The sequence below is a fragment of the Haliotis cracherodii genome, unplaced genomic scaffold (assembly GCF_022045235.1).
Source record: "Haliotis cracherodii isolate W230 unplaced genomic scaffold, xgHalCrac1.p SCAF_24, whole genome shotgun sequence".
NCBI lineage: Eukaryota > Metazoa > Mollusca > Gastropoda > Lepetellida > Haliotidae > Haliotis > Haliotis cracherodii.
This window is the reverse complement of record NW_027266280.1, coordinates 9,888,649-10,008,817: the sequence shown is the minus strand read 5'-3', so window position 1 is coordinate 10,008,817 and position 120,169 is coordinate 9,888,649. Positions and strand designations below refer to the sequence as shown.

At 42.2% G+C, this 120,169-nt stretch overlaps 4 protein-coding genes and 1 long non-coding RNA gene across 8 annotated transcripts; 1 reads left to right on the top strand and 4 right to left on the bottom strand.

Moving 5' to 3' along the window:
- Positions 1 to 5,696: 5,696 nt before the first annotated feature.
- LOC139472370 (uncharacterized) lies at positions 5,697 to 28,566 on the bottom strand. 3 transcript variants are annotated; one of them, XM_071254839.1, is made up of 6 exons: positions 28,406 to 28,566; positions 26,296 to 26,406; positions 25,577 to 25,655; positions 24,536 to 24,706; positions 22,771 to 22,871; positions 5,697 to 5,816 (listed from the first exon to the last, which is right to left on the bottom strand). In XM_071254839.1, exons 1-6 carry the CDS (start codon positions 28,547 to 28,549, stop codon positions 5,769 to 5,771), a joined length of 654 nt encoding a protein of 217 aa, XP_071110940.1. In that variant the 5' UTR covers positions 28,550 to 28,566; the 3' UTR covers positions 5,697 to 5,768. The 3 variants fall into 3 exon arrangements, with proteins under 3 accessions (XP_071110940.1, XP_071110941.1, XP_071110939.1); XM_071254840.1 differs by lacking the exons at positions 22,771 to 22,871; positions 24,536 to 24,706; positions 25,577 to 25,655; positions 26,296 to 26,406; positions 28,406 to 28,566 and adding exons at positions 7,257 to 7,357; positions 8,234 to 8,404; positions 10,010 to 10,088; positions 11,476 to 11,586; positions 14,502 to 14,641 and having other exon boundaries at positions 5,699 to 5,816; XM_071254838.1 differs by lacking the exon at positions 5,697 to 5,816 and adding an exon at positions 21,717 to 21,821.
- A 1,531-nt stretch (positions 28,567 to 30,097) lies between these two features.
- Positions 30,098 to 35,015, bottom strand: LOC139472439 (uncharacterized). The gene is made up of 6 exons (XM_071254918.1): positions 34,844 to 35,015; positions 32,540 to 32,650; positions 32,077 to 32,155; positions 31,057 to 31,227; positions 30,482 to 30,582; positions 30,098 to 30,247 (listed from the first exon to the last, which is right to left on the bottom strand). Exons 1-6 carry the CDS (start codon positions 34,988 to 34,990, stop codon positions 30,182 to 30,184), a joined length of 675 nt encoding a protein of 224 aa, XP_071111019.1. The 5' UTR covers positions 34,991 to 35,015; the 3' UTR covers positions 30,098 to 30,181.
- Positions 35,016 to 35,052: 37 nt separating this feature from the next.
- On the top strand, positions 35,053 to 45,338 carry LOC139472352 (uncharacterized). Its single transcript, XR_011653880.1, has 4 exons — positions 35,053 to 35,092; positions 36,916 to 37,003; positions 43,848 to 43,936; positions 45,146 to 45,338. It is a non-coding gene; the product is annotated as an uncharacterized lncRNA (long non-coding RNA).
- LOC139472349 (mammalian ependymin-related protein 1-like) lies at positions 36,851 to 42,488 on the bottom strand. 2 transcript variants are annotated; one of them, XM_071254813.1, is made up of 6 exons: positions 42,318 to 42,488; positions 41,099 to 41,209; positions 39,817 to 39,895; positions 38,646 to 38,816; positions 37,723 to 37,823; positions 36,871 to 37,027 (listed from the first exon to the last, which is right to left on the bottom strand). In XM_071254813.1, the coding sequence occupies exons 1-6, from the start codon at positions 42,486 to 42,488 to the stop codon at positions 36,962 to 36,964; spliced, it is 699 nt and encodes a 232-aa protein (XP_071110914.1). In that variant the 3' UTR covers positions 36,871 to 36,961. The 2 variants fall into 2 exon arrangements, with proteins under 2 accessions (XP_071110915.1, XP_071110914.1); XM_071254814.1 differs by lacking the exon at positions 37,723 to 37,823 and having other exon boundaries at positions 36,851 to 37,027.
- Positions 43,813 to 47,786, bottom strand: LOC139472350 (uncharacterized). Its single transcript, XM_071254815.1, has 6 exons — positions 47,632 to 47,786; positions 46,216 to 46,326; positions 45,727 to 45,805; positions 45,135 to 45,305; positions 44,279 to 44,379; positions 43,813 to 43,960 (listed from the first exon to the last, which is right to left on the bottom strand). Exons 1-6 carry the CDS (start codon positions 47,773 to 47,775, stop codon positions 43,895 to 43,897), a joined length of 672 nt encoding a protein of 223 aa, XP_071110916.1. The 5' UTR covers positions 47,776 to 47,786; the 3' UTR covers positions 43,813 to 43,894.
- Positions 47,787 to 120,169: the final 72,383 nt, after the last annotated feature.

Sequence of the window (120,169 nt, the reverse complement as noted above, 5' to 3'; positions counted from 1 at the left end):
AATACAGACAATTATGTTTTTAATACTGGCACACCATACAGAATTAAACATGTGATAAATTTTCCTCTCAAAATAAGCATTGCCCTTTATAACCAAATGCTTGGTGTTGAAACCAAAATGAACATAAAAGACGTAAAGGTCATCAAAATATGCTGTCGCAATGGGTGAGAATCTTTTGAAAAAGTTGAAGAGTTCGTACAAGTAGTATTGACGCAGGTGAACCATACACTGATGTTTTAAACTGTTTTGTTCACATCCATAGCTGTTTTCGTTAAACGCCTTTTGATAAAACACAAGCAACACGTATTTATGACTTGACATTTGCATAACTTGTTCACACTCAAACCTTTGACCCAACAGGTGTCAGGTGTAAAATTGTAGCATCTATTTCCTCCGTGTAAGTGGTTTTAATTATTTGGATCCATCAGGTATGGCGTTTGTGGTTTGCAATGCATTAAACAATAACTGCAAATAATTGGTTCTAACACAGAGAGGAGAAATCAGAACTATGGGGGAGCACTAAAAAATGACTTGGCGTGTTAGAAGAGAACCACTGCGGCTTCAGAGGAGTAAAAAACGGGACGATATTTACATTGGGCCACTTAAAAGAACATACCTTTGGAAAGGATCACATTCATGTCGTGGAACTGTCCGCCCCCAGCTGGAGTGAGTGAGTGAGTTGGGTTTAACGCCGCTTTTAACACTATTCCAGTTATATCACGGCGTGTCAGCTTAATGTGGGAGGAAAGCCCGAAGTAATGCAGGTCTAAGACGTTTACCACTTCGGTGAAACCCACGAGCACGGGTATGGTGCTGACAAACCTAGAAACATAATCGGGGCGAACCGGGATTCGAACCCACAATCATAGGTTCCTGGCGTGCCTAAGGGACGCAACTCTGCACAGCGAATCGCGGCGCCCTAGACGACTGGGCCACCCGTGCCCCCGCCCCCAGCTGGAACTGAAGTTATCAAGACACAATCCGTTAAATGTACTTTTTGAAGGGTAGCATGTCTTATCTCAGTATTCATACAAATATATACCTAAAATGAAAATGTCAGGAGAACGATTTCGTATAAGCTGATAAGTTTTCTATTTCTTCACTGTATGACTGTATACTTATAAAGTTGTCTATGTTAAGATTATTTCGGTATATATTCTATATGTTATATTCTGACAGATGCCAACACCACCAAAATAGCTGATTTACATCCGGGTCACGGAATGGCAGTTGGTTCCAGACGGACTTCCTGTTCCTGTACCCGCAGGTGGCCAAACATCTTAAACCAAACACACCCAGTGCGATGTAAACACGCTGCAAACCAACTCCGGGGTTGAAATGAGATTCTCGTGTGTAATGATAATCAACATGGTGGACTTCCTGTCTTTACAATAGTCCTACGCCCTACATCTTCCCGAGGCAAGGGAGTTAACTGCCTCTAAAAGTCCATTGCAACCCTTGCCGAACTAGGCTGGAATTTCTAGGCTCGATCGTGGCGCCACCAGTGGCTATAAACGAGTTATGTCCCTTCAATGCCCCTCCTATTGACCAATCAGATTCCACCACTCACATCACTTGCATTTGCTTCAAACAAAATGGCGGCGCCCAGTAAAGCCGATCTGATCGATAATCAAGAAATATATTGTAATAAAACGGGTCTCACATCACGAAATGCATGAAATCATGTGAATACATTGATTAAAAACATGAAAACATTTGGACAATATCTGTCGACACCCAGTTGACAGTACACATCCTTTGCAAATCCTGCAGTCGACGGAAATCTGCACCGAAATGAAATCCATGTTGTTTACGCGACTTTGATTGGACTATGCATAATCTCGTTAGTCCAGCCAAACTATAACTCCATAATTGCAGCCTATTTTGGCAAAGGTGGAAACTAGACTTTTAAAGTCAGTTAACTCCCTAACCACGGGAAGATGATGTCCTACGAGACATTATCAATGTATTAGAAGGAGACTTGTTTGTTCGTTGTTTAACGCCGCACTCAGCAATATTCAAGCTATATGGTGGCGGTCTGTAAATAAACTAATCTGGACCAGACAATCCAGTCATTGACATCATGAGCATCGATCCACGCAATTGGGATACGATGACATGCATCAACCAAGTCAGCGAGCCTGACCACCCGATCCCGTCAGTCGCCTCTTACGACAAGCATAGTCGCCTTTCACGGCAAGCATAGGTTGCTGAAGACCAGTCTTACCCCGGATCTTCACGGGTCTCCATTGAAGAGGTAAGATTGTGATGTGTTGTGTTGATAAGCGGTGTTTTTGGGAGAGCGGTTTTCTAATATCTGAGATGACCAATTCTTTGATCCAAGTTGATTTGTTTTTGAAGAACCCTCAACATTTAACACAAGGATAACTGAATATAAATAAAATGTACTAGATTTGGGACATCGCGCAGAACATTTTTGCTCTTTGTAGACCCTTGTAGACTTGTACATGTACACTTGGTAGACTTGGTAAACCCCGATATACATGTACCCTAGTAGAGTGAGTGAGTTTGGTTTAACGCTGCTTTAAGCAATATTTCAGCAATATCACGGAGATGGACACCAGAAATGGGCTTCACACATTGTACCCATGTCGGGAATCGAACTCCGGTTTTCGGCGTGACGAGCCAACACTTTAACCTTACCATTGGAGAAAGAACTCAGTCTGCATTAATTCGTACAATGAACAATGATATTAAGCGGAGGCTTCGTATGATTATGGGAATGTTTATTGTCGCTTATATTTTAAAAACGTTATTGCTACATTAAAGTTAACCTCAGACATGCTCGCTTTGCTTTTTACAACATCGCTTGACAACGTCCTCTGATGCCAATCCTCGCTGAAACTTGAGACCGACAAAGTAGCCTGAAGAGCTGAAAGTACCGTGGGAAGAAAAAACAACAGCTGAGTTAGTTTGGAGGGAAATGGTATCGCCTTCAGACATGTTAGATGCAATAACATGGACACAGGCAGGCGGAACAACAGCCTGAAGACCAACCAGAAATAACATCGTATTTCAGTCTTGAGTATGATAATATCAACTACACACATCACAAAGAAATAACATCTTCGGGCTGATATAACCTATATTGACCTATACAGCGTAGCATCTGGGGGGATAAAACCAAAATATAACAATAAAATGTATATGAAATGATATATCTCGACCTTTTCAATCTACACCAAACAACATGATAGAGATGTAAGATCAATACAATATTGCTGAATCAGCCTCGGACTGATCCATACGGAAACATTGACAGGATTTATACAAGAAAGTTGTTGCAGGGGGAACAGTATGTGTCCTTTTACAGCGGTCCTGTTCCTAAGTATGGATATTTCATTTTTTCGCCCCCGGAAGTTTAGACAATTTACTTTTAAAGGTCAGTGAAGAAATGATATTGAATGACCAAATTTGTATCCCGCAGCAACGATTCAAATGATGTTCATATTTTCCTAACCGAGGCTATATCAACAACTGGGGTAAATCGTATCTAAATTAATTTTTTTATTTATTAAACACAATTCTTTAGACAAACCAGGGATTGATAATATAAGCAACGTCTCACGCTGATGTGGTAAACTGACACGTGACCAACTCACGAGTCCACCTGATCAATTTAGTCACCCTGTTCAAAGTGCATAGCTTGCCCGGCACCAATTCTTACCCGATACCCGGTGGCGGTTGGTCGTTTGTGAAACTGGAGATGATGCAACTTCAGAGGGAGCAGTCGGGTAGCCTAGTGGATAAAGCGTTCGCTCGTCACGCCGAAGACCCGGGTTCGATTCCCGACGTTGGTACAATGTGTGAAGCCCATTTCTGATGTCCCCCGCCGTGATATTGCTGGAATAAAACCATACTCATTCACTCACGCCAACTTCAGAAGATGAACATGTAGCATTGTTCTAAGACATTTTGGACTTGATAATGATCTCAACCTCCACCTGAACAGTCTTGGTTCTGGTTCTTGAAGCATGAACTTCAGGTGAAGTGAGATGAAATTGGGTTTAACGTCGCGTCCAAGATTATTGCACTTATATAGCGACGTGCATGCAAGTGTGTGTGTGTGTGTGTGTGTGTGTGTGTGTGTGTGTGTGTGTGTGTGTGTGTGTGCGGCTGCTTGTACTTGTCAGGACTGATGCCGATTTATAGTGCTAGCACACTGAGATACCATGCCGCAGTTTAACATGAATACCCCAATCAGGCACAGTATACTGACTCCGAGCCGAAAAGTCCTTGTTTTAGCCCCTTAATGCCGAGAGCGCCAGACAGGGTAACAACAAGTGCCACCTGTTAACGTCTTTTGGTTTGACGTGGCTGGGGATCGAACCCCTGACCTTCCGCTCCCCGGGGGGACGCTCTACCATTAGACCACAGAGGCGGTCGCATTAACTTCAGAAGTCTGGAAGATGGGTACTCAAAGATGAAACTCGTGTTCAGAGATATTGGACGTAACTTTTAACTTCCGGTTTGCTTCTTTTCGTGTATAGGGACATCTCTCGCTGTCATTGTTAACTTATCACCACAACATATTTGAAACTACATCTAGTGATATGAGATAAATTTTAAGACGTAAATGCTCCTCTCACTTTATTCAGACAATCACTTAAAAACCTGCCCTGGGACAACCTTAGACAATCTTACTGAAAACTCAATCCGATAAAATAAGCCGGAGCGTCGAAGGTTCCCTGTAAAATATAAGGAGCTGAGTTACTTTTAGGCAAATATCATCACTATGAACTCAACCAATCAGGACATGGTTCATTAACATGAGAATGATATATCGACAATACAACATGAGAGAAATAACAGTTTCAGGGAGATACCTACCTCTCGTTGTCATTGGTGACTTCAACAACTTAGAAAAGTTTGAAACTACATCTGTTGATCTGTTTTGAGACATACTTCTCTCCCTATATTCACAGCTACCGTACCCACATGGAATGATGCTCCAGTCATTTGAAACAGTTTGCTGGCTGTTATGTTGTTGTGATGTCCTGTGACACTCATCACAATCAAACATCTCATCTGCTGACGTTTCTGCAGTTGCCAGAGGTGAGGTGAGATGAAATGGGATTTAACGTCGCGTCCAAAATTATTGCATGTATGCAGCGACGTCCGTGCTCGTGTGTGTGTAGCTGCTTGTACTAGTCCGGACACCATGCCGCAGTTTCACATGTATACCCTCAATCAGAGACAGTATACTGACTCCGAGCCGACCAGTCTTTGTTTTAGCCCCTTGATATCGAGCGCCAGACTGTATACCAACAAGATCCAACTTTTAACGTCTTTATAACATGGATTCGAACCACGGACATTCCGCTCTCCGGGCAGGCGCTCTACCACTAGACCACGGAGGCAGTCTACAGTTGCCAGATGATTTCCGCTTGAAATTTCCTGTTAGGAATGTTTTAGGGGAGGCTAAGTCACCTAGTGGTCCACGTGTTCGCTCGTCACGCCGAAACCTGGTTCTATCTTCTACAGTGATATACAAAATAAACTATATATTGTCATAATAGAATATAGATAAATTCCCTGAATAATTGAGGATGAATGTATCATGACTTACCAATCACGTACTATTTGTTGCTTCTGTTCGTGTGTAGGGACGCATCTCGATGGCATTCAAGACTTAATCGCCATCATACAGGTTGAAACTATAACTATTGATACAAGACAAACGAGAAGTTAATACTCCTCTCACTTTATTCATACAATCACTTGATACATCCTGCCCTTGGACAACCTCACTGAAAATTCAATCCAATAAAATAGGCCGGGGCGTCGAAAGTACCCTAAAACATAAAGGCAACCGAGTCATAGTATGGTCCAGTAATAAGATTGGTTTGTTTGCTTGTTTGTTGTTTAACGCCACACTCAGCAATAGTCCATCTATATGACGGCGGTCTGTAAAAACTCGAGTCTGGACCAGACAATCCAGTGATTGACATCAAGAGCATCGATCCACGCAATCGGGATACGATGACATGCATCAACCAAGTCAGCGAGCCTGACTACCCGATCCCGTTCGTCGCTTCTTACGACAAGCATAGTCGCCTTTTACGGCAAGCATGGGTTGTTGAAGACCTATTCTATCCCGAATCTTCACGGGTCTCCAGTAATAAGAGAATGATATATCAACAATACAAAATGAGGGAAATACAGTTCCAGACAGATAGCAACTTCATACAGAGTACGTGTCATTGAGTGAGTGAGTGAATATGGTTTTACGCCGCTTTTAGCAATATTCCAGCAATATCACGGCGGGGGACACCAGAAATAGGCTTCACACATTGTACCCATGTCGGGAATCGAACCCGAGTCTTCGGCGTGACGAGCGAACGCTTTAACCCTTAGGCTACCCGACCTCCCCGTACGCATCATTGAGTCCCCAGTGTATGATATCCCCATTCTGTTGTGATGTATGTGTCAGCACCATATCAGGGTTCATGGGTAGATCTGCATCACTTCCGGCTTTCTTCCCACATCAAGCTGGCGCCGTGCTATTACTGAATACTGTATACTGCTAAAAGCGTCGTTAAACCCACATCACCCGTTCATTATTACGACATAAATCCTGGACCTACTCGCAACGATAGCTTCGTTCCGGAAGTGACGTCAGAAGCTCCATCACGACTGTAACACACACATGTAATTTCTCTCAATCCTGGGGGTAATTGTACGGCTATTTTTTTTTTAACGGCGTGTCTTTCGAATGTGGTTATTTAAACGCAGCTAAGTTATCGAATAGGTCCAGGGTATATATTCTACTAGAATGAAAATGTAATACACTGGATTATCGAGGATGGTAAATCTTACGTCCAAACGCGATGCTGTTACTGATGATTGATATGTCAAATTAAAATCTGCTAATTAAACCTTAAGGCTTGACACACTCTAATTCCATGAGAGAAACGTATTTCCTTGGATCTGTAAAAGGTCAAGGTCAAGTATGAAGTGACCTCGAACTTCACTAACGACGGGTGTTTTCAACTGGACAAAACGTACCCACCTGTTTCGAGACAATCATTCGTGGGTGTAAGCCTATATTGCTCCCAATAATTTGGTTAGTACCCTGTGTCTTTTCACGCGAAGGGGTCGCGAATATGAATACCTTAGATCTTATATGCTTTTAGCTTTCTTTGTGGAACATCCAGAGGATTTGGGAGCGGGGGACATGACTCATTTATCGTCTGTAATAAATAGACATAACAAGTCAAGGACAATTAACAAACCTCTACTTCTGCTGTCTTGCAGACAGACGGGAGTGTGAATACATCCGGGTTCTTGATGCCCAGGGTTACATTCGTGTAGGCTGTCGTCCGGAACACTGGCGCTGTAAGCCGAAGGTCAAAGTTCAGTCATCGCGATGTTTAGATGTTCACTTACCACGTCACATCCGGAAATATCTTTAAAGAATTTCTGTAGCAGCTCACATGGAACTGCCCAAGAATACCGGGAACCTCCAGCCAGGATCAGGCCTCAGGTCACAATTATACTCCTCCTTTGCTGTCTACAGTGACATGACAGACCACACTAAGTACTGTAACTCATAGGCTGGACTCTTGTTGCGAAAGAGAAGTCGTGAGGTTGCAGATATCATTGTCAATAATGTTCACCGGAAGCACCCAGCCGAACACACTCATACTAAACGAACCATTAAAACAGATCACCGTATCCTCCTATCTTCCTTCCGGATAAAATTTAGGGGGGGAGGGGGGTAATTGTCGTCTGATGCTACCTGGGGAAGCAGGTAGAGATACCGGAAGTCCTGTGTAGCTGTTCTAGTGGGAACATCCCCCAGGAACCGGTGGAGTTGCAGCGGCAAGGTCAAGGCCGGATTCGGGAATATCGAAAGGAAGACGTTAAAGTTCACTCGTTAGTTTCCTGACAGGTGTGCCCCCCCCCACCCCCCCCCCCCCCCCCCCCCCACCCCTCTCTCTCTCTCTCTGTGTCTGTGTCTGTGCTTGCGTTCGTGTGTCTGTAATGTTTTGAAGGGGCCATGAGTTGTGTAAGTGTTATCACAGTCGCGTTGTCGTCAGAGCCTTTTGCTTCAGTCGTTTTGCCCAAGCGGTAAACCAGTGGTTGATAGCATGAGACCCGTTACGCATGAGATAGCATGATCCTCGCGTTACTTGGGTCTTACAATATTCATGACATACTGGGAACTATCCTACACGATACTTTCAACAGAATGTATTTAGAGACTCACCTGTGTTGACAGTTCCAGTCTGCTGCATGAAGACGGGTAGTTTGGTGTAAGCCAACACTTGTACGTGGCAGTACACGTCGCCTACAGCACCCTCAAACTCAAACATAAATAGTTTGTCAGTAGAAGTGACAAACCCATCCCACATCATGCCCCAGGTCGAATTGAAGTTCCCTGAAGAGGAAACCAATGCCATCAATGATTTGCAAATGGTGACGTTCAATAATACTCATAAGGCTTGCATCACTTCGGGCTTTACTCCCACCTCAATTTGACACCCTGTTGTGAAACTGAAGACAGTCCAGATTCGGTTATTTATAGACCGCCATCATAAAGCTGGAATAATGCTGAGTGTGGCGTAAAACAACCAGAGAGAAATAACTGAAATACTGTTCAAAGCGGCGTTAATACTCACTCACTCATTCAACACGCTGTAAATATCCAGTTTGTCGATATTTGTTTGTATATTGCTTTTTTGTTTCTTCTCAATTTCAGATTGCAAGTTTCGTTTCTTTTAATCATAATTAAAATTCGATTGTGGAGTAGCCTTCCTCTATAGCATAGAAAAGTATTCTAGCCGTCGCTCGCCATTGCCATTAGTGTCATCCAAATACACAGTTTAACCATTAGGTTGTCCTATAATTGTAGATTAACTAAATTAGCGAGCTTCGATGTCATTCCGCTTTATCCGCCTCGAGTAATGGAACAGTGTAAGACGCGAGATTTGGCGATGGAATTAAATCATTTATACACGAGGCACAGCCAACCCGTACCTCCGAGGAGGCTATTTTATATATTACTTTTCTTGTATTTTCAAGCAAGAAAAAAACACAATAAAATGCCAACGCAAAAGGGTGAACTGTTCAGATGACGTAATGTTTATCAATTTGTGACGTACAAAAACACAAATATTAATAGTCTGTTGGTTGTATCGAGAAACCCATCCCCAGTTCTCTGAAGAGGAGTGAGTGAGTGAGTGAGTGAGTGAGTGAGATGTGTTTAACGCCGCTTTTAACAGTATTCAAGTCATATCACGGCGTGTCAGCTCAATGTGGGAGGAAAGCCCGAAGTGATGCAGGTCTTAGACGTTTACCACTTCGGTGAAACCCACGAGCACGGTATGGTGCTGACAAACATAGAAACATAATCGAGGCGAACCGGAATTCGAACCCACAATCATAGGTTTCTGGCGTGCCCAAGGGACGCAACTCTTCACAGCGAATCGCGGCGCCTTGGACGACTGGGCCACCCTTGCCCCCTCTGAAGAGGAAACGAATGGCATCAATGATTGGCAGGGGTGACGTTGCGCTGAACAGTACCCCAGTAATATCACGGGGTGTCAGCTTGATGTGGAGGGAAAGCCCGTAGTGATGGAGGACGTTTAACACTTTCATGAACAATGGATGACGTCATATCGTATTGTTCTCAACAAAGCAACGTGACGTCATATCTCATCAACCGAGTCAATAGCATTGGGAATCGCTAAAGTGTAGTTGTACAAATACCGGGAAGTTATTACATTCCATCCTTCTTAAAATGTGGATTACATAAGCGGAAAATACATGAGAAAATACATATTTTAGATGTACGACTATTCGGCTACCTACGGGGGAGACATTGAGATAGATGTACGACTATTCGGCTACCTACCGGGGAGACATTGAGATAGATGTACCACTATTCGGCTACCTACGAGGGAGACATTGAGATAGATGTACGACTATTCGGCTACCTACGGGGGAGACAATGAGATAGATGTACCACTATTCGGCTACCTACGGGGGAGACATGGAGACGGGAAGTCGTGGAGGAGTTGCTGTGCCCGGCACCGTCCCCCGTCCATGATGTAAACTCTTCTCTGAGGAAAACAAACACAGGAACACGTGAACATGGCTGGCAGAGAGACTTCGCTCCTTGGACTTTTGGTAATTTAAATATAAGTATGGAAGTCATACTTGCCTGAGTCGTTGCTTCTATGTCGTAGGTGAAATCATTAAATGTTGTACATGTATTAATATAAAGTGACCCGAGTCATTGCTTTTATGTTGTAAAGTAAATCATTCAACGATATACACGTATTAATATAAGTAATAAAATCATTAAATGTTACATAAATATAAATTATAAATTTTAAAGTAAAGTAAACTAACAAAGTGTTATTTAAACGACATAAATGAAATTTGTCGGGGTAATCTATCCGTAACTACCTCTCTTTGTGAATATTTGCTATTTGAATTCTGCTTGATATAGAAACAACAAGTATCGATGTGACCCAGGAGCGTACAGCTATCGATCAGTAACAACAACAATTCAAAATATGCGTATCGGCTACAACTAGATTAATAGGAATACATCAGTTGAGTATGGAATACTGTAAGGGACATTCTCACGATCTCGACCTTTGGAAACGAGCTAAATATGCCCAAAACACGAGAATGCGAGATTGCGAGAATGTCCCTTACAGTATTCCATAGTTGAGTCTCTGCAGAACACGTAACCAACACGTCACCGAATCTGAACACCCGATCCGGGTCTTTGGGCCGGGTCTTTGGGACTGTGGCCCACTGTGTTGAAGAACGACTATATTCTTCAACGTTTTTCTTTCCTTGTAGGCAGCAAAATCTCTTCAGTTGTACAAAGCAGACGTGATTCAAAATTAACATACCGTTTTTATTAGTTTCGACAAAATCAGTGGTCACTGGATTTTCTGGTTCATTGCACACTTGAATGACTGTTTTTTTTACAGGCTGACGTCGCGTGACAGGAGGCAACATATACTTACTTTTTTATGCCAATTGTATGAGTGGTGGTTGCTGCCGGTAGGGCAGGACATACTTACCCTTTTCGCGAACTCATGGTGCCAGCACTGATTTTCAGTGGCCGGTTCATATAATTTTCACAGCTATTTGCCCTTTAGGCCAGGTCGAATCTGTTTCGGCAGTTATTTTCTTGCATTTACAATTGATATTCAAGCAATAAAATGTTGGGGACTTATTATTGGTAGGGTCACCACGGGGGAGTACTAATAATACTTGTTTGTTTGACGCAATATTCCAGCTATATGACGGCAGCCTGTAAATAATTGAGTCTGGACCAGATATTCGAGTTATTGATATCATTAACAACGTTGCCAGGGTACCTTGACACAGATCGACCGTGTCCATCCATTAAGTCGCCTCTCACGACCAGCAAAGGTTTCTGGGGACCAATTCTAACCCGTAATCTTCATGGGGCACTATTGGTACCTGCTGATACAGGAACAGGAAGTCCTTCTTGAACAAACTGCCATTGCGTGACCCGGATGTAGAGGCAGCTATTCTGGTGTTGTTGGCATCAAAAGCGAACCGGGTTGTACTCTGTCAGAATATAACATTATGTTATGAGTTTATGTACTTTGTCAGAATATAACGTATATACACTCAATATATCGTGAAATAACGTTAATATGCATATGTTATGAGTTGATTTAAATTTATCATGCGGTTACGAGGGCGCGATATTTCTTTTTGCAGTTCAAAAGAGATTAACTAATCATGGAATAGTGCCATCAAGGCTAGTTCTAGGTACATCCTGTATAAAGAGTTTAAAAGTCTCCTGGAACCAGAAATATACCTTTCCATCATTGCTGAAATATCGAATTGTTACGATAAGGCTTAGAGCCGGGCTACTAAGACTTTAGAATGTGAATATTCCAACGATATTGGACAACTGTACTTACCGACAACTTTTTGCCATAATCCAAATATGCATAAATTTAAAATGCTGCCGTCACCCTCATGTAAACAATTACTTGGAAAACTATGTAAATACTTGTATTACAGCCATGAAAGAAGACGTAATTATGAAAAGCCTGTAAACCTGTAAATTTGTACCTGACATTACCTTTTTTCATGTACCACACTATTTCAAATGCATGTATTGTATATGGGCCAGTGGCCTTGGTACAAACAAAAGACTTCTTCAGGCTTCAGCTGATATGATATTTGAGAGATATTGACTATGATGTACCACGCTTCTAGAAAGGTTTATTTCACGGTACTTAAACATGTTTGAGTCTTTTGAGTAATTCATATGAACGATTTTCATCTCTATTTGAACCGGTATCTTTATTACGTGTACAATCTTTACAATCAAATCTATATTACAGGAACCGAAAGCCTAATAGCTGCAAGATCCTGGTTGTAGCAAATATTCAAACGAGATATTTGATAGTTGTTAGACTTTGACCATTCCGTTTCCCCTGCCATATTAGATAACGTAGGAATTCTACAAGAGCTGCGGCTCTTTAATGTTTGGCCTTGACCTTGACACTAGAAACCGGTCCACACCTGCTGGATCACAGACAGGTAGGTTTGAACGTAAACATGGGACAGGTTATAACAATACTAAATTATAAACATATGTTTCTTGTGTTTTATTAAACGGCGTTTAACGAAAACAACTATGAAGCTAAGCAAAACATTACAATAGATATATAAATACTGTTCACCTGCAATATGCATCTAAATTCATACTACTGTACTGCGGACATTTGCTTTGAAAATGTTAGGTTTCCAACTTGTTATAAACCGTAGATGACCATATGAACCGCTCTGTAGGCAGCCAATACTAAACCACAATTGCCTCTCCAGAAATATATATGTGGGTGAAATTAGTTAGAGTGAGTGAGTGAGTTGGGGTTAACGCCGCTTTTAACAGTATTCCCGTTATATCACGGCGTGTCAGCTTAATGTGGGAGGAAAGCCCGAAGTGATGCAGGTCTCAGACGTTTACCACTTCGGTGAAACCCACGAGCACGGGTATGGTGCTGACAAACCTAAAAACATAATCGGGGCGAACCGGGATTGGAACCCACAATCATAGGTTTCTGGCGTGCCCAAGGGACGCAACTCTTCACAGCGTTAGACGGCTGGGACACCCGTGTCCCCTTAATTTGTTAGAGGAAGCATACAACCCTATCTAGTGAACCACATACTTGCTCAAGAGGACTTCCGGTTTATGATAGGTCCATGGATTATGCTTTCAGTCTGTGTTTTGCCTGGTCCAGGCTCGATTTGCCGTCTGTCGTAATGTAGACTGGAATATTGACGACTGCAGTGTCAACACGAACCACTCACCCACTGCGTGTTGTATGTATCGAGGTATGGATGTTAGGGTGATTGAGTGAGTGAGTTGTATTTAAGGCCGCATTACAGTGTATAACTGTGTTGAAAAAGCCCGAAACGAAGCAGGCCATAGACGTTAAACACATTGGTTGAACGCACGAACAGGGGTATAGTCCAGACAAGCAAGGGCGCATCTGGCAATTGTGACATCCGTAACCCCTCAAAGGTTTGAAATTGGCTGAAACCAATTGTGGTACTTTGTGATATACAGTAAACAACGGTTATAACGAACTCAAAGGGACTACTAATTTTAGTTCGTTATAACCGTAGTTCGTTAAAAGCATATATACAGCATAACTACAGCAAATAGTCGGGACCAAAAAAGTAAGTTCATTATATCCGCCAGTTCGTTATAAGCGTAGTTTACTGTAACTCACTGGTTGTACATTAAAGACTGGACATTCCCTCTTCAATACGTCACGGATTTGTATACACAACATTCTTACATAGCCCATGAATACACAGACTATATTCGGGTAGTACTTTCAGTCGAGCAATGAAATAGGCCGCGAATACATGTAAGCAACCAATGCTTGAAAGAGGCGACTAACGGGATCGGGTGGTCAGGCTGGCTGACTTGGTTGATGCTGTCATCGTATCCCAATTGCGTAGATCGATACTCATAATATCAACCACGGGATTGACTCGATTATTTGCAGACCAAACAAAACATGTAACTCACTGAAGCCCAACGTGCATGATCTCCGTGCAAAGTCGGCCTTTGCCTGGTTTTCGCTCTTCACACGCGACCCGCTAAATAAATTCAAAACGAGGCTCGGTATACACTTGCAAGAATGTCCTGCTATAGAAGCAATATGTAGCTCTGAGTAAATGACCTCAAGTCACATGTTGCAAGAGAAATATCGCACTGTGAGTGATGCTGGAACCAAGCCGTGGCTTAATTCGTTGTTGACAAAAAGCAACGACATCGCATAGCGGCCGTATGTATTCCCAGGTGATGGAGGGAGGTAGTGTACTCGTGAAGTATTGACGATGGTTCCACTGATGTCGTCCACTTGAACTCGCTCACAATATAACAGTCACTGATATACATACATATCCGTGTCCACACTGTTTACTGTAACATCAACGTAGCAGCATCTCACCTGGGTCACCGTCAACGTCCCTGCCTCCTCCGTCCCCGTGACGACAGCCTGGATTCCTTCCCACTGATTGGGGGCACATATATCTTCAGCGTGAACAACGAACGTCAATAACCCGAGGACAACCGTGACTCCAAACATTGTTACTGTAATCTCAACAAGGGTTTTGCTATCTTATCAGGTAATCTGACCTATGTCGGTGATTCTTTCTTTAAAATGGAAAACATTCCTTCATGGGTCGAAACTGTGAAGCTCAGTTTCTCGTTACCTGATACGTGAGGACTCGAGTTCGAACCCAGTGTAGACATGTGGATAATGTGGTTGACGAATAATGATGACGCAGATTCCTCCAATGGCGACAGTGAAACGGTCGCAAAACATTGGTTTATTAATACATCACTTATTATACCCATGTAGGGATTCCAAGCAGGACCTTCGGCGTGTCGAGAAAACTCTTATACCATCTGGCTGCCCACCCCTCTTGTGTTGAAGAACGAGCACATGCAATTTTGGAAAATTGGAAAATTGGAAATTATGGAAAGTTGTATCATATAGAGTAATACAGATTATTAGCTCGTTCATGTAAAATCTGTAAACAATCATCATATAATAGCTATATTTCCCATTCGAATGGTCTGAGAGTTAACTAATGACAGGTTTATACCGGGACGTCACCTGCTGATACAGGGACGCCATATTCATCTAACCATCTAAATCCGTCTCCGGTCTCCTGTTGACGCCATATTCATCTAACCATCTAAATCCGTCACCTGCTCATACAGGGACACCATATTCATCTATCCATCTAAATACGTCTCCTGCTGACGTCATATTCATCTAACCATCTAAATCCGCCACCTCCTTCTACAAGGACGCCATATTCATCTAACCATATAAACCCGTCACCTGCTGACGTCATATTCATCTAACCATCTAAATCCGTCACCTGCTGATACAGGGATGCCACATTCATCTAACCATGAAGGAAACACCACCATCACTCGTCTGTCTCCCAGAAAAAAATATATAATGAACCCAACTCAGGTCTCTAATGATTTGTCAAGTCTAGACCTGAAATTAAGCATTATTCTTGGCCCCATTTGGATCATTTTTTTTCATTTTGTACAAATATCTTTTTTGAAAAAATAAAACGTTATTTTTTGGACTACACGTTAGCCTAGTCCATCAGCTGTTACTGCAGTTAGTTATTGATACACGTATTTGTACGACATGTCTTCTTTTTTTGTTACACAAGGACCGTTTTAGCACACGGTTAGTAACAAAACGCCACCATTACTTAAAGGTTCAGCGGTAGTGCTGCCTGGATCCCCCAAAACTCCGGAAATAGATACATATCACCAGCTTTCATAATATTTACATAGATAAACTGGGAAACCGTAACAGACATTTATTTAGATCAGTTATAAAGGTTAGTTTACTGAAATCACCTGAGATTATATATGTTGATGTTCAACTTTATCTCACAATAACTGACATAATGGGTCTATCATGATAATATTTATCGATATATTGTAAACTAGTTTATGTAACATTTACTTGACATTATTTAGTATTTCAACAAACTGAAGTTTGGCGTGATGGGACACGACCTGAAGGGTAAGACGAGGGCGATATTGGTCTTCAAAGTGTACCCACAGAAATCCGACCCAGGATACAACGAGTGGACCACCATGATTTTCTACTATTCTGTTTTACAGGAGTTTTAGTCTGGTCCACCAGCTGTTGTTAAAGTTAGTTATTACACATAGATACACGTGTACGTGCTCTCAACGACAGGTCTGGATTTATCATTACACAAGGAGGTGTGGTGAAATGGGGTTTAACGTCGTGTTCAAGATTATTGCACTTATATAGCGACGTGCATGTACGTGTGTGTGTTTGTGTGGCTGCTTGTACTAGTCCGGACTGATGCCGATTTATAGTGCTAGCACACTGAGATACCATGCCGCAGTTTAACATGAATACCCCACTCAGACACAGTATACTGACTCCGAGCCGACCAGTCCTTGTTTAACCCCATAATGCCGAGCGCCAGACAGGGTAACAACAAGTACAATCTTTTAACGTCTTTTGGTATGACGCGGTCGGGGATCGAACCTCGGACCTTCCGCTCTCCGGGCGGACGCTCTACCACTAGACCACGGAGGCGGTCTTATTACACAAGGAACTTTGGCGAGATGGGGCACGGCCTGAAAGGTAAAACAAGGGAGATATTGGTGTTCAAATAACACCCAGAGAAGCCCGACCCTCGGCACAACGGGTGGACCACCTTGCTATTCCACATTCCAAATTATCGGACAAAGGAAAGTATATAGATTACTTAAAATTGGATTTGATACAAAATTACAAACGTTAACAAAATGTTATTTTGAGTGAAAACAGTCGTGGAAACACAGCAAACTTGAGATTCACAAAACAACTGTGCTACCCTTATGAAATACATCACCCTCGAATAATCATGTCTTGTTTGTTTCATTTTCAGCCACCATAAACATGGGTGTGTGCCTTCTTTTTCGACCCGTGAAGATTGGGGTTAGAATAGGTCTTCAACAACCCATGCTTGCCGTAAAAGGCGACTATGCTTGTCGTAAGAGGCGACTAACGGGATGGGGTGGTCAGATTCAACTTGGTTGATGCATGTCACCGATCCCAATTGCGTGTATCGATGATCATGATGTCAATCACTGGATTGTCTGGTCAAGATTAGATTATTTACAGACCGCCGTCATACAGCTGGAATATTGCTGAGCTCGGCGTTAAACATCAAACGAACCAACAACTGTGTCAGAATGTAAGTATGTAGAATATACAGTGAAATAATGTTAAGAAACATTATGTTATGAGTTTATATATTAAGTGATGCGCTTCGCTTCTAGGAGAGTTTAAAGCAAGGAACCTAACACGTGTGTGTCTCTTGATATCTCTGTTTGCAGTTTAAGAGAGAGTAACTATGATGCACTTCGCTTGAGGAAGGTACTTCAAGGTGCATATCTTAACATGTTTGTGTCTTATGAGAAACATATATGAATGTTTTCATCCCTATTTAAACCAATATCTTTATTTATCTTTATTTACAATCTTTATCCAAGGAAATAGCCGAACCATTTAATCTATATCAAAGGAACTAAAAGTCTAAAGATTAATATTTTTGGAAAGCACATGCACCAAATTACTTCAAATGTTTTTCTTTTTCACACCAGGCAATTCCACACTGGAATATTCATGACTAGGGACACGGCTAAAACTGGACTTGCTCTTCGCGTAACGCATATCTTCACTCACGAGAAGGGACACAAATAAGACAGGGCGTGTCCCTCTTACAGACACCAGATCATATATCTATTTAAATGTTTAATCCATTCCACTCCTACCCCCTTCTCAGTTCTAGCTACCTAAATCTATCCCCCTTTCAGCCCTAGAGACTCTTCAGATCTGCAGAACTACAGTTGAGAACATGGGTTTATATTTATCTGTCTATCTTGTAACTGTCCACTGTAGGGTTCCTATCTTCACGACTGTTCCCTTTCAGAATCATGTGTATTTAACTTACGCATTAATTGATTTCGGGGACAACATGTTAGTCAGGGCTTGCTCTTCGTGTAACGAACAATTCATAAGAAGGGACACAACTAAGACATAGTGTACCTCGCGTAGCTAAAACCTTCATTCACAAGAAGGGACGCCACTAAGACATAGTGATCCTCGCGTAGCTAAAACCTTCATCATAAGAAGGGACACCACTAAGACATAGTGATCCTCGCGTAGCTAAAACCTTCATTCACAAGAAGGGCCACCACTAAGACATAGTGATACTCGCGTAACTAAAACCTTCATTCATAAGAAGGGGCGCCACTAAGACATAGTGATCCTCGCGTAGCTAAAACCTTCATTCACAAGAAGGGACACCACTACGACATAGTGATACTCGCGTAGCTAAAACCTTCATTCATAAGAAGGGGCGCCACTAAGACATAGTGCTCCTCGCGTAGCTAACACCTACATTCACAAGAAGAGACGCACTAAGACAGTGATCCTCGCGTAGCTAACACCTTCATTCACAAGAAGGGACGCACTAAGACATAGTGATCCTCGCGTAGCTAACACCTTTATTCATAAGAAGGGACACCACTAAGACATAGTGTAACTCGCGTAGCTAACACCTTTATTCATAAGAAGGGACACCACTAAGACACAGTGTACCTCGCGTAGCTAACACCTTCATTCACAAGAAGGGACCCAAGAGACTTCAAGCTCTTCACGGAACGCTTATCTTCACTCATGAGAAGGGACACAGCTCAGGTTTCCTTATCGATGCAAAACACCCGGTGTCGTTAATGTCACTACATCTACTTGATATTTGTTAGAATTTCACTATTCCGCCCCCCCTGCCTCTACAGATAGCGAAACCAGTAGAATTTATACAGTAGCTGTGACTCTTTATGTTTGCCCTGAACCCGATAGTACATTAGACACCCGATGACACCTGCTGGGTCACAGGGAGGCCGGTTGGAATGTGATCATGGTAAGTTATGCCAATATTAAATTATAAACAAGTATTTCTTGTGTTTGACCGAAGGCGTTTAACGAAAACAGCAATGGGGTGAGCAAAACAATCCCATGCACCAGTGTAAGGTTCTTGCAAACATTCTTACACACTGAGATAACATATTTTGATGACCTTTGGTTTGGAGACGATGAGTAAGGCTACCGTGTTGCTTGAAACCGCTATGTTTGTGATAAAGAGGAACTTGATCATATGATCCATTCTACAGATTACCAACACTAAAACATTATTGCCTCTCCAGAAATATACAGGTTGAGACAAGGAAGCTGCAGTTTTATCACTTGGGAAAGTCATGGTTATAACGGATCCCCAGTACCGGTAGCCAATGCGTGTCGAGAGGCAAGCGTGCTGTTCATGTTTTCAGACAATGGCTTATCTGGTAAAACCCACGAGCACGGGTATTGTCCTGACCAAGCAAGGGCGAATCTGTGATTCCAAAAACGATCATCCTGTAACGTCTAAGGGACGCAACTCCTTAAAGCCACAAGTATGACCTCTTGTCGCCAGAGTTTAGAAGTGAAGTTCTGCCACAAAAAGATTGTATTTGGTAGAAGAAATATAAGAAGAAATTGAATATACAAATTCTTGGTGACCAGTAATTCTTTAAGATTTTTTTTAATGTTAAAATGAACCCAATTTTACTTTACTGTTGGAAAACGGGGATTTATCGAAAAGGTTTACGTGACTGTTCACTGTGCATGTAAGAGACTCCTTGGTGTAAAAGCCAACACATCTAGCGCAATGGTTATTGAAGAATGTGGTAGATTTCCTCTCGTTATGTATTTCCAGCTAAAAGTTATAAAGTACAGGCTGAAACTCATTAAAATGAAGTCATCGAGATACCCTAAGAAACGTTACAATATGATGATGATACGAATGGAAAGAATAACTGGGTAACACCCATTAGTCTAATTAGCAAATACATAATGTAAGTGTCTGAGTGGACAGTGAAATTCCCTGTCAGTGCACTTCACGAACGATTTCTGTTAGTGAGGAGGTATATTCAAAGGGAGTTTATAGGGGCTAATATTTAAATTCGACTAAGTAAGATTAAAATGACTTGGGAACTGTTGTATATACTTTCAACAAATATTATTTTAAACTTTCATTTCACATTTTACATCCATGTCCTACATAGGAGGCACAGCTTGCCCATTCTGGAATTCGCTGTCCACTGGATGAATGTAGTCTCCCCGTACAACATGCATAGCTTTCTTGGTCGTTTGTGAAACTCGAGATGCTCAAACTTCAGGAGATGAACATGCAGCATTGTCCTAAGACAGTTTGGACTTGAAATGATCTCAACCTCCACTTGACCAACTTACGTTTCCACTTGATCAATTTAGCCGCATTCCCAGTTAGGTGGTCTAGCTTTGGTTGCCAGAGGTATATAGCCCAGTTTTATCTTGTACCAAATCTACTGAAGAATTCTTTGTTTTTATTGTGAACTAGTTTGTTTTATACCTTAACTGTGATACATGACTTACTGTTCTACTGCCCTTGTCGACAGATATTTAATCATAATTAACTTGTTTTCATCGCAATATGGCTGCAATATTGCCGATGCGATGTAAAATTTTAACTCACTCACTCACTCACTCACTCAATTTAGCCGCCCTGAACACCATGCATAGGCTGCTGAGGACGAATTCTTACCCGATAAACCCGCAGCGGTTGGTCGTTTGTGAAACTCGAGATGCCACTCCAGGAGATGAACATGTAGCATTGTTTGGGGCATTGTGGATAATGATGCCAGGCCCTACTAGAGCAGTCGTTGGTTCTTGAAGCCCGGGGGCACGGGTGGCCCAGTCGTCTAAGGCGCCGCGATTCGCTGCGCAGAGTTGCGTCCCTTGGGCACCCCAGAAACATATGATTGTCGGTTCGAATCCCGGTTCGCCCTGATTATGTTTCTAGATGTGTCAACATCATACCCGTGCTCGTGGGTTTCACCGAAGTGGTAAACGTCTAAGACCTGCATCACATGGGGTTTTCCTCCCACATTAAGCTGATATGCCGTGATATAACTGGAATACTGTTAAAAGCGGCGTTAAACCCAACTCACTCACTCACTCTTGAAGCCCATGTGGCATTAACTTCAGAAGTCTGGAAGATGGGTACTCCAAGATTAAACTCTTGTTCAGAGATAGCGGATGTAACTTAAAGTTTTAATTTTGCTTCTTTTCATGTATGTGCAGTGGGGTAGCCTAGTGGTTAAAGCGTTCGCTCGTCACACTGAAGACCCGGGCTCGATTCCCCACATGGGTACAATGTGTGAAGCCCATTTCTGGAGTCCCCTGCCGTGATGTTGCTGGAATATTGCTAAAGGCGGCGTAAAACCATACTCGCTCTTTTCATGTATAGGGACGCATCTCGTTGTCATTGGTGACTTAATCACAATCACACATTTGAAACTACAGTAAACTACGGTTATAACGAACTCAAAGGGACCACAAATTTGAGTTCGTTATAACCATAGTTCGTTATAAAGGTATATACAGCATATAAACAACAAATGGCCGGGACCAAAAAAACAGTTCGTTATATCCGTCAGTTCGTTATAAGCGTGTTCGTTATAAACGTAGTTTACTGTACATCTATTGATTCAAGACAAGTTGTAAGAAGTAAATGCTCCTTTCAATTTATTCACACTATCACTTAAAACAACTGCCCTGGGACAACCTCACACAACTTCACTGAAAACTCAATCCGATAAAATAACCCGGAGCGTCGAAGGTTCCCTGTAAAATACAAGCAACTGAGTTAGTTTGGAGGCAAATAGCATCAACGTAGACTCCGGGGTGTATAACTAGTCATAACATGGTTCATTAATACGAGAATGATATATCGACAATACAACAGGAGAGGAATAACCAGGGAGATACCAACTCATATATGTGATGTGGATGGACCGGGAGTACGCATCCTCGATTCTTCAGGGTCTAATGTTTCCTTTCTATTATGATATATTTATTATCACCATACCCGCTCTCGTGGTTTTTACCAACGTAGTAGACCCACATCATTTCGAGTTTCGCCCCACATCAAGTTTACGTGATATACCTCAAATACTGACATACAATTTTTCTCGCTCGTAGATGTAGGCTGATTGGACGGCTATATTTAGCGACGTGTCCGCCCTTCGAATGCGGTTCTTTAACCAGAGCTACAGCAGCGATAGGGTCAAGGGTATTTATCATATTAATAAAATGGAGATGTAATACACTAGATAATCGAATATGGTAAATCCGTGACCACGTCAGCAACGTCGAAACGTCGAAACGCTCCTATTAATAATTGACATGGCGTCTTATTGCCCGAGAGCACAAGAGAAAAACGTCAATTTGAAGCCAAGATTTGACACATTTTAGTCACTTAAGAGGAAAGTATTTCCTTGAAATCTGTAAAGGTCAAGGGTCAAGTGTGTAGTGACCTCGAGTGACTTAAAAGGTGACTTCGACGGTATTTTCGTTATATATTCGTGTGTGTAAGTCTCTATGAACTAGTCGCTCCCATTTATAGAACCCTGTATATTTTCATGCGAAAGAGTTGCGAAAATGAATGCCCTAAGTCTAATATGTTTTGAGCTTTCTTTGAAGAACATCAAGAGGATTTGGGAGCGGTGTACTGCTATCATTTACTTTATGTTATAAATATATAAATGTTAAATATCAAGGACAATTAACCAACCTCTACTTCTGCTGTCTTGCAGATAGACGGGAGTGTGAATACATCCGGGTTCTTGAAGCCTTGGGTTGCATTCGCGTAGGTTGTCGTCCGGAACACGGGAGCTGTAAGACGAAGGTGAAAGTTCAGCCATCGTTAAGCTCAGATGTTCATGTTCTCCTCCAACGTCACATCCGGTCGGCCGAATATCTTTTAAAGACTTTCTGTAGCAGCTCACTTGGAACTGCCCAAGACTTCAGAATACCGGAAGTCACCAGGCACCAGGACGCAGTTGTTCTCCTTCTTTGCTGTCTACAGTGACATGACAGCCCACAATAATAACTATCGCTCATACGCTGTACCCCTGTTGTAAGCTAACCTACTACTTGTCACGCACACACACACACACACACACACACACGCACGCACGCACGCACGCACGCACGCACGCACACACACACACACACTCTAATCCTAAAATTAGTCGCCTCTTACGACAAGCATGGGTTGCTGAAGACGCATTCTCAACCGGAATCTTCACGGGACCATTGCCATGTACGTATTGAGGATAAACTATTGTGTCAACAAAAAACAATGTCTTTTCTTTCAATTAAGATACGATCACAAGTCACTCAATGAAATGTGTGTGTTTATGCCTGTGTGTACGTGCGTGTGCGTCTGCTTGAGCGTGTGGGTTATCACGTGCGGTCAGTAACATTAACCACAGATCTACATCCACCCGTTTTTGTACGAGCTGTGTAGGTGTTATCACAGCCGCGTTATCTTCACGGTCTTTTGATTCAGTCGTAATGACAACCAAAGAGTATATTCCGGTGCTAGGAATATATTTTCTTTTGCAGATGAAGAAGATTAACCTGGGTAATCTAGTACTGGGACTTCATACATAACTAATTACGGGACACTTTATTCTTATACCTAAAAAGCCAACTTTCTGAAAATGGGAAAACTTGCTGTTATATTACTGATGACGGGTTGATAGCACGAACAACGCTCAAATCAGGCAAATCTAACATTTGTAAACCTCAGTCTCATCCTCACTTGTGCAGGGTGTTACAGTAGCCGGACAGGAAGATTAGAGCTATATCGCGGCGAAAACCAGTGGTTGATAGCATGAGACACGTTATGCATGATATAGCGTGATCCTCGCGTTAGTTGGGTCTGACAATAATCATGTTTTTTTGGTTTTTTTGTTTGTTTGTTGTTGTTTTTTTGTTTTTTAAGGGGGGGGGGGGTTTGTTGTTTAACGCCGCACTCAGTAGTATTCCAGCTATATGACGACGGTCTGTAAATAATCCAGTCTGGACCAGACAATCAAGTGATTGATATCATGCACATCGATCCACGCAATTGGGATACGATGCCATGCATGTCAAGTCTGTCCACCCGATCCTGTTAGTCGCCTCTAATGTGAGTGAGTGAGTGTGTTGGGTTTAACAGTATTCCAGTTATATCACGGCGTGTCAGCTTAATGTGGGAGGAAAGCCCGGAGTGATGCAGGTCTCACACGTTTACCACTTCGGTGAAACCCACGAGCACCGGTATGGCGCTGACAAACCTAGAAACATGATCAGGGCGAACCGGGATTGGAACCCACAATCATAGGTTTCTGGCGTGCCTAAGGTACGCAAATCTGCACAGCGAATCGCGGCGCTTGAGACGACTGGGCCACCCGTGCCCCCTCGCATCCTACGGCAAACATGGGTTACAATTCGATATACTGGGAACCATCCTCCCCAGGGATTTCAGCGGAATGTATTTAGAGACTCACCGTTGTTGACAGTTCCAGTCTGCTGCATAGTGATAGGTATTCGTGTGTTAGCGCACACTTGTACGCGGCAGTACAGGTCGCCTACAGCACCCACAAACTCAAATATAAATAACTGCCCGGTCATACCGGGAAACCCATCCCACGTGACGTACCAGGTCCAGGAGAAGTTCTCTGAAGAGGAAACCAATGACAACCATGATTTGCAAATGGTGACGTCAGTAAGTGAGCATTGTTTTGCGCCGCTTTTGATTTTACACAAGTCTTGCATCTAAACATATAACCTAGATACAGTTAAACGTGTTCAATCACACTGTATAATACCGTAAGTCACGATGTGTTTTAAATAACACCAGGCATATATATGAACAAAGGGGAAAAAATAAGTGAATCATTATGCAACGAGTTGACAATTATTTTATCTATGTCCGTTTGCGCTTAGACGGAACCCAGTCGTAAAAAATGTCACGAGAGGGGCACGAGTCGCTATTCGGCTTGTCCCGGAATAACACGAGTTGGTCACGAATGCTTGATGTGGGGGAAAGCCCGAGGAATGCAGGTCGTTCACAACTTTACGGACAATGGCGTCATATCGTCTTGTTCTGAACAAAGTAATATGACTATATGAATATATCTCCTCCACTTTGCAATCAGGTTTGAGAATCGCTAAAATGCAAATGTACAAATATCATACATTTCTTCTTTCTATACTTATTGGTTATATTAGAGGCAAATACATGAGAAAAAACATATGTTAGATGTACGAAGTATTCGGCGGCTACCTACGGGGGAGACATTGAGATAGATGTACGACTATTCGGCTACCTACGGGGGAGACACTGAGATTGATGTACGACTATTTGGCTACCTACAGGGGAGACACTGAGATAGATGTACGACTATTCGGCTACCTACGGGGGAGACATTGAGATAGATGTACGACTATTCGGCTACCTACGAGGGAGACATTGAGATAGATGTACGACTATTCGGCTACCTACGTGGGAGACATTGAGATAGATGTACGACTATTCGGCTACCTACGGGGGAGACATGGAGACGGGAAGTCGTGGAGGAGTTGCTGTGCCCGGCACCGTCCCCCGTCCATGATGTAAACTCTTCTCTGAGGAAAACAAACACAGGAACACGTGAACATGGCTGGCAGAGAGACTTCGCTCCTTGGACTTTTGGTTATTTCAAATATATCTATGGAAGTGTCCTGAGTCGTTGCTTCTGCATGTATGTTGTTAGTTAAATCAGTAAATGTTATGCCAATATAGATGTCAATAGTAGAGTTTGGAAACTAGCAAAAGGCTATTTGAACCACACGAATCAAATTTGTTCTAGCTGCCAACTTGCATAGGTTGCTGGTGACGTATAAACATAATTCTAACAGTAACTCTCACAGGGATTACCATCTGGACCAGCAACCTATGTACTTAGTAGTTGTAGTAGTTTTTGTTTTTGTGTTTGTTTATTGTTTAACGCCAAACACAGCAATATATCAGCTATATGACGGTGGTCTGTAAATAATCGAGTCTGGACCAGACAATCCAGTGATTAACGTCATGAGCATCGATCCAAGCAATTGGGATCGATGACATGCATCAACCAAGTCAACGAGCCGGACCACCCGACCTTGTGCTGACAGTTGTATGATGCTGACTATCACTCACGACCTACACGAGAGGCACATGTCAAGAGTAGGCTTGTCGTGTGTTAATACCGCACTGGGTGTGTTTAAGTTTAACATGCAGCGCCACCTGCTGATACAGGAACAGGAAGTCCTTCTGGAACAAACTGCCATTCCGTGAACCGGATGTAGAGGCAGCTATTCTGGAGTTGTTGGCATCATAGGAGAACCGGGTTGTACTCTGTCAGAAGATAACGTATGCGGTCTGAAGAATACACAACGGAATAACGGTAAGATGCATCAGTTATGAGTTATATACGTACTCTGTCAGAATATAACGTATATGGAATACATGGCGAATAACGAATAAGGTTAAGATGCATTAGTTATGAATTCCACAATGTATGATTATGCTACAACTAATTATTCATGACAAGACGAAACATCTTCAATCATGACAAGGGACTAAGTTAAGACAAGGCTTGTTCTTCAAGTACCTAACACCCTCACTCATGACAAGGGACACAGCTAAGACAAAGCTTGTTCTTCAAGTACCTAACACCTTCACTCATGACAAGGGACACAGTTAAGACAGGGTTTGCTATTCAAGTACCTAATATCTTCACTCGTGACAAGGGACACAGCTAAGACAAGGCTTGTTCTTCAAGTACCTAACACCTTCACTCGTGACAAGGGACACAGCTAAGACAAGGCTTGTTCTTCAAGTACCCAACACCTTCACTCATGACAAGGGACACAGTTATGACAAGGCTTGCTCTTCAAGTAACTAACACCCTCACTCATGACAAGGGACACGGTTAAGACAAGGCTTGCTCTTCAAGTAACTAACACTTTCACTCGTGACAAGGGACACGGTTAAGACAGGGTTTGCTCTTCAAGTAACTAACACCCTCACTCATGACAAGGGACACGGTTAAGACAGGGTTTGCTCTTCAAGTACCTAACACCCTCACTCATGACAAGGGACACGGTTAAGACAAGGCTTGCTCTTCAAGTAACTAACACCCTCACTCATGACAAGGGACACAGTTATGACAAGGCTTGCTCTTCAAGTAACTAACACCTTCACTCATGACAAGGGACACAGCTAAGACAAGGCTTGCTCTTCAAGTAACTAACACCTTCATTCATAAGAAGAGACACAGTTAAGACAGCTGCGGGCTTGAGGCTCATGTAACGAACATCACCACCAATGAGAAGGGACTCAGCTAAGATTTTCTTGTCCGTGAATATCTGGTGTCGTTAATGTGATTACATCTGTTTGTGTGAGAATATGACCATGCCGTTTCCTCTTCCATTATGGAGAGCGATAACAGTGGCCAGACCCGTGAAGATTCCAGGTAGAATAGGTCTTCAGCAACCCATGCTTGCTGTACAAGGTTACTATGCTTGTCGTAAAAGGCGACTAACGGGTGGTCAGGCTCGCTGACTTGGTTGATGCATGTCATCGATCCCAATTGCGTGGATCGATGATGATGATATTAATCAGTGGACTGTCTGGTCCAGACTCGATTATTTACAGACCGCCGTCATATAGCTGGAATATTGCTAAGTGCGGCGTTAAACAACAAGCAATCAAACAAACACATGTTGCACGAGAAGTATTGCAGTTTGTGCAATGCTGGAACCAGGTCGTGGCTTGACTGGTTGGCTGGTTAAAGGTAGCGACGACACTGCAAGACGGCCATATGTATTGACGGGTGGTGGATGAACGCAGTGTATACAAACCTTGAAGCATTGACGTTGTTCTCACCCTACCCTCCACTTATACTCGCTCACAACATAACGCGGATAGACCGCCTCCGTGGTCTTGTGGTAGAGCGTCCGCCCGGAGAGCGGAAGGTCCAGGGTTCGATCCCAGGCCGCGTCATACAAAAAGACGTTAAAAGATTGTACTTGTTGTTACCCTGTCTGGCGCTCGGCATTAAGGGGCTAAAACAAGGACTGGTCGGCTCGGAGACAGTATACTGTGTCTGAGTGGGGTATTCGTGTTAAACTGCGGCATGGTATCTCAGTGAGCTAGCACTATAAATTGGCATCAGTCCGGACTAGTACAAGCAGCCACACACACACATACACGTGCATGCACGTCGCTATATAAGTGCAATAATCTTGGACGCGACGTTAAACCCAATTTCACCTCACCTCACATAACGCGGATATACATCCATGTCAGTGGCTACACTGTTTGAGGTAACGTCCGCGTTGCAACATCTCACCTGGGTCACCGTCAACGTCCCTGCCTCCTCCGTCCCCGTGACGACAGCCTCGATTCCCTCCCACTGGTAGGGGGTACATATATTGTAGATGTCACTGTTGACAACGGCCGTCAATAACGCGAGAACGACCGCGACTCCCAACATAGTTACTGTAATCTTCAACGAGGTTTTGTCTACTATCTTATTAGGTAATCTGGTCTAAATTGGTGACACTTTGTCTTCTAATCCTTTTTTTACAGTGAGTGAGTTGGGTCAACGCCGCTTTTAACAGTATTCCAGTTATATCGCGGCGTGTCAGCTTAATGTAGGAGGAAAGCCCGAAGTGATGCAGGTCTCAGACGTTTACCACTTCGGTGAAACCCACGAGCACGGGTATGGTGCTGACAAACCTAGAAACATATAACCTTTTTCACAAGGAAAACGTTCCTCAGTTAGCTTTCAAAACGTTTTTTGCTAGGCATGTGGAGGACATTTCCAAATTTGACGCATGTCCGATGAATTCTCTATTTGACATTACCCAATCTTCCCGTGTTTGTTTTCCAGGTCAACAGTTGACTTGCCTTTGCATGTGTTTGTGACGAGTGCCACAAGTGGGGCAGGATATGATCATCTTTTCGTGAACACCCATGGTCCTCTCTGTTTGATAGTGATTCATAATAATATGCTCATGACAGTCGCAATCGTACAAACACTAGTTTCAGAAGAGATTTCTTATGAATGAACCTGTGGCGGTTACATGTGTTAGTCATCATTGATCAACTGGCCGATCATTGAAAGGTGATTAAAGATGTGTCTAACAGACACTAAGGTAAATTTATAGATTGCTGTAGACAGTCGCTGCCAGCCTAGACACAGATCGAGTCGATACTACGATAGTTTGGATTTTCATTTCTTCGTTTGTTGATTAGGATGGGCCGTAGCGAGGACATTCGTGAACAATCATGCAGTCAAGCTCTTTGACGTTTCTCAATGTATACTGATCAAGATTAAAGGTTCTAAATGATCAGAAAGAAAGAACGCTTATGTATGTTTTCGTGCTAGGGAATTCCCAGGGGTTTCCTCAGGAATGTGGAAGTAGTCCGTCAGTGTTTACATCATTTCAAGAACACGGTCTCGTGAAACGTATGTACGGAAAGGGTTGAGTCGCAAGCTCTGACGTTCATACAGTTTGGCCCTCACTCTTTGGAGGTTCATACTTAAATGAACTCACACAAAGTGAAGGTCAATTCTTAAATGGCTTCACGGAAAGAAACCCATCTCTCGGTAGTGTCGTATCGCTGCATAAGTGAGTGAATGAGTATGGGTTTCGCCGCTTTTGGCAATATTCAAGCAATGTAGATGTAGTTTCAAATGTGTTATTGTGATTAAGTCACCAATGACAACGAGATGCGTATGGTTTTACGCCGCCTTTAGCAATATTCCAGCAATATCACGGCAGGGGACTCCAGAAATGGGCTTCACACATTGTACCCATGTGGGGAATCGAACCCAGGTCTTCGGCGTGACGAGCGAACGCTTTAACCACTAGGCTACCCGACCGCCCCTATCGCAGCATAAAGTACAGTTACACACCTAGCTACAGGTAGGTCGACTTGAAGATGCAAAGACACAAAGCTCCAGCTTGTGTCCGACGCTGTATTCATGCCACAGATTTTTAGAAACATTATTTTAGAGAAATCTTTTATTTTCACTTCTACAAGCATGGAACATAGTAGCTCTGACGCCGTCAGACAAAGCGCGTTAATGACCTCCACCCGCTTGCAGAGGAAGGACCCCCTACGGCACAGCGGACTCCCGGGGGAACGTGGCACCCAGGAGGTACACGGGAGTTTTGTAGTTTCCCTGGCAACGAAAAAACATCAGATTTTTATCATAACAAATATGTCACCTTCACTGTCTGGAGGAGTCGAGTGGAGTGAGTGAGTGAATCGATGCAGGGTTTGACAAACCTCTTTTGAATATAAAAGGGTATATGTCCGTATAATTGTTTCTGTAGCTATGTGAACTATGACCTTTGTGTCCAGCAAGCATGCTGATACCGAGGTTAGATTTATGAGAAGTTATATGAAATACCACCTCTGGCTTGGCGGTCTTGCAGGACGGTGGCAGCGTGAAGACATCCGGGTTCTGGATACCACGGGTCGTGTTCACGATTTCAGAGGTTTGGAAAAAAGGGTCTGAAACACAAAAAACATGGCAGTCGGGGGTGAACATATTCTACCCATACGGGGTATCGAACCCGGGTCTTCGGCGTGAGCCGTACGAATATTGTTCTAGCATCCATACACTAAATGCATGCTCAACTCTTACATGAAGTATGGATCATTGATTATGCATTTCCAGTCTCTACTCCCTGGGGAGTATACAACCTAAGCTGCCTTGTCAGGTATTACAAGGTCAACAGTCACATTACCATCTCATCCTACCGGGTACCCATTTTACTCGTGGATGAACAGAGGCATATTTAAGGAAGTACGCCTTAGGGGTCAAGCTGCCTAACTCTGTCACCCATCCAACTACTCTCCGCAGACGTCATTGCATAACGTCACCTGATTTATAGTCTGTGTGCTGTGAACAGGTCCACGCACCACCACCATGGTGGACTGAGAGGTTTTTGCATGTGAAGTCTACCTCCTCAGTTTCATACTTACCGTCGTTGTAGTTGCCAAGGATCTGCTGCAAAGCTGGCGTCCTTATTTCACCAGTCATCTGGACGCTGTAGTTCAGGCCGTTGACGTAGCCGCTGTAGCCGAAGATAATCAACTCGTCGTCCACCTTTTCGAAGCCGTACCACGTCCTCCACATAACCCACGTGAAGTTTCCTGTAGGCAAGATGATGTTCGTATGAAATTGCAACATTGTAACTACTAACGCCCTTCGTTGTGTCACACACTGACATATAATTGACCTATTTAAATATTTGTCGGATTGGGACTAAAATTAATTGGTTTCTTACATTTGAGCACTGTCCATTGTCTAAATAACAAAGAACTTAAAATGTATAAACTCGTATCGAATATGCTTGACATAATTTGGAACTAAGTAAGTTCAAAACGTCAACGCCAGAGAATAACAAGTCTCACTTTGGCACCAATGGCAAAACAGTTATGACAGTTATGTGTGACTGGATCAGGTGTTCGCGAGAAGGGTAAGCATGGCCCGGTAGCACCTCCAGTAGGACACAAGGTGTTCGCGAGAAGGGTAAGCACGGCCGGTAGCACCTCCAGTAGGACACCAGGTGTTCGCGAGAAGGGTAAGCATGTCCGGTAGCACCTCAAGTAGGACACCAGGTGGTCGCGAAAAGGGTAAGCATGGCCGGTAGCACCTCCAGTAGGACACCAGGTGTTCGCGAGAAGGGTAAGCATGTCCGGTAGAAACTCCAGTAGGACACCAGGTGTTCGCGAGAAGGGTGAGCATGTCCGGTAGCACCTTCAGTAGGACACCAGGTGTTCGCGAGAAGGGTAAGCATGGCCGGTAGCACATCAAGTAGGACACCAGTGGGGACAGAATGAAGCAAAGCCTGATTCAGTCCTTGTGTTTTTTGTATGTGAGTCTGCTTGCCAACACACGTACACGTATATAGTGTAGAGGAACTAACTAGGTTTTAAACGGCCTTGTAACCAAACGTGTTTGGAAGGCTTGTTAAGCATTTACGATTTGGCATGACTTACTTGGAAGGCAGTGAGGTGGAAAATCATTGACCAGATTTTCTGCATGACATTTTCCTTCTTCTATCACAAAAACGGTTTTCTGACAAATAAACATTCAAGAAATAATACATCCATGGTAGTAAAATGCAGGACTTGTGATGATTTATTGTTGTTTCATGTAGACATTTTGTTAGCTATACTGAAAAACTTTCAAACTTCAAGTTTGAGGCAAAAACGAAATCGCCTCGCTGATGCCATTGACAAGAGGAGTGTCGACTTATGTTATTGGTACCATATTTAAACTGCGAAGCTGTAGTTCAGGACACAATGTCCGCGACAGTGAATTAGAAACCTTTGAAGAGCTGAGTTAGGAGAATTGTGTTTGTGATCCGAGAGACGCCATATTCATCTAACCATCGGAGTCCGTCATCTGCTGATACAGTGACGCCATATTGATATAACCGTAAAGGAGACTAGTCGTCACCTGCTGATACAGGAACAGGAAGTCCTTCTGGAACTGATGACCGTCCTGGAACCCGGATGTAGAGGCAGCTATTCTACTGTTGTTGGCGTCAAACGAGAACTTGGTCGTACTCTGTCAGATTATAAGATGTATATATACTGTACTTGCGGTTTAATACATAATGTTCTAAGTTTAAATATCCAAGACAGTCTTAATATATGTCTGTCACTGAGGATATGTTTTAACTCAGGAGGTAAACATGTGTTGTAAGATTTAAAACGTACGGACATAGACTACTAAATAACACTCACATATCTGAATTTTTTTAATCGGCATTGTAAAATAGAATTTTTTTCATTATAATAGGTTTAAATTTCCACTCTCTCTCCCTCCTTCCGGGATCCAATTCCATTTAAGAAGACTCTTCAATCAAGCAGATTGTGGCAAATGCTCTCATTCATTTCACAAGTCAGTATGACCATAATCATCTCAGATGTCTAAAACGTGGAACTGTCAGTCATCACGTATATATCCCATGACTTGATTATCAGAATTCGCACCATGATCTATGTAATTATTCCACCTTGATCACTAAGAGTATAAAGATTTCAAACCACGATCACAAACTATAATCTTTAATGGTGCATGTGATATGTCGTCGGTTGTGTAATATTTCCAATGGAATGAATGAGTGAATTCAGGGAAAAGTGGAGATCGGATTTCATGTATAGGTTGCGGAATTGGATCTAAGTTCAATTCGGCATCCCAAAAATATTTATCCGCAAATATTTTCTTTCATATACACATGACAGTATTTACACTTAACACTTAAATAACGACCGCCGTCATATAGCTGGAATATTGCTGTGTGTGGCGTTAAACAACAAACAAATAAACCAATGTTGGTGACCACATCACCGCCAAAGAAACTATTAACTAATAGGCTCTTCTTCCTCAAACTCGACTGATTCAAATACTGATCTTAAATATTGCTAAACGACGAGTTGTGGATCCTTATAGAAGCAAGTGTGCATATTCTGGGCAGGAAACTGAACACAAATCGACTGAGAGAGTGTATTTGAGAGTGAGAGTGAGAGAGAGAAATTCAGTCTCATTAACATTGCTTGGCGTTTTGGGCCCCTCTATCGCTTTGTGTGACGTCATGTCTTACACGTCACAGTGCTTGGACCGCCTCCGTGGTCTAGTGGTAGAGCGTCCGCCCGGAGAGCGGAAGGTCCGGGGTTCGATCCCCAGCCGCGTCATACCAAAAGACGTTAAAAGATGGTACTTGTTGTTACCCTGTCTGGCGCTCGGCATTAAGGGGCTAAAACAAGGTCTGGTCGGCTCGGAGTCAGTAAACTGTGTCTGAGTGGGGTATTCATGTTAAACTGCGGCATGATATCTCAGTGGGCTAGCACTATAAATCGGCATCAGTCCGGACTAGTACAAGCAGCCACACACACAAACACACACACTTGCATGCACGTCGCTATATAAGTGCAATAATCTTGGACGCGACGTTAAACCCAATTTCACCTCACCTCACCTCACAGTGCTTAGACTTCGTGCCTGTGGAGTCGCCGCAGAGACAGTTTGAATAATGACTAAAAATATACACAGAATGATTTTATTACCTCTTGATGAAGTTGTTTCGTGAAATGAAGCTTCGTTAAGCTTTCAAAACGTTGTATGGATACATGTCGGGGACATTTCTAAATCTGACGCATCAGTGACCAATACGATGTCCGATGCTACTGTTTACCTTGACTTGTATGATATGTTCCCCGAGTTTGATTGGGTGAAAACTTTACCTGTCTTTGCATGTGTTTGTAATAGGTGCCATAGGTGGGGCAGGGTACGCTTACCTTTTCGTGGACACCTGGTATCACCACGATTCGATAGTGATTCACAAACACATGCTCATGATATAGTCGGAATCGTACAATCGAAGTGGTAAACGTCTGAGACCTGCATCACTTCGGGCTTTCCTCCTACATTAAGCTGACACGCCGCGATATAACTGGAATACTGTTAAAAGTGGCGTTAAACCCAACTCACTCACTCACACTTACTCACTTGTCATACAATCATTGGATGAACCCCATTCAGGTTGTTATGGTATATACATGTATTAACTAGAATGCTGAATGTCATACCTCAAAAATAGGTCGCTGTAGGTCTTTAGCTCACCTGGATCACTGTAGAATATATGTATAATTCACCAGAACCTATGTGGGATTATCTAAACTGGATCACTGTGTAATCACGTTCACCTGGATTACTGTAGGATATAGCTCACCTGCGTCGCTGTGTTATATAGCTCACCTGGATCATGGTAGGTCTCCCTGCCTCCTCTGTCCCCGTGACAACAAACTGAAGCCCCTCCCACTGCAAGGGTGTGCAAACGTCGTAGATGTCACCATAAGCACTGACTGACGACAGCAACACAAAAATAACAGCTGCCTTAAACATTTCTACTGTTAGCTGTCTGGAACAAAGTATGTCACACTTATCTTATCAAGTGTAAGGCACAAGCACTGCCGATAAAGACGTTTGCGCGGACCCCATTTTAAGGTATTCTTTCATTCCGTTCGCAGAGAGAGACATGCTTCTCGACACCATCGTAACTAAAAAACAAATGTCAGATTGTATTTTGAAAATATGAGAGTAAATTGTGCATTGGAACAAAGACAGTAAAATGTGTATTGGAACAAATGACAGACAATTGTGTCTTGGAATAACTGACATGCAAGTGAGTGTTAGAACAATGTCGAAGAATTGTTTGTTGGACAATTGTGTAACGGTGAGTGCGTGAGCTGTGTTAACGCCTCTTTTAATAGAATTACAGTTATATCACGGCCCGTCAGCTCAATGTGGGAGGTAAGCCGGAAGAGACGCAGGTGAAACACCCGAGCTGACAAATCTAGAAACATGATCGGGGCGAACCGGGATTTCAACCCACAATCAGAGGTTTCTGGCGTGCCCAAGGGACGCAACTCTGCATAGCGAATCGCGGCGCCTTAGACGAGTGGGCCACCCATGCCCCATTGTGTAACGGAACATCTGATAGACCGCTGTGTATTGAGAAAACTGGCAGACAATCGAGTATTATCAAAATATAAATAAATATAATAAATATCAAAATAAGAACGAAAATCAGACAATTGTGTATTGTAACGACTGACAGGCTCTGTATCGTGAAACAATTTACAGACAAATTGCTTTCTTAAACATCTGACATTCGTGTGTTGGACATTAATCAGACACGAATTGTATATTTGAAGAAATGTTGGATAACTGAGCATTATAATAAATAAAAGCAACAAAACCCACAATCATAAGAAGAGTGTAGTGAAGGCCTCCAACTGTATCATGTGCATTTGTTTATGAATCACCTCCAAATAGTGACACCAGGTATTCGCGAAAAGGTGAGCGTATCCTGCTCCACCGCTGGCACCCGTCACAAATACATGCAAAGGCAAGACAATTGATCACCTGAACGAACATATGGTACACGTCAAAATAGGGATTGCATCGGACATCATGTTGGTCAGAGATGACTCAGATTTGGAAATGTCCTCCACTTGTCACGTTCTGAAAGCGTAATAAGGCCTTGAAGGAGTCGTATGAGCTCTTTGAACTCTTCATTGAAAGAACATGTTCGTTTGTACCCAAAACCCAGCGAAATGTAGACACCAAAGGCTGGACACCTTACCAAGAATTTCTAAAATATTCGATTCTGTTTGGTCATGGATTTCAGATCACAATAATCACCTCTCATTGTTGATTGATGGCCGAATTTTGATATTCATAGAAAAATTCTTCTTTCTCAATCGTTGAAATAATGACTATTTAATTCATTGCAATTTACAGTTACAAAATTGCAGATATAACAATTCAAAATATGGTGGGATTGTGCAGAGACGAATATACGATAGACATTGTCTTAGAGTGAGTGAGTGAGTGAGTTTGGTTTTACGCCGCTTTTAGCAATATTCCAGCAATATCACGGCGGGGGACACCAGAAATGGGCTTCACACATTGTACCCATGTCGGGAATCGAACCCAGGTCTTCGGCATGACGAGCGAACGCTTTAACCACTAGGCTACTCGACCGCCCCCATTTCCTTAGAGAATGTATTTAAGGTTTCCTGGACTACAGAGAACTTACAATTTTTATTTTTTCTATATGCTGTCCCATTTGGCCCATGTGACAGTATAATAGTGACGCATATGACATGCCACTAGCTCGCGAAGCGCTCATGATATTAACCATTAGTTTGTGCCCCAAGCATTAAAAAACAATGACTCAGTCCAGTACTGTGTGTTATCAACTTCAGTGTATCGTTTAATATTTATTTCTGCAATTATGGAAAATATTCTTTTCCTCTTTACAGACAAAGAGCGTTGAGCGACGTCCCCAGCTGGTAGAGGAATGACCCACTACGGCACAGCGGACCCTCGGGGAAACGTGGAACCCAGGAGGTAAACGGGGGGTTTGTAGGTTCCCTGGCAACGAAAAAAAACTTATTTACATGAAATAACAATAATGTCATCTTAAAGGTCTGTAGGGTGAAAAACATCAAGACCATGTGACGGAATGTTGTCAGTAAAGAGATTGAGTGAGTGAGTGAGTGAGTTCGGGTTTAACGCAAAGGGACACAAATAATGACCTTCACTGCAACTGGTGCCGGATTTTAGAAACCTGTAGTGTAATTCCTAGCGTATGTGACTGAAGACCGCCTCCTTGGTCTAATGGTAGAGCGTCCGCCCGGAGAGCGGAAGGTCCGGGGTTCGATCCCCAGCCGCGTCATACCAAAAGACGTTAAAAGATGGTACTTGTTGTTACCCTGTCTGGCGCTCGGCATTAAGGGGCTAAAACAAAGACTGGTCGGCTCGGAGTCAGTATACTGTGTCTGAGTGGGGTATTCATGTAAAACTGCGGCATGGTATCTCAGTGAGCTGGCACTATAAATCGGCATCAGTCCGGACTGGTACATACAACCACACACAAACATACATACACGTGCATGCACGTCGCTATATAAGTGCAATAATCTTGGACGCGACGTTAAACCCCATTTCACCTCACCTATGTGGCTGAGTGTCCGTTTCGGTTTGCTGTTTTTATAGCAATGTTAACGAGGACGTACTCTAGTGCCCAGCAGCACGTCCAAAGATTTATGAGATATACTATGTACTACCTCCAATTTAGCGGTCTTGCAGGACGCTGGCAGCGTGAATACATCCGGGTTCTTGATACCACGGGTCGTGTTCACGATTTCAGAGGTTTGGAAGATTGGGTCTGAAGCACAAAAATATATGGCAGTGGCAAGGCGATGCACTCGGCAATATTCCAGCTACATGAGGGGCGGTCGGGTAGCCTAGTGGTTAAAGCGTTCGCTCGTCACGCCGAAGACCCGGGTTCGATTCCCGACATGGGTACAATGTGTGAAGCCCATTTCCGGTGTCCCCCGTCGTGATATTGCTGGAATATTGCTAAAAGCGGCGTAAAACCATACTCACTCACTCACTCCAGCTACATGACGGCGGTCTGTAAATAATAGACCAGACAATCCAGAGATTGACATCATGAGCACCGATCTATGCAATTGGGATAATGATAATGATATGCAGAAAGAAAACGGTACCAAAACTTTACAAGCAAACAAAGACTGTGGCGTTAAATCCCCAAAGACAAGCGACAGTTTTTCACCGCAGTCATAATCATAATGATAAACATCGATCTGGGGCCAAGTAAACCAGTGGTTGATAGCATGACAGTCTACGCCATCGGTTACCATGACACAGGACGAACTGATCAGGGTTATTCTGCCCCGGAATTCCTGCGAGGGTCGACCGGAAAGTATTAAATGGATAGCCCATTTCATAAGGTCAACATCTAATCTCTGAAATGCTCATATTTTACAGAAAAAAACCAGTTGTTTAGTTATCTATAAAAAGGTATAATAAAAAAGGAGCCAAGAGACTTTCTTCATTTTCAGAACCTGAAAAAGTAATTAGACGTCGCCAAATATTATAGACTTGCAGGGGCTTTTTTGGATATACATGTAGTTTTTTCAGGGTCTGTATGACCGTGTACCTATTTCATCGGTTGAATACTCACGGTCGTTGTAGTTGCCAAGGATCTGCTGTGAGGCGGGCGTTACAAATTCTATAAACAACTGCACGTGGTAGTTCAGGTCGTCCACGTGGCCGGCGTAGCCGTAGAGAAGCAGCTCATCGTCCTTCGTTTCGAAGCCGTACCACGTCCTCGCGAACATACACGTGAAGCTGCCTGAAGCCAAGACCACGTTCGAATGAAATTGTAATACCAGCTTCGCTCTTCGTTGTATCATAGTGTCATGTATACATTTAAATACGTTATATGTTTTATATATTATAAACAGATCTACCATTTGGAATGGTCTAAAAGCGATCACATGACAGTTTATCAAAAATGCGTTTGTGGCTCCGGCTAGGGAGGAAATCTGATGTTGACTTGAGCAACTAAGAACGATATATGCATCCCAAAATATGGTTGTCCCCACTTCACAGAGTGACGTGACGTGACGTGAAGTGACACAAAGGGAAATGAAGTGAAGTGAAGAGACAAGAACGTTGTTAAAGGTCGCATTCAGGGGGCACGGATGGCCCAGTCGTCTAAGGCGCCGCGATTCGCTGTGCAGAGTTGCGTCCCTTGGGCACGCCAGAAACCTATGATTGTGGGTTCGAATCCTGGTTCGCCCCGATTATGTTTCTAGGTTTGTCAGCACCATACCGGTGCTCGTGGGTTTCACCGAAATGGTAAACGTCTAAGACCTGCATCACTTCGGGCTTTCCTCCCACATTAAGCTGACACGCCGTGATATAACTTGAATATTGTTAAAAGCGGCGTTAAACCCAACTCACTCACTAAAGGTCGCAGTCAGCTATATTATATTCCAGCAAAATTACGGTGGCTTCCATTTAACGTGGAAATGTAAAAATAATGAACCAGACGAACCATGCCCTCAATTACACAAAATCAGATAAAGTCACAATCACGTGGTATTAGATATGTAATCCCACCCCACAGGATTTATAGTGTTTAGCCCAAGTGCAAACATTGTCACGAAAAATCACATACAAATAATAAATTTGTAATAAATTGTAATAAGCTCTAACATCTGACTAAATAAAACAACATAAAAGATAATTGAATTTGACATTAATTGACAACTCTATGAAGGGCCTGCGTTTGCGAGTTTGGGAGCTGCCACAAATTTATAATTTATGTACCGTATGGTAAGACTTACTTGGGAGGCAGTGAGGTGGAAAATCATTGACCAGATTTTCTGCATGACATTTTCCTTCTTCTATCACAAAAACGGTTTTCTGACAAATAAACACCAAAAAATAAAACATAAAACATCTCTGCAGTATTAAAGTGAACGATGTCTGACAGATGAAACTTCTACAGTAAACTACGGTTACAACGAACTCATAGGGACCACAAATTTTAGTTCGTTATAACCGTAGTTCGTTATAAGCATATATACAGCAAATGTACGGGACCCAAAAAACAGTTCGTTATATCCGCCGGTTCGTTATAAGCGTGTTCGTTATAAACGTAGTTTAGTGCATTACCATTGTTTCATGTTGGCCATTGTTAGCTGTACGGAAAAACTATGGAACCGTAAGTTTAACAGGGATATCGACTGATGTGATGAGTACATGCCAAGGTGTGGATAATCAACATAGAGCCGGTGTGGAAGTGACCCCTGAAGATCCGAGTAAGAGTAGGACTTCAGCAACCCATGCTTGTCGAAAGAGGTAACTAACGGGATCGGGCGGTCAGGGTTGCTGTCTTGGTTGATGCATGTAATCGTATCACAAAGGTGAATCGATGCTAACGATGTCAATCACTTGATTTTCTGGTCTACTTTGATTATTTACAGACCGACGTCATCTAGATGGAATATTGCTGAGTGCGGCGTTAAACAACAAACAAACAAAAGAATCAAATAGAAGTGAATTATGAAAACATATGAAGGCCACCGTGCTTATGAGTTGATGGACCTTATATTCATCTAACCATCTAAATCCGTCACCTGCTGATATAGGGACGCCATATTCATCTAACCATCTAAATCCGTCACCTGCTGATACAGAGACGCCATATTCATCTAACTATCTAAATCCGTCACCTGCTGATACAGAGACGCCATATTCATCTAACCATCTAAATCCGTCACCTGCTGATACAGTGACGCCATATTCATCTAACCATCTAAACCCGTCACCTGCTGATACAGGGACGCCATATTCATCTAACCATCTAAATCCGTCACCTGCTAATATAGGGACGCCATATTCATCTACCCATCTAAACCCGTCACCTGCTGATACAGAGACCCCATATTCATCTAACCATCTAAATCCGTCACCTGCTGATACAGAGACCCCATATTCATCTACCCATCTAAACCCGTCACCTGCTGATACAGAGACCCCATATTCATCTAACCATCTAAATCCGTCACCTGCTGATACAGAGACCCCATATTCATCTAACCGTGAATGAGACAAGACCGTCACCTGCTGATACAGGAATAGGAAGTCCTTCTGGAACTGATGACCGTCCTGGAACCCGGATGTAGAGGCAGCTATCCTACTGTTGTTGGCGTCAAACGAAAACTTGGTCGTACTCTGTCAGATTATAACTATTAGTATGTACAGTGAACTTGTGTGTGAGCTGACACATGTATATCCAAGACACAACTATGAACTGCTATGTTGTTCCGGATCACCTGTAATATTTCTGAATGTGGATACCAGTCACCAGTGGAACTGGACACACTGCATTCATGCCTTGTACCACCGTATTCAGATATTAACACGCCAGCCGGTCTAGCATTGTAGCATATATCTCACCAGAATCAATGTAGGATATATCATGGATCAATGTAAGATATAGTTCACAGGGATCCATGTAGGATATATCTCACCTGGATCACTGTGGGGTATATCTCACCGGGGTCAATGTAGGGTATAGTTCACCTTGACCAATGTAGAATATGTATCATGGATCAATGTAGGATATACATAGTTCATTTGGATCATTGTAGGATATATCAGGGGTTAGTGTTGGATATAGTTCACCGGGATTAATGTAGGATATATCATGGATCAATGTAGGATATAGTTCACCGGGATCAATGTAGGATAGATCATGGATCAATGTCGGATATAGTTCACCGGAATCAATGTAGAATATATCATGGATCAATGTAGGATATAGTTCACCGGGATCAGTGTAGGATAGATCATGGATCAATGTAGGATATAGTTCACCTTGACCAATGTAGGATAGATCATGGATTAATGTAGGATATAGTTCACCGGAATCAATGTAGGATATATCATGGATCAATGTAGGATATATTTCACCGGAATCAATGTAGGATATATCATGGATCAATGTAGGATATAGTTCACAGGGATCAATGCAGGATATAGTTCACCGGAATCAATGTAGGATATATCATGGATCAATGTAGGATATTGTTCACAGGGATCAATGTAGAATACATCAGGAATCAATGTAGGATATAGTTCAGAGGGATCAATGTAGGATATAGTTCACCGGGATCAATGTAGGATAGATCCTGGATCAATGTAGGATATAGTTCACCGGGATCAGTGTAGGATATATCACGGATCAATGTAGGATATATCATGGATCAATGTAGGATATATCAAAAACATGGATCAATGTAGGATATAGTTCACCGGGATCAATGTCATAATGGCTCACCTGGATCATGGTAGGTCTCCCTGCCTCCTCTGTCCCCGTGACAACAAACTGAAGCCCCTCCCACTGCAGGGGGCCACATATCTGGTAGATTTCACCATCAGCACTGAGCGACAGCAACACCAAAATAACAGCCGTCTTTAACATTTCTATTGTTAGCTGTCTGGAAGCCATTGTTATCTTATCAAGTAATGTCACAATCACCACCGTATAAACGGGTTGTTTAGGGTTTTCTTTGATTGTGTGATCGCACGTGCATCTCCCAACAATTACCGGAGCGTCGTAAGTAAAGAACATAGACAGACAATTGTGTATTGGAACAAATAACAGACATCTGTTTATTTGAAAATATGGCAGACAGTTGTGTATTGAAACAAAAGACAATTGTGTAATAGCACATCTTATAGACAATAGCTTGTTGATAAAATGTCAAGCACTGAGAATTAAAACAATCGATAGACAACTGTGTTTTAGAACATATTCAGAATATTTGTATTGTAACTGATGGACAGTTGTTCATTTGGTGTGAGTGAGTAAGTTGGGTTTAACGCTGCTTTTAACAGTATTCAAGTTATATCGCGGCGTGTCAGCTTAATGTGGGAGGAAAGCCCGAATTGATGCAGGTCTCAGGCGTTTACCACTTGGATGAAACCCAATAGCACGGGTATGGTGCTGACAAACCTAGAAACATAATCGGGGATAACCGGGATTCGAACCCACAATCATAGGTTTCTGGCGTGCCCAAGGGACGCAACTCTGCACAGCGAATCGCGGCGCCTTAGACGACTGGGCAACACGTACCTCCTGTTCATTTGGAAAAGTGACAGACAAATGAGTATTAATACAATTGACAGGAAGTGTGAGTTGTATCACTTGACTGACAGTTGTGTATTTGAACAAATGTAAGATGAATTTCGAAATATATGGACAGCACGCGCGCGTGGATTTGTGTGCCTGTGTGGTGTGTATGCGCGTGTGGTGTGTGTGTGTATGTGTATGCATGTGTGTGTGTGTGTGTGTGTGTGTGTGTGTGTGTGTGTGTGTGTGTGTGTGTGTGTGTGTGTGTGTGTGTGTGTGTGTGTGTGTGTGTGTGTGTGAAAGTGCGTGAAAGTGTGTGTGGAAGTGTGTGTGGAAGTGCGTGTCTGTTGTGAGTGTGTGTATGTGTATGCATATGTGTGTGTGTATCTCTGTGTATGTTTGTGTGTGTGAAAGTGCGTGTCCATGTGTGTGAGTGTGTGTGTGTGTGTTGTGTATTCGCAACACAACATGTTTTGGGCAAAATATTCCAACTTCCGGTCCTATTAGGATCGGACTTGGAGTTGGAATATACCAAATTACATACCCCTTGCTCATGATGTGCTCATATTATCAACCACTAGCCAGATGGTTCAAGCTCGATAATGTACAAGTAATCACAATGTAGCTTAGATAATGCCAACAGTTCATGAACACAACATGAACTCATTACAAATTAACTGTATCATTTATTATTATTTCTACAATCATTGAAAATGATATGTTTCCTCTTTGCAGACAAAGCACGTTGAGCGATACCCCCCAACTGGTAGAGGAAGGACCCCCTACGGCACAGCGGGCCCTCGGGGGAACGTGGCACCCAGGAGGTACACGGGGGTTTTGTAGGTTCCCTGGCAACGAAAAAACATCAGATTTACATAAAATAACCTTCATGTAATCTTAATAGGAGGGTAAGATTTTTAAATGTGAACAGAAATGTTCCAACGGGGATATCTGAAATTGTCTTCACACACTGTGTAAACGAGGGCAATGGAAACAGGGTGTTCAGTGTTACTAACCTGTGGCTGAAGGCCATGAGGTATATTTGCCAAATTTTCCTTCTTGGAACAAGGACGAGTAGAGATGTTAGCTATCCTGCCAAAACAATGTTGTGACAATTTGCGCATTAATACCAAGATTTGGCACCTGAAACATAGCTGTACACTTACCTGTGGCTTAGCGGTCTTGCAGGACGATGGCGGAGTGAATACATCCGGGTTCTTGATGCCACGGGTCGTGTTAACGATTTCAGAGGTTTGGAAGATAGTTTCTGAATCACAAAACAGAGATTTAAAAGTAGAACTCAGCAATATTCTAGTTGTATGATAGTTGTATAGATGGTCATTTGACCAATCCTCATTTGACCAATACCTCTGATTGACCAATCAGAATCGAGTATTTCTCAAATGCACGGTCGACTGAGTGAATGAAGCGCCCCCTTGGTGTAAGAATATACATCGAAGCGTCGCTTGTGCAATATACCAAACGTTTATTATCAATAAAGTTGCACGTTTTCTAGAACAAACATATGAATTTATGGAAATTGTGTTAAGGGCGAATTATACCGGCTGGGTAGGACATGGTTACCCTGTACGCGAACAACTGGTGTCATCACTGACTTTCAGTGATCCATTCATATACAGTAAACTACGGTTATAACGAACTCAAAGGGACTACTAATTTTAGTTCGTTTTACCCGTAGTTCGTTATAAGAATATATACAGCATAACTACAGCAAATAGTCGGGACCAAAAAGTAAGTTCGTTATATCCGTCAGTTCGTTATAAGGGTGTTCGTTTTAACCGTAGTCTGCTGTAATTATTACCGCCATTTTACCTTCTACTCCCAATGGAATCTGTTTCGGCGGATAATCGAGACTGGTTATTCTCTGTCGTTTACGTTTAATATTTACCATACTTTGACGGATTCACTATTTCTACATATACCATGGTTTAGCATCGACTCGAAGAAACAGAAAGATCTGTATTATTAACATATACCTCATCAGGTTACAAACAGGCTTACCGTTATTGTAGGTGCCGAAGATCTGCTGCGAAGCTGGCGTCATAAATTCGAGAAACAACTGCACGTGGTAGTTCAAGTCGTTCACGTGGCCGTCGTAGCCGAAAAGCCACAACTGATCGCCCATCTTTGGGAAGCCGTACCACGTCCTCCACCACGTCCAGTTGAAGTTACCTGTGGTAGAGGACCCCGTTCAGAATGCGTAACAATTCCAACCAATAAACCTTGAAAACATTCAGTGTCAAGTTTTCTAGATGTTGATCCTATATGGCTCTTTGTTTGTATGCCAAATAGATAATTATTTGTTACATTGCTGTAGAATAAGTAATCTTTATCCTTTTGCGATTTTTTAAATTTAGATTGTTCTTGAAGCGGTTACACCTCGTCGTATTGCAAGGTTCACTCAAGGGATTTTCTGACATGGGCCCTTTATATGAAAATTTCAAATATTCCAGAGATACGCCCATACAACTCAATGTTAAAATTCCCCATTGTATTTAAAAATGTGGGCCTTTTTCAAACTTCGGGGCTAAAAGCATGAGGCCCCACCCTAGAAACGTGAGTGAGAGAGGGCAAACGTGTTGTCCAGACTTACTTGGAAGGCAGTGTGGTGGAAAATCATTGACCAAATATTCTGCATGGCATCTTTCTTCTTCTATCACATAAACAGTTTTCTGCCAATTGAAAAGTCTTTTCATAATTTATGTTTAAAGTAAATATTAAAACTTGCTGACGAGAATGGAATGCCTTTAAAAGTATGTGATATGCATATTTATAACGTCAATGTAAATAATGTCTCGTGTCATTTATATGTAACTAAATACGCCTGCTGTTAATGAATTCAGAAAATGAAATAAGTGAGTTGTATACACAACTGGACTCTGAGTTGTGTTATCATCTAACAACATCATCGACTGACGTTATGGTCCCCATCCTGACGCTGCCAACTATTTAGTTGCTGCCAGAGTGACTGAAACGCTGTTCTACCCTAGAACCTATGAAGAACAGAGTTATGAGAATTATCTTATGGCCACCATACTTATGAGCTGTTCGACGCCATATTGAAGGAGACAAATTCCGTCACCTGCTGATACAGGAACAGAAAGTCCTTCTGGAACTGATGACCGTCCTGGAACCCGGATGTAGAGGCAGCTATCCTACTGTTATTGGCATCAAACGAGAACTGGATCGTATTCTGTTCAGGACAAAAGCAATGGTTTGTCGATTGATGAATAATTTAGTTTCCACTAACATACATTAAACACATACATGAAGTTGGGCATTGATGCTGGTGGGCACCTTGCACCACTGTATTCAGACAGGGCCCACCCTTGTGGTATATACATTATATTTCATCAATATGTTGGCACTTTTAGTCACTTAGCTTGTCTCCCTTTGGCAGTTACTCCCATAACAATCAGACGGCACCCACGCATTAGATGATCACATAGTTGATGGTTGACAACGGGCGCGAGGTATGCACGCATAAATACAAAATGTCCTTTACGACAGGATATAGTCAGTGAGCCTACCTGGACTGACGTGGGCTGTATCGACGAGGCTGAAATATCTAACCTGATTGACGTAGATTGAAATATCTCGCCTATATCACAGATGGCTGAAGTTTCTCATCTGTAGTACTGAAGGCTGAAATATCCCACCTAGATTAACGGAGGTTGAACTATCTCAATGCGGGCTAAAATATATCCAATGGATTGATGTGGGCTATGATGTAACCCATGGATTGCTGTGAGCTATGATATATCCCATGGATTGATGTGGGCTGAACTATCTCCCATGGATTGATGTGGGCTGAACTATCTTCCATGGATTGATGTAGGCTGAAATATCTAGAATGGATTGATGTGGGCTGAAATATATCCCCTGGATTGATGTGGGCTGAAATATATCCCATGGATTGATGTGCGCAGAAATATCTAGAATGGATTGATGTGGGCTGAAATATCTCCCATGGATTGATGTAAGCTGATATTTCTCTCCTGGATTGATGAAGACATGTATCTTTACTTGATCACTGCAGTAAATATCGTAGAATATAGCTCCCCTGGGTCGCTGTAGGATCTACCTCACCTGGATAACAAGAGCCTGTAGCTCGCCTGAAGAACTGATTCCTGTATCATAGATTACTGGGGAACATAGCTCTCCTGAATCCCTGTAGGATATATCTCATCTGTATCATTGTAGGATATATCTCACCCTGTCACTGAAAGATATAGTTCACCTGGATCACTGTAGCTTATAGCTCACCTGTAACACTGTAGGATATATCTCACCAGGATCAATGTAGGGTTAAGCTCACCTGAATAACTGTATGACATAGCTGGCCTCTATCACTGAAGGTTATAGTTCACCTGGACCACTGGGGATATAGCTCACATGGGTTACTGAAAGATATAGCTCACCTGCATCAGTGTAAGATTATCTAAACTTGATCGCCGTGCGATATATGTCACATGGATCAATGTAGGATATAGCTCACCTGGATCGTAATAGGTCTTCCTGCCTCCTCTGTCCCCGTGACAACAAACTGGAGCCCCTCCCACTGGAAGGGTGTGCATATGTCGTAGATATCACCATTAACACTGAACGACAGCAACACCAAAATAACAGCTGCCTTAAACATTTCCACTTTTGACGATTTGGAACAAAGAATGTCACTGTTATCTTATCAAGAAACAGACACTATCACTGCCGAACATCTATCTTTATACAGAGAAATTTACATAGCGACTATTAAACGAGCATCTGTGTTACTGAGTTTACGAAACGAGTGCCAGAATTCTTGCATTTCCCGATCCAGAGGGTAGTACATGAATTCTTACACGAATTTCGTTAAATCAGAATGACACACATGCTAGTGTATTAGTTTCTTTATTACAAATTATTTTCTATCCTTTTGAGCTCCACTTTAATAGGGTGCACTGAGCCCGACCGCAATATTAGAAAAACGCAATTGTTGAATGGTGTCACCGGTCTTCAGCTATGACGTCGTCTCTAGTGTGACGTCATTCCGACCTTACGTCACAACAATATTCGAATAACGCCAACAATGACCGCCCGGACGATGTAAACAATACCCTAACGCGCGTATTTGTACTTGTGCACGCGCGATTTTTATGAACTCGGTTATTTATAACCCTGTGGGTAATAAATATATTTTTCATATAATCGGTAGGTTTCTCTGCAGGATATAGCCAAACGAAAAAAAGAAATCCGTTGGGGTCGTATGCAGATAGAGATGCAAATATCAAAGGTCAAGTTGGGACTACTTTCAGTTTTTATAAACAAACATGGCGTCGCCCTCGTCATTCGGCGATCGTGTCAGAATTAACCATCGGGAATCTGGAGAAACTACTGGGATCATTGCTATCATTATCAAAAGAATAGTCAAATATGCTGAAAATCAGTGTCTAACTGTGGCGTAGCTAAGGCATTTTACAAGTTTGGGAGATATGAATTGTGAAACAATTTTGCGAGAAAACAAGCCAAGCGGGATCAGTTTCCGTATCTGTGCTTCTAGACCTCTGCGTCTTGGAACCTTTTCCACAAATTAAAACCGTTGGATTTGGCCGAAATATGTCCGATTGGTTACCTTGTTTCGTTTTGTCGATGTGTGTACAGCTGACTGCACTTCGTGGCGTTATAACAGGACCGGCCGACTGTCAACGACGTCTGACTGGCCGTGACGTCTTATAGACTAGTAGGGTAAGAGTAGCTTTCCTTTGATAAAGGACAGTTACTCTAGATGGATAGCCGCGAAAGTCAAGTACAAACAATTTGTGTAGGCAGTTCTTGTTTTGCATATATGTAGTTACGCCACTGTTAAGAACTGTATTGGCTACTGTCACTGTTCGACTGACATATCACTTACCTTCTGACGTAATATATATTAATGTGCACATTATAGTAAAACTTGTAACGTTTAGGTAATATTTGTGAGAGCTGGGAAGAGATTTTCGAGCAAAGAATTAAAGAATGACCTTATATGATAAAGAGGTTATCACGCATGTGTTTGAGGATTGTAAATATTCTGTTTTAGAAATAACCACTATGTATTAGGCTCTCCAAGGCTCACTAAATACAATGTTTATTCCTAACACAGGATATTTACCATCCCCAAACACACTCGCGTGATTACCTTTAAATAGGAGCATAGTAGCATGGAGGGGTACGGGTGGCCATGTTTTCTAAGGCACCGCGATTCGCTATGAGAATTGCGTCCCTTGGACACGCCAAAACAGTATGCTTCTGGGTTCGAATCCAGGTTCGCCCCGATATGTTTCTAGGTTTGTCAGCACCATACCCTCGTGGGTTTCACCGAAGTGGTAAACGTCTGAGACCTGCATCACTTCGGGCTTTCCTCCCATATTAAGCTGACACGCCGTGATACAACTAAAATACTGTTAAAAGCGGCGTTAAACCCAACTCACTCACTCACTTGCTAGTATGATGAAATTAATTCGTAGAATGGCGCTAACGTGCGCGTATTCGCACACGCACGCGCAAAAACAATCAAAAACAACAAATACAAGTATTCAGCCATGATAGAATAATATGCGTTTCCGATTGGTTCATTCCTAAGATGGGCTTGTCGGTTATCAGATATCAGTTCGCTGTATCCGTTATAGTTCGCTGTAGAGAGTTCGTTATATACGTAAATTTTATATGATATTATATAGGAGATAAATCTGGGATTTTTTAACAGTTCGTTGTATCCGTTTGTTCGCTATATACGTGTTCGTTATATCCGTGTTCTACTGAATTGTGTAGCAGGAGATTTACCTTGTGATATTAGAACTCTCCCACCTTGGGCGGCACTGTATGGGCGGCCATTCGGTCAAAAAATACAAAGTTTAAAAAAAGGACAAAAATATGCAATTAAGGTCAAATATTACGAATATAGAACTAAATGTTACTACTAAAGGTCAAAATACAATATTAATAGTCAAATGTTACGAAAAGACGTCATAAGAAAAGAAAGAACAATGTGTACGAAAGGACGTTTTCAATAAAGAACGTCAGTGAGCACGAAAGGACGTTTTCAATAAAGAACGTCAGTGAGCACGAAAGGACGTTTATAATAAAGAACGTCAGTGAGCACGAAAGGACGTTTTCAATAAAGAACGTCAGTGAACACGAAAGGACGTTGACAATAAAGAACGCCAGATGGCGCTGCAATTTGCAAAACATTCCGAGTTAATCGGTTTGTTCCGCCGTGTATATGATAACTGCATTCCGAAGTGCACAATGTATTACGTCATTCCTCGTGCACTCATCGTCTGACGTCACACATATATATACAAGTATTTATAATGTATAATGAACACATTGTGTATAAACATGTTGCGTTTAAGCTTTGTCACCGCTAAAGGGCCTTTTCACACATACAGTATACTGTGTAATCCTGTGTAAACATCTGCCTAACATTAGTTCATGTATTTTGTATACAACCTTCAAAAAACACTCACTTAACGCTAAACTAGGATTCATCTACAATGATTCAATAACTGTTCATGCTTGGTGCAACACTAGGGTACGTGCTATGATGCCGAGATTTGTTTCAGACGCACATTTTCATCTGAAAAGTGATCGTTGTGCGAGAATTTTTTAAATTTTTAACAGCTTTTCGGAAACTGTGTGAATAAAATGCTGCCTAATATCTGAAAAACAAATATATATATATATATCAAATGGATTTGTATGCATATATATAACTTACACATTCGTTAGGAAAAATAGCTCGCCATAAATAAAGAAAATCGATTTTCATCTCTGACGCCGGCGTTCGTTTTCAAACCTTCTATTTCGCTTGTTTACATCCACATTTATATTTGTGACAAAGACAACTTGTAAGTTGATGAAAATGTGCGTTTAAAGGTTGTATACAAAATACATATATGTGTGACGTCAGACGGTGAGTGCACGAGGAATGACGTAATACATTGTGCACCTCGGCATGCAGTTATCATATACACGGCGGAACCAGCCGATTAAACTCGGAATGTTTTACAAATTGCAGCGCCCTCTGGCGTTCTTTATTGACAACGTCCTTTCGTGTTCACTGACGTTCTTTATTGAAAACGTCCTTTCGTGCTCACTGACGTTCTTTATTGAAAACGTTCTTTTGTACACATTGTTCTTTCTTTTCTTATGACGTCTTTTCGGAAACATTTGACTATTAATATTGTATTTTGTCCTTTAGAAGTAACATTTAGTTCTTTATTCGTAATATTTGACCTTAATTGCGTATTTTTGTCCTTTTTATAAACTTTGTATTTTTTGACCGAATGGCCGCCCATAGCACTGCCCAGGTCGTGATGCGACAGAAAGGTCATCATACCTGGCCAGTCTGCGCAGATCGTGGTTTGGAGAAGGTCAGAGGTGAACAATGGACCCGGTGTAGTGCGCAACGTCACTGACGCATGTACAGGATTGTGGTATGCATATGTATAGAGCTACTTACATCAGCACTGTCTCACCCTGCAATACCGGAGTACATGTGCACCCAAATGCCCACTATGTCAGCTGAGAACAAGGACACTTATTGCATAAAGGGTTTCGGTTTAATGAACAAACTAAAACACTTTGCATATATGAAAACGTGTGTGATGGCCCCATGGATGGGGGTTTGTTGGAGACGCTTGCTTCCCGCTAACGGTGACGGTCGACGTCAGCATGCATCGCGCATCCTAAGAGGTGGATAACATAACGATCCATCATACTTAAGCAAATATAAGATATTCATAGACTTTACCAATTGTATTCACGGTATGTAACTGTACAAGATAATGGTAATATGATAAAAGAATTACTCACGTTACGTCACGTGACGTTACCTCACCTCGATCGCTCATTCACCTCACTCACTCACTCACCTACTCACCACCTCGATTGCTCATTCACCTCACTCACTCACTATTTCACACACGCACTCACTCACTTAGGGTGTGAAAATTCCAATATTGATGTATGGTTCGGAAATATGGGTATTAAATAATATGACACAATTGAAAAGATACAAACATGCTAATTTAAACGTTTTCTTGGTGTGGGTAAATTTGCAGCAAACAAAGCTATGCTGGGTGAAACTGGACGTCACTGTATGTTTATAAATACGCAAAAAAGAGTAATTTAAGTACTGGATTAAGCTTTTCCGAATGAATGCAAGTCGACACCCCTTCCAAAGTAATGTTATGCTTAAAGTATAAGGTAACGGAAAAGTCAATTGGGCATCGTATGGGAGACCAATGTTATTTATTAGCGGTTTAGCGTATGTGTCGTTAGTCCAAGATGTTGGTGATAAGAACATGATTTATCTGCATTGGAGTGAGTGAGCATGGTTTTACGCCGCTTTTAGCAATATTCCAGCAAATATCACGGCGGGGATCACCAGAAATGGGCTTCACACATTGTAGCCATGTCGGGAATCGAACCCGGGTTTTCGGCGTGACGAGCGAACGCTTTAACCACCAGGCTACCCGACCGCCGCCTGCATTTCGAAGACGCTTAAGCTATATACATTTCTAATCATGGTACCACTGTTTAGAGTCGTCTACATTTTTAGTGCACTTTGCTAATATAAAATCTCTTCTGCAACCCGAATTATACATAACAATACTCAGAGACAAACGATTAGTTAGAGCAATGTGTAAATTTCGAATATCTCTTCACAACTTTCGAGTCAACATTATTCGTGAAAGGTCATTGTTAAATAATCTCATTTAGAATCTGTATGTGAAGAATGTGACCTACATCTCGTAGAGGATGAATGCCATGTCTTTTTTGCATGTAAGAAATATATTCACTTGAGAAATGCTCTTTTTTTTGTTGCTCATTACAGAAATATTATAAAGGTAATATTACGTTTGCAAATTAATTCAAAACATGTGATATTAATGTACTACGCTTGATCTCTTTATATTGATGTTATTATTTTAAAATGAGATTGACAGAGATGTAACTCTCTGGACATGTGACCTAAAATGTTATTTATCTTACAACTGTACTGTGTGGCCTGAATTACGAAATAAACTTGATTGATTGAAGGTGTGAATGCAGTGTGTTTAGTTCCATTTATGACTGGCATCCATGTCCGGCCATATTGTGATCGGGGCGGTCGGGGAGCCCAGTGGTTAAAGCGTTCGCTCGTCACGCCGAAGACCCGAGTTCGATTCCCGACATGGGTACAACGTGTGCAGCTCATTTCTGGTGTCCCCCATGATATTGCTGGAATATTGCTAAAATCGGCGTAAAACCATACTCACTCACCCATATTGTGATCTGAAACAACACAGCTATTAATCACGAAGTGGAAATCAAATTCTTCAGCAACTCACATCCATGCATTATGTCCCATCTCTGCCTCTAAACGCTATTTCACTGTATATACTTATAGTTACAGCCTGACAGAGTGCGACCCAGTTCTCCATTGACGTCAACAACAGTAAGATAGCTGCCTCGACATCCGGGTTCCAGGACGGTCATAAGTTCCAGGAGGACTTCTATATCCTGTATCATGATGATATCAATATGGCGTCCTCCTGCTGATAACACCGTTGTCAAGATGTGTTCACTATTCAGTTCTACATAGAGTTCTATGTTAATTCAGTGCCACGGAGGTTCTGACAGTAAGTAGAGTTTGGCCGTTTCAGTAATGTGGCCGTAACATCAGCCGATACTCTTAGATGTCATTGGTATCAATGAGACGATTTTGGTTAAATAGTTTTAATAGTTCGATAGTTTTTCAGTAAAGCTAACAATAACCAACATGAAACAATAGTACTGGAAGCCTTACCTTCAGAAGTCGTTCATTTTAATACTACAGATGTCTTATGGTCAGGACAGCGATCAAACGGCTGCGACTGTCGTAAGTATATATGATAAACTACTATCTGGTTTGTTAACATACCTCCGTCATATGGCAGGCGTAATTCTGTGCGACGTCGGCAACAAAGAAACACTTACTTTTTATGCAAATTGTGTGTTGCTTAACGCCGCACTCAGCAATATTCCAGCTATATGACGGCAGTCTGTAAATAATCGAGTCTGGACCAGACAGTTCAGTGATTGACATCATCAGCAATGATCTACGCAATTGTTTGTTTGTTTGTTGTTTAACGCCGCACTCAGCAATATTCCAGCTATATGACGGCAGTCTGTAAATAATCTAGTCTAGACCAGACAATTCAGTTATTGACATCATCAGCATCGATCTACGCAATTGGAATACAATGACATGCATCATCCAAGTCAGCGAAGCTGACCACCCGATCCCGTTAGTCGCCCCTTACGACAAGCAGAGCAAATTGTGAGTGGCGGGTTCTGCCGGTGGAGCAGGCCATGCTTACCCTTTTCGCGAACACCTGGTGTCATCTCCGAAATTCCGTGATCCATCCATATAATCTTCTCTGCTAGTTTGCCTTTCACGCCTAATGGATTATCGAAGTTATTCTCTGGCGTTAACGATTGATATTTACGATCGTCTTAACGCTTAATCGCTTAGTGGGACGGAGCCTGGCCACCCTGAAGTTGACGCTCTACAGATGAAGCTTATCATTCCCTGATTGCAATCATTTTGCTACCTTGATAAGCTAAACAGTGGATACATGTTCTGAAATTTGGACGTAAGGCGCGACGCATGTTTATAAAGCCTCTTCGGAAAAGGTTATCCTATATCAACTGTAAATATCATACTGTGATGATGGATATCTGCTGTATTGTGTACCCTTGTACCATTATCAGTTTTACACATATGGTGAAATTCTATCACTTTGTGTCTGTTTGTACGACTTATCATTGGTCCAGAAATAGCTGATGTAATACGGATCTGTGCATACATGCATATGTTGAATGCACACAATGCAGATAAGAATGCACACATTGTGTAACATTTGTTATACATTCGGCCAAAAACCGTTCTTATCACGACAACATCGTATTGGTTTTCGGCAGCTTGTTGTGACGCCGCCATTGGTCATGGAAGAATCGTATGCACTGCAACCAATCACAGATGAGATAACACAGCTAGGTGTAAGGTAAACTGCGGTGGTACAGGAAGGTCGTCGCCACTATTTGCCCCTTCTTCCCGAGTTCGCCCCCCAGATGAAGGGGAGGAATGAGGGCACCGCAGCGTTAACAAATGTCAGGATTCCAGGTAAACCATGTCTATCGCTCGCTGTCACTCCAATCCCATCAGCTGTGTAAATGGTAGAGTTTTTATAGAGGTTATCCCGAGGCTGCAACACTCGGATCCCCTCGGCTCAGTCCGCTGACCTATGGAGCCAGTCGCCCTGGTCATTCAGCACCACTCATGAGAGTGTGGGTGACGATTGTGGCATTACGACAAAGGGACGTACATATTTTTATCGGCTGTGATAACAGTTCGTGGATTTAGATATAATGGTATGTTTCTTTTTATCGTTGATGGTGTTTTTCCTGAATTCTCAACGATTCCCATATCAATTTCCCTCACAGCACCTGAACCATATTATTTTCCCTTCCGCCCAGCATTCTGAAATGCTATAGCCTGAAATGATGTCTAGGTTTTCCTCAGGTTCAGGTTCTGAATCTCCCATCTCACTGGGGATCGTTTCCAATTTTTAGGGGAGTTATGTGTTTCTGTCAAAATTATATATTTTCAGTGACTGCGATCTAGTCTACAGTTTTACGTCTCACGTTGTGCCCACGTGGAAATGCAACAGAGACTAGGAGTTGCACTGACCGTGCCTGCTTGACGTAAGAGGCGACTAACGGGTGACTTGGTTGATGCATGTCATCGATCCATATTGTGTGGATCGATGCTCATGATGTCAATCACTGGATTGTCTGGTCCAGACTCGATTATTAACAGATATTAAAATAATAATATTAACTACACCTGTACGTGTTTCCCATGTTTATTTGTTTGTTTATTTGTTGTTTAACGCCGCACTCAGCAATATTCCAGCTATAAATAATCGAGTATGGACCAGACAATCCAGTGATTCATATCATGAGCATCGATCCACGCATTTGGGATAGATGACATGCATCAACCAAGTCAGCGAGCCTGACCACCCGATCCCGTTAGTCGCCTCCTACGACAAACAAGAATAGTCGCCTTTTACGACAAGCATGGGTTGCTGAAGAGCTATTCTACCCCGGATCTTCACGGGTATGTTTCTCATGTTCTAGACTTTGTAATTATTTTTTTATCGCAAGTACTTTACAGGCAAAGTCTCGACATGGAGTGAGTAAGCTCGTGAGTATAGTTTACGCAGCTTTTAGCAATATTCAAGCAATATTACGGCGGGGGACACCAGAAATGGACTTTCACCAATGTGAGGAATCGAACCCGGGCCTTCTGCGTAACGAGCGAACGCTTTAACCACTCGGCGAACTGACCGCCCGAGTCAACATAGAAGAGTGAGCGAGTGAGTTGGGTTTAACGCCACTTTTAACATTATTCCAGTTTTATCACGGCGCGTCAGCTTAGTGTGGGAGAAAAGCCCGAAGTAATGCTGGTCTCGAACGTTTACTACTACGGTGAAACCCACGAGCACGGGTACGGTGCCGACAATCCTAGAAACATAATCAGGTCGACCCGCGATTCGAACCCACAATCATAGGTTTCTGGCGTGCCCAAGGGACGCAACAGCGAATCGCGGCGCCTTAGACGACTAGGCCCCCGTGCCCCCAAACATAGAAGACACGCACATATCTCTTTACCATGTTATTGTCGTGACTCATAGTTCGACAATTTGCGATTACAATTGTGAATCTATGTTTATCAACACTCGGTTCAAGTGATGGTAATGTGAACTCATTCACATGAGGATTCGCTCGTTATAACGTTGAACTTTAAATACAGCTTATTAAGCGGGATTTCTTACCAGCGTCCTCACTGGTCCTCCTGACGTATCGTTACCATAGAGATTCACTTCACAGACACACCCTCGGTCTGCGACAATGGCGTTATGGTATTTGTCGCTTCTTTTAACGACAAAGGTGGGTCGCCAACCAGACTGGACTCTGTCTACAACACATTCTACATGATTGCCCAAGTGGCTACACGCGCAAGGTAGCTAACGAACCAGACCGGGCTTGTTGCCCTGCAACATTAACTCATCAGGTTCCTCTCACTGCCTCCATTATTAGAGAAAGAACCCATACACAGCCCAGTGCTTTGCTGAATTGAATGCAAACGACAGAAATAAGAGGTTTGACAAGACTCTAAGTGAAGATATTTGTGTAGAGACAAGAAGGTAATGAAATTGCCGTTCGTCGGCAACTTACATCAAAGACGACCTTTGACGGACGAGATAACGCGAGAGCATTATAGGGACACTGGCATAAATGAGATGTCCGAGACAGGACGAACCTGAAAATTGAGACTGTCATTCTTCATCTTCACAAAACACAAAACAGCAAGATAAATAAACTTTCCTCTAAACCTGCGCATATTTCTCACTCTTACAACATCAAAGGCATTGCGTCGGGGCCCAATATTTTCCAGATTTCAAGGAAGACGTCTGCGCATGCGCTTCTTGCTTATCGTCTGCTTCATCTATCACGTGATTTCCGGTTGAGGTGCAGAAGGCTTAATTCTCCGAAAGTGTTGAGCACTAATTTTGGCTTAGACTATTTGTTACTCCATGTAGCTTCCGATGCTACACTTGGAACTGGGGGCTTAGTCATCAATAAGATGTTAGGTAAGATAATTATGGATACAATGTATCATACGTCCATCTTGCATCTTGACAGCTTCCTGCAGCAAACAATTACCACCAGAATAGCACCCAGACCCACGTGAAACATTCCAGAAACAAGTCCCTTGCGGGTATGCAAAACAAACCACTGGAATACAGTGTATAACATTCAACACGTCAACGCTGGGGAATACTCAGGCTCGTATATCTGCCATAACAGATTTCATTGGGCGTAAAAGGCAGTGATGAAAAGTATACGCATGGATCACTGAAAACCAGTGCTGACACTAGGTGTTCTCGAAAAGGGTAATCATCTCCTGCTCTACCGGTAGAACCCGTCACTCACAGTTTTCTTTTAAAAAGTAAATGCGGTGTGAAAAGTCCATGTCAAGGTCATAGCATGGGGTACCAGGTGGCAATAGGCGGTACCAGGTGGTATGTGTTTACCACAATCAAGGGCAGGTCAAGGATCATATACGGACTGTCGAGATAATCTGGGAATCCCGGCATCTAAGTGACCACCCGATTCCCGTACACTGAAATAACAACTAGAAATTAACTGTCTTGTGTTCCAACCAACATGCCCTCTAATGTGAATTCACCGAGAAACAACAGAAGATCAAACGCGTCGTTCAACAGATGCACTCACATCCGGGGCCTTTCGGACTGATGCGAAAAGTCCTCCATGGGATCCACATACACGTGAAGAAGAAAACCCGGCTTCAAACGCAAAGGGAGGTAATTAGGTTTCATGGACGAGTCCTTTACATCCGGGAACAATGCACACTGCCACATGATACAGTTCAGTGTCTGCACATTATACACCCCGTCTGCCTGTCCATGACGACGCCTAGATAAAATAACGCAGTATACATCAACATGGCGATCCCTTTCACACGCCTGTGAAATACTACCGTTATTAACCTAGTACTTTCATTTACTTGGCTTTCACAATGTCCGTGTGCAAAATACCTTCATTCGTAAGCCAACCTGGTGGGTCAGCTAGACCAGGCTTTCTATTGCCATATAAATATCTATACACCTGAAAATTAATTAAGCACCTTCAAAATCAAAATAAGTTTTGAAAATGAGTAACTTGTATCTATAAATAAGATATTATGGCCCTTTCCCACACCATACCATTGCCAATACTTACCACTGTCCAAGCGCTTAATATTGCACATACTGCACGTGAAGCACAATGCCCATGCAATGTCTAAAAACACACATCGGTCGTGAACATACATGTACAGTTTCCTCCCCACGGGCTGCATGCTCATAACAAAGCATCATCATGGCACGTCGTGGTTTGTCTGGGGCGTTAAGATGGCAGATGATTGGGACGGAGCATGCTGGAATGTCTTGTAGGGAAATTGGACGTCACTATGGTGTGTAACTTTAAGATAAGTGCAGAAATACCGAACAACAAATTAAGTTAAGGGCAGGCCACGCAAGACAGAAAATGCAGCATTAGTCCATTTGACAACAGTACAGTGTCAAAGGCACAGTGGCTACCAGGGCGAATTCAACCAGGGCCCACTTGCACAAAGCGATCTCAGCGCTACAACTGTCGTAAGGCTATGTTAAAGTATGGGAGTTACGATCATCTTAGTGCTAAGATCGTTTTGTGCAAGTGGGCCCAAGACCAGCAGAGATTGATTGTCTGAAAACAGCGAGATACAGAGCCAGAAAACTTAGGCCCTTGTTAACTAAGGCCCACAAAGCCACAGCGTCTTTTTGCCTTCCTGAATGAAGAATCGTGTTGGCTTCTTGAAAATAGGGTCGTGTACGATTCCTGAATATGTGGTCCTATTCCTAAATAAAGATATGAGTTTTCTGTTCTAGCAACTCGTTTCCTGCCCCGTGTCTTAATCGTATCGACGCAACGTTATTTAATGCGATATATGATTTACGTTTCTAAAATACACACTTAAACAAAATCAATGGATCACATAAATACATGAATACACATAAAGACTCTGTTTGGTCAAAACAGAAAATGGTATCTTGACAAGTAAATGTGAGATTTGATTTCAGGGGATTCATATTGCTTTAGAAACTGTTTTAGTATTAATAAGGCGTTCACCAAGGTCGTGGTTTCACTCGAATACTGTTCAAAACGGCCACAAACCCAACCTCTCCCTGCGCCATAATAAACACTCCATATCTTGCGGTTCACAGAAACCAGATGCTACGTTTGCTTCTTGTTGTTTAACACCGCACTCGGCAATATTCCAGCTATATGACGGCAGTCTGTAAATAATCGAGTCTGGACCAGACAATCCAGTGATTACAATCATGAGCATCGATCCACGCAACTGGGATACAATGACACGCATGAACCAAGTCAGCGAGTCTGTCCACCCGATCTCCTAGTCGCCTCTTACGACAAGCATTCTTGCCCAGATCTTCACGGGTAATGCCACATTTGAGGTGAGGTGAGGTGAGGTGAGGTGAAATTGGGTTTAACTTCGCGTCCAACATTATTGCACTTTTATAGCGACGTGCATGTACGTGTATGTTTGTGTGGCTGCTTGTACCAGTCCGGACTGATGCCGATTTATAGTGCTAGCTCACTGAGATACCATGCCGCACTTTAACATGAATGCCCCACTCAGACACAGTATACCGACTCCGAGCCGACCAGTCTTTGTTTTAGCCCCTTCATGCCGAGCGCCAGACAGGGTAACAACAAATACCACCTTTCAACGTCTCTTGGTATGACGCGGCCGGGGAGATGCTACATGTAGCTTCGGGTGTAGTCGTGTTACAGTCAGGAGACACAGGGTAATACATCTTCTCCCGGCCAGACCATTTCCCCGCTTCGTTCCTCACACCATATTATGCCATTCTCGTACTTGATGTCAGGCTGACGATGCATTCTCCTGACATTAACAACACCTCAGCAAATGTCATCTTCTCAACGGATTTTGGCATGGGCGATTATCCAAATATTAAGGTATATGTTCAAAAACGTTATAAAGCATTATTCCTGCGGCTCGGAACGATCGCCACTGGTGCCTACTCGGGGTGGCACGCTTTCATCGACATGGTAACGTGCATGTGCACGAGCGAGCACGCTGTGCACACCTCGGGGCTACTGTTTACACACATGGCGGCCACTCTGAGCAGGCCCTTGTGCTGACAGGTGCCAACTTCTCGACTATTATGTCACTCCTTGAGAAAAACCGTGAAACGACCTTTTGATCCGTCTCATTAACCAGAAGCAAGACCAATCTGGAGTTATCTCCCTTATAATATGGCGGTGGAAATATAGCATACCTTGAAATAACCACACATGGTTATCAAGGCTGTGATTTTAGGTAACTTCTACCCCTGTGTAATAAAAAATGTTTAGAGCTTTTGTTTCTTCTCTACATTTCTGACAATCGAGGAGACGAAATAAGGCGTAAAAAACAAAACGATACGCACACTCTTCTCACCTCTCGCGAGGTGTTCCAATGGCGTCTCGGCTGAAAGTCAGACACGGAAGGGCACGTCAAGGTCATTCTCGGTGTTAATAGCAGGAGTTTTTAGCAATGCGGAACTCATTAGCATGTATCCTAAAGCAGCGATATGTAGGCTGACCCAGTTCTCGCGTGTATAACTACTTTCTCCAGAGATAGGATCTGCTTTTACCATTCCTTAAGTGCCGGCAGGTGACCTTGAGACAAGGGTGAAGACACACTTCAGGGAACTCCTTTTTTATTTATTTTTATTTATTTATTTATTGTTTAACACCTCACTCAGCAATATTTCAGCTATATGACGGCGGTCTGTAATTAATCGAGTTTTGACCAGACAATCCAGTGATTGACATCATAAGCGAATCCACGCAATTGGGCTACAATGACATGCACCAAATCAGCTAGGCTGACCACCCGATCCTGTTAGTCGCATCTTACGACACGCATTGTCGCCGTTTACGGCAAGCATGGGTTGCTGAAGACCTATTCTACCCCGACATCTTCACGGGTCCCAGGGTATCCCTGTAGGGCTGAGCGGGTAGTTCTTGTGATTCGATGAGATGGGAAAAACTTATTTCTGATGTATTTTGTTGACAAAAGCTACTGGATATTTGCGTGTACACCTGCACGCTTCGAGATGAGAAAGAAATTGAGTGAGTGAATGAATTAACATAGCTATTTCATCTACCACACGGCGAGTAATAAACTATGACTGAAACAGGCAAACCAGTGTTCGAAACAGGGAGATTCGACCCCAGAAGTCAGGGAGACACACACCAGCCAGAGCATCCATGCCATCGCTGCATCAACCATCGTCGCCACTTGATCGCATCCAAGGACACACATCGCCCCACTACGCCCGCCCTCATCCCAATACAGACGTGCACGGCCATCCCCACACAGACGTGCACCGCTCCCCCCATCCCCATACAGACGCACACCTCCATCCCCATCCCACCACCCATCCCCACACAGACGCGCACCGCCATCCCCTCCGTGGTTTAGTGGACTCACTCGGAGATCCACTGCCTCACGATCGTCATACCAAAAGACGATAAAAGATACTTGTTATTACCATTCCTGGCGCTCAACATTAAGGGGATAAAACAAGGTCTGGTCGACCCCGAGTCAGTATAATGTGTGGGGTATTCATGTTAAAACTGCTGCATTTGTAGTACAAGCAGTCACACACGTATGCATGCACGTCGCTTATAAGTGCAATAATCGTGAACGCAACGGACCGCCTCCGTGGACTCGTGGTAGAGCGTCCGCCCGGCCGCGTCATACCAAAAGACGTTAAAAGATGGTACTTGTTGTTACCCTGTATGGCGCTCGGCAATGAGGGGCTAAAACAAGGACTGGTCGGCTCAGAGTCAGCATACTGTGTCTGAGTGGGGTGTCCATGTTAAACTGCGGCATGGTATCTCATTGTGCTAGCACTTTAAATCGGCATCAGTCCGGAATAGTACAAGCAGCCACACACACACACACACACACACACACACACACACACACACGTGCATGCACGTCGCTATATCAGTGCAATAATCTTGAATGCGACGTTAAACCCATTTCACCTCACCCTGAACGCAACATTAAGCCCCATTTCACCACACCCTGTGGCGTGCGATGCCTATCTCTACACATGTGCCATCCAATGTGACACGTATAGATAGACAGCTAATCTAAGAACAGCAGATTGCCTTGAATGGTCAAGAATATTGTATCGTATGACAGCTCCACACTAAACGACCGTATTGTTTTAAATGCTAAAGACACTAAGCAATTTGTGCCTTTCTTCCCTCGAGACGCAAAACTCCGGTTTCCTGTTCAGATGCACGCGGTAATAGCTTTCTCTGTTTCTCCGTACAACATTACTCCAAAACAACGTTGTGTTTGGTAGTCGCTGACGGAACATGCTGTATGATCGTTACCGACTGCCGCGCCACACGGGGAGTTTATCTTTTCCAGGTATAGGCACCGTCAGGGCTGTAACAAGGCGGGACAAACATATGCCATGTTTCATAACATCGGGCTGGAATACGGTAGTCGTAAAATCTTGTCTCGGCGGAAATGAAGCGTTTCACGTAACACGGCATGTTGCATACACTGGGCGATAACGGTAGCCCTTGCTTTGTATTAGCATCAATTTATTTCAACTGAACGTTTAAAAATGTGGAGCCGCAAATTGTAATACCATTACGCTATATGCCTGAGAGTGAGTGAATGTGTTTGTGTGTGTGTGTGTGTGTGTGTGTGTGTGTGTGTGTTTCGCCAAACTGGTAAACGTCAAAGACCTGCATCACATCAGTCTGACACTTTCTGATGTAACTGGATTACTGTTTAAAGCAGCGATAAACCAAACTCACTCATTCATACTTTTGGATCCGTGAAGATCCGGGGTAGAGCAGATCTTCAGCAACCCATGCTTGTCGTAAGAGGCGACTAACATGGTCGGGTGGTCAGGCTGGAAGACTTGGTTGATGCATGCCATAGTATCCCTATTGCGTGGATCGATGCTCAGGATGCTCATTGTCTGGTCAAGACTCGATTATTTACAAACCGCCGTCATATAGCTGGAATATTTGCTGAGTGCTGCGTTGAACAACAAACAAACAAGCAACACATATTGTGTACACGGATTGGAAAATATACGCTTCATTTGCAAAGTCATGTATTGGCCTCTCACCGTGTGAAATCGGGGTAATATTACTTTAAGCTCTGAAAAAGAACAATTTCTTACTTTTAATGGCCATAAGAAATATCAATTATACTGTTCCGACAATATCACGAGCATGTGTTTCCGAATCACCATCAAGTAGTGATGACACCAGGTGTTCGCGAAAAGGTGAGCATATTCTGCCCCACCAGTGGCAGCCTTCACAAACACATGCAAAGGCAGGTAAAGTGTCCACATAAAAAAACACTTGAACATATGGTGTAAGTCAGAAAAGGGACATACTTCTTGTTACTGATGCGTCAAATTGACGTGACGGCATATTGTGTACGAAACTAATCTATAATAGTATTGTTAATAACATACTCTTCAAAAAAGAAACGCAAAGCCAGATTTGTGTGAGGTAGGAAAATACATTTATTAGAGGAACCGTACAAGGAACCGTCCAAGGTGAAGGTCAGCTCCCCGGCGTATGTCCCCTGGTGGAATTGATAGCGGCATGGCATCTCCTGCCCATGGGTATGCGAATCACATCCAGGGGAATGGTAGCCCACTCGGCCTGCAACGCAAAAGCCAACTGCTGCAACGTCTGGGGTTGTGGTTGACGTCGGCGTAGCCGTCTATCCAATTCAACCCACGGACAAGGGAGAACATCAACGTTGTTGTTGTGTAGACAGGCTCTTGTGATCCGTGATGTATGCAGTCGAGCGTTGTCCTGCCGGAATACACAGTTGCCGTTGGCTGCAATTGGGAGAACGTGTGGTAGGAGAATTTCGTTGATGTATCGTTGTGCCGTAAGATTGCCCTGGGTATGGAGCAAACCTGTCCTGCCATGATAAGACATAGTCGCCCACATCATAACGCTACCCCAACCAAACCTGTCCAGTTCCTGTACGAAGTTTCCGGCGTCACGTTCTCCCCGACGTATGTCGATCCGTACTCTTCCATCCCGTCGACGGAGGAGAAATCTTGATTCGTCGCTGAACCAGACATCTCTCCATCGCAGTTGAGGCCATACCCTGTGTTGACGACACCAATGAAGTCGTTGTTGACGATGTTGTCGCCTCAATATTACGCGTCGAACAGGACGTCATGCTCGAATACCTCCTGCTCTTAAACGGTTTCGTACGGTCCGGAAGATTCTGCGCAGTCCGGGTATTTTGGATGCGGTTGAGGATGCTGTGGTCGTCCTTTCACGTGGCGCAGTCGGATGTAGCGACCTCTGGCGGGGGTGGTTACTCTTGGTCGTCCCGACCTTGGCCGATCACGTGTTGACACATGCTGTTGAAACCGACCCAATAGTCTTATGATGGTTCTGTGCACTACATTGAAAACCCTGGCTACAGCTGATCGGGATTTCCATGCCTGCAAGCGGCCTATGACGTTGTTTCTTTGCACTTCTGTCACTGACAGTGCAGTGCAGTGCGTGCAGCGCCATGGCCCTTTTGTTAATGCACTGGGTGCGTTTTTCCGAATCGTACGTGTTTCACGATTAAGTGTTTGCATATCCTTGTTGTGATCATTTTGCTCCGGGAAATTTGTCACCGACACTATAACACGTTAAACCTCTTCATTTTGCACCTCTTGGTCGCTAATTTTGCTTTTATGGCCAAAAATATCCGTATTGCGTGTTTTTTTAAAAGAGTATATCATCATTACTCGTCACAAAATCTAGCTATCGTAATAGGCAATAACATTCGTCACCACTCGCCCCTTTCCGTCACCTGCAAGAAGGCTCGTCCCCCTACGACAAACCAATCAGAATGCGCGAATGATTTCAAGTTCTTCGTCAAAGATTACCTCAGAAATAATTTTTGATTTTACATATGTCTTGCATCTAAAAATATACCAAAGACACAGTAAAATGTGTTCAATCATTCTGTATAATTCCGAACGTCCCGATGTGCTTTAAATTGCATCTGATATATATATAATATATGGGGAAAATGTGTGAACCATTACGCAACGAGTTGACAATTGTTTTAGGTATGCCCGTTTGCGCTAAGACGGCACCCGGTCGCAAAAATGGCCACGAGAGGGGCACGAGTCGCTATTCGGCTTGTCCCGGAATAACACGAGTTGGTCACGAATGGGAGAATAACAGTGTTGTGACGTCACTTCCCAATTGACCCTGTTCACATTTTGAACTACCATTCGGGCGGTGTCCCAATATTCGTTTAATACTGTTACACAAGTACAGTAAACTACGTTTATAACGAACACTCTACTAACGAACTGACCGATATAACGAACTTATTTTTTAGTCTCAGACATTTGTTGTATATATGCTGTATATACGCTTATAACGAACTACGGTTACAACGAACTAAACTAAGTGGTCCTTTTGAGCTCGTTATAACCGTAGTTTACTGCAAGTGTTTGTTTGTTGCCTTTTTTCTTTCGTACACATATAAATTTTTAGATATCGCTTTGAACAAGTCTGTAACCAAGGGCACTGTTTTATGTACATCTAAAAAAAAGTCTTCTTGGCTAAAAGGCTGCTTATGTTCAACTAAAGAAAAACACACGCTTCCCCAAAATCGAATAACTCGAATAAATACGAATAGTGACGTCACACATGACGTCATTAATGCCCTACATCAACAATGTATTCTCTCAATTTTTTCTTCAATTTTTAAAGATGAATTAATAACATGAGAATATCTATGAAAACTAACAATTTAATAATTATGTATAAATGTATATAAATTAGCATTTCATTTGACAGCTGAAATAACATTGTTGTATCTGGATATTCACCTTGTGGTCATTCCATACAAACAGAAACAAAACAGGTAATTCCGTTATTCGAAATGTTTTCATACAAATTTTTATGACATAATGTGATGCTCCATATTACATTATAAAACACGATGAGCAAGTGATTATTTTGTTATTCTAATTTTCAACATATTTCTTACGATCATTTTTCCGTGCGTCACGAAAACACGGTATGCAATATTTGAAAACAGGTAATTACACCTGTTATCGACATACACCTTGCACCGATAATATATTTAACGGTGTTATTATTAGATCACAACCAATTATAAAATTGTCTTTTTTCGCTTGATATAATTTTTAAGCATGTGTTCTGATAAACTTCACTGTGCTCCTCATTGATTATATGAAGTTAATGAGATTTCGTAATGTTATTATCGGGGAGGAAATTAATCGCACCGAGATGTATGTTTAGCTAACGATGTCTCGAGTCATCAAGTCTGTCTGCAAGATGGATCCACGCGTAGAACACAGCTAGAGTCCATTATCCACAGATTAATGGCAAACATGCATAATATGTGGAAGTTCTACTTTCCTCACTCACCCACTCACTCACCCACTCACTCACTCACTCACTCACTCACTCACTCACTCACTCACTCAATCAATCACTGACTCACTCACATGCTTTCCGATCGCATCCTATGACCATATCAGTCGACGTTAACCAGAGCTGGCTTGATGGGGTAGCTTAGTGGGTATTGCGTTCACCATCCAAACAGAAGACGCAGTTTCGATTCAACATTTGAGAACAAATTGTGAACCCTATTCTGAGAGTCCTCTCTAAAGTATTTCTAGAATACAAGCGACGTCCTGATGGAGGTCTTATCGCAAATCAAACCTGGAGCAGGCAAACCATTGGTTACAGGATGGTGCTAGGCTTGACCGGTCTCAGCACCAAAATATACCCATGAAGATATGAGTACAACACTAGGGAAGAATGCCCCTTTCTATGCCACTGTAAATGGTATGCGCAGCAGATTACCCTAGAAGACCAACCCCTTCCTGGAAGGTCTGTTACGTCAGCATCACCATAACAATGATCCAGAGAATCCACGCTATAGCGAATACCGACCGGAGAAAGTCTGAGCGTCATATTGCTAGTTCAGTAGGCATTTCCCAGGAGAGTGTACATTCCATTATCATAGAAACTTTGACAATGAAGAATGTGTAAGCCCGTTGGATTCCAAAGCTTCTGACATCTGACCTAAAACGCATCAGGCACAACAAGTGTCGTGATCATCTAGCTCTGTTTGAAGATGGTCCAGAAATGTTCTTGCAACGACTATCCAGATTCATCACTTCCATTCCAAACAACAATAAAACTGTGGAAGCATTTGACATCACCTTCACCAAAGAGGACAAAGCTGGAAAGGTTATGGCCTTCGTGTTCCAGGATGTCAAGAGTGCCATCATGGTGGATTATCTTCCAAAAGACCGCACAATAATTTGGGCATATTGAAGCAATTTCGGCATGAAATAAAGACGAAGAGACTTGTGTAACTGAGAAACGGCGTGCTCTTCTAGGACAATTCACCAGTGCACAAAAGAGTCCGCAATCCACGAGTGGCTTCTTCAGCACCAACCTCATTCTCCCGATCTGGCTCCGTCAGACTTGCATGTGTCCCCAAATAGGAAGAAAGCTGTAGCCGGTACCCATTTCAACTCGAACGATGACATCCTAGCAGCTGCGGAGAACGTTTGAGAAAACCAAGAGATGACTTCTTCGAAACTGGGATAACACCCCTCGAACATCGAGATATGCTCAGGTGTGTGTCAGTTTTCCGACTTATCTACACCTGGTGAGGTGTATGTCATTGTACCGACAGATCTACACCTGGTCAGGTGGGTGTCATAATCTACACCTGGTCAGGAGTGTGTCATAATCTACACCTGGTCAGGAGTGTGTCATAATCTACACCTGGTCAGGTGTGTGTCATTGTTCCGACCGATCTACACCTGGTCAGGTGACCTACATCGCCAGATTTAGCTTCCATGACGTCACAGCGTCAGACGACTTTAAAAGTAACACTTTATGCCTGGCACGTGAGGTATGTTATATATGCTCCTCGACACTGCGTGTATTGCGCGAACTGTGCAAGGAGCCGAACGGGAAACAGCAGTCTCGCGTGTCTTCACGACAGGAATGGGCGAGATACTTTACACAGAAATACCACAACGTTGAGATGCCATAGACAGTCAGCGCCCTTCACAAACTTCTGCACAACCTGCAGACGAACTGGGCCATGGCATTAGAGTATACTCTACGACTTACAGTCGTCGTGAAGGAGTCCCCTCTCTCGACAGCTCAACTCTTGTCCTGTGCTCCGAGGCGCCATAAATCGCTATGCAAAGGGGTGAGTGAGTATGGTTTTACGCCGCGTTTAACAATATCAATTCCAGCAATATCACGGCGGGCGACACCAGAAATGGGTTTCACATATTAGATCAATGTGGAGAATCGAACCCGGGTCTTTGGCGTGACGAGCGAACGCCTCAACCACAAGGCTACCCCACCGCCCGCTTTGTGTGGTACGACGAGGGCCCTTTCTGGGCCCACTGGAAATGCCAAGATTTAACGATGAGGAAAACTTGAAACATTGGTGTTAAACTTATCAGATATGTTCAAATTGATGACAAACAGCTGTATTTCTTTTTTACAGACCCGTGAAGATTCCGGGGTAGAATAGATCTTCAGAAACCCATACTAGCCGTAAAAGGCTACTATGCTTGTCGATAAAGGCGACTAACGGGATCGGGTGGTCAGGCTCGCTAACTTGGTTGATACATGTCATCAATCCCAATTGTATGGATCGATGCTCGTGATGTCAATCACTGCATTGTCTGGATCGATGCTCGTGATGTCAATCACTGCATTGTCTGGTCCAGACTCGATTATTTTACAGACCGTCGTCATAAAGCTTTAATATTGCTGAGTGCGGCGTTAAACAACAGGCCAAACCAACCAATCTTTTTTTTACATTTACAAGTACAAATCCACAAATATGACTAAAATAAATGATAAGATCAACATTTTTAGAACTTCGAATGGAAATCTATCTATGATTCGTCCGTGACCCAAGATGAATTCTTTATCATTTGTTTGTAATGGGTTTTTTTTATGTGTACATCTACTATGATTTTGTTTGTTTGTTTGTTGTTTAACGCCGCACCCAGTAATATTCCAGCCATATGACGGCGGTCGGTGAATAATCGAGTCTGGACCAAATATTACAGTGATTAACATCATGAGCATCAATCCACGCAATTGGGAGACGATGACATGCCTGAACCAAGTCAGCGAGCCTAACCACCCGATCCCGTTAGTCGCCTCTTACGGCAAGCATGTTTGGGTTGCTGAAGATCTATTCTAACCCGGATCTACTATAAAAATCAGCTGGATTCCAAGACTTATGTTTCTCATGTTTCAAATATAAGACATCTGCTTCATGAAACCTCTGAAATCAGTTTTGTCATGGTACTGAACATTAATGTTTTTCTCTCATTTATATGAAAATATCTGCAACTTTCAAAAACAATTTCTAAAAGTTTTCGTACATTCTTAAATTATGCAGATCCTGTTGTCAAAAAGGGCCGTAATTCTACACTGTTCATTTCACTGTCCACGTTTAATATATGCCCGCAATCGTTGGTTTCATCATGGGTTTCGCCTGTTGGCTTTCTGCAACATATAACTAACAAGCCGCGAAAATAGTGTTTATGGCGGCGTGAAACCCAATTCACTCACTCACTCATTAGACCTAAGGTGATGGAGAAATGGGTAAATACATTGAAGACTAGATAGTCGCTGGTTTTTGTGCACAGCGTAAAGGAAATGGCCCCGTTCCAGAAAGCGATCAGGGGCGGTAGGGTAGCCTAGTGGTTAAAGCTTTCGCTCGTCACGCCGAAGACCCGGGTTCGATTCCTCACATGGGTACAATGTGTGAAGACCATTTCTGATGTCCCCCGTCGTGATATTGCTGAAATTTTGCTTAAAGCGTCGTTAAACCATACTCACTCACACTCTAGAATGTCTATTGGAGTTACGATCGTCTTAGCGCTACGGTCGCTTTGTTCAACCGGGCCTAACATGTTCAGGTATTAATGTCCGCGCTCCCAAAACAACAGACTGCTATCACCATAATCTAAATCACCAAAGAATCTTTGGCACCGAAACATCGCAAACCAACACGAGTTTCAAATCTATTTGAACACTTTAAACCCGAGGGTGGTCGTGAAAACACTACATTGACTAAATCACTCAAATACTTTTCAGCTGTCGTAGTTAACAAACAACACTTATAGAGATGGCATAATGTAGAAACAGACGAGGTGAGTGGCTGGAAAAGATAAAAACCCTGATCGGAATACGATGCCTTCAGCCGTAATGGCGATGACAGCGTCATCTCCGGGTTGATGGACTCCGTAATGACTGCTGAAGGGGAAGAGCACTGCACTATTTACGCTGAAGAAGTCATCTTATTATTAAACATGTTGCCTCCGTTAAGTCAACACATTGTATAAATACAATTCGTGAGGTGACATGTGAAGCATGCGGTGTTTATGTCAGTCGGTGTAGGGGGTGACATGTGACGTCATGATCAGGTGCGGATATATCCTATATTGCCCTCTGTAAGTGTATTAGCTTGGAATGAGACCTGAAGGGACCTGCAATGTGGAACTTGTTCCTGTAGTCGGTCAGCGCCGTGTTTGTACTCCATGGCGCACTGGAAGCCGCGTTCTACAAGTAACTTGCGTACGAATTCCGGAGAGAATATCCATTTTTGTCCAATCAGAGCCGATGTCAACCGTAAGCCCAGACTAACATTTAGTCTCTGAAATCTTATATTACACAATATCCTTCTTGACTCTAAAAATAAAAATAAAAATTCCCTATGCTGATTTCAGAGTAGAGCTAGCTTGAGCTGGCTAGACTTGCTTTTGTATGCATTTCTAGATTATTATTTTTTCATAAAATAAATATATTCCACGGTCATGGTGCAGGACTACCGTAAGCCCAACAGTTCAACTTACTATTTCGTGGCCTAAAGGTTGTAACAAGTTATTGTTGTTGGTTTGTTGTTTAACGCCGCACTCAGCAATATTCCAGCTATATGACGGCGGTCTGTAAATAATCGAGTCTGGACCAGACAATCCAGTGATTGATATCATGAGCATCGATCCACGCAATTGGGATCGATGACATGCATGAACCAAGTCAGCGAACCTGACCACCCGATCCCGTTAGTCGCCTTTTACGACAAGCGCTAGCATAGTCACCTTTTACGGCAAGCATGGGTTGCTGAAGACCTATTCTACCCCGGAATCTTCACGGGTCTGTAACAAGACTATCGAAAGTCTATATTAGTAGGAGAGTTGGAACAGTTTGTTTTGTTTTTTTGTTCGTTGTTTCACTCTCCAGTCAGCAGTAGTCATCCTCGTCTGTATCAGACATACCAGTGATTGACTGCAACGCCAAAATCCAACGGGGTACATCACATGCAACCTGATTCTACAATTGAGTGAGTGAGTTCTATTTTAAGCCGCTTCGAACAGTATTTCAACTATATTGCGGCAAATCAACAGGCACAGAATCCGACCACCCGACGGCGGTTGGGTAGCCTAGTGGTTAAAGCGTTCACTCGTCACGCCGAAGACCCGAGTTCGATTCCCCACATTCATGTATGTACAATATATGAAGCCCCTGTCTGGTGCTCCCCGCCGTGATATTGATGGAATATTGCTATAAGCGACGTAAAACCATACACGCTCACTCACTCACTCCAACAATCCGATCTCTGACCAGGATGGGGATATTGGGATATTAATTCTATAACAGAATACCCAAGAGTTCAGTGTATGAAATTATTACAAGATCAATGTCTCCTATAAAAATACATTTAAATTATCTTAGGGGTACGGGTGGCCCAGTCGTCTAAGGCGCCCGATTCGCCGTGCAGAGTTGCTTCCCTTGGGCACTACAGAACCCTATGATCGAGGGTTCGAAACCCGGTTCGCACCGATTATGTTTCTTGGTTTGTTAGCACAATACTCCAGCTCATGGGTTACGCCAAAGTGGTAAACGTCTGAAAACTGCTTCACTTCGGGCATAACACCCAGATTAAACTACGGCGTCGTGATATACCTGGAAGTTGGTTTAAAGCAGCGTTGAACCAAACTCATTCACTCACGTTCTCAGCTCCCTGGGGGGTATACGTTAAACCAGTACTCAATAATAAAAAAAATCAGTGAAAAACAAGTCAGTTTCTTAAAAAGGTCCGAGAGAGATCAGAATGAAATTCTTTATAAGTGCCTTAAAAAGAAAGAGATAGAGGCTGATCTGAAAACACCATGTGTGAACTTCAGTCATATTCTCCCACGGGAGTCCTCGCTTTACCGTATGCACAAAACACGCAATCTCTTCGTGGAGTATTTCAAGCTTGTAGTTCCAACCTTCACGGTGCTGTCGTCGGTGCAGAGCGCCGGGGAGTCTTACCTTTCTCCCCATGAACTGTCGATCCTAATCTCAGTGACGCGATCGCTCTAAAAACTTGATGCGGCCATAAAATGCCTCCCCGAACGACCTATTCACCTTCGAAACGTTATCCTCGCCTTCGGAAGCCAAATGGAGCCACTTTGGCAACATAAATAGTATGATATTATTTTTAAATCGAAATTTCTCCTTATTTCAATTATTTGTATTGAGGTCATTTCGGTGTTTTAAAATAATATTGAAATAACGAGAAAATAATCGAAATGACGAGAAAATGATAGAAGAAACGAGACAAAAAACTCGTAATGTAAAAAATAAAACAAATAACTTATATAACTAGAAATTTCGATTTAAAAATAAAAAATATGCTACCAAATTGGCACAGTTAGGCTTTCGTACTCGCTGTCTTGACCCTGCACGAAGATAACTTGACTGCCAATATATACGTTGGGTGTAAAAGAAGATGGCATTTTTCCACATCAGTGCGATTTTTTAAAGAATTGACAGCAGGTGTTGTTACACTGCAAAACTGACAAAGGTTGAAAAATGAAAAAAAATCCTCTCCGCGTTTTATTGTATATTTTCTCTTTGATTGCCAAACCTGTTATTTGCCGATCCGGTTAAGGATATAGGTCTCCAGTTGAGCTGGTATGGGTAACTCGGGTACTCGGGTCGGGTGTGGACTGATAAGGACCCGGGAACCCACAGGACTACCCGGACCCGTGGATAGTCATGTGATATATTGTTTAATGACAAAAAATGATCTACAATTGTATATGGTTACATTACATGTCACTGATGTTCGAATTTCTTTCTGACTATGCACCCATTCCTTCTGACTTTTATGTTTGTTTCAGTCAACTTCCGTGTTTGCATGACCAGATCGTTTTATACGTGTATCTTAATACATTTTGTATACTGTGTCTGGGTATTCAGAACTGCGGCATGGTATCTCAGTAGGCCAGCACTATAGAATCGAATTATTCCGGACTGATACAAGCAAGCACACACACACGTGCATGCACGTCGCTATATAAGTGCAATGATCTTGAACGCGACGTTAAAACCCCATTTCACCTGCATGTTATCGTATATGAGGGGGAACGGGTGGCCCAGTCGTCTAAGGCGCCGCGATCCGCTGTGCAGAGTTGCGTCCCTTGGTCACGCCAGAAACCTTTGTTTGTGGGTTCGAATCCCGGGATGGACCCGTGCTCGTGGGTTTCACCGAAGTTGTAAACGTCTGAGACCTGCATCACTTCGGGCTTTCCTCCCACACTAAGCTGACACGCCGTGATATAACTGGTATACTGTTAAAAGCGGCGTTAAACCCAACTCACTCACTCACTCACTCACTCATCGTATCTGAATTGCGTTGATCGATGCTCATGATGTCGATCACTAGATTTGAGTTAAACACTAAACAAATACACATACAATGCCGTGTGAATTATATATAGCTGGACGAGTAAGTGGTGCATGTAATCCATTAGTGACCTTCAGGCTGACCTCCAGTGACCTTGCAGAGTTCCCTCCCTTAGCCGATCGTTGGTTGGAATCCCTTATGAAACTCGGTGATAATCCTTGGTCTCTCAGCTGAACTGAAAAGCTTATCAACGCTGTGGTAATTGGAACTCGTACGAATTTCGGATTGGATGGAAAGTTTTTTCCGCGATAGTCAGCGTGCCACCGGGTCACCTTTTGCTCACCTACCAATTTGTTTATCATTGGCGTGGAAATGAAAAGCACCTGGATAACATAATAAACGGCCCACATCGACTAGGTAAGATCACAATCGGCAAGGCTACAAACAAATATCAAGTACCTCTGTTTAATATTCGAGTCGCACAAGCTAGATATAAACTGAGCATAAAAAGTAAGGGATCGTGAATATTTGGGGGATTTTTTTGAAGACCGAGCACAAAATATCCCTAAAAATATTAATGATCCCTTATTTTTCTTGTTGAGTATACTGGAAACCTATGATACCCTGTAGTCCCCAGTGGAGTGAGTGAGTGAGTGAGTATGGTTTTACGCCGCTTTTAGCAATATTCCAGCAATATCACGGCGGGGGACACCAGAAATTGGCTTCACACATTGTACCCATGTCGGGATTCGAACCCGGGTCTTCGGCGTGACGAGCCAACGCTTTAACCACTAGGCTACCCGACCGCCCCTTGGAGCCCCCAGTGGAACGCGCTTACACTGAGAGTGCAGCCTGACATGGCGTAAAAACACATTCATTTCATATCATGTATGCTCATGTCATCAAGCGGGTGCGCATGCGTGTGATCATGTGCGTGCACGTGCGTGTAAAGAGCGTGGTAATGCTCAACTTGAACACGACTCCAAGACTGCGCGTGTAGCAGCATGCGCGTCCCTCAGTTCCTCCCAGCAGACCCCGTCACGCCAGCAGTGCCCATAACACGCGCGCCATGGAAGGAAAGTAACTGGCTTGTCAGAACTGATCCTGAGATAGACTAAACCTTTTTACGTTTTGTAATTTAGTGTCAATTTATTTCGCATGCCTTAGAGCCATGAAAGCTAGCAGTCAACGCTCATCAATTCACCATACGTCCTGAAATACGCATGGAGCCTCTCATCCCGTCCAGCGTGCAAGAAACCATCTCTGATATATGCATTTAAAGAGATGCTTCCAGCAGGTTTTCGCCTCCCCATGAAAGTACTCCGTTATATGTTATACATATTTGATCCCTTCCTAGTTCCGCTTTTGAATGATAAGAATTTAACGATTTGTACATGATAAAAGGATGAACTTTGCCAACATTAAAGGAACTGGAGCTACAGTTTCATGTAATTCAGTAGAATTTAACAGTCTCTAATTTCAATTTAATAAAATGTATTTGTTACCGTAAACAATCAAACAAAAGTTAAATAATTAAAAAATGTTTTTAATAAAAGAGTATCTGTTTCAAAAGGTTTTAAATCATTGGGAACTCTACATTTATGTGAAATTAGACATTCTTCTTTTTTCAAATGAAATGATATTTTATTAATTTGTTTGAAAACAGCTAGTATTTCTGATTAATGAAAAAAATGAGCTGAACTAAAACGGAATGATTAGATTATCGCGTTTTACGACTTGAACTAATTTGAACTAGTTATCAAATTAGAGCCAGCGTCGGGGAGAGCTCTGTTGTATCACTGGCAGTATATTAGGAGTAAATCCCCCTGAGGATGCTCTTAAAGAGAAAGATGAAATAAAGGCAGCGGTAACCAAGACTGCATCGACGGCTTCACAGTCGGGTTAACAACCCATTATCTGTTAGCTGTTCGCAATGTGAGATATCGACTTCCAGGCAATCAGGAAGTACAGCCACGTAACGTCATCGTTATGAGAGGTCAAGGACCCGTTTGGAGGTGACACTAAAAGAGAAAATGTTAGAAAATAAACGAAATAGGAATTGACTTGTTGAGCAACTAATTTTGCTATTTGATTGTAGCAAAAACGTAAATATATGCTTGTAACGGGAGATCTTTCTACGTATTCATATCTAATGATAATAAAATATAAAAAAAGAAAAGGGCATTAAAATGTTTCCTTCAAATTAAAGAAAATGTAATGATCAACTAATTAATCACAAATAATTGATTTAACGTCTAGCGTTAATATTCGGGGAATCAATACAATTTAATAACCGGATTTGACATAAAACGGATATTTTGGTAATATATATTCATGGTGTGTGTGTGTCTTGGTGTTGCACCACAACACAATGTCGGTCCCGGGGTTGGGGAGTGTCTGCCGTCATAGTATAGCACCCCCACACGGTATAGCCGATGTCGGGAGTATATACCGCAATGGTATAGCACCCCCACACGATATAGCCCATGTTGGGGCCCGGGGGTGGGGAGTATATGCCATGTTGGTACAGTACCCCCACACGATATTACCGATGTTGGTGCCCGGGGGTGGAGAGGTAATGGAGAGGTGAATGTGAGATAATGGTCCGTGGAAGAGCAGTTTTTACCGTCTGGCGTTTGAGCTCTGACGCAACGTGTGCCTGTTGGGTGAGGTGCTTTTCTCCTCTTTCGATAGGGGGTGGGGCGAGGAGCGAGGAGCGAGGAGCGAGGGGTGCTACTTCTGCACTGAAGGTTAGCACTGATGTTTAGGAGAAGAGCAGAACCTTATGTTGGGCTAAACTCAATCCTAGCCTCAGTGTACAGTTTAAATGTCTTGTCGGGGTGACTGTTAGAACTGTGCTGTAGGATATGAAAGCAGCTGATACGTACCTAACTTTTCCAATACAGTTTTGCTTTTACTCGCTGTGATTGTTCGTCATGTAATTTCACAGTATGTAATTGTCCGTCATGTAATTTCACAGAATGTTATTGTCCGTCATGTAATTTTACTGTATGTAATTGTCCGTCATGTAATTTTACAGTATGTAATTGTCCGTCATGTAATTTCACAGTATGTAATTGTCCGTCATGTAATTTCACAGTATGTAATTGTCCGTCATGTAATTTTACAGTATGTAATTGTCCGTCATGTAATTTCACAGTATGTAATTGTCCGTCATGTAATTTTACAGTATGTAATTGTCCGTCATGTAATTTCACAGTATGTAATTGTCCGTCATGTAATTTTACAGTTTGTAAATGTCCGTCATGTAATTTCACAGTATGTAATTGTCCGTCATGTAATTTTACAGTATGTAATTGTCCGTCATGTAATTTTACAGTATGTAATTGTCCGTCATGTAATTTCACAGTATGTAATTGTCCGTCATGTAATTTTACAGTATGTAAATGTCCGTCATGTAATTTCACAGTATGTAATTGTCCGTCATGTAATTTTACAGTATGTAATTGTCCGTCGTGTAATTTCACAGTATGTAATTGTGCGTCATGTAATTTTACAGTATGTGATTGTCCGTCATGTAACTGTACAGTATGTAATTTGGCGTCTTGTAACTTACAGTATGTAATTGTGCGTCATGTAATTTACAATGTATAATTGTTCGTCATGTAATTGTTCGTCATGTAAACTGTACGGTGTGTAATTTTACGCCATGTGCAGTTGTAATTGTAAGAGTACAACAAAATAAAAAAATACAATTTACAGACGTTGATTTGATTATCCTTTTTCTCATAAAGAAGTTAATGTGCAATAATGGGAATTAGTTCATTTTAATAAAATAATAAAACTTTACGTACCTTTTTTTAATTAAGATATAGCTTAAATGTGGAATGTCACCAAATGTACGTTGCAACAATTTCAAAATTATTTAAACGTTCGAGGGTGGGCAAAAATGTAGACCCTATACTTTGCAGCTAAAACACTTTTGGGTGGAAAAACTCAATAAAAGCTGCATTTTACAATTCTAGACTTAATTGTTGGAACTCTTGGTACTGGCTTATCCACATATTGCTAATTAAATAAATTAACCATACACATGTGTTATATCCCACATGGGGAAACCGCATGTTTCTTCAAGGTCAAAGAAACATGAGCAGGTACCAAATTCTTTTAACATGGCACCATGCTCCTTAACCAAAGTCTTGGTACCACCCTGCATAAGGACAACGCCACAGGTGATATACATGCATAAGGTAGCCAAGCCGGCACCGACCCCTCAGTGCGCTAGAGTTAACACGATGTGGGCACGTGATCACGTGCGATGAGGTATAACGAACACGCTTGAGGCGGTTCTCCACTCTCTGCTGCATATACTCTTTCAGGAACAGTGCACCCATGCAGTAATGACCTTTGCACCATTCATTCGTTAAACTATATATCTGTTCTTCTCTCTGAACACGACCTCTACTTGGTGGGGTTAGTGTGTCAGCTCTTGTACTCTGGAGTCAGGTAATACACTGAGGATCAATACGTCCTAACAGATTAAAAAGACACATATCTATAAATGCCGACGTACATTTCTTCATTGTCTCGGCAGAGACGTTCTCAGGGTCGATGCTTACTGATGCGTAATTACTGCTTTTAAAAATAAGTGGAATGGAGTTTTCTGTTTTGATTTTAAACCCGATAAAACTGTTTTATTATTTCAAGATCCCAATCGGTTGTGATGACGCGCGCAACTGTAAGCAGCATTGAATGATACGCGAGATCACGAGAGCTTACGAGAACCCAACTCAACTCATCGCGATTTAAAACGAGCTTTGCAGCAGGTGCTTGTGAGATTCGTAATTTGTAAAACCCTTCTGCTTGAAAAACTACCAAAATTGCTTTTAAGGTTGGCAAAAATTCAACCAACATTCAACAACATACGATACGCCAGTCGATTTGAAAATGTCTCGAATAGTGATGATTGCGGTTTGATTGAATACAACAGGTGCAGGAGATACCTGAAGGCCTGCGGGCGTTATGGGTCGCCCCGTGACATAGCAACAAGACATCCTCTCTCTAGCTTCATCATGCAGGCTTCGGTACCGTTCATACCGCAGCCCAAGGTGTAGAAATGCGATGGAACAGATTCATGTTCCGTGGTGATGGGGAGCCGGGCGGAATATGCTGCCTTTTGTCTGGAATATGAATTTACAGAAAGCGTTTCTGAAACGTCGTGTGTGTAGAACGCAGGAGTTAGTGTTGATGGTTGTTGATGGTCGTTGTCCAGAGCGTATAAATAAGGTATGAATAAAAGCCACAAAAAACATTTAAAAAATTGTAAGATCCGGGTATAGGTGTTCAACAACCCCTGCTCACCTTAAGAGGCGAGTTTGCTTGTATTAAGAGGGGACTAAAGGGATCGGGTGGTCAGACTCGCTGACTTGGTTAATGCATGTCATTGTATCCCCATTGTGTAGATCGATGCTCATCATGTTAATCACTGGATTGTCTGATACAAACTCGATTATTTACAGACCGCCGTCATATACCTTAATATTGGTGAGTGCGGCGTTAACCACAAACGAACACTAACTCACTCTAAAGGTCCAATATGGGTAATATGACACCCATTTTCCGTTATATTGCAGGAATGTTGCTAAAAGCGGCATAAAACACAACTCACTCACTCACGGGTACTGGAGATGACAGCGCAAAAATGTGAAACATCCATCAAACTGCTTCCCACTGAAGAAGATAGACGAGATAGCACAGTCTGATACATCGGCTGCCAGTCAGACGCTGTTGGTTATCCACTAACCCCGCGCTTGCAGCTCATAGTCCTTGACGCGTGTGTTTACAATCTGCATGTACGTATGTTCTTTTATTGCCAGTTACCTATTGAAAATTCTTAGTGAAATAACGCTGGAATGTTCTCGCGGCTATCATGTTCAGCGTTTTTACGTCAGCCATTTATCACGAGTTCCTGAAATAACCTTTCTTAGTCATTAAGAAGCGTAGCTACAACAACTCATGCAGACTTTACAGAAAACACCATTCTCGCGTTTTCATAAAGACAACTGATTAAAGAATGATAAATATACTAAGCTGTTGTCAACTGACATGTTTGTGATATGTTACCATTCCGACATGGTGGTCCCATCAGAAGGAAGATATACGACAGTAAAACTGAATACCACACACAGCTCCACCCTCGATTATCCGGCGTATTATATTAGCTCTATTCCATTATGATATATGATAATCGAGAATACAGAGCTCTTCCGGGCTTACCCTAGGACGAGTATGGTACTGAAAAAGCATAGAGATTTCGAACCTAGGATCAGCGGATCCTGTAACGGGTAAGAGACGCAACTCTGTACTGCGGAATACGGCAACTTATACACTTCTCAGATATCCGTGCCCCTAACCAACTCCGGGATTGCGCGAGTAGAGGGATTAAACCATTAAATATGGGTTACTTTTTTCTCTAGAAATAACAGAATTGGTAACCTGGTTCAGAATTGCGCTCCATTGTGGCAAAACTAGTCTAACCTCACGCTAAGCGCTGGTGATAACCAGACATACAAACTGAGAAAAGTTATTTCCACAGCTGATAATATTACCACCAAGAAATCCACCCAAACAATTCAATGCGCTTTTATCCTTTGATTTCTTGTAATATTGCCTCGTGTTTGTTTTCAGAATGCGAAGATTAATCCTTATTTGTGTTCCTTGTGGCTAGAATCGAAAAGATGACAATGATTACGAATTTTTCCAAGATGGTCACCTGCTGAGATTTCTGAGAGTTCAGAAGACATGGACCCGGTCTATCCTACACGCAATAGTCTTCCTCGTGCACATTTATACTGCAGTGGTGTTTCATCACCGTCGGGGTAGTCGTAACAGACGCTGACTGAGTAAACACTACAAGAGAGGATCACGACCCTGGGTTTAGGCCATAGCCGAATCTTGTTATCAAAATCCAGACGTGTGTCGGGCATGCTACACGTTTCGTAACGCGAGACTCAAACAGTGTGGTTGTCTATACTACTGGCGGCTCCCTTAATTCGCGCCATCGTGTCAGCCCTTTGATATTATTGTCGTAGATATATACAGGATATAATATTACTCACATCGACGAGACATACTGATGGACGGAGTGTTTACAACGAGGAACAGTAAATTATTTTCTTTATTCGCCACTTTGAACATTATTTGATGTCCATCAATATATGTCAGCTTGATGTAGGATAAAATCCCATAGTAACGCAAGATGCAAAAAGTTTACGCTTTTGGTGAAACCCGCGAGCAAGGGTATCGTGCTGACAGACCACGGATAGTTCTTAGATCACGATGGTGCTGGTGAGAAGGGAGACAACTCAGCGCGGTGCGTTATTAAGAGGTTAAAACAAGGACTGGTCAGCTCGGAGTCGTATTATGCGTCTGAGTAGGGAATCCATGTTAAACTGTGGCATAGTATCTCAGTGGAAAAGCAGCAACACCAGCACCACCATTAGCCCGGTATAGCGCGTCCAAACACAGCCACACGGACACACAGACACACACATAAGCATGTCGCTATGTAAGTGCGTAACCTTTAACGCGGCGTTAAATGTCACCTCACCTCACCTGAGGTCTAACAGATCTACCCAAACCCTGCAATAGTAGTACTAGTGTACCAGTGTCTTTACACATAACTTCAAGAACAGGCAAATGTGTTCTATACTCCTTTAAATAAAAGACCGCCTCCGTGGTCTAGTGGTAGAGCGTCTGCCCGGAGAGCGGAAGGCCCGGGGTTTGATCCCAGGCCGCGTCTATCAAAAGACGTTAGAATATAGTACGTGTTGTTCCCCTATCTGTCGGCATAAAGCGGCTAAAACAAGGACAGGTCGGCTCGGAGTCAGTATAGTGTGTCTGAGTGGGGTATTCATGTTAAACTGCGGCATGGTATCTCAGTGAGCTAGCACTATAAATCGGCATCAGTCCACGCACACACACATGTACTTGCACGTCGCTATATAAGTGCAATAATCCTGGACGCGACGTTAAACCCCTTTACCTCACCTCCTTCAATTAAAAGCTTGTTTAGACAGTGTAAATGAAGCGAATTACGGAATTAAAGTTTTTTTCTGAATCCGTATGTACAGTTGTCATGGTGTTTCTGTGCACGCCAACACAAACCATGTGTTTATTTGGTTTCCGAGATTCACTACCCCTGTATGTGTGGCGTGTGCTTCTATTACCCCTTGTTTTGATATTCTCGGGGAGATTTACCTGGGGTGATGAAGATGTGAAGATAAGAGCCATGGTTTTCCTCTGTGGTTACCTCTCTGTACTACGCCTCAACGTCTTAATCCTATAATCTTAGAACACGAGAAAACTCGGTCTTGATGTAGTGTGAATGCACCGATCGCAGAGATGCAGGTTTCTCCTAGAATAGACAGACCCACAGACGGGGGCCATATGCTTCAAACCGGCCGAGCACCGAAAAAACGGCTGGCCATACACTTTCAAATCCCCCCACCTCGCAGGTATGCCATGTGGGCGAGTCTACAGAAGGCATACAGTGTTGAAGATGTATTGTTTTAGCTGACGATATTCTCCCTTAACGGTTAATGTTGCGGCACATGGTCTTCTGTGCAGCACACAGTTAATATATAACGTCAAGGCCGGATAATAATAAGTCTCGATTATCTGCCGAAACAGATTCCTTTGAGAGTAGATGACAAAGTAATGATAATATTATATAAATGGATTATAAAATGAGCGATGACACCAGGGCCCACTTGCACAAAGCGATCTTAGCTCTAAGATGATCGTTACTCCCATACTTTAACATAGGCTTACGATAGTCTTAGCGCTAAGATCGCTTTGTGCAAGTGAGCCCAGGTGTCCGCGGAAGGGTAAGCATGTCCTGTCCTACCGACAGAACCCGCCACTCACACAATCAATAAGTTATCAATTCGAGAAAGTGCAACGTTGGCCCCGGATGGTAAGCAGTGACCCAAAGAGGTTCTAGTGCTGTATATCGGACTGGTTTATCACATTGATAACTCTGTCCATTAAAATTATGACAAAACATATCAGTAAAGCACGTCTAGTGTCCTTACGGTGATTTTTACAATTAAACTGCCGGACAAAAGAAAGAATTAGTATACACTTGAAAATTTGACCAAAACATTTCAAACGTTATCAAAACGTTATTAGGCTGAAAACGATCGCCGAAACACTGCAGACTTAAGGTATGGTGAGCGTTTCAAATATAACGCAATGGAATATTTTTTGTGTTTTTTTTTATTTCGTTTTAGCCAACATCAAACATGGGTGTATAGTTTCTTTTGCCTGGCAGTTTAGATAACCTTTACATTTGACGGCCTATGATGTAAATCACCGGATTGTCTGGTCCAGACTCGATTATTTACAGACTGCCATCATATAGCTGGAATATTACTAATTGCGACGTTAAACAACAAACAAACAAACAAACAAAACAAAACATTTGACGGGCAAAATTGACTTAGGCGATACAGTGTTCACTCTGAATTAAATGGACTTATTTCTGAGTCTCTATCAGCTGAAACACTGGCGGTGCGGCGTAAAATTAAACTCGTTCACTAGTGATGCATAATGTATACGTCTAAGAAACCCTATAGACAGTGGCGTTCAAATTGCTCCACACTTACAGTTACTCACTGTAATGGAGTACAAAGTTCATGACAAATCAGTCGTCTGTTAACACGTTTTGCTAACTACTGCTACACCGTGAAGCTGGGAGATCTTGTCTGGATGTGTGGAAAGGAACGAAAGAGGCTAAATTTCAAATCCTGACTCCTTCCCAAAGGTCTGTTCTGCTATTTTTATACTTAATCCAAATATAATACAGAATATTTAGACAACTTCAAGCGTTAATTCTATTTTCATCATCGGATGTCGTAGTTTCTTGGACTGGTCCGTGCACCAGGGGTGTCCCCGTGGGTCAGACTGCACTAGATAACGCCCGCCCTTGCTCTGTGATACAAGGAAATAGCATCGCCCTGCCTTTAGCCCCCAGAACAGGAATGGGCATGACCCTCAGCAGTGACATCTGAAATTTGCCCATCCTTTCTTTTCTTTGGGTGGCGATATCGTTGTTAATACCCCCGTGACGTCATGGTTCACGCGCAGCCAGGTGGCGGAAAGACGAACAGACAGACGAACACGTGCAATGATCTGTTTTGCGCTTTTCGCTTTTTATCCCCTGCGGACTTGGCGTTGCCTTCAGAACCGGGATATATTCAGACAGGAACACCACAGAGTGGAATTTGAGAGTACAGTAAATTAAAAGCAGGGCTAGGCTTTCCGACTGTGTTGAAGAACCGACCACAATGTGTTTACCTGTGATCTCGCTAGTTGATTGAAAACATCATACTTGCGTTCTCGGCGTACGAGAGCTCGGTTCCAGATAAAAGAACGATATCAGACAGCGCACTTCGGTGAAAATATGTGTTCGAACAGAATATGAACATATATTTATTTACCTTTCATGTTGACCGTAATGATTTTGTTTAGGAGTAATAGGTTTCTTAAACCGAACGATAATTTACTCCGAAAACCAAAAGCTGCGATACGTATGTGCAACTAAACGTTGATGGGCTAAGTTGGCATGTTCTTATAATAGCGTTAACAAATTCTGAAAGATTCCTGACGTTGACCTACCCTTAGATTGGCACAGAGAGGGACCGCCTCCGTGGTCTAGTGGTAGAGCTTCAGCCTGGAGAGCGGAAGGTCCGGGTTTCAATCCCCGGCCGCGTCATACCAAAAGACGTTAAAAGATGGTACTTGTTGTTACCCTGTCTGGCGCTCGGCATTAAGGGGCTAAAACAAGGACTGGTCGGCTCGGAGTCAGTATACTGTGTCTGAGTGGGGTATTCATGTTAAACTGCGGCATGGTATCTCAGTGAGCTAGCACTGTAAATCGGCATCAGTCCGGACTAGTACAAGCAGACACACACACACGTACATGCACGTCGCTATATAAGTGCAATAATCTTGGACGCGACGTTAAACCCCATTTCACCTCACCGCACCTCACAGAGGGGTCTGATTCTATTGGAACTCGGATGCACGCATGTCTTATGTTGCTCCAGATGGCAAGAGTAGTCGTTCTTGAAGAATCCAACATTGAGTGCACGTAACCATATGACCTTAAGATGAGTCAGTGATCTACTGACCTCTGACCTCTGACCTGTAAGTAGATGACCTTTGACAGATCTGTTCGGATATGAATCACCGTGTTCGTAGTGGCCAATCATTTATGCAAGTTATAAAAAAATGTATTGACCCATGTATCCTACGAGGCCGAATTTTCTTTTTTTAACGTATTCTTAACAGAGGTTAAAAAGCTGTAAACTTAGTATCGTATAGTGAGTGAGTGAGTTGGTTTTAACGCCACTTTTAACACTATTCTTTATATCACGGCGTGTCAGCTTGATGAGGGAGGAAAGCCCGAAGTGATGCAGGTCTCAGACGTTTACCACTTCGGTGAAACCCACGAGCACGGGTATGGTGCTGACAAACCTAGAAACATAATCGGGGATGCAACTCTGCACAGCAAATCGCGGCGCCTTAGACAACTGGGCCACCCGTGCCCCTTAGTATCGAATAGTTTTAGTTGATAAACGTATATATAAAAAAGAACCAACTATGACAGTCAACACCTGAAGCAAATGTATTTGTGTACAATTCACTTAAAGGGCAAGTTCACACGGAAATGAACCTTTTTTCCTTTTACTTTTTCCACATTAAAAGTGTTAACATAGAAGTGTCATAGACAAAAATATAAAAACATCATATTTAATTAACATATTTTTTGCACTAAAACGATTTATATTTTTCACATTTTCCAAGTGTTCTATTTCCATAACAAAAACACCATGGCTTATGTCCCTTGCAATATGACGTCATTGGTGCCAATTGATAAACATTATGACGTCATCATGCTTTGTTAGAGCCGCTTCACGTGGTGTAGGTACAGTTTTGTGATTCTAGCATCTCAGATGCCAGCCAGAATTGTGTTATGCTGAGTCACCACTGCGCCGGAGTGTGTCGTAGACCATGTTGTTGTACCGCAAACTGGTCCTTGATATCTTTTGCGTTGAGAATAGACAGGGACCCAGTTGAATTGGCACCAATTACGTCATAATCTAAGGGGGATAACTCAGGCCTATTTCGCTCGTAAAACGAAGGCCTCATAACGGCATATCACTTTCACACTATTGTGAGCTTCCTACTTTCACTGTGAAAAAAAATGAGTGTATATTTTCAAACACAGAGACTAACTAATTCTAAAATTGCGTTTTGTTTAGAAAAAGAAAGAAAGTGATTTTTGCGTGTACACTTCCCCTTTAAGAAACTTGTGATTTGTTTCTTTAATCCAGTAACGACAATAATCTCTGTGAAACAGACGAAGGGTGTCAAAACGAAGATGGAAACCTACCCTCCTGCTGAACTGACAGTTTTGTACTTAAATCTGTTCCTCTACGTCCACCTGCAGCCCATCGTCAAGCTATTAAGCTGTAGAACTACATAATTATGCATTCATATGTTCCCGATCCAGAAAAGAAAGATGTATCCTTTTTGTTACAGTGCGTTGGATCGTTTCAGGTGGTACAACTTTTGAAGGTTGTTTTCGTTTACACAGCGCGTGCAACATCAAAGATTTCACGGAGATATATTGAGAGTAGGTATACATAATGATACTCTACCACGTGTCTTCGGGAGTTTATTGATGAAATAAATATGAAAGCATTCTCAGCCTGTTAGCATGTCTTAAACGCAGAGTTAAATCCCCATAGTCCTGTAATCTTTTCTTATAATATATAAAATATGCGCATCATATTTCCAGTGAGTTATTATGAATACCCCTCTCATCTTGGAGAAAACCTGTCGATATCGCCACTCGATTGGTTCCACGTGCAGGACAATGACCTAATGACGTCACAAGTGCCAGAGTATCGAGCACGTGCAGCTCGTGATTATAACCAGACGGGAAGAGGCGCATTATCGCGGAACCGTGGATCTGCAAACTAACAGAAGAGGGTTAACTTCGGCTGTGATAAGAGCAACGCAACATTGACATGCTAATGCGCTATTCCCGAGAAGAGAATGTTCAAAATGCCGTGTGCCCAAAGGGCAGATAACTCCAATGACCCGAATGTTCGGGGCGGTCATTATAAGCGTGATGACGTCATCAGTAAGTTGTTGTTCTCTTGTTTTATCATGGGGAGAAGTATAAATATACCTTTATCTCGACTCTGACTGGACATGAAACACTCACAATGCCCTCTTTGCTTTGTCCTTGAGTAACACACGTCTGACGTGTGGGACTATTTTCACATTGCCCCGTATTACTAATCGTACATTTCCTTATCGTAAAGTATATGTAGATATTTCGTAGACGAGTGGATTGATGATGCTAAAGGTTGTTCAAGGTCACAACTGCTGTAGTCTTTCACAGTCGCCAAAGGAACATACGGAGCTGCTGGTTGCAGTGGTTAGAGGTAATATGAGTGAGTGAGTGAGTGAGTTTGGTGTAACGCCGATTTCCGTGTGATAAAAAGCCACAAAATACTTATTTATCAATAATGCAGGTTTACGGAGATGCCTGACAAAGCTACGTTGTAATATTCATGGTTTCAGTGTAAATTCTTATAGAAAGTACCAAACACCAGATACATCTTGTCATTATTGTAACGAACAAGTTGAAGATGAATTCCATGTCGTGTTGGTATGTCCGGCTTATAAACATTTACGTGTTAAATATCTTCCAACTTATTATTATTATCAACCAAATATGTACAAATTTATCAACTTGTTGAACATGGTTGATTATGATAAGTTACTTAAGCTCTGTATTTTCCTTGTTAAAGTCTTTAAAATAAGAAATTATATGAATGTATTGTGAAAGAAAATAGAATCATGTTAGTGGCGCCTTATCATTATATTGTCCCATATTTTACACATGTTGTACTGTTGGCCTCATGGCCATTTATACGGAATAGATGACTTGACAAAAAGCCACAAAACCCTATCCATAATCAAAACCCTTTCTATTTCCATAAAGACTTTCTGCATAAAGCAGAGTCCATTGTATGATTCCGTCTGTATCTTTAGCATGTGTTTATGAATCACTATCAAATAGCAATGATACCAGGTGTTCGCGAATAGGTGAGCGTGTCCTATCACTACCGGTAGCACCAGCCACATCTACGAGCACGTGAGGGTAATTTTAATAATTTTGCAAAAGAAATCGAAAGAAAATTACTAATCCAAATAAGATGAGAGCATATTCTGTTTTTATAGGTGAAGCGCGATGCTTAGAATACTCATCTGCACAGCAATTGGATTTAGATATTAAACTCTGTGTCCATTCAAGTGATTTCAGGAGCGTGTTCAGTGTTTGGTATAGATGAAATGCTCAGTGTTAGGTACAGATGAATCTGCCCAAGAAACACAAGTATGCCATTCCATTCCCCAGAATTGTCAGGTCAGGAAAACAACTGATAAGCATTGTCTGTGATTCTGTGAATTCTGTTGTTTTCTCGATCTAAGATAGTAATCTACATTCGAGCTAGGAATGCTGCTACTGGACCGGTATGGTCTGGCTGAACCTTGGCATATTCCATCATCTCGCAAGAATCCACTACAAGCGTCAATGCTCTTTCTCCCAGCCATATGGCAACACCGACGAGCGCCATCTTGATTCGCGCTAGCCTCTTTCTGAGATTAGCTCTTGCGCCCCGCACGTGACAAGTAGACGATGAAGCCAGAGGGCTATCGCGTGGAAGCGAAGTGATATGGGGACTGCGGGCCAGAAATAGTGCCAGGGAACAGATGGTAAAGCGTGATACCTGGCCTCCAATTCAGAAGCTGTTTTATTCTGACTATTGTTACAGTGCCGCCGTAACGTCATGTTCGGGGCGTTTCCCACTTGCAATGTGTGACGTCACAGCCTCGAATGTATAGTGTTAAGTCAGCTATTCTTATATGAAAATACATGCCCCTGGAGTTTCCTACCCTACCTTATTTTCTCTTTTAAACGGCAGAGACTTTTCTTTTCATAATCCCGACCTCGTAATTGTCACTAAAGATATATTCTAACCCGGAGTCTCTACCTCTTACAAGTACAGGATACTGGGGACCAATTCTAGCCGGGATTCCAACCTCTTACAAGTACAGAATACTGGGGACCGATTCTAACCCGGAATGCTTATAGCGCGTACCAGTTCTGATTATATAACCCGGAATCCCAACCTCTTACAAGTACAGAATACTGGGGACCAATTCTAACCCAGAATGCATATAGCGCGTACCAGTACTGATTATATAACCCGGAATCCCAACCTCTTACAAGTATAGAATACTGGGGACCAATTCTAACCCGGAATGCTTATAGCGCGTACAAGTACTGATTATATTACCCGGAATCCCGACGGAGGAATATGATAAACGAAATTATTCAAAAGCACCTTTCTTTGTAATCTATAGCAAGGCAGCGAGGTAGCTGAGTAGTTAAAGACTAAGGGTTCATTTTTTCATATGTCTGCAGACAATTCCTAGTTCCCCTGTCGTTAGGGATATTGAAAGTTGAGACAAAACTGACACATTTTTCTACCCTCCCTTCCATATGGACACGTTTCCAGCTGACCATACAGGCAAAGCGACACAAGCATGTTGTCAGTTGGGGAACGAGGAATGAAATCGTTCTTGTATATATTCCAGACTTGTTTAGGAAGGTGGATGGGTAAGTCCGTGCTACTAGAACACGTGCTAGTCTTCAGCTGTGAACAGGCGATATCAAACAATCACCGGATGGCTTATGACAATAAATAAAATAATTAATCTGGTACATCTATCTTCGTAAATCCGGGAAGGAGATTTATATATGTAATTTTGTTCAAGACCTTAATTTAGATGCTGAACCGTCATGTTTTTGCAAAGACACAGTTCGATTCCCCACAATGGTATAAGTCTGGTTTCCTCTCCCTGTCTCCCATCCCGCCACGATATTGCTGGATCACTGCTTAAAGCGGCGTAAAACTATATTCACTCTCTCACAAAGTGCTGGTCATGTAGCTACGTATGTGAGACCAAGCTTATTATAAACCTCCTCCGTGCTATTGTGGATAGAGCGTCTGCCAGGAGAGTCGGAGGTCGGTGGGTCGATCCCCGGCCGCGACATACCAAAATGATGTACTTGTCGTTACCCTGCTTGGCGATCATAATAATCGTGAACATAACGGTATGCCCCTTTTCAACACTCGTCACCTCAACCATATTAATTGTGTGTCCACGTTTCTCGATGGGTCGTTCCACCCACGCTGGTTGGTTGTAGATGTAGGTAACTAAAGTACCACACCCAACCCCCCCCCCCCCCCCTCCTCACCTACTTGCACCAATAATTCTCTGACACTAGATAAATAGCACACAATAACTAGCATTCCAAACGCCTGATGAACAAGCATGTGATATTTGTGTACTCGAGTCAGTGGTAACATATACCGGCATATTTCATAGGCTTGCATCTGCGCTGGTTGCTTTGTCTACACAGTTTCAACAGCATGTGCAATTTGGCATACAGAATATGCAAAATGGTCTAAATGGCAGGTTGAATACAAGACAAGACCACTGCCAAGGTACGATTTGTTCTTTGCCTCCAATGAGTGAGTGAGTGAGTGAATGAGTGAGTGAGTGAGGCTTTTCGCTGCTTTTAGCAATATTCCAGAAATATCACGGCGGGGGACACCACAAATGGGCTTCACACATTGTACCCATGGCGTGACGAGCGAACGCTTTAACCACTAGGCTTCCCGACCGCCCCTTGCCACCAATGAGGTGTTGTGTTGTCGAACTATCAAAATAACTTCGGCCCAATTATTTGAAAAAACCCAAATTGAATCCTTTTGTTTGATGCAAGCATGGTCAAATTCATGGTAAAATACTGTAAGTGATAACCTTTATAGCACTGCCCATCGCCTGGCATTCAAAGTTGCAGAAGACCACCTCCGTGGTCTAGTGGTAGAGCGTCCGCCCGGAGAGCGGAAGGTCCGGGTTCGATCCCCGGCCGCGTCATACCAATGGACGTTAAAATATGGTACTTGTTGTTACCCTGTCTGCCGCTCGGCATTAAGAGGCTAAAACAAGGACTGGTCGGCTCGGAGTCAGTATACTGTGTCTGAGTGGGGTATTCATGTTCAACCGCGGCATGGTATCTCAGTGAGCTAGCACTATAAATCGGCATCAGTCCGGACTAGTACAAGCAGCCACACACACACACACACACACACACGTACATGCACGTCGCTAAATAAGTGCAATAATCTGGGACGCGACGTTAAACCCTATTTCACCTCACCTCAAAGTGGCAGAGTATTTCTGTGTGATTCATGTTTTCGGTGCAGGTTTCTGTTTTTAAACAGCCGACATAAACAAGTTTATTACCCAAAGGGTTAGAATAGCCAAGTTCATAAAAGTCGTATGTGCTAAAGTGCCAGCACTTAACTATAAGAGCTATTTTCTGTAAACAAATTGTTTGCGTACTCCAAAAAGAAATAAAATCATAAAAAAAGTTTATTACCCATAGAGTTAGAATAACGAAGTTCATAAAAGTCGTATGTGCTCCAGTGCAAATATCGCTTCTCGTGCACCAGTGTATTGTTTCCGTCATCCGAACGGCATTGTTGACGTCATTCGAATCTACACCAGAAATGACGTCATAGCTGAAGATTGTTGACGTCATTTGACAAATTGTGGTTCTCTATGACAGCGGTGGTGATCAGTGTATTTTTCTAAAGGGGAGCTCACAGGTATTAAGCAATACCGGGTAATAAAGAAAGTATTGCATCCATGTAAGTATTCATGTATTAGCCTAACGGTGAAGATCCGGGGTAGAATAGGTCTTCAGCAGCCCATATTGCCGTAAAAGGCGACTATGCTTGTCGTAAGAGGCGACTAACGGGATCGGGTGGTCAGGCTCGCTGACTTGGTTGAAGCATGCCATCGTATGCCAATTGCGTAGATCGATGCTCATGATGTTAATAACTGTATTGTCTGGTCCAGACTCGATTATTTACAGACCGCCGTCATATAGCTGGAATATTGCTGAGTGCGGCGTAAAACAACAAACCAACAACCAACAACTATGTATTACCCTCGCTCTCGCTCGGGAAATACAAGAATTCTGAAACTCGTTTCGTAAAATCAGCATGACACACATGCTCATATAATATTCTCTATTTATATTCTTGCTGACTTGAGCTCGAACTAACCTTGAAAAAACAGCCAAGAATTAAGAGCTGCGTCTTTTGAAAAGAGAATCGGTTTCTCCTCGATAAACGCAAACATCCATTGTGACCAAACGATATCCATTTAAGACTGGACGCGTGAAGATCCGTGATGGAATAGGTCTTCAGCAACCCATGCTTGCTGTGAAAGGGGAAGCGCTGAATGTAAAGTGAAAGTAAGGTTGAAAGTCAGGTCATATTTCCACCGTTTCACTGTTATCAATTTGAAGCTGTAGAAACCGGTGAGCCAACTTTAAAAACTACATGCGCTTCTTGCAGTGCAGTCGATTCTACATGAACACCATCAGCTGTTGCTGGAGAAGATCATACTATCTAACTAGCTCTCTCTCACCTACTTACGTTTCGCTATCTTAGCTTTTATAATACGCGAAGTACTGACACATGGCCCAGCCGTGAAAATTGATAGTCTGTCATTAGTTGCAGTAGATGTGGTAATAACTGTTTGTGTGTTGAGATGATCCCCAAAGCCCCATAAACTATTCATCGTCGTAGCCGAGAAATTCCTTTACGAATCAGTGAATTTTATGTGCTTTATATTGATAACATTCTCTTTCCGCTAAATTAAGTTTAGGTCTTTCACCCTAAAACTAATATCTTCATAACAACACAAGGGTATTTGGAAGCTTTTAGACAACTTTCATTGAATCTGAATTTGATTTATAATAGTCACAAAGAATGCTTTATGTGTGTGACAACTGGTTTTTATGTATTGCTGAAATACATATACCACTAATCTCCGTGAAGATCCGGGTTAGAATAGTTCTTCAGCAACCTATGCTTGTCGTAAATACGACAAACGGGATAGGGTGGTCAGGCTCGCTGACTTGGTTGATGCATGTCATCATATTCCAATTGCGTAGATAGAGGCTCATGATATCAACCACAGGATTGTGTGGTCCATACACGATTACTTCAAACCGCCGCCAGCGTTAAACCACAAATAAGCAAGTAAGTTGTTCACCAATACCTCGGGTGGATCGAAAATGATAACACCGCTGCTGGTTCGAGTGAGTGAGTGAGTTGGGTTTAACGCCGCTTTTAACAGAATCCCACTAAATCACGGCGTGTCAGCTTAATGTGGGAGGAAAGACCGATGTGATGCAGGTCTCAGACGTTTACCACTTCAGTGAAACCCACGAGCACGGGCACGGGTATGACATACCTAGAAACATAATCGGGGCGAATCGGGATTCGAACCCACAATCATAGGTTTCTGGCGTCCCTAAGGGACGCAACTCTGCACAGCGAATCGCGGCGCCTTAGATCACTGGGCCACCCGTGCCCCCTGCTGGTTCGAGGTTCACGCGATTTCAGCTGCCAGCTTTCTGACTAGTACCACCTTGTGAGGCATACCCAGCCTCCACGGTAAGATCATGACATCTCCAAATGCTTAAGTGCAGATACCTCGCTCGTCGGCTGCATCATGAAGACAACAGTTACAAGCTGACGACGTAATCCATATGCTCTTCTTCGTGTTTATTTTTGAAATATTTACACACCTCAAGGAGATATACACTCAATCTGACATCGCAGCTCTCAATGCCTTATCTTTCTTTGTCAACAACCATAATTTATAACTTCATGATCCGCTATGGGAGAGAGAGACATTCTAACGGTTTCCACTTGTTACGTATTGATGTACACGATAGGCATGTGGCTGTCGGAGCACCAGGTACTGCTCACTAGATGGCGTTTAGGCCACACACTGCGTCGATCTGCGCATGACCGGATGAGGTTTTCCTCTTGGAACATTCATGAAGATTGTGTGAGCAGAATGTTCTTTTGAATATGACACTTTTTCGTCTTGACAAAAGTAGTTAATTAAATTAGTTAAATGAAGTATTCACTTTATGTTACTGCAATCTAAACTCTATTCGTTCATGGGAACATTTTAAATCCTGAAAAATGCTTTGGTCACATTTGTTTTTAATAAATATTCTTAGGATTGCTTCTGACCGAAAAATATCATTCTGTTTCTACAACAGCTCCCAAAGGTTCGTAATGTAACGGGCGGGCGGGTAGCCTGGTGGTTAAAGCGTTCGCTCGTCACGCCGAAGACCCGGGTTCGATTCCCGACATGGGTACAATGTGTGAAGCACATTTCTGGTGTCCCCCGCCGTGATATTGCTGGAATATTGCTAAAAGCGGCGTAAAACCATACTCAATCACTCACTCACGTAATGTAACGTTCTCGACGTTCCGCTTATGTTACATCTACCTTTCACATTGCAACAACATCAGTTAAATAGCCTGTGAAGATCCGGGGTAGAATAGGTCTTCAGCAACCCATGCTTGCCGTAACAGGCGACTATGCTTGTCGTAAGAGGCGACTAACGGGATCGGGTGCTCAGACTCGCTGACTTGGTTGATGCATGTCATCGTATCCCAATTGCGTGGATCGATGTTCATGATGTCAAACTGGATTGTCTGGTTCAGACTCCATTATTTACAGACCTCTGTGATATAGCAGGAATATTGCTGAGTGCGGCGTTAAACAACAAACAAACAAACAAATAGCCGATGGTAACAGTAATAAATAGGGGACACGGGTGGCCCAGAGTCTATTGGGCACGAAACCCATGATTCGCGATTATTAGTTTGTAAGCTCTGTGCTCGTGGGTTTCTCCAAAGTGGTAAAGGTCTAAAACCAGCAACACTTCGGGCTTTCCTCCCTAATTCAGCAGCCCGGGTCCTGGGAATAGGGTGCTATTGGTGATATTGTACTGGACGCTAATTTGTGCGTCGAGTTCGCAAATAATATTCACTATTGGTATCATTTAAATATATGCAATTAGAGAATGCACACTAGATTGAATAGATATTTCTTGTTTAAGGAATATGAGTGAGTGAGTGAGTATAATATTACGCCGCATTTAGTGATATTTCAGCAATATCACGGCGTGGTACACCAGAAATGGGTCGTTCGCGTGTCATTTTTACGAACCATTGTGGGTTCTGCTTTACGATCTCACTTTTACACGTTCCTCCGCTTCTCCGTTATACCGTTACTGCCGACAATTTGATAAATTCTTCTGCCTACATAACACCACAAGACAGTCAGGGTTCTTCAAAACGTGACAATTGGAGCAGAGTATGTCTCAATTCAGAAGAACCATGCCAATCGACATTCCAATCGACAAAACCACCGTTTGTAAACGTTGTGACGTGGTTGTTTCTGATTGGTCCCAATGATCCATCAGATGTCAAACATGACCTCCTTGTCATTTATCCTAAACAAACAGCCTTATAAAAACATTCTCGACATCAGCACGTGGAGCTCGTGCTCGGACAGAGTATACGTCATGGAGCATCGTTGGTTATCCTTCATTAGTTTGTTCATTACTATCTGACGCTATTAGGCTCACCAAAGACAACAAAGGCAGAGGCTATCAAATGTCCTACTGCTCAACTTTTAATAGGAATAGTGAATGAGTGAGTGAGTGAGTTGGGTTTAACGCCGCTTTTAATAGTATTCCAGTTATATCACGGCGTGTCAGCTCAATGTGGGAGGAAAGCCCGAAGTGATGAAGGTCTTAGACGTTTACCACTTCGGTGAAACCCACGAGCACGGGTATGGTGCTGACAAACCTAGAAACACAATCGGGGCGAAGCAGGATTCGAACCCACAGTCATAAGTTTCTGGCGTGACCAAGGGACGCGGCGCCTTAGATGACTGGGCCCCCGTGCCCCCGAGTGTTCGAGAATAAGGACTAAATGGACTGATTGTTTGAATATGTTGTCATACGAATAGTATTTGATATTGTCATGGAAACGGTCCATTTGCATCTTAATGTCAAGTTAATACAAACCTCAGTTGTTGAATTGTGTATAACTCCCTTGTAATAAGTCAGTAAGATAATTATATTGACTGTTGCGCGTCTCGTTGATCTGAGCGAGTATGGTTTAATCCCACTTTTAAAATAGTCCAGCGATATCACTATGATATAATATGTAATAATTTGAATAATGTAATATATGAGTGAGTGAGTTAAACGCCGCTTTGAACAGTATTCCAGTTATATCACGGCGTGACAGCTTTATGTGGGAGGAAAGCCCGAAGTGATGCACGTCTCAGACGTTTACCACTTCAGTGAAACCCACGAGTACGGGTATGGTGCTGACTGCTTGGAAACATAAATTATAACATGTAATAATTTGAATATGTATGTAATAATTTCAATAATATACTATTTAATAATGTGAATAAAATAATATGTATTCCTTTAAATAATATAATACGTAAAAATCTGAAAAATATAATATGTAATAAGTTTATAAGATATATTAATTTGAAAAAAATTGAATAATGTAATATGGAATACTGTTGACCGACCATGTCCTCCGTTGAAACATAAACATATTAACGACTAACGTACAGAAAGTTTATAAGTAAATTATTTTGTGTGCTATGATTGTTTGTTTAACGCCGCACTCAGCAATATTCCAGCTATATGACGGCGGTCTGTAAATAATCGAGTCTGGACCAGACAATCCAGTGGTTGATATCATGAGTATCGATCCACGCATTTGGGATACAATGACAAGCATCAACCAAGTCAGCGAGTCTGAGCATCTGATCCCGTTAGTCGCCTTTTACGACAAGCATAGTCACCTTTTACGGCAAGTATGGGTTGCTGAAGACCTGTTCTACCCGGGTCCTCACGGGTCATGTGTGCCATGACTTCAACAAGACTAGTATAACCAGCAGATCGTTTCACGAATGAATGCCATTATTCGTGCATGTTGCATGTTGAGTAAACCCGACGTTTCCAAAAGCGGTACCACGCTTGCAGACACAGGGACGGGAGGAACTGGGGGGAAAGTCTGATGCTCTGGAAATCAGACACTCGCGCCCTGACTTCTATGTATAAGAAACCGACACTGGGAAAAGTCAGACTGTCCTGATATCTGCGAGTCTGCGACTGTGTAGCGGGCCACTGACTGATAATAGTGGACGTGGCTGTGAAGAAGCCATGTTTGACCCGCCAACTAACGGTACTGTAACCCTGTCTGAGATAACTGTAAACTGACCGAACCGGGGATCGAAACAACTAAAGTACGTAAAAGGCGTAGGTCACTGCTATCAATTAACCGAAGGTATTGGAGCATTGCGCTAGAAAGGAATGGTAGAAATGCATGTCCTGACGTGATTAATTGTATCACTGGTGTCGTTGAGGGCTGTCATTTTGCCGCCCCCCCCCCCCCCCCCCCCTCATTTAATTAAAACATTCCCCCACCCCTGCCCACTGCTTACAGAACAAATGACCAATCCCCAAATAATGTTCAAATTTTTATTTTTAAATTTTCACATTTTTACATATTTCTATAACTAATATGTCTATCAGGTAAAGCACACCCGATTCATTCATGTAGCCATAGTTAACCTGCCATGCCATTAAAGAATCGGATGTTCTTTAACTTCTTTTGAGTAGTATATATTCGTGGTACTAAACTTTCAATTTTACCCTAAAAAAAAATCAAATTATGAATATATTCCAGAAGCTGTGTCTTGTTCTTCTGGGCAGAGTAGTTGATGGTAAGCTTTTCTGATCATAATTTATAAATATTTACAAACATGCCATGGCACGGTTACTTACTCTGTCCAAACTCAGAGTGCCCGTATATGCTTACTGGACCTTGAGGTCACTACGTCATTATGGAACAGTTTAAAACTAAAAGAAGGGCTTTGATGTTCTCTAAATTATCGGTTGTTTAGATAAGGTAGGATGTAGTTAAAGCCTACGTTGGAGTTCCAGTTGACTATTCGTTCACTCACTCACTCACTCACTCACTCAGCTTGATGTGGGTCATAGGAGAAACCCAGATCCTTACAAATCTTCAAACATAATATGCCCGAATCTAGAATTTGAAGCCACGATCATAAGTTTCACGCCCAAAATGGACGCAAATCTGCAAACTGTGGCGCTGTAGACTACTGTGCTACCCGTGCCCCATATATATTGCTGTAACCATGATCTCTATGTAACCGGTGTGATGCACCACCTATAGCTCTCACATCGCTATCACATAGCTATCACTCCATACCAGGTGCTCGTTACAATGCTGAACATCTCTCCAGGCGATGACTTGTTGGTATATATATACGTCTTCCATATCCCCATATTTCTCCCACCGTGTCATCTCCTTCATACAGCGCCTATACCCACCCGGACCAAAGACGTATCTCCTGGTAAAAATATGTTGTCTAAGCGGAGCTTCACTCATATCACGCAGTAACGTTAGATTCAGAAAATAATCACATTGCTTGAAATAATGCTTCGAGATCGCCAGGTCACGTTGAACTCTCGCGATGGCGACAGGTGTACACTGTCATCACGCAGACAACGGAAGTAGCCGGATATTCGGCTATGTGAAATTCCGACTTCCGCGGATATTTTTTCACGGGTGTTTATTTTCGCTGGAGCCGGTGTGCTGCCTCCAACCATCATCTACCCAGCTGTTTCTTGCTGCCTTTTCGGCTGCTGATGCCGCCGTTGGGCACTCGATGCTTCCAGGTATAACTCCATCAAGGCGAGGGGGCATATTTTCATAGTGAAAATATCTGACCCTTCACCGGTACCTGAAGGTTTGAAGCTAATCAAACGAAACCTAATTCGACAGACAGTGGAGCGTTTCCTTGCACATGTGAAATCACCGTGCTCTTTGGTCCCCCTTCTTCTGTTGTTTCACGGGTAAAGGTTTAATGGGAAAACATTTGAACTTCTAAATATCAGAAATCATTTTCCGTCAAAACAAATATACACATGTTAAGCACACGTTTGGTTTGTATCTTGGCAACACGCTTAATTGGGTTATGAATAGTCTTGTAATTTGGTTAGTTTCTAGGCGGTACGCTTAACTTTGCAAGGACGAGTCCTGCTGCTTGGTTTTTGTGATGACAATTCGCTTAAACGGACACGGTCTTGTAGTTTGGTTAGTATGTTGGCAATAAGCTAACTTTGTTAGGACTAGTCTTGTAGTTTGGTTTGTGTGTTGGCAATAAGCTAACTTTGCTAGGACTGGTCTTGTAGTTTGGTTTGTATGTTGGCAATAAGCTAACTTTGTTAGGACTGGTCTTGTAGTTTGGTTTGTATGTTGGCAATAAGCTAATTTTGTTAGGACTAGTCTTGTAGTTTGGTTAGTATGTTGGCATTAAGCTCAACTTGGCGAGGACTGGTCTTGTAGTTTGGTTTGTGTGTTGGCAATAAGCTAACTTTGTTAGGACTAGTCTTGTAGTTTGGTTAGTATGTTGGCAATAAGCTAACTTTGTTAGGACTAGTCTTGTAGTTTGGTTAGTATGTTGGCAATAAGCTCAACTTGGCGAGGACTAGTCTTGTAGTTTGGTTTGTGTGTTGGCATTAAGCTTAACTTTGCTAGGACTATTCTTGTAGTTTGGTTAGTATGTTGGCAATAAGCTAACTTTGTTAGGACTAGTCTTGTAGTTTGGTTTGTGTGTTGACAATAAGCTTAACTTTGCTAGGACTAGTCTTGTAGTTTGGATTGTATGTTGGCAATAAGCTTAACTTTGCTCAAACAATTTAATACCGAAGTGGCAAGTTTCCTGGAAACCCCTATACATGACATTTTGATAACATCATTAGTTATTGCCCTTGTATAGTTTTTTGTTTATTTGCTCAAATGTGGGTAGGATTCATTTCAAGAGCATAATCCCTGAACCATTTAATATATTTTCATGAAGCTTGGCATACATTTCAAGCTTTGAACTGGTGCCTTTTGATGTCCTGGAATCATCTTCTGCTTGTCCACGGCAACGACTGAAAAGAGCGTCTGGTGTGTTTTTGGTGCCATGTCTTTCATTTATATTCCTTGGATATTTGCTGATGTATTAGGTTATCAAGGACAGGTGCCTGAGATTATTTATCGACAACTGAAAGTTGCAATGATGGCGGTTGCTGAGACAATCAGGAAAAGAGGGACCAGAATTGAAGAAAACCCTCCATGGTTACAAATATTGTAAAACAGGTAGTCAACTACGGTAATAACAAACTCAAAGAGACCACTTATTTTAATTCGTTATTATAATTCGACAGACATTGGAGCGTTTCCTTTTTTTAATTCGTTATAACCGTAGTTCGATATAAGCATATGTACAACACATATACACAAAATGGACGGAACCAAGGAACAGTTCGTTATATCCGGAAGTTTTTTTATAAGCGTGTTCGTTACAAACGTAGTACTGTATTCATGAAGTCATTCTTGGAATAAGTGGCTTTATATTGGTATTATGTATCATTGTCTGGCACCAATGGATATGTATCGTGTTTATGTACGGGTATAACTTCTGCTTTTAATGAATATATACTATTCCAGTGTCATTGTATTGGTAATTTTGTCTTTTCATCATGGTATATGCAGGTATTATTGTATTTGTATAATGTCTACCATGAATGGTTATATGTATCATGCAGGTAATATATTGTAGGTTATATCATGGCGAAGTACATTATACAAGGCCCTCTCGTCAGAGTACGTTGTTATTCCGCAAAATTTGATTGATATCGTTGCCACGATTACGGTACTACGAATTAGTAGCAATGACAAAGATGATTCTTTGATTAAAGATGAAACCGTTGCAGGAACATCTTACACCTAATACGTAAAGAAATATAGAAACCGGATTTAACTGAAACAAAAATCATCACCTACATTCATGATAATTCTCTCTGCTGAATACTAGCACCTTACACAACTCACAGGAAACGGGTTTATTTACCAAACCTACAACAGCCAAACCAAACAAAGAGAAAATGTGCGAAAGTTGCCTCATTTACAAAAACGAGATTGAGCTCTTTAGAAAGGAAATAAACAAATACTCCTCCACGGTGTGTGTTTTGTTGCAATCGTGCTTCTGTTCACCTCAGCGGCTGTGGGTGAGGGGAATGCGTCTGGCAGGGCAACACGTGCCCGAGCTGCCCCACGGGGTTTGTATACTTGGCCAAATGTTGGACATTGCCCCATAGTTATACATTTGTGGGCGTGGCCGTCGGGAGGCGTGGGCATGGGCGTGGGCGCGGGCGTGGGCGTGGGCGTGGACGTCGGTGCTTTCGCGGGACCCAGGGACCTATGGTTACTATTTATATATTTACTATTTATTATATCTATTATATCTATCTATCCATCAAATTTACACACCTATCTATCTAATATATGCCTATAACAGTCTATGATTAATGTCATTACTATCTCTCTTGCATATTCAATATAACTAGCTATCTAGACGCTCAAACATTATTATCATATTTATGTTTTCGTCGTATTTTTTTAATAAACATCTTCTCAGCATACCTATTATAACTATCTATTTAGTATACATATTATAACTATCTATCCCGTATACAAATTATAACTATCTATTTCAATATAGTTATATTCAGGATACATATTGTAACATATCAAATCTGACTTTCCAGCGTGTCGAAAGCGTTTGTCAGGTGATGCTTGATTTGATAAGATCATCAACCGTTAGTGTTATCCTACTAGAAGCCTATACCAGCTAAATACACACAAAAACACTGTATGACCTTGTGTAACCTTCCTTCATGCATCGGTGTTTCAGATCTACAAACATACTCACTAGGTGCTTGAAGCATGAGTTGAGAGACATTGCAGACTAACCAATATGTCAAGATGACAAAGACGAAAGAGATGTTGCCCGCAAGTCTAACACAAATATCATCACAGCATGGAGGTTTCTCCGTCGATCACTGGTCATAGCAAACACAGTATCTTCTTGATAAATACCATTTCCCATAGCAGACAGTCTCTACTTGATAAGTACCATTGGCCATAACAGACAGTCTCTTCTTGGAACCATTGGCCACAGCAAACCCCGAGGCGCTTCCTGACAAGTACCATTGGCCATAACAGACAGTCTCGTCTTGGAACCATTGGCCACAGCAAACCCCGAGGCGCTTCCTGACAAGTACCATTGGCCATAACTGACAGTCTCTTCTTGACAAGTACCATTAGCCATAACAGACAATCTCTTCTTGACAAGTACCATTGGCCATAACAGACAGTCTCTTCTTGACAAGTACCATTAGCCACAACAGACAATCTCTTCTTGACAAGTACCATTGGCCATAACAGACAGTCTCTCCTTGACATGTACCATTGGCCATAACAGACAGTCTCTTCTTGACAAGTACCATTGGCCATAACAGACAGTCTCTTCTTGACAAGGATCATTTGCCATAACAGACAGTCTCTTCTTGACAAGTACCATTGGCCATAACAGACAGTCTCTTCTTGACAAGTACCATTGGCCATAACAGACAGTCTCTTCTTGACAAGTACCATTGGCCATAACAGACAGTCTCTTCTTGACAAGGATCATTTGCCATAACAAAGACCGAGTCTCTTCTTGACAAGTTATCTATCCTGGGGACTCCCGGTAATAATTGGGAGGGGCGGGGGCATCGGCAGGGAAATGGGTGTCCCGAGTGACTGCTGTACCAAAAATAAATAGTACAGAGTACAGTACTGAGACCAAGTGTTGCAGCCAGTTGTGCTTCAGTTCTTACAAAACCAACAGCAGGGGACATTGTTTCAACACGACAATGCCAGGCCCCATACTGCAAGACTGACTCAGAACTTTCTAAACCAGCAGAACGTTGACGTTTTGCCCTGGCCTGCCCACTCACCCGATATGAATCCTATTGGGTGTCCTGAGTGACTGCTGTACCAACAATAAATAAACGCGGCAAAAGAAAGTATAGGTTGGCAATTTGTAATTTTCCCCAAAACAGCGATAACTAGTGGAAAGTGGGTATTGGAAATATGACTGTACCAAAAACACCTCACCCCAACGCGCCACCTTTGACGGCGCTCGTGCGGTGACAAACCGCATGCCTATGGCATAAACTGCACGTGCATGTTAGCTGTATAAATGCGTTCGTCTGCAGGGTATAACCACACGTGATGAAAGCACACAAAAGAAATGCCACGACTGTCACAGGAGCAGAGAGAGAGATGGTATGGCCGAAATGGGTGCAACACAGGTCCAAATTGCCAGAAGGTTTGGTTGTACACCATTGACAGTAGCCAGGCTGATTCAACGGTACAGGTAGACAGGGGGGACACAGGACAGGCCTAGAACCGGACGACCCCGAGTGACAACACCACTGGAAGGCGGTCAGATACGGCTCGTTTACTTGCGAAACAGATTCGTAACGGCGACGCCGACGGCAGCAACAGCGTTGGGACATCCCATTAGCCAACGTACAGTACTACCACGACTTCGTGCTGCTGGACTCCGAGCGTATCGTCCTTTCCGAGGAATGGTACTGACTACTCAACACCGACGCCTGAGACTGCGATGGGCGAGGCAGTTTCTACGCTGGCAAGTGAGAAATTGGCGTCGAGTGCTGATTACTGATGAAGGTCGCTTTAACTTGTTTCGAAATGACGACAGAGAACGATTTTATCGGCGCAGAGGGGAACGTTTAGCTCCGGCGTGTATTCGAGAGGTTCATCCATTCGGCGGGGGAGGTATCATGGTGTGGGGCGGTATTTGAGGAGATCAGAAGATTATACAGGGAAACCTGTACGCTGTGCAGTACAGAGACCAAGTGTTGCAGCCAGTTGTGCTTCCGTTCTTACAAAACCAAAAGCAGGGGACATTGTTTCAACACGACAATGCCAGGCCCCATACTGCAAGACTGACTCAGAACTTTCTAAACCAGCAGAACGTTGACGTTTTGCCCTGGCCTGCCCACTCACCCGATATGAATCCTATTGAACATCTGTGGGACCATCTTGACAGACAGATTAGAGCACGCCATCAGCCTCCCGTCAACAGACAAGAATTGCAGCAGGCCCTGAGAGACGAGTGTCAACGGATTCCAGTCCACGTCATCAGAAGACTGACGTCATCGATGAGGCGGCGTATCACAGCATGCATTGAGGCAGCTGGACGTCATACACGCTATTGAAGGCAACTGTGTCGACAATGAACTTGTAGTGTGTCTGACAATTTTTTGGTGACATTTCAGACAACTTTTGAACTTGAGCTTACACTACCTGTGGTTGGTCAATCATTTGTTACCCCTCCCTAGGTTATATTATAATTCACAACAAAACCTCTTCTTGTTATTTTTTATCGATCATGGAACTCGACCTATACTTTCTTTTGCCGCCCAGTTTATTTCCTCACATGGCTTGAACTGTCTTTGATTTAATTTTACACTTAGTGGTTATATTTCTACTTTCATCCCATATCAAGCCGACACACCGTGATATAACTGAAATACTGTTCAAAGTGGCATTAAACCAAACTCACTCACTTGGTTCATTTATTCCTCAGAATGGAAATATCAGTAAAATCTGTTATGTATTCTACAATTGAATAGGTTTCAATGCTTCAAATAGTGCATATTATTTGCGACAGTTCTAATGAATATGATCCGGTAAATAACGATATGTTTGAGCGGTTTTCATTCGGAACACTCAACGTAAGAGAACAATATATACTACTCAAAAGAAGTTAAGGATCACCTGATTTTTTCATATTACAATAGTTAATCTCTCATGCCACGACAGATTAACATTACCAATATGAAATAATCGGGTGATCCTTAACTTCTTTTGAGTAGTATATTATACTTCGTATTCATTTGAAAAAAATCTTGTTGAACACAGTGACTGCTTCAAGTCTGTATATTTCTAGGACCCTGGTGTTTGTTGGACAACCTATCTGTGCGTGTTTGGTGGCTATGACGTCAGTCTGGCATGCTCAGTTAGCAAACAGCTGATGCGTGAAAGAAAATCTCCCACTACTCTGGCTTAAACGTTCCAACGTGTTAAATCAATGGCAGCCAGACACCTTTCTCCTCCCTCTGACGTCGACAGGAGAGGGGTCAGTAAGTCTTCAATATGACACACATTTCAATACGTGTGCTCAGCAAGCTGTGACGTCACTGCTGAGATAACAAAGACTTATTTATGCCCTCCGCGTAATCCTTCAGTAACGCACGCTCATCATATATGCCATAATCACCTCTCTATGAAAGCTTAAAGAGCGGTACAGATGGAAATGTTTATTTTCATTCGCACGGAGCCGTCATGCTATTTCCCGTGTATCTATCTTTCTTAAAATACACCTTTATCGTAAAGTATATTACGCCCTTTATGAAGGTGGACAAATAACGTTATTGTTAATGGATGCATGGTGTTTATTGTATCTATACTTATGAATTTTGTTCGACATATTCCTGAAACTGGAACACAGCTGGCGTTCAACCCTTTTTGTTCACTGTTTTCCGTTATCATAAGGTGAGCTACTCGATAATAACCGATAGTGTAGAAATGAATGAATTAATGTTTCAAACACGGTCTTGATGCTAAAACGGAACAGATAGACACGTACATCATCAGCCGTATGAAAATTTAGGGTTCGCCAGTTTAAATTTTTGTTAGGGAAGGGATATTTTGGGGGTCACTACTTCAAAACTTGCATCGTTCTTTTTTCTGTTTAAGGAAAGGAATTTGAAAACTGTTCACAATACACTTTAGTTGTCACTGTTTAACACGTTCGCTCTTCATGTAAGGCAGTTATTGTTTGATTATTAAAATTTAAGTCAACCGAGGTTACCGCATTTTTAGCAAAGATGGTTGACTAGATGAAACCTCGTTAAACCGTTGAAATCAAGGATAACTTAGGGCAGTACCCGAAATAGACGCGCAAAATGCAACCTTAGTTGTCATAATGGCTGCCTAGAGAAGGAGTGAGTGAGTGAGTTGGGTTTAACGCCGCTTTTAACAGCATTCCAGTTATATCACGGCGTGTCAGCTTAATGTGAGAGGTAAGCCCGAAGTGATGCAGGTCTAAGACGTTTATCACTTCGGTGAAACCCACGAACACGGGTATGGTGCTGACAAACCTAGAAACATAATTTGGGCGAACCGGGATTCAAACCCACAATCATAGGTTTCTGGCGTACCCAAGGGACGCAACTCTGCACAGCGAATCGCAGCGCCTTAGACGACTGGGCCACCCGTGCCCTCGCCTAGAGAAGGAGAAACACAACGGCCAGGTGTATTGCTATAACACAAAACTATGAGAGGTAAATACGTTTTTCATTGCTTCAAAAATGCTGCCAGGATACTTTTTCTATTTAATGTATGTAAAACGACAAGAAAATACAACCTAATATCAAACGAAATGCGAAATCATCATAAAAGTTGCATTATTAATTCTAAAGTATATGACAACAATCGAAAGTTGAATTATACTGACGCATATCTCAATACATATATACAATCAGTACCTACATAAGAGTATTCATTAAAACGCCTTTGGATCATTAATGAAATTTTTTACTTCAGCGATGACGCCACTTGGACGCTGGAGTACCGCACACAAGGAAACCAGCAGGTATGGGGAAGTATGGTCTGTCGTACTGACCCTGATACAAATATATCCAATACAGCCCATGCAAATCTAGTGTTTGGCAAGTCTAGATTACTTCAGTATCAGTATGAAGAGAATCTCTGGGCTCCTTTTTATTATATTTAAATAAAGATAATTTAACAACTATTTTTTTCCGTAAGAAGACATTTCAGAGATTAGATGTTAGTCTAGGGCAACGAAGGTTGACCGAAGTATGACGTAAATCATTTAACATGAACTAACATTGGTTAACCAAGGTTAACTTGGGTTATACCTTGGTAAAGACAGGCTCACCAGGGTTGCTAGTCCTGCACCATGACCGTGGAATATATTTATTTTATGAAAAAAAATAAATCTAGAAATGCATACAAAAGCAAGTCTAGCCAGCTCAAGCTAGCTCTATTCTGAAATCAGCATAGGAATTTTTTTTATTTTTAGAGTCAAGAAGGATATTGTGTAATGTAAGATTTCAGAGACTAAATGTTAGTCTACAGGGTTGCATGATGGTTAAATGCCAACAGTCGCAGCAAGTCCCAACATGTAGGAATATGCCGTGTATTGGTAACAAATCAAAATGTAACTATTCACCAACTTGACACAACTGGAGGCAGGAGACTGTATTTTTCCAGTTCTCGTGATATTACACAACCTGCTATAGCTACTGAGATTGCGTCCAGAGTCACTGCCCCAGAGACATGGAATAATTTGTGTGTCGTAATGTGTGGCAAAATGTTTCAACAGACTGTCCAGTGTTACTAAATGCACTTTAAGGTCTAATGGCTGTTACCGTGTTCATCACAATGCATCAGGTGACCACAGCAAATGTACGGAGACCCACCAGGGACATATCCTATGAGGATACATCTCCACCCTCCCTGCCTACATGTACATCAGAGGTTGAGTCAGGAAGGTGGTTACTAGCAGTGATTATATTCTTACAATAAATGGGCCAAGGGAGTTACAATCAGAAATGATGGGTTGAAGTGCAGATGTCCATCGTGATCGCATAATGACTTCCTACGCGGATCGATAATGGTAGGGCCGCCTTATACCAGCGCTCAATCTGATTAGGTGTTATTAAGTCAGCCAAGATCCCGGGAGGAGCATTGTCACCCATTTCATTAACGGACAGATGTGGCTGATCCCGAAGAGAATTAGCGACAGATCAGTCTGCCCCGGAGACGCAGAGTTATATATAGGGCGAGGACGATATACACATACACGAACACCGGGAGAGGGTGATTGACGCAATCTCGTTCAAAACGAGGATAAGCGTCGCTTTACTGAAACATATCGTAGGCCTTATGGGAATCAGTTCATGATGGACATACGTTTATGTGAGATGATTTAGCGATAGTGTTTAAAAGCGGTGTCAATATGTGACCAATGTACACCATTACACTACATAAAATGTAGTTACATAAAATAGTTCAAAGACACGAACGTAGGCGTTCACTTAGATAACAACACCAGATCTAAATTGGTATATCACATATCCATCCGCTGTCGCGACCTGCACGGATAAAGACATTCAGTTATTGTTGAGGTTGGTGTCGTCTGGTCTCTTCCCAAATAATGGACCTGAAACAAAAAACGAAGTCTTTCATGACGTCTGCCACCTCGCCCTCAAACCGGAAATGACGTAACTCTCTGCTACGTTTTTTTTAATATCACACTGAATGTTTGTTATTTTGGGCATGGATCTTCAAATACTTTATCAATGAATTCTTAATCAAGTGGGTTTGTTTGTCTGGAAAGCATCTTGTTGATCAAACTAAAGTCTGGCGCCCTTGGAAATCGTAGTCCATCAGTGCATGGTGCCAAATTCAGGAAGTTCAAGCATTCAATACCTTTTAGCAAAGTGAAATTCTCCACCGAGAGCACAAGTATTTTTGCCGGAGACATTATCTTAGCCCATTTCGGCCCTGCTTATATGTAAGGGTTGTGCGGTTGGTGGATGAGAGGTTTTGAAGCCTATATAAGACAAGGCTTTTATAACCTCACGAAACAAATATACACCGATTATGAATGAGGTAGGATAGGGTTCCCTTTGACCCAATGCAAATGTCAAACTTTGCAGAACTTTTTTAAATATTGGTATAGATATGGGTATAAACATTATGAGATAAAAACTGGCGGTTTTTTCTTTCCTACACTTGCAGGTGTTGGACATTTATAGATAAACCTACTGTACTTTGAAACTTGAGGTAGTCCCACTATCGATTAGACACCCCTTATTTAAATGTGGAAACATGAGCATAGGTACAAAGGTCAGTGATTTTAGAACGTTCCGAAAACGGGTCACAGATTGTAATAAATGTGACCACTATTCAAATACTCATAGTTTTGACTAGTTCAGAATAACGGTTCAAGACACATAGTGTGTTTTCTTTTTTAAAGTTGTCAAATAACCCTAAAAAAGATGTATGTTTATCTCATGCCATCGATCTCAATTGCGTAGATCGATGGTCATGATGTCAATCACTAGATTGTCTGGTCTAAACTCGATTATTTACAGACCGCCGTCATATAGCTTGAATATTGCGGCGTTAAACAACAAACAAACAAACAAATATAATATAATATCAGCTGAGTAGACATATACCCTAGAACGTGCAGATGAGTTCCATACAATGAGCTTACCGACGCATGTATGGACTTCGAGGATTTGAGTTGTAAAGGCATTGTAAAATTAACGGGTGTAAAGAATATAAAATTTCAAACATGTTTCAGTTGTCAACAAGATGACAGTCCTTTTTTGCAAACTATTTCTCATTCGCAACATTAGATATAAATAGTGTTCATGGAATCAACTATTTAAAAAAACTCTTTCGGTCTTCTGAAGAAACCATGTTGTACTTCAACCTCCAGTAATGTTAAAAAGTGACGATGCGTCCCCATGGATACAGTTCGACGACGTCCACAACGCCGTCGCCAACATCTGCCCCGACAAGGCCCCTCACACTTGTCTTTTCAGTTCACTTAAGCACAATCACTTGTATTGAACGTGTAACCTCCTTACAGCGTCTCTGTCTGTTACCTCCACAGGTGACCAACGTAAACTCCGTGCACTGCCTGTGTCAGTTCCGTTTTTATTGAACGCATTTTCTTTGAAACGCTTTCTTTTTCATTCGTGATTCCGATAAGTGTATTGGACTGCAAGCTCCCCACAGTGTCTGGTTTCCGCTGAAGTTGGTCAGCGAGACTGTGTGCCCCGGAGTATCTCCATATTGGTTCATATTTCTAAATAACGTTGTTGTTGTTGTCGATGATGCCGTGGGCTGCAGAGGACGAACGTAGCTGCCGTGGCGCGAAGAGGGTTAGCTCAACTAGTTTTGACTGTATGGCGCCCAGACCAACCTCTTGCTGGTGGCGAACAGAACATCCAGAAATTGACTTATCAATGCGTTTTGTCATGTGCTTCAACGAATCATGTAACGTAGTTTCATATAATGTAACTCTTTTTCAACCAAGCTTGTGTTTACATTGAAATCACGTGATTCTTTTTTCGGCCTATGATCTGTGTACTTCCGATCACGTAACTCAAAGGAAAAAAATAAATTAGTCACTTCAAGCTCGGTATAGCTGTTTTGAGAAGGAGGAGTCGTTGAGTACGAGAAGGAGGTGTCGCTGTAGAGAACATAGAAGAGAACGCTGGATTTTGTATCGGAAAACAAAAACATACCAAAATCACCATGCACGTGACAACTCTGATACTGCTCATTAAGGGTTATCCTGAAGGGCTATCCAATAACCAATAATCCCGATGTTCAACACTAATATTGTGTTATATAAGTCTCGTTAGCTAAATGAATGATAAACACATGCCTCAGAATAGGATCAACCATTAATGAACGTATTCACGTGTAATACAATTATGCACGTGTATGACATGATTCAGAACCAATTCAATTATACATTGCATATACTCACAATGAGGGATTCGGGTATTTTAGAGGTTTTCGAGACAGTCTGGCTTGGAATAAAGTTTTGATGGATTGGGAGTCTTACATTCTTGTTCATGTTTGACGCAGATTTGGAGTTTTGGGGTTATGTTTGGTACAGGTGTGTTGCGTATGACTGATGAGCTGTCTTCAGTTGGCAAGTGCTGAACCGTCTCTGGTTAAGTTCAGTTCTCACTGCGTCCTTCATACCTACTGTCGTGATAGCAAGGAACCAAGATGCGTTTTACCTCTAGCGATCCTGGAGAATTGTATTGACTGTGTAGGACTATTTCCAATGTTTGCCTTTATTTATATCCGGGGAGCTTTTATAAGAATATAAACAAAATCGATCAGGCGACAGCCCAGAAGATAATACTTTGGCCCCATGTTTTGTAAAATAAACACATTCTCACTGAATGCAAGGAGTCTAAACCCATACTACGGGTGTCAGAACACACTTACCTTCGGTAATGCAGATGCCATAGGTAGAAAAGATCTGTCTACCAGCGTTCTATAACTTTTCCCATCTTGGATTCAGGTTCCAATTCGTCCTCAGTACCCCGTGTTTGTCCTTTTAGAAACTCAAAAGAGGATTGTGTAGTCACTTTGAAACTTGATGTGTGGCGTGGATTGGCGCCCATATCAGCAGCTTTCGATTTGCCTGTCGAGATATAGAATACTGATGAATAATGTATATATACATAAAGAATACATATCACTGATGTATAATGAATACATACATATACAATACATGGCCCTTTTAAATGATGTATATATTTACATATTGAATACATTGATCTGATGTGTAAACGTATATATACATATAGAATACATGGCTCTGATATATAATGTAAAAATACATATAGAATACATGATCCTGATGTATAATGTATATATACATATACAATACATGGCCTTTTAAGTGATGTATATAGTAACTGTTACATATTGAATACATTGATCAGATGTGTAAATGTATATATACATATAGAATACATGGTTCTGGTGTATAATGTAAAAATACATATAGAATACATGATCCTGTTGTATAATGTATACACATATATAGAATATATGGCCCTGAAGAATGATGTTTTTCTATATTAGCTTCATACTACACAAGGTAACGTGTTGAACACTACCTCATTTTATGTGTGACAATCATCATATCATTGTCACGTGATGGTTAAATGCCAACAGTCGCAGAAAGTCCCAACATGTAGGTGTGTGCCATATATTTCTAACCATTACAAGCCACCAACCTGACTCAGGCACAATTAGAGGCAGGATGGTGTTTTTTCCATTTCTCGTGGTGTTTCACAACCTGCTATAGCTACTGAGATTGCGTCCAGATCACTGCCCCAGACACATCGGGTCATTTGTGTGTCGTAATGTGTGGCAAAATGTTTCAACAGACTGTCCAGTGTTACTAAATCTACTTTAAGGTGAGTCTAATGGCTGTTATCGTGTTCATCACAATGCATCAATTGACCACAGCAAATGTACGGAAACCCAACGGGGACATATCCTATGAGGAACCATCTTAACCTTCCACTTTGCCTAAATGCACAGCACCTTTTTTGATAGACAGGTCGTTTCTTGCAGAGATTTTATTCTTTCAATAAACGGGCCAAGGGAGTTAAGATCAGAAACGATTTTGATGTGTTTCAGTTGAAGTGCAGACGTCCCAAATCGTTGATCGTGATCGCCATATCGATCTCCTAATGGATCGATAATGGTAGGGCCGCCTTATACTAGCGCTCAATCTGATTAGGTGTTTATGAAGTCAGCCCAGATCCCGGGAGAAACATTGTCACCCATTTCATTAACGGACAGATGTGGCTGATCCCGAAGAGAGTTAGCGACAGATCAGTCTGCCCCGGAGACGCGGAGTTATATATAGGGCGAGGACGATATACACATACACGGACGCCAGGAGAGGGTGATTGACGCAATCTCGTCAAAATGAGGATAAACATTTTATTGAAACATGTGAAAGGTGTTTCAGCGATAGTTTTTACCAGCAGTGTCAATATGTGATCAATGTACACCATTACACGAAAATAAGATGCTTTATCAGTGACGCCTGACAGGAAACGCTGAAGTTATTTGAAGAGTTGCATAAAATTGTTCAAAGACACGAACTTAAGAGCTCACTTAGATAACAACATCAGATCTAAATCGGTATATCAGATATCTATTTGTGTATCAGTAAACGACCTCTGGATTCATCCGTTGTCGTGATAAAGACGTTCAGTTATTGTTCAGGAGAGTGTCTTTCGTGTCGTCTGCTACCTCAACATCAAACCGGAAATGACGCAACGCTGTGCTACGTTTTTTTAAACATCACAAAGAATGTGTTTTGTGTAAGAATCTTCAAATACTTTATCAATGAATTCTTATTCAAGTGCGTTAGTTTGTCTGGAAAGAAGCTACTAAACCTAAAGCTTGGCGCCATTGGAAAGGATGGTACATCACTGCATATATTAAACTCCAGACGTTAAACCCCATTTGAAAAGATTAAAGTTAAATTTACTTTCATCCAAGTGAAAGACATGAACGTATTTAAATGTCAATAATTACTCCACCAAGATCACAAAATGATGGACCTCTTTGTGCCCGAGGCGTTATGTCAATCCTTTGTAAATGTCAAACCTTTGAAATATTCATTATTTGAATTACTGACAATTAGCCTTCTTTCTTTCTTACGTTGCCACCGTTTGCACATTCAGACATGACCAATGGGTGAAAATGTAGATTTTTGGTACTTCAAAATATAAGTTTAAGTGTGAACAAGTCCATAAATCAAGATTATGCATAAATATTTTTGTATTGTTTTTATCTACGTCTCTTGTGGAAATGAAATTTTCCAATACCTGCTCATGTTAACAGAATAAGCCTTTCTGACACGTTTTATCCTTACCTTAATTTCTGAAATAACAAAACGTCTAGTTTGATAACATTCATAACAATTTCTAAACGTTTTGCTCATTTCTCAATTTTGCAGACCCTGGGGGTCAGAAAGTGCCCTCGTCCTTTTCTTGAATGTCGGTGGTTCGATCCTCTGGTGTAGTAAGGGACACAAAACATGTTAAAAGCCGCCATATATATGTAAGGGCAATAACCTTGAACCAGACCTTAAACACCATTTCACTTCACCTCAAAATAACGTGTGTATATCCATTACATAATGTCAGGTTAACCTGTGTGTATGAACATCTAGAAGTTGAGTTGAGTTGTAAAGTGGTGTTTAATGATAAAGTGTTAAGTATATGAAATACTCTTTCAAACATGTTTCAGTTGTCAATATGATGAAACTCAGAGCGTTCCAATGGATTTTGTCTCGACGAGGCCCCTCGCACTGGTCTGTTCAGTTCGGTGAAGCACAATCACTTGTATTGAACGTGTAAGCTCCTTACAGCGTATGTTTCTGTTACCGCCACAGGTGACCAATGTGAACTCAGTGCAGTGCCTATCTCAGGTCCGTTAGAACGTAATATTGTCTTTTTCATTCGTCAGTCAGATGACTGTATTGGACTGCAAGCTCCCCACAGTGTCTGGTTCCCACTGTGTGCCCCGGAGTTGCTCCCTATTGGTTCATATTTCTAAATAACGTTGTTGCTGTTGTTGTCGATGATGCCGTAGGCTGCTGAGGACAAACGTAGGCGTCGTTTTCTAAAGAGGGTTAGCTCAAATGGTTGTTATTATATGGCCCCCAGATCACGTGACCAGCCGCTGCAGGTGACGAACGGTGACTTCTAGAAAATACGTCTCATCAATGTCTAATCAGTTTGATCATGGGCTGCAACGAACCATTTAACGTATTTTCACATAATGTGACTCTTATTTAACAAAGGAAGTTTTCAGATTAAAATCACGTGATTCTTCATTCAACTGGTGATTGGTGTACTTCCGATCATGTGACTACAATGAACTTCAAACAATTAGTCACTTACAGATCACGTGACTCTTTTCCATCCAGCCATATGCAGCGCAAGAGAACAGTGAACCAACTTAAATAGACATCACTCTTTAAGGGTTATCCCTTAGGGTTATCCGACAACAAATACTAGTATTCGGAATGTTCTCCAAGAAGATGAAAGCTAAACGTATGGAGCGGGTCGTCAATATTGTGTTATATAAGTCTCATTAGCTCAATGAATGATAAACACATGCCTCAGAATAGGATCAGCCACCAAAGATCGTATGCACGTGAATTATATTTATGCACGTGCACAAACTGATTCCGAACCAATTCAGTTATACATTGTATATATACACACACAATAACGGACACACGTCTTTGGTTGTTGTTTTTCTGTATTGACAGTTTGCTTGGAATAAAGTGTTTATGGAATGGGGTTCTCACATTCTTGTTCAAGTTTGACGCAGGTTTGGAGTTTCTGGGTTATGTTTGGTACAGGTGTGTTGCGTATGACTGATGAGCTGTCTTCGGTTGGTCCCCGATGAATAAAGTATATATACATACATAATACATGCCCCTGATGAATGAAGTAGATATACATTATGATACATAATACATGCCCATGATGAATAAAGTATATATACATACATAATACATGCCCATGATGAATAAAGTGTATGTACATACATAATACCTGCCCCTGATGAATTAAGTATATATACATACATAATACCTGCCCCTGATGAATAAAGTATGTATACATATATAATACATGCCCCTGATGAATAAAGTATATATACATACATAATACATGCCCCTGATGAATAAAGTATATATACATACATAATACCTGCCCCTGATGAATAAAGTATATTTACATACATAATAGATGCCCCTGATGAATAAAGTATATATACATACATGATACATGCCCCTGATGAATAATGTATATACGAGGGCACTTATCCCCATACACTTGTGACATACGATTAGGCATTTCTTGGTGAGTAGTTTTCTCTAAAGTCAAACACTTGACCGCTCGGTACTGGTTCTTTTCCATTTCTGTGTTCATTTGGGCCCCTATCACGTTCAACTGGCTTTCACTAAGATACAAACGGCCTAACAGACCAATACACTTGCAATGACCTACTCAAACAATGTACCACATTGACTAGTTCTCTTTGTTATGGCCCATAGTTAAACTTTAGTCAGGCTTAGAACTGTTTAACCAGCTCTCGTATACATATAGAATACATGGCCCTGTTAAATAATGTAAATATACATATAGAATACATGGCTAAGTTTGTTTGTTGTTTAACGCCACTCTGAGCAATATTCCAGCTATATGACGGGGGTCTGTAAATAATCAAGGTCTTGAACATACAGTTCATGGGTTGATATCATGAGCATTGATCCACGTAATTGGGATACGATGACATGCATCAAGCAAGTCAGCGAACCTGACCACCAGATGCCGTTAGTCGCCAGTAACGACAAGCATGGGCCGCTGAAGACCTATTCTATCCTGGATCTTCACATGGCTCTGATGTATCATGTAGACATACAAATAGCATACATGACCTTGAGGTATAACGTATATACACATATAGAATACATGGCTCTGGTGTGTAATGTAAAAATAAATACAGAATACATGGCTCTGGTGTATAATGTAAAAATACATATAGAATGCATGGCTCTGGTGTGTAATGTAAAACTACATATAGAATACATGGCTCTGGTGTACAATGTAAAACTACATATAGAATGCATGGCTCTGGTGTGTAATGTAAAACTACATATAAAATACATAGCTCTGGTGTATAATGTAAAAATACATATAGAATACATGGCTTTGGTGTGTAATGTAATCATACATATAGAATACATGGCTCTGGTGTATAATGTAAAAATAAATATAGAATAAATGGCTCTGGTGTATAATGTAAAAATACATATAGAATACACGGCTCTGGTGTATAATGTAAAAATACATATAGAATACATGGCTCTGGTGTGTAATGTAAAAGTACATACAGAATACATGGCTCTGGTGTATGATGTAAAAATAAATATAGAAAACATGGCTCTGGTGTATAATGTAAAAATACATACAGAATACATGGCTCTGGTGTATAATGTAAAAATTAATATAGAATACATGGCTCTGGTGTGTGATGTAAAACTAGATATAGAATACATGGCTCTGGTGTATAATGTAAAAATACATTAAGAATACATGGCTCTGGTGTGTAATGTAAAAATGCATATAGAATACATGGCTCTCGTGTATAATGTCAACATACATATAGAATACATGGCTCTGGTGTATAATGTAAAAAAACAATACATGGCTCTGGTGTATAATGTAAAAATTAATATAGAATACATGGCTCTGGTGTGTAATGTAAAACTAGATATAGAATACATGGCTCTGGTGTATAATGTAAAAATACATATAGAATACATGGCTCTGGTGTATAACGTAAAAATGCATATAGAATACATTGACGAGGATGTATACATATAGAATACATGGCCCTGAAGAATAATGACGTTGTTCCATCAGCTTCATTCCACACTAGGTAACGCTACCTCATTGTATGTGTGGCAGTCATCGTATCATTGTCACATGATGGATAAATGCTAAGTGGTAGAAAGTAGATACGTGTATTTGTATCCATTCAGAATAATTCACAGCAAATGTATGGAAACCCATCAGGGACATATCCTATGAGGAAACATCCACTATGCCTAAATGTGCAGCAGCTGCTGTGATAGTTAACTAGTTCTTACAATAAATGGGCCAAGGGAGTTAAGATAAAAAATGATCTAGATGTGTTTGAGTTGAAGTGCAGACGTCCCAAATCGTTGATCGTGATCGCCATGTCGAGTTTCTCCACGGATCGATAATGGTAGGGCCGCCTTATACCTGCGCTCAATCTGATTAGCTGTTTATGAAGTCAGCCCAGATCCCGGGAGGAACATTGTCACCCATTTCATTAACGGACAGATGTGGCTGATCCCGAAGAGAATTAGCGACAGATCAGTCTTCCCCGGAGACGCGGAGTTATGTATAGGGCGAGGACGATATACACACACACGGACGCCAGGAGAGGCTGATTGACGCAATCTCGTCAAAATGCGGATAAACGTCGCTTTATTGAAACATATCGTAGGCCTAAGGGAATCAGTTCATGATGGACATACGTTTATGTGAGATGATTTAGCGATAGTGTTTAAAAGTGGTGTCAATATGTGACCAAAGTACACCAGGAACCAAATTAAAGTGTTTTATCAGTGGGGTCTGTCAGGAAACGCTGAAGTTATTTGGAGAGTTACATAAAATAGTTCACAAACAAACTTCACTCCAATAACAACACCAGATCTAAATTGGTATGTCACATTTCTACTATCGGTTCACCAGCGCTGAATCCATCCGCTGTCGCGATCTGCACGGATAAAGACATTCAGTTATTGTTGAGGTGGGTGTCGTCTGGTCTCTGCCAAAATGATGGACCTGAAACAAAAAAGGGAACTTTCATGTCGTCTGCTACCTCGCCCTAAAACCGGAAATGACGTAACGCTGTGCTACGTTTTTTGGAAACATCGCACATAATGTCTTTTCGTGAATCTTCAAATACGTTAACAATCTGTCCATAATCAAGTGCGTTTGTTTGTCTACAAAAAAGCTAGTCAAGCTTGTTTTTGAAAAGCATGGAGAAGTTAAATCGTTTTGAATCGTACATCCATTCTCTTTTATCAACGTGAAAGACATGAAAGTATATTAATGTCGATAATTACTCAACGGAAATCACAAAAGTGATGGGAGGTTTTGTACCCATTGCATTATATTACCCCTTTCGGCACTGCGCCTAAATGTAAAGGTTGTACGACTTACGGTTGAGAATTTTGGGAGTGAGTGAGTTAGTGAGTGAGTGGGATTTAACGCCGCTTTTAACAGTATTCCAGTTATTTCACGGCGTGTCAGCTCAATGACGGAGGAAAGCCCGAAGTGACGCAGGTCTCAGACGTTCGGTGAAACCCTCGAGCACGGGTATGGTGCTGACAACCCTAGAAACATAATCGGGGCAAACCGGGATTCGAACCCACAATCATAGGTTTCTGGCGTGCCAAAGGGACGCAACTCTGCACAGCGAATCGCGGCGCCTTAGACGACTGGGCCACCTGTGCCCCCGAGAGTTTTGGAAGTCTATGTACATGTGTACCTAAGGCATTCATAAGTTCTCCACTCCGGTAAACCGACTTTATTTCAACAATTGCATGTTTGGGACTTATTACAACAGGCACTGCATAGCTAAGGATGAAATATTTTACAAAGGTTGAATTGAGAGGTTTTCATGAAGCGTTTATCTTATATGTGAATTGAAAAAGTCTTGGAAAAGCTGATTTTGACAGGAGGGAGTTGATAAAATTTAAAACAATGCAAAAACATGTTTTAGAGTCACGGACTTATTCATACTTAAATTTACTTTTTTCACTCATTTTAGGCATACTTGCATGTTTGGTAATGTCAGAATGTTCAACACCTTCAAGTGTGAAAACGCGTGAGTTCCGGGTTAGAATTGGTCTTCAGCAACCCTTGCTTGCCATAACAGGCGCCTATGCTTGTCGTAAGAGGCGACTAACGGGATCGGGTGGTTGATGCCTGTCATCGTATCCAATTTGGGTAGATCGATGCTCATGATATAAATCACTGGATTGTCTGGTCCAGACTCGATTATTTACAGGCCGCCTTTATATAGCTGGAATTATTGCTGGGTGTGGAGATACACAACAAACTAAGAAAATAGCTGCATATCTTCTTCATAAAATTATGGATGCTTATGTATTTGCTTTAAAAGGGTTTCCAAGACTCTCACCCGCAACTTCTAAAATCTTTACATATAAACGCAAAGGAGAAAAGAATATTTAATGTTTGTGGCACAAACTGTTCCGTCATTTCGGTTCAGTAATTATT

Bases quoted from the DNA above. Each gene is read 5' to 3' on its own strand.
- LOC139472350 (XM_071254815.1), bottom strand. From the start codon at position 47,775: ATGTTTAAGGCAGCTGTTATTTTGGTGTTGCTGTCGTTCAGTGTTAAT. The intron at 45,806-46,215 runs GTGACGGAATTT...TTCAATTGGCAG, and splicing joins TTCTGTTCCTGTATCAGCAG to AAAACTGTTTATGTGATAGA. The intron at 43,961-44,278 runs GTAAGTGTACAG...TTTCGTTGCCAG, and splicing joins GCAAGACCGCTAAGCCACAG to GGAACCTACAAAACCCCCGT.
- LOC139472370 (XM_071254839.1), bottom strand. From the start codon at position 28,549: ATGTTGGGAGTCGCGGTCGTTCTCGCGTTATTGACGGCCGTTGTCAAC. The intron at 26,407-28,405 runs GTGAGATGTTGC...ATCTTCTGACAG, and splicing joins GGACGTTGACGGTGACCCAG to AGTACAACCCGGTTCTCCTA. The intron at 25,656-26,295 runs GTGGCGCTGCAT...TGTTTTCCTCAG, and splicing joins TCCTGTTCCTGTATCAGCAG to AGAAGAGTTTACATCATGGA.
- LOC139472439 (XM_071254918.1), bottom strand. From the start codon at position 34,990: ATGTTTAAGGCAGCTGTTATTTTTGTGTTGCTGTCGTCAGTCAGTGCT. The intron at 31,228-32,076 runs GTAAGTCATGCC...TCTTGCCTACAG, and splicing joins TCCACCTCACTGCCTTCCAA to GAAACTTCACGTGGGTTATG. The intron at 30,248-30,481 runs GTGGTATTTCAT...TTTCGTTGCCAG, and splicing joins GCAAGACCGCCAAGCCAGAG to GGAAACTACAAAACTCCCGT.
- LOC139472349 (XM_071254813.1), bottom strand. From the start codon at position 42,488: ATGGCTTCCAGACAGCTAACAATAGAAATGTTAAAGACGGCTGTTATT. The intron at 39,896-41,098 runs GTGACGGTCTTG...TTTATTTGTCAG, and splicing joins TCCTATTCCTGTATCAGCAG to AAAACCGTTTTTGTGATAGA. The intron at 37,028-37,722 runs GTAGTACATAGT...TTTCGTTGCCAG, and splicing joins GCAAGACCGCTAAATTGGAG to GGAACCTACAAACCCCCCGT.